At 53.1% G+C, this 125,102-nt stretch overlaps 1 protein-coding gene across 2 annotated transcripts; it reads right to left on the reverse strand.

The window, feature by feature from the left end:
* Positions 1 to 20,841: 20,841 nt before the first annotated feature.
* EPHB1 (EPH receptor B1) lies at positions 20,842 to 95,904 on the reverse strand. 2 transcript variants are annotated; one of them, XR_011338081.1, is made up of 17 exons: positions 95,647 to 95,904; positions 71,140 to 71,204; positions 67,744 to 68,425; positions 48,606 to 48,761; positions 44,812 to 45,147; positions 43,534 to 43,715; positions 42,177 to 42,339; positions 40,037 to 40,145; positions 39,615 to 39,679; positions 35,160 to 35,282; positions 33,876 to 34,123; positions 33,545 to 33,760; positions 31,383 to 31,532; positions 30,570 to 30,763; positions 29,910 to 30,065; positions 28,060 to 29,414; positions 20,842 to 21,155 (listed from the first exon to the last, which is right to left on the reverse strand). XR_011338081.1 is itself a non-coding variant. In XM_069864713.1 (16 exons), the coding sequence occupies exons 1-16, from the start codon at positions 95,702 to 95,704 to the stop codon at positions 29,306 to 29,308; spliced, it is 3,012 nt and encodes a 1,003-aa protein (XP_069720814.1). In that variant the 5' UTR covers positions 95,705 to 95,904; the 3' UTR covers positions 27,568 to 29,305. The 2 variants fall into 2 exon arrangements, 1 of the variants encoding a protein (XP_069720814.1); XM_069864713.1 differs by lacking the exon at positions 20,842 to 21,155 and having other exon boundaries at positions 27,568 to 29,414.
* Positions 95,905 to 125,102: the final 29,198 nt, after the last annotated feature.

Genomic DNA, 125,102 nt, shown 5'->3' on the forward strand with positions numbered 1-125,102 from the left:
CCAAAGCATTATGTGTAACAGCTGAGAAGCAACCTCGGCATTTCCAGTGTTTGCTAGGCTCGGAAGTTAATGCCTTTGTAATTAATGAACTGACAGAAAACGCTGCAATCTGCTGCCACAGGCTTTGCAAAAACAAACGACAGACTTTGCTCCTGTGCCTACCCTTCTGTTCAAGGGAATCCAGCTACAGTTCAGCCAGCATGGGAGGAGGCTGAGGGGAGGCTGGGACAGAGCACAAGCATCAAAATAATCCTTCACTTAAAAATAACCAGCACAGGGGTTACGGATAGAAAGAAGTCCAAAGGGCTGAAGAGGGCTGCTGCATGCTGTCAGGCACTTGTTGATGGAACACAAAAGGCACGGTGATGCTAGCAATCAAGCAAGAGACCCATTCCAGGAGCCTTCCCTCAAACGAAGAGCTGGAGTATATGGGCAAAACCCTGGCTCTGGGCTCTCAACCAGCTCACCATGGTCAGACCACACCTGGTCTGGGTGCTCCGCTGGGAAGTACAGTCCTTCGGAATGCAGGATTGTGCCCACCTGCTGTACTCCCCTCCATCCATCGTGGCTGAAAACATGCTTATCACCATGGTAACCAAATATCAACCTGAATCGCTCACTAAATCCAAGCAACCCACGCCCATACCTGGCTTTGCTGCTAGTGTTCCACCTGCCCTTGGGAGCACCCGAGATCTTTTTTTAGTCCTCATTTGAATAAAAGGTATGTTCTAATGAGAACCATGAAGATCCACCAACCAACCTGGCCAGGCCTGAGTCTTTGCCCATATTTCCTTCCTCTCCTTCCTATTTATTCTTCAAGAACATCGGTTCAATATTCCTTTGGGAGAGGGAAGGCAAAGAATGTCAGGGTTACACGCATCAGTCAACCCTTTCATACCCCAACAATCATTCTTACCCTGATGGGGACCTCTCCAGACCACAAAACTGATTTTTCTGAATATACAGCATCTGAGAACTACACTCACTACCCTCTGAAGACCCTTCCAAATCGTACTCTGTCCTCAACAGCAGCAGCAGTTGGCCCAGAACATGATATACCCCGAGAAAGTCATAACTTCCCCCCTCAGGACAGGAAAGCATTTTAAATCACAATTAGAAGAGCAGTGTCATCAGACACCAGAGCTGACACCACGTGTGATGTCACATGCATGAACCCGGGCATGGTGACAGCTGCTATGGGCCCAGATTGATTTTTAAATTATAGGCAATAAAGTCTGACATCATGATGACATCATGGAAAAAGAAATTTAATTCCCAGCTCAGAGGCTATCAGTTACTCTTTTAGTCCAAACCCTGTCATTATCCACACAAGCAATGAGCAGAATCAATCATTTCCACGGGTCTTTATGGCCACCATAAATTTTGAACCCTTATGCCTCAGCCACCTTCCCATACGAGCCCATCTGTTGGTTCCCACAACACTCCCTCAACGTGCCAGTGCTGCAGAACCCACAAGCATATTTCAGGCATAATCGCAGCAAGTAAAAGAAATTCATGGATGGTATGAGTTCACACACGTGTGGCTTTGGGGTGTTCAGATACCTGTTGACTTTGCGCATAATTTCCTTCCCTGACAAGCTGACACAGCCGGGTTCACCATAGAGTAGCCCTCTGACAACTGCATGACCTTTAAAAGTCATTTGAAAATGTCTTTTGACAAGCAGTCTAAGGCAGATGCTTCGAGAAGATTGCCCATTGCAGGACACCCATCTCAACCCCCACCAGGTCACGTAACCACATGAACACAGGGATGATCCAAGAGCTGGAGCACCTCCTGTACGAGGCCAGGCTGAGAGAATTGGGGTTGTTCAGCCTGGAGAAGAGAAGGCTGCAGGGAGACCTCAGAGCAGCTTCCAGTGCTGAAAGGGGCTCCAGGAAAGCTGGGGAGGGGCTCTGGATCAGGGAGGGCAGGGGTGGGACAAGGGGGAATGGTTTTGAGCTGAAAAGGGGGAGACTGAGATTAGGTCTTAGAGAGAAATATTTTGCTGTGAGGGTGGGGAGGCCCTGGCCCAGGTTGCCCAGAGCACCCACATCCAGCGGGAGGTGTCCCTGCCCATGGCAGGGGTGGAACTGGGTGGTCTTTGAGGTCCCCTCCAACCCAAAACATTCTGTGATTCTATGATTCCAATACAAGTTAATAAAACCTTATTTTCCCATATACAAAGCATGCAGCCCAGCACATAACATAGGAGGCAGAGGTGAACGTGCTCTGCCAGTGAAGTTGAAGCAGGGGGGATATTGTGGGATGTTTTTATGAGCAGATGATACTAATCTGGCTACTCTCACAAACATGATCTGGCTCATGTGGTCTTACAGACAGTTAGCTCTGTCTTCATAAGACCTCCAGCAGTGATAAGGGATGGGTTTTTCATAAGACTCTTGATATAGAAGCGGTGCCCCTTGTCTCTTTTTTCTTTTACTTTACCCATTCCTGTGAAAAACAAAGCAGTGACACAATCTAATAGATATCTGCTAGAGTATCAAGGTATATCAGAGACCTTTTGGCTGTATTTCCAGTCATAAGCTAGGAAACTTCTCAATCGCAATGAGCCGTCTCTTTCAATTTCCTGACCTCTGTAATATTAGATTAGGCCAAACAGCCTGATCCTTACCAGATACCTTGGAAACATAGAAAAATCCTCCTATTTGATTTCACCCAGTTGCCAGGGGCTGGAGCTCAAGTGTTGTGAGGAGCAGCTGAGGGACCTGGGGCTATTTATCATGGACAAGAGAAGGCTGAGGGGAGACCTCATAACTCTTTAGCTCCTGGAATGGAGGTTGTAGCAAGGTGAGTGTCGGTCTCTTCTCACAAGTAAAAAGAGATGGGATGAGAGGAAATGGCCTCAAGTTGTGCCAGGAGAGGTTTAGACTGGACATTAGGAAAGATTTCTTTACTGAAGGAGTGGTGAAGCCCTGGCAGAGGCTGCCAGGGTGGAGTCTCCATCCCTGGAGGTTTCAAAAAATGTGTGGCCATGGCATTTCAGGGCATGGTTTAGCAGGCACGGTGGGGTTGGGCTGACAGTTGGACTGGATGATCTTAGACGCCCTTTCGAGCCTTAGTGACTCTGTGATTCCAAGATACATTTCACCATATGCATTAAAATAACAGGATAGACTCATTTCCATCAACACAACTGCATTTGTCCTGGTTAGCACTTACAAATCCTGTGCAGAAAATTCATCACGTACAAAAGTGATTCCCGTACATTATCAATGTGATGGGGAAATGATTGCCAGCTGCTTGGGACCTTCTAGATATCCTTGACTCATTCTGAAAATCCCTGGCCAGGATGCTAAATGGTGGAGTTCAGTTGAGAGGCATCACATGTGATACCAAGTTTTGACACATTTTAGGCATTTGTTGATGTACAGGATAACCTTGTTGATGAATAATCCCTAAAAAAATAACACCACAGTGATAGCAAGCACAAAATTCAACTTCTAAGGGCAACCTCAGCAGCTGTATTGGCTGGAACACAACTCTGTGCAGAATTCACTTCATTTTTTGAGATATTTCGCATGATAGTCTTTACACAATCTCAATTCATTACTTCTGCAGAAAGATCAAGGATAACACTGGGGTTTGGAGATGAAAGAACTTTGCAAGTCACCTTTTCTTTTCTCATAGGCAAGGAATGACCCAAAGAACAAAGCAACCGCATTTAAGAAGGGCTGCTGGACAAGTCACTTCTGTGAGAGTTTAGGGGAGGCTGTTGATATTCAGGGAGGGCAAAGAGCTGCTAAAATTCCTCACGCAACAGCCCACTTCAATTCTCAGGTCTCGCAGTCACAAAAATTACTGTATCATTTCAGATCTGCACCTCTGATTACTTGTAGGCTTTCTGGAAGTGTGACTTCGCACTAATATCCAGCATAGAGGATGGTTTTTAAAAGCTAGCGAGTCTTTCTTAACCCCAATTCCACGGTCCTCATCAGTAACACGCAATTAACAGGTAATTCTAGGCAACTTCTGAGACAGCAGCCTGCATGCAACACCCGTCATGCTCAGCACGGCCGACACGCTGTGCAGCCACACATACGCCAACCAGGAGGTATAAAAACAGGCAAAGGATTGACGGTATTACCTAAAAGTTGCTGTATAAATGTAGCTTAGAGTTAAACATTTGGAGCTTATGCGACCGTGGTGCTAGCAATTACTGAATTTGTTACTGCTTCAACTATCATGACAGGCATCGAAATAAATCTCATTTATATGACACACAGCCAGCTAAAAACGCCTTTTTTTTAATATATTCTTCTAGGATGTCAATGTGCTACACATGGCTCCGTTTTGAGACCTCTCCAGACTGGAGATCAGGCAAGATATACAAGCCTTTCAGCCTGCCAAGTTTCATACTTGTTACTATTAAGCCTGAATTCTGAACCTTTTCTGTACAGTGCCTCCACGTATAAGATTAAGGGAGGCCTCTTGCCATTAAATGTTGGCTGGGTGCGTGCAACACACACCCTCTCGACTGCTGCCGCGACCTCTGGGAGCAGGGCGGTCAGCCCCCAGCCCACCACAGCAGCCAGGAGAGCAGAACACGTGCCGGGAGTGGGTAAGAGGAATTCGGTTTCCTTCTCTGGCTTACATCTCCCACCATCCTGCAGCGTTCCCTAAAGACTGAGTTCATCGCTGCTGTGCTCCAGGCACCGGGTTTGTGTTGGCCTCTGTAGCACAGGTGCAGGGTCTTTCTTTGGAAGCTGAACCAGAGCACAGATGTTTTCCCCTCTCTCTCCTTCTGTCTTTAAGCACCACAGACCAGCATCCCCACCCACCTACTGGTGCCCTGCACCCCATCCTCTTAGCCACAGCCACACCAAGCCAGAAGACAAGGTGGGCTGAGTCTCCTGGTTGTTTCAGCCCAGGGCTGCCAGCCCTGCCAGATGTGAGGTCTGAGCAAGGCATTACTGATGTCAAAACGCACCAGCATCCCCCTCGAGGGGTCCTGCCTCCCAGTTCAGGGTGGCTGCATTCCAGAAAGCCTTGGTCCTAAGGCAACAGCTTCACCGCATCACTCTTTACTTAAGTACTTAGGAAGGGGACATTAAGGCAGATGCTGTAACTGGGACTCATCACATCTACCCACTGAGCAGCAAAGAAAACCACCTGTTGTATTTCTCCATTTAAGTATCATGCTACCACAAATTACAGTTCAATCAGCCTCTCCCGGAATCCATCACCCATCTCCAGAACGTCATCCCAGCTACTGCGCTCTCCAGGCAAGCTGAGGCAGTAAATAGAGAACTCTGATTGGGGAAGGGGGAGAGATGCTCTTTCCTGATGTTAAAAATATCTGACGCTTCCAGGAAATAATGGTATAAATAGAAAATGAAACCATTCCTTCTCCAAAAATATTTCATAATTATATGTCATAAAAATAATTAGGTTATGGTGAATTAGTACAAATGTTTACAACGAAATTGCCATGCAAAACATTATGGGTAATAACATGCTAATTGCTGTAGAAGCAAAAGCTGATTATGTTTCGGCAATATTAAAAGTTGCCAACTCGGCGTTTCTATCCAGGCTTCAATATCTCTCGGCGGTATCCAGGGATGCAAGGAAAACCAGTGATGAGCAGAGGAGGTGGCAGGTAGGCAGCCCCACACCCCACTCTGCCAAGCGCTGCCCTCCTTGAGTGGCAATTCCTAGAAAGCTCATGCCAGATAACGCTGGTGCAGCACAAGCGGAGGACACCTGCATCGGCCCTCGTTCCCCAGGCACAACTTAGCAAACACAACATAACGGGAGCACCCGGCACAGGTTGCAGCATGGTCACCTCTCCATCTGCTGCGGGCAGATTAGCCAGGCTGGGGCTGCCCAAGCAGGTCGGAAGCAGCTGAGCTGGCTCCTGCAGAGCCGGCTCTGGTCCAGAACAGCGCAGCCATTCCTGCAGTTGTTAGCTTTGATCCGGTTCCATGCAGACACCATCTGAGCATCTGCTCTGCCCCACACAGGCAGCCAGCCTGTGGCCAGCACGGTGGCAGAGCCAGCTTCCTACGACCTCATAAGCTTGAGCAACGTCACACAGGGCCCACACATCACGCTGCAGGGTGGTGCTGGAGCTGAGCTGACGTGGCATGCTGGCCCTGAAGTCCCCACAGGGCTTGCGTCCAGATTACTCAGGCTCCACACCACTTTCTGCAGCACATCACACTGCACAGAGTACCTGCACCACAGCCTGACGCGTCCCTGCTGCCCCCATTGCTGCAGGTGCAGGGCATGTTCCTCTGGCTCCAACACCTCCTGCCCAGGAGGATCCAGATCTCTGCTGCAGCACGCGCAAAGGGCAGCCTTAGCCCCTGGCTGGTCCCAAGGCAACACACCTTCCTGCTTCTTCAGCCCACCAGGCATTGCCTTCAGACTCCCACTCCACCAAGCTCCTGCCCCACAGGTCTCCAAGAGGTCACCAAGTTGTGCGCTAGCAGGTTGCAACGTGGCTTGCAGTAACCTCAGCTGCTGCCTGAAGATGCATTTTTGCACAATGTAGATGTTCTCCTGAGAACTGAACTGCCTGGAGCCCACATCTCCGACCTGCTGCTCAGCTAACTCACGTGCCCGACACTTTTTGTCGTGGATGCCCTTGATCCACAGTGTCACAGAAGAATTGGGGTCTACATCTTTCATAGATCATCTCAGGTTGGAAACAACCTGTAAGGATCATTGAATCCCACTCCCTACTCCTCACAGGAGTGCCTAAAACTAAACCATATGACTAAGAGTGTCATCCAGATGTTCCCTGAGCTATGACTGACTTGCTGCTATGACCACTTTCTGGGGAGCCTGTTCCAGTGACCAACCACCCTCTTGGTAAAGAGCCTTTTCTTAATGTCCTGTCTCAACTTAATCCAATGCATCTTCATTCTGCTCCGTAAGGCATCACAATTTCTAGAGCTTGGGCAGAGGTCTTTCACATCTAAATAAAACCATCAGGTTCCTTATGGGCACATCTGCTTGTCACCAGATGTGGTGAACCTCTATCTCGAAGAGTGCTAGGTAAAGTTTGGACGTAGTAGTGGAAAGCATGAATTTAAAGTGTGTTGCTTCAAAGTTAGTAAATCCCTATGGGGTGCTCTCGTTCAGAATTGAAGTGACATTTATTGGGTTTACCAACTCATTTCCAAAGCAAATTACGATAAACCGGATTACATTTGAATAACGTCGTTCACACAGAAGTTTTACATAGTTTAACTAATCCTCTTTCAGAGCAAATTTGGCTTAAACCCTCCAAGTGCCCCGTATTCCAGTTTCTCACACAAGGGAGGTGCCAAGTTTTGTCTTTGAAGACTTCATAATCTTCCCCCCTTTTTAAGAAAGTTGGAAAGAAGGTGCTTTCCAAAAGACAAATTCCTGGGTCTCGGGGCACAGGGGTTATGAGCAGGAGCCGAGGAACCTGGGGCTGCTTAGCCTGGAGGAGGCTGAGGGGGAGACATTGTCACTCTCTACAACTACCTAAAAGGAGGTTGTGGTGAGGTGAGTGCTGGTCTTTTCTCCCAAGTAGGAAGGGATAGGATGAGAGGAAATGGCCTCAATTTATGCCAGGGGAGGTTTAGATTGGATAATAGGATAGATTTCTTTACTGAAGGAGTGGTGAAGCCCTGGCAGAGGCTTCCCAGGGCAGGGGGGGACTCTCCATCCCTCAGGGAGTTCAAGAAGCATGTAGAGATGGCACCTGGGGACATGGTTCAGCAGGCACGGTGGGACTGGGCTGACGATTGGACTGGATGAGCTCTGAGGGTTTTTCCAACCTTAACAATTCTACAATACCTCACAACCCTTTTCCCAGTGCTCAAAGCCGAGGCAATCCTCAGACCATTACAGGGGACCGATGCCCCTGGTGAATGGTCCAACTGCAGGCAAAGCCCGTCTCTCCCACGGGACCGTGAACCAGCCTGACACCTGCCCCAAACTCCACACAGCAGTGATGCCCCTCCTTATCCCAGGCTCCCAAGTTTGCAAATACCGAATGAAAGCAGCTGTGGAAATGAATTTTTCTTCTTTTCCCCCCAAACAAAGCATCATTTCAGACGTTAATTCCGACGCTGGCTAATGAGCGGCTTTGCCGTGAATAGACTCGGCAAGTGGTTCAAAGCCCAGCTTCTCCCTCCCGCTCTGCTTCAGGGTGTTAAAAGTGATGTTTGGCGGTGCTGGAGCTCTACCATCTGCTGTGTCCCGTTCATTATGCACCGAGTCACGCCGGGCAGCTCCCGGCAGAAAGCAAAGACGGAGGTAAACTAGTATTTGAAAACAAAGGAGGGCTCTCTCCATCCTAATTAGCGGCAGGTTGCAGAGTGCAGCGGCAGAAGGCGAAGGTCAGTTCCCACAAGGCTCTGCTCAGGATGCCAAAACACCCACTTAATTCAAGCAGCTCAGCGGGCAGAGTCAGACCAGAGCAATTACGCTCCCTGGATTTCCCTAAGGAAGGTTTTAACAATGCAACTCTTAGAAAAAAAGATGACTGCAGGAGCTCTTTATTCTACCACCTTGGAGCAGGAGGAAGCGCAGTCTACCCTGCTACTGACTCCGGGAATGGCTCTCTCTTTGTGCCTCGGCACTGGGAGGCAAGCTTGGAGGGTTTTTTTTCCTCTTAAGAAATGAATAAGAGCAAATTTTAACATTAAAAAAAAAAAAGCCAAACAAAAAAAACAAAGACCAAAAACCCACAAACAAGAAGACTCTTTGTAGTGGGTAGAACCAATTCCCTCCGAGCACTCCAGGTTTCCTTCCAGATGCTGCCAGTGAGAATTAACCTTTAAAGAAACCATCTAGGCACGAACTCTGGGAGCCTTCCTGGGAGACATAGCTCTTCTGCTGGGATACTCTGTGCCTGGCCCAGCCCAGGAATTCAGCTGTTGTGTTAAACAAGTGACTACAACCCAGCCACCCCACAGACAGCTCTTCCAAAAGGTCAAAGCATCATTTTCAGCCTGATATTTTCAGCTGATATTTCCTCCTTGCACACACCTGGGGTGATGCTCACCCACACCTGCCCTCCCAGCTGCACACTTTTCAGCTCCATGATGCAGCACCTCTCCCTTCAAAAGGGCCTACACTACACGGCCACTGACATTTTCTGCCAATAACAGGAGCATTTTCCAGGGGGGCTCCAGAGGAACCAAGAGGGATCTTCCTTCATCACTTCCAAAGGCTCCTGAAAGGGGAATTCATGATAATTTTCAGTGGGAAAGAAAAACAGACTTTTTTGATTTCTCCCCAATAACCAAGAGGTGCCAACACCATCTGGATCCCCCATTAAAAGCATCAGATACAAACATTCAGCCCCCTCCTCGCTGGTCCAGCTAACAGCAACTGGTCACCATCACATGCTATACAAGATCTACCCCAACCCCTTCTTGGATAGAATCACAGAATGTCCTGAACTGGAAGGGACCCACAAGGCTCATCAAGTCCAGCTCCTGTCCCTGCAGAGAACACTCCAACACTCACACTGTGAGGCTGAGGGCATTGGCCAATGCTCCTGGAATATTGTCAGGCTCGGTGCTATGGCTGCTTCCCTGGGAGCTGTTCCAGTGCTCCACGACCCCCTGAGCTAAGGACCCCTCCCCAACATACAACCCATTTTCCCCCCGGCACATCAGACAGCAGCTCTGCAGGAGGCAGCGTAGCCGTCCGTTTAGCACAGTTTTCTTTAAATCACTTGTAAAATACTTCTCCAAAGACAACCTGCAGCTCCTTCCCTCTGCCACACTCCATGCTGTTCAACAATCATCTCAGCTCCAAGGAGTCTAACAGACCCACTGCTTTCCAACCTGTGTCACAGCTGACTTGTGCTGCATAAACCACCCTCAGCGTGGTACCAGCAACCCCAACAACCCTCGCAAAATCCTTTAGAGATGCAGTTCCCCCTTATTTTCTCTCTCAGCTACATCAACAGTAACCAACACTCAGCACTGCCTTTACAAAAGTTCCAGCTGTTTATAAGCAGCCCATGAAACAGCCAACAGCACTTGATAAGGTTCCAGTGTTTGTGCATCGTTGTTTTGCCCCCTGTTTCCAACAAACGGAGCTGGTCACACGTTTGCCCTGGCACAGAGCTAGGGACATCAGACCAAGGGGCGCGTAGTGTGGGTCTCAACACGTACCACTCCTGTTTGGTCACAGGCTGAAAAACCTACATCTATGCTGGCACATCTCTTGGCATTAGATTGACTTTGCAGGTCTGGGTGGCTGGAGCTGAAGAGTGTTTTTCTTCTTGCTTAGGAGATGCTTGCCAGGTCCCTTCCGAGAGTGCTGAAAGGGTTTTTACATGAAGGTTCAGCCAGGCCTGCCACAAAACAAGAATGATTCTCTAGGATGTGTGGGTTGTGGGGTTTTTTTGCCATCAGGGAGGTAGAGCTCTCCATCAAGCTGGTAACCCAATAGTCTCAAGCTGTGCCAGGGGAGGCTTAGGTTGAACATTAGGAAAAATTCCTTTCCTGACATAGTGGTGAAGCCCTGGCAGAGGCTGCCCGGGGCAGCTGGGGGAGGCGTGGGTGGGTATCTCCATCCCTCGAGGGGTTCAAAAAATGTGTGGCTGTAGCACCTGGGGACATGGTTTAGCAGGCACAGTGGGACTGGGCTGACACTTGGATTGGATGAGCTGAGAGGTCTTTTCCAACCTTAATGATTCTGTGGTTCTGTGATAACCCATCGCGCCTCCCATCATCCACACTAAAATGCCAAAGCATCCCATTTGCTGTCTGGCTGCACTTTCAGTCACTCCTGGCCGATGCTCCGCTGATGGATCCCATTGAGATATCAGCCGATGCCTCTTTGTGCAGTGCATGTTTGCTCTGTAAACACTTACTAAGTGATAAAACCTACAAACACATGAAAGCAGGACAGGGCATCGGCACCACTGCCCTGCCACCCCAGCACACAGTACACATGCCTTGACCTCACAGGTCTCAAAGTGTCCAGGTTAGCTGTGGTCAAACAATCAACATTCAACAACCAAACCGCAGCAAGGGCTCCCACGTGCTTGGCTGTTGGCCTCGTCTCTGCATTAAATGTAAACTCCTAAAAGCAGAAATTACCTCACAACCAGCAATTCAACAGACGAAGTTGACTCTATCCAGCCGTCTTTCTCCTGACACTCAGAGTGAAGAGCTATTTACTTCTCCTCTCCTCCTCCACATCTCCAGAGCCTCTGTTCCAATGAAGTTCTAGCCTCTCCCTTTTTCTGTGCAGGGTGCTTCTTTGCCCATTTTTCCCCCCTCCAGTCCCACACATTGCTGGGAAATCACTCAAGAGGCAAGAAACTGCTCTGCTCACCAAACCTCCTCTAAGCATTTGACAAGACATCTGTGGAGCACACCAGCCAGTCCCAACACAACTCGAGGTGTTGTTAAAGTACACCTCTAGCACTTGCTTGAGGAGCAGCTGAGGATGGAGTAGTGCAGTACAGCTCCCCTTGCACACTACCAGACCCAGGGAGGGTCCCCAGCAAACATCCTTCAAAAGCAGGAGATGAGTGCCAGCAAGGAGAAACGAGTACTGGAGCATCCCTGCATGGCACGGCTGCAGCACCGAGCCACAGCTCCCGGGGATGCCTCCTGCACTTCTGCTCCACAGGCACTGGAAGCAAGCTAGGACCGCAACCTGCTCTCCCCATGAAAAATACTCTGCCTGCTGTCTCCAAACCCACAGGTGAGATGAGATCCCCATCTTCAGTGCTCTGCTGACCAGCACAACCCTGATGGAACCTCAGAAACGCCCCTTCCCCTCCTCCCACCTCCCCCTGCAGCAATTAAACTTCCACTGCCTTGGCTGGGCAAGATAAATGGTGTTTATTGGGATCACTTTCCTGCGTGCCAAACATAAAGAAAAACGCCAATCGATGCGGCTGCCTCACCTGATGGTTTTATTTCTCTTATGCCCCCAACCCTGGCTTTTAATTTCACTGTGCACCGAGCTCTCGGTGGGGCTTGCGCTGCGGTGATAAACCAACAGATCCCCATTAACCCACAGCCCGTGGGCAAGAGCAGGAATTCGCCTTTTCTCTCTCTTTCCCTTTTTCTTTTTTAAACTCTCTCTCTATCAATATTTGATGAGGGTAATTTCAAAGACTTGTTTAGTATGATCTCCACATAAGGAGTCCTTCAGAGTGTTTATCACGTTCGAGGTATAATTACATTCAAATCCTGAGACACAGTTGCCAGGGTTACAGCTGCTGGAGGTTCCTGCAGCTTTTGTGTGTCTGGAGGTTCTCACCGCCCCCCGCGCACACACGCACACCCCACGCTCTCTGCTCCTTTTCCTGCTGGGGTAGGAGAGGAGGAGGATGGGCAGGTTATGGACCAGCAGCAGCTGGGGCATCTCCCAGCCTGAAGAAGGAGTCAGCATCACCGCACAGGGCATGTGGAGTGTGGGATTTTGATGCTGCCCTGGGTCCTGTCCCTGCCCTCCCTGATCCAGAGTCCCTCCCCAGCTTTCCTGGAGACCCTTTCAGCACTGGAAGCTGCTCTTAGGTCTCCCCACAGCCTTCTCTTCTCCAGGCTGAACAACCCCAACTCTCTCAGCCAGCCCTCAGACCATCTCTGTGGCCTCCTCTGCACTCTTTCCAGCAGCTCCATGTCCTGCCGGAGCCCTGGGCTCACATTACGGGCCATGCAGGAGTGGGAAGGGGCTGCCAGCTTGAGCTGCCTCCTTCAGCTTAGCAGAAGTCCAGCTACAGAATGGTCACGAGCGTGAAGGCAGCTGCGGCCATCGGAGCAGCCCTGGCCCCACTCCTCTCTGACAGCATGGACCTGCTGAAATGCTCCCAAGACCCCACCATCCTGGAAGCTTTTCCTAAGCCAGAAAGAGAAATTAAAACTGAAGCATCTCCATGTCCCCTTCCTGCTGCACCAGCTGCTTGGAGACCCACAGGTCAACAGCAGCGCTGAGCAAGTCGTCAACAGCCATCACGAAAGGAGCAACCCAAGGAAAAGCCGTTCTCCCCTCCTGCCCCAGATCTTGTTTAACTCCTTCCATTGGCCCCAAGATGGGCAGGAACTCAGCTCATACCTTGTGTTCCCCAGACAGTGTCAGTAAATGCCATTTTAACCGTACAGCAAGGAACCGCAGTTGAATTGCCTTTGTTCTAGTTCCAATTTTAAATAATATGAACCTTCCCACAATAGGCAGTGTTATCGCTAATCCCCACAGCTGAGCCTAAAATAAGCTTACAAACCACGCGGCAGCCACAGTGGGAAGAACAATCATTCCAACAAAGGGCAGAGAGGGGGGAACAACCATGAGCTCCTTGGGTTATGTGGAGGGTGAACACAGTTGCTGTCGATTCACAAGAAATAAAAAAATAAAACTCTAAAAAAAAAAATAATAACAACTGCAGTGTGAAGGCCGGGTAAAATATTTACAAATATTTCAATAACAGCAGAAAGGTACCTGCTACGTCAATAGGTTGTAAAACAAATTCAGATGGAAGCTATTGTTTACCCTTAAATCAGCTCTAATGCACCAGCAAATGGGATTATCAGCATTCTGCGGGAGCGGCAGCATCAGCATTCGCTCCAGGTGTGCTCCGAAAAGGCTCTTTTGGCCACAGGTTTATTTGTAATTATTAAAATGCATCTTGTTCGCCTGCACTGAGCATGCAGCAAGTTCCAAATTTCCAGGCACCGGCATGTGGTATTTGCTTTAATTTATTATGTGTATTTTATGTATTATTTTACTGTGTCAATGCCACAGTGCAAATGAGAAACCCCATCTCAAGTGGAATCGAGCTTAGCATTTTATGTCACCCGTGCACTCAGAGCTGGTACATTCTTTGTTCCTGGGGGAAAGTTTTTACATCAAGGACAAGCAATCAGAAAACCAGCAGCTTATAGGGGTTATTCTCAGTGCCAGGTGTGGAAAGGGACCAGCACGGTACCTGGGTGTACCCCACGGGGGAAACAATGATATAGGAATGGGGCAGCCTCGTTTTCTCCCTAAGGGCACAAACCAGAGCCCTGCTGGGCCACCCTGAGCAGCGCATTATCCAAAATAACAGCAAATACAGAGAATTAATAGAAAAAAAACACCAAGAAGGGAGAGAAACCACAAGTCAGTTTGTGGTAAGAAATGGAACACAGCCCAATCTCACTTACCTGAGAAGAGGAAGAGCAAAACCACCCCAGAGACCCTGCAGCAAGAGCAGTTCAGCTGCAGGCTGGAGATCTTGAGGAGCTCGGCTGGGACACAGCTGAGGGGAGGCTCGGGCTGATGGTTAAAGGGACCAGCACAGGGAGACACCGCAGTCACGAGGACCATGAAAATCCACATCACTGGTCCCAAAGCAGAGGGCCAGGGGGTCTGATCCTAAGCGTTTTCCAGTATCAGGGAGAGAGGATGATGATGGGATGGGATGGGATGGGATGGGATGGGATGGGATGGGATGGGATGGGATGGGATGGGATGGGATGGGATGGGATGGGATGGGAGGAGGGCCCAGGGAGGTATGAAGAGCGCTGCTCTGGGGCTCGCCTCAAGACGCTGTGGTACAAGGGACACTGCTTATCAGAGGAAGGAACTGGGAACAAGATGACCACTGAGCATGTTTGAGCACTGAAATTACAAGCAGGGCTTGTAGGGGACAGGATCTGACATTTAATGCCTCTGTTTGTGAAGCGCTTGACATTCACGCTGACAGGAGCAGCGCAGACAGGCAGCGAGGCCTTCTGTCTGCCTGGGAAAGCATGTGCACGGCTAAAACAGCCTGGCTGCCCCTGCTCTCGAGCTGCACCCCGGGGAGGTACCAACGCAGGGAGCTGCGTGTCTCACGCGAGTTCGTGCAGCATCCCTGGGACAAACGGCCTGCAGCCTCCTGGAAAAGTCACCTCGTCCCCTTGTGCTGGAGCTTCGCTCCCAGAAAACTCCACCCGGGCAGCCTCTGCCAGGGCTTCACCACTCCTCCAGTAAAGAAATCTTTCCTAATATCCAATCTAAATGTAGCACGCTTCTGGGGTGCACAGCCCAAAAGAGCCAGGTTTTGATCTGATGTGGGGCTCAGAGGAGCCATTGTAAGAAAAATAAAGTTTGGGACTCATTGCTCTCTCAGAAAGCGGTGTGTGACAGCAGGCTGGATGGAAATAACTGCTTTTAAAAGGTGCCTCACCTGGCAGCAGCTCAGAAATTGGAGTGGCAGAGGGAGAAGGGAGCAATCAGTAGTTAATGCCTCGGGTAGGGGTCTCGTAAAGGCCTCAGGTCTGACAATGCCGGCACAAGGCCGAGCCCTGGCACTGGATTTAGTGTGGGACTCGGCCCGGAGCGGCCGCTGCCTCCGGCCCAGCCTGCCTGCACCCCAAGGGGTCCCGGGTCAAAAGACAAGATGAACCCGGTGAATAAACTGAACACGTAGTGGGAAGAAAGAAGATGGACAAAGGCCACGTACCAAGGAGCCGCAGCGTCACCAGCACACCCTCTCAGCCTCCCGGTCCATCCACTCCCAAGCTCTCCTACGGGATCTCCCCTCGCGGACACTGCCCTGTGAGCTGGCTCGTCCCTCCCCGTGTCCTTCCCCGGGTACAACTCTCGAGGCCGGGGTGGCCTCACGCGGTTGGTGCCAGCAGGCAGGTCCCGGGCGAGGCTGACAACTCGAGTCGCTGGCACCGCCGCTCGATCCGTGCTGCCGCCGCGGTGTCCGTGCCCGGCCCAGCCCCGAGAGAGGAACAGGGCCCGGGGTCCCTGGAGCGCAGCGCAGAGCCCTGCTCTCTGGCCCATCCATCCAGATGTGTCTTCTCTTAATTACAGCAAAACAACGCTCTCTCATCTCATTTTTTTATTGTTAGAAATGAACAGATTTAAAGCTTTTCCCCTCAAATTACGGTTCACCTGAGTAGATAATTAAAAGACTATAAAGGAGGTACATTTTTATGTGTAATTACGCCTACTTCTGCTGCCGTATCGGGGCTTCAAAAATATTTGCAAAACAACTCAAAACTTTTATTTTGTCAGTGCAATAATTGCTGCTTGTCACGGCCATCAGTGCGGGCGCCTCTGCTCCAGTGAGCGCAGCGTCTCGCAGGCGGCTTTGCTGAGAGAGGCAGGGTGGGCGCTGCGGCTACGGAGCATCGCGGGGAGCATCGCGGGAGCCGCTGGCAGAACAGCTGTGACGTGGAGACACCACATCCACGGGCTGGCCCCCAGCTCCCCCAGAGCCCAGGCTCCAGCAAGGAGAACAGTGTTTGTTTGTATTTTATGGGGGGCTGGAGGGAAGGATGCTCAGACTCTCCATTCATCTTGGCACTGGGCACACACCAGTCTGGATCTTCTCCACTTGCTGCTGGACGCTCCTGGTTTTGTTTGGCAGTACCAGGACCCAGCTGCCACCTCCCTGGCCAGGCTCATAGCCCAGGCACATGGGGAAGAGGGGAGGAAGGTGCCACTGGGAGGAAGGATGAGGAGGGACCACCAGCATCAGGGGCCAGCACCACGGTGCCTATCACCCACCCAGAGCCGGCTGAGCGATCGCTGCGCGGAGCACAAACACACCCAGCCCATGGCAAAACCACGCTCCTGGCCTCCCCGGGGGGCCTGCCTCGCTTTGAAGTCCCCAAACCCATGCTCAAACTCATGGTGTATGAAGAAGATAAAATACCCCATCTCCCTCATAAGGGCATCGGGAAATAAATTCATTAGTGTTTATAAAGAACTGAGCAACTCTGATTAGAGAGCCCTGGAAAAAGCCCATGAGGGAAATGAATAATTCGGCGTGCGGCGCTGCGCCGCGAAGGCACGCGGTAAATAATGCATGGGCTGCACATGGTGCCAGGAGATAAAAGGCTTGGGAGCAGCTCCAGCACTGTGTGCCGAGGGTGGCAGAGGTCCAGGGAGGGCAAAACATCCTCCTGGCTCGGGTAATGAATAACCACCTCCTAGCGCCGGGCCAGGAGCAGGGACATTTCAGGGTTTGGGGAGCCCAGGTTTGTGCTTTCCATGTTCCTTTGGTACCAGCTGGTGCTGCTGGGGAGTGGGCAGCAGCCTGTGCCAGGGAGGGTGCACCCGCACAACCAGCCCCTTGCTCAGCCCCCACCTTCTGCCCTGCTTCTGCAGAACCAGAAATAAGGGCTTGGCATGCTGCTCTTACAGGAGTTGGGCTGAAGTTGACCCCCTCCCCAAGTCCAGGGACGGTCCCCAAGGCTGTGGTGACAGCAGAGACAGTTTTCCACCCAGGTTAACATCGGCACCTTGGAGCAGAGAGCATCACCAGCCCTCTCTGGGCCAGATGGGTGTGAGAGGTGCTGCCAAAGGGCTGGTCCTGCGGGGAAGCATCCTGCATCACTGCTGGCTGGGCAGGGGAGCCCAGCTCAGAGCAGAGGAGAGGCTCAAAGCTGCCTTCTCTTCTGCTTGAATCAGAGGAGGTGCACCCTTTGCCCAGTTAGAGTATCTTACTGGGAGCTTCAGGCAAAATGCCCGGAGCCATCCCGTGCAGAGGAAAGGAGCTGCAAGTTGAAGCTCTTGTGATTGATTTGCTCATTCCTTGCTCGTCACACCCGGGGTGCCGGCACAGAGAATGCTGTGGGCAATCCCCTCACAGAGATGCACAGATGGCCTCATACCAGAGTCTGAGCAGAAGCAATTGCATCAAGGGGTTGCCCAACCAGCTCAGAAACCGGGTGGGGGTTTTGATTCCTGGCGGTGGGGATGGCTTTGGGGGTGGCCATGCAGGCTTAATCGAGGCAGTTACTGGAAACCAACTAAAAGCGATTAAGGGGAGTAAATCCTATCCTGTTCTGAGCACCTTGGGGTGCAGGGAGGATGCAAGCTGTGCATGCGTGCGGCTCTGCATGCACACACACGTATATGTGCATGTTGCTTAGGAGGAGGATGCGGTGTGACCTGATGAACAGAGACAAGCAGTTTGGCTGGGGATGGGAGGTGGCTTCCTTGACAGCATCCCCCAAAACCTCTCCCAAAGCACCCGGGGGAGATTTCAACACAAGAGCAGCCTCAGCCCGGCTCCATCTGAGCCCTTCAGGCTCAGCACGGGCTCTCCAGCGTGGCTGCAGCCCGCCCAGCTTGTCCTCCAGGAAAATCCTCCCACTTTTAATAGGCACTGAGGCACCTCCAATAATTCCAGCAGATGCTGCCATTTAATGCAGGTTGGCACATAACTTTATAATCGGCCCATATTGCTCCAATTACAATTTAGCCTATAGTCCTCTTGGGCTTGTATTTTATTTGTCTTTCATTGCCAAGCGTGGGAAGGAGGGGAGGTGGGATAGGACTGGGGGCTGTGCGCATCTCCGACCTCCCTCTCCTCAACTCCCACGCCTCTTTGTGCATCCAATACCTTCCCAAACCCCTTTTGCCTCAGGCCAGGGCTGTCCTCAGGCCAGAGCTGTGCCCCATGTCTTCTTTGCAGGCAGCATCTCACCCCTGGTCAAGCATCTACAACCAGACCCCACGGGTGAATTCCGCAGGGCAGCCCCCACTGCACCCCACGGAGCATCGTGCCAGGCTTGGAGCTGGCCTGGCAGCGCTCCTCCTCACCCCGTGTTGAGACCAGCCCCGGCTCAATCCTCTGCTTGCGGTCAGGCAAACCAGGAGTTACGCTACTGACAGAGACCGAGGCAGGCTGGCATCAAGCTGCTGTGCTGGAGCACCGGGCACATCGATACCTCCGGGAGCTTCTGCAGAGTCACTGGAGCCAACGTGCTGCATCCTTTTCCCCACCCTGAGTGCCACAACAGAAAGATTTTTCACTCCAGAGCAGGTCCCCGCTCTGGCTGTGAGCCACCCGCGTCTATAGGCAAAGCTCAGGAAAAATTTTGTGGATGCCGTGTAGTCTCAGTAAATACGCTCTCATTCCAGCTGGGATGTGGCAAAGCTGGGGAGTGGTGGCCCCATGGGAATGAAAGCCCACGGGGCAGAGCCTGACGCTGTAGATCCCATATGAGCGAGGGGAGGCTCCGCCAGGGCCTGGCGCGGGACTGGCAGCGGCACAGAGAGAGCAGCCCCAGCTCTGCCGAGCGGCTCTGGGCTCGGCGAGCCCCCGCGCTCTCGGCCACCCTTCTGAGCCCCATTAACCCATCAAACTGCCAGCAGCGCTCCGCCAGACCCCGCAAAAACGCTGTTCCCAGCCAAGCTGCTTTGGGAATGTTAAGCACTGGCTGTAAATGTCTTCTGATTATTTAACAGGGAAACCTCCAGGCTAGCTGCGTGAAGGATACACCCTCTCTGCACCCCAGGCCCCAGAGGATCCAAGAAACACGAACATTCCTTCAAAGCACACTGGTAGCCCGTTAAATCAAGTATCATCTACTCAGTTAAGGATGCTCAAACAACTTCAGCTCTGCCCTGTGTAAGCTACTGCCCATTGGCCTCTTGCACAAACAGGTGGCTGCATTTTATGGCTCTGGTTTCATTTCTCAGGATGGGCTTGGTAAGAAAAAACAACCCAAAACACTCAAAAAAACCCAGTTACTCTGGGCACACTGCTCTGCTCTGCACACAAAGTGTGAGACAAACCTCACTGAGCCCAGGACAGCTGAGTCCTGCCCGCAGGGACCTGGAGCCATCACCACGAGGATGTGAAGCCCGCTTGTTCAAAAGACCCTGTAGCAAAAAAATATCATCTGCTCTTAATGACCCCAGACATGTACTAAGAACTCATAAAGACCACAGAATCATTAAGGTTGGAAAAGACTTCTCAGCTCACTAAGTCCAACCGTCAGCCCAGCCCCACCATGCCTGCTAAACCATGTCCCCAAGTGCCACCTCTAGACATTCTTTGAACCCCTCTAGGGATGGAGACTGCACCCCTGCCCTGGGCAGCCTCTGCCAGGGCTTCACCACTCTGTCAGTAAGGAAATTTTTCCTGATGTCCAATCTAAATCCCCCTGGTGCAACCTGAGGACATCTCCTCTCATCCTATCCCTTGTTACTTGGGAGAAGAACCCAAAACCCACCTCACCACCACCTCCTTTCGGGAGCTGCAGTGATAAGTGATCTCTCAAGAGCAGCCGTGAGAAAGCCCCACATCAGCAATACCACTGAGACGAGAATTACAGAGCAGCAAGACCTCGGGATGTGCCAGTCCCACCTACAGCTGAGCTGGCAGACGCCTCCCTCCATGCAAGATCACCTCGAAACCACAGGGCAAGGGAAGCCGCTTACCCCCAACTCCAAACCTCTCCCTCAAAGCTCCTCTTTCCGAATCCAAAACACCTGGGGGGTGGTTGCATATTTCCATACCCACCCGTTTACAAAATTCTCCCCTTTTAGGCCACATTGGCAGCAGGAGGACGTTCGCTGCAGTCACTCCGTGCAGCAGGGTCAGCTCCCCAGGGAGCATCCCCTGGACGGACTGCATGGTCCAGGCTGGATGAAATGCCCAAGCACAGCCAATGCAGAAGGAAGAATCCACTCCCCTGCAGGCATTTAGAGCAATCCTTAAGGCAAGCAGGTTCAGGCAGAGCATCGGCTTTTGAATGGACAGGCTCCAGCAAGACTCGGGAAGCGAGGAGCCGACGTGCTCCCTGGTGCAGGCGGCACTTTCATCCCAGTCAGCACTTCCAGTGTGGCTTCCCGGAGCGATTGCACATCAGGGCTTTGAAACACACTTTGCAGGAAAAGTTGTGCCAAGAAAATTCCTTCTCCTGGCTTTCTTGAAGCAAGCAACCTCCGACCAGGACTGCTGAGAATCAAGTCACTTAATTTACAAACCAGAGAGCCAGATCTGATGGATATCAAAATTCGAGGTAAGTCAAGGAGCGATGGAGCACTGCTAGTTCCCTCAATGAATATTCATGGCAAATACTCACCCAGCTCTGAGCTGAAGAGAGACCTGCAGCCGAAAAGCTGCCCCTGGGAAGGGGAATGAGAGGGTGCAGGCTTATTTCATCATTTTTATTGAGTGCAATGTTCTCTTTAGTACAATATTCTCTGAAAGTTACTGTTACAAACGCCGACAATTTCAACACAATCAACAAATTGGGGAAGGGGAGGGGGGAAGAAAGGCAAAAAAAATTACAAGGGGTGAAATCTTTTACAGACATCTCACTGGTTATGTACAGGACTGGGGACGGCCGGCTGGCACGGGGCGCGCCGCAGCTCCCGAGTCGTCACCTCGGGGTGGCAGGGGGAGCGCTCTCAATCCCCTCCCTGGTGCTGCTGCCCGGCTGCAACACTGCACTTGACGCCCCTGCAAGGCAAGAGGGAGGGAAAGGAACAGAAGGTGAGAATAAGCAAGTCCTGTGCTCAGAGAAGCAGCACGTCGCCCAGAAAGCAGACTGCCCCTTCACAGCCGAGCCCCTCGCGACGCTGAGCCCCCCGCCCTGCAGCTGTTGGACTGCACCCTGCAAAACCAAAAGACATCACATAGCAGAGGCAGCCTCTCAAAAAAACTCCCATAAAAAGCAGCAATTAATTACTACGCTGTCAGAAAAGTGACAATTGCATTGAAAGATCTCCGTGTTTCCTTGGCAGGGGGGTAAAGGAATGGAAGATGCATTTCTTTGTGAAGCTGAGATGCTTTGGAGAGCAGAGGCTGAGACTGGATTTGGGGGGTGGGTGGGTTGCTGTGTTTCCCAGCAGTGAAGATGCTGGTTTTTCCCCCTCACACTGCAACATGAGCAGCCCCAGGTCTAAAGTGGGAGCAAACCACCACACACCAAGAAATGCCTCGTTCCCAAAGAACAAAACCCACTCATTTTCTCCACTGACAGTGGAAACAGGAGGTCTCCAAACCAAAGGAGCAGCCCCAGGAGAACCTCCTTCTCGCCCTGCAACCCACAAGTGCCAGGCAGCAGCAGAGTCCCATTATTTAGCCTCTTCAGAGAGGCAAAGATGCTTTTAATATACAATTGCACCTTGGAAACATAAAGGCACCACATTAAATAACAAAGCAATTGACCGCTGTGTCCCTTTGCTGAGCCACCGATAACCAAAGCTCGCTGGCGTAATTACCGCCGGGCGTCCCTGTGCCTCTCCGCACACACCGAGGCTTTCAAAAACCAGCTCCAGCTGTGGCTGACATTTCACTCCTATTGAAAACCATCGTTCTCCTGAATGAAAATCAGGTTTTTTTAGCAGAACCAGGGAGTAACAAAACTTTTGTTTAGTAATTTGATTCTATGTGGTGCTGTTGGGCCGATAGTTGGACCTGATCATCTTAGAGATCTTTTCCACAGTTCTAATTTAGAGTTTGGCAGGAAAATGAGCCTGTGAGAAAGGGTCCGAGAAACTGAGATTATCTTCAAAAATAAAAAGCTTTGCTAGGGGAAAAGACATCGCCATGCATTTCTTATGCATCGGGGTCCATTTTTGGTGCCACGCTTGGAGATTCGGTCTCACGGCTCCCATCAACGCCAATGAGAGCAGAACAGCAGGAAAAAGCGACAATGGGAGTAAAAATAATGTTTTACAAAAGGCAGCAGATGCAGCAGACAATGTTGAACAAGCTGCTGAGCCAGGTGGGTCCCCAGGGACCGGTGTAAATCGGGGTGGCTGCACCCAAGTCCGTGGGGAGCCAGTGGTTTGTACAGACTGCAGGTTCAGCCACATTAAAGCTGCAGTGGAGCAACGGCTCTGGCCCCGGGCGCTGCTCCCGGCTCTGCCACCACCTTCGCCCCACGGCCCTTCCCTGCCCCTTCAGCCACAGCTGCCCAACCCATCGGCAGCGACCCAGCTGAGGAAGCGTTTGGAGGTTTTTGGTGGCGGCTGCTGGCTGGGCTCTCAAAGGCAGCTGCATCCCTCCCCTTCCCCACAGAGTCACTGAACCATTAAAGTTGGAAAAGACCTCTAAGATCATCGAGTCCAACCCCATCGTGCCTGCCAAACCACGTCCCAAAGTGCCACGTCTACACAGCTATGGGTGATTTGAGCCGATCCCAAAGGATTGATCCCAAGGGGCAGGTCAAGAGCAGCTGCGGGAGAACAGGGAGGAGCAGGGCGGTTGAACATCCCCAGGTGGGCACCTGCTCGCCCACTGCACCTCCTCCCCACAGGGCTCCAGCGTGGAGCCCCTGTGAAGCAGCGTAGACGGCTCTCATCTCAGCCTGTAAGTGTCAGCATGACACACATGGCAATAAAAAGGCCACACCAGTGAGATGAGAAAGCATCGTGTAAGGGAAGGTGTCATCAGCATCGACGTGGCCGCAGGGGTGCTCACGGGAACAGGGCAGCCAACGCCCCGACTGGTCACCAGGCACACGGCACCACAAACCCAGCGGCTGCCCTCGCCAACCCCCGATGCGAGGGGAGTCACATGCGAGGGGCCTCCCAGTGCCCCATCCCCACCCAGTGCCCCGGGCACCAACCCCAGTCAGGAGATGGGAGCCCGAGTCCCAGACCGCAGGATGCGGACACCTCCCCAAGACACCCTGCTGGGGAGTGGGAAAAGAACTCAGCCAAAGTCACAGGGTAATAAAGAACTAAAAGTGACCACAGAATCACGGAATAGTTTGGGTTGGAAGGGACCTCAAAGCCCATCCAGTCCCACTCCCTGCCGTGGAGCATCAGGGGCTCCAAGCCCCATCCAACCTCGCCCTGGAACCCCTCCAGGGATGGGGCAGCCACCCCTGCTCTGGGCAACCTGGGCCAGGGTCTCCCCACATTTCTTCCCAAGATTTCATCTCAATCTCCCCTCTTTCAGCTCAAAACCATTCCCCTCATCCTATCCCTGCCCTCCCTGATCCAGAGCCCCTCCCCAACTTTCCTGGAGCCCCTTTCAGCACTGGAAGCTCCTCTAAGGTCTCCCCACAGCCTTCTCTTCTCCAGGCTGAACAACCCCGACACTCTCTCCTCATACGGGAGGTGCTGCAGCCCTTGCATCGCTGATGATCACTGGTGTGACTGACGTGTGCCTGTTTCACAGTCACCTCCCTGCATGAGCCCCCACGAGGCTCCAGCCCCCGTTTCCAACGCAAGCCTCACCTTGCTCCTTGGAGAACACTCAGCACGGTCTGCACCCCCTGCCATCCATCCCGCTTGGTGCTAATTATCATTGATAATCGTGCTGATGGCAACCGTAATTTTCCTGCCCTCTCTCCCCACCTTCGCACAAGGGTTCAGTTTCCTAACAAGGCCCCTGAGGATAACCACGGAGAGGGAGGCAGGGTCACCCGCACCGCGCTGTCAGCTCCTGGGCAACGCGCTGGGATGGGAGAGCAGAGAAGGGAAAGCCACCGCCCGGGCCGTGGATGGGGAAAGCTGCCAAGCCTACTTTACTTGGGGACACAGAGAAAAATTCACTCCAATTAATTTTTTTAGAGCATAGGCGTTAATCCCCCTACACTTATCTAGAATTAACGCAGCCTTAAGTAGATTTTTTGCCTAAGCTACTTCCACACTCACCCCAAACGGGCCCGTCTGTTTGGGAATGAGCAGAGTTCAGCTAATCCACTTCAGACACACACAGCCGGTTTGTTCAGATTAACGTCCTCCAGCGCTTCCCTCCAGAGATGAACCAGGAGTCCTCAACACCATCCTGCCTCTGCCACCGGCAGGGCCACCCCATCCACCGTCACCTCGCCCAGCAATGCAGCTGGTTTCTCCTCTCCTCACCGTCCCTTTGTTGGGGTCCACTAGGACCTGGTGATGTCCCTGCAGCAGCCTCCATGGCTCCTGAATGAGATGAGAAACCCTGGCCCCAAAGCACCTGCCTTTCCACCTGCAGTTTAACAGGACAGGTGACCTTGGAGCTATGCACACTTCTGAGAACTTGAAAATCCACCGCAGGGTCTGTAAATCCATTCCTTGTCTTAGAAATCCATTGATTCTTTTTTTTAAAAGTGAAATTCAATGCTTAAGAGTAACGATTTCCAAGTGAACATAGAGTGACTCAAATATATCGGCAGCTTTTATGGATCAAAGCAAAAGCTTTAATTCAGACCCTAACAAATGCAAATGTGTCTGTCTCCGTCACAGAACAACAGTGTTGGTGGTGAGTCAGTGCAGAATAACCTTCACAGGCGATGCCTGATGACTTCTAGGCCACGGGACAGCTGTGATGCCCCGCTGGCTCCCACGGGGATGTCCTTAGCCGCCACCTTTACTGATGGGACCTCTGCAACTAACCACCACAAAACAACCCTTCCCTCCCTCTGACCCAAACACCTCGGAGCAGCATCCTCCACGCCGGCTCATCAAGAAGATGCCATCACCCCACGGAGGAGCAGACAGCAGAAGAGGAGATTCCGCGGGGCTCAGGCTTGAGCATGGGGAGCTCCTGGAGCAGAGATGGAGGAGGAGCGAAGAGGGACAGGGGAACAACAGCCCTGTTGTCTCCTCAGGAAGGAGCATTGCAAACACCAAAGGCTGACAGGCTTAGAAAAAATGGTCTGAGCTTGTTCTTATTTAAAAACCGGCTGCCTGCTGTTTTCATCGCAAGCCCTGCTCTGACTCGCAGCAACATTTAAAATTAAATATACATAAGTGCTTTCAAAGAACTGTTAATTTGAAGGTCATTAAATGGCATAAAATACACTCCTTTTTTCTCCAGAAAGAAGGACATAATAATGCTATTAATACCCGCTCCTCTTCCACGTTCAAAAGCTCGCTCTTGCCCTGGATGTGCAAGGGGCTGAGCTTACCTTGGCTGGCAGCACGACATCTCATTTTAATTACTGCTATTGAGAAAGCGGCTGCCTCCTGCACCGCACTCGGCGCAGCCCAACGGGGACGAGGCTGTACAAAAGACGTGGCAAAGCCCGGGGAACGGTGCAGCTGGATTGCCAAGAGGGATTGTTTTGGGGGGATGAGGGGGCAACACCACAAGGCTGCACTGGAGGATGTTCGAAGCCAGTTGGCAAGACCTGCTCCAGACATGAATCCTGCCCATTGGTTCTCACACCAAGACCTTGCACCAAGCTTGGAGCAGGGTTTTTACAGCAAAAAGTCCCCTTTTTGATGTAATGCGACACGCAAAAAAACCAAAGCCAACCCAGATGCAAGAAACAACCCTTAAAAAGACACAGAAGGGCTGAGGTTTTGGAACTGTAGAAACGTAGCGAAGGAACTGAGAATTCCAAAACGTTTCCATGAAAGAATGGGATCAGGAGCAAGTGTGAGGTGGGCTCACTTGAGGGCAACCTGGGTGAGCAGCAGCATCCAGGCATCGCTGTTCAGTGCAGAACTGGGGTGGAGGAGGTGGACCCTCCTAGTCTGGAAGGCATCACCTCCAGGGACAACGCTGTCGGCAACCTCACGCAGCCCATGGAGCACCACGGCAGCCCTCGACTTGCAGAATGGCTCAATTTTCCTTGATTTCCAGCCATAAAGAAAAGCAGGTGAGCGCTGGTCCAAGTTAGCCATTGTCAGGGTGTTAGGAGGCAGGAAAGGCAATGAGCATCATCCACTCCTGGAAATCAAACCAAGGTGGTTCAGTCACAGGACTCGGCATCTCTGAAAGCATCCAAGGACCTGGACAGCCAGTTTATCCACACAGGGGTCCTCCAGTCTTTTGAGTTTGGATGGGCAGAACTCAATTCCAATATAAAGCCTCCAATATAAAGCAAAGGGCTGTGGTGCTGTCGCATCGTCCCTCCAGCCCAGCTGCCTCGCAGGTGCTTGTGTGGCGGGGCGAAGCACAGCAGGGGAGTCATAAAGGTGGAGTTTTGATATTTAGCCCGTGTTGCTGTCATTCATTTCTTTAAATGCCTTTAGCTTCCTTCTAATAAAAGAGAAATCATAAAAGAAACCCACAAAGGATCCTTCACCGGCAGCGAATATCAATGTGGCGAGGTGGTGTGTTAGCATGCACGGCGCCCGCTCCATCTGCATGTTGGATGCGCTTTGACAACATCCTGGAATACAGATTTGGGCCGCGAGTATCCCGAGAGGTATTAGTGATCATCTATCAGACAGGACGCGGAGCAGTCCCTGCTGTTGTAAACAAGGGGTGTTTTTCTCTGCCTCTTTCTCTGGGGGGAATTCAGTGATTTAAAACAAGCTAATTCCTGTGTCTTGTTAGCTCCTGTTCTTCGGCAGAGCCTCTTCCTTAGATGATTAAAGAAATTAAATCGGAGGCATAAGGAGCATCCCCATCAGCAGGACCCTTCATCTGCTGGTGGTGTCAGCTGCCAGCCTCCTGAGCCGAGCACTGGGCCCCCCAGTCAGAGAACATCCCGATGGCCTCAGCACGGGGGACAACGCTCACGCCAAAGACACACGGACAGAGGAAGGGTTTCCCACTTGGGTATGGTGGCAGCAAGAAAATCTGGAGAGGGTGGGGAGGCACTGGCACAAGTTGTGCAGGGAGGTGGTGGAGGCTCCATCCCTGGGAACATTCCAGGCCAGGTTGGATGGGGCTCTGAGCAACCTGACCCGGTTAAAGACATCCCTGCTCCTGCAAGGAGGTAGGACTCCACGACCTGTAATGCTCCCTTTCAACCCAACACATTCTATGATTCTATGATTCCCTGGTCTCCATGGCACGGATGAGCATGGGGTCACACCACAACACAGATGGACTCAGAACGAACCCACGGTGCAGGTGGGTGTGTGGCAACTCAATGGCGAGGACGGACAGGGGACAAACCCACAGCTCAGGCAGAAGTGAGGGATCCCCACGCCGCAGAGACACAAGGCATCTCCGTGGCACAGGAGGACACGGGGCATCCCCGTGGCAGAGATGGACGCATGAGGGGCACGGAGGGTTTCTTGTACATGTAGGAGCCACCGCAGCACCACGTCACGGCCGGGCCCGGCAGCCCTCGAGGCACGGCTGGGCCGCTCGCCCACGCCACCGCTCTCCCTGCCACATGGGCGCTGCTGGGTGCCAGCAACAGCGCGGTGACAGATTCTTATAGCTCGCACGCAACCCTCTAAGTAAAAGCCTTATTAAGAATTCATTCATTTTATAAACTCTCGGCGCGATCCACAGAGGGAAGTTAGAGTGCCCAGTTCCACAATATCTGTGTAAATACTGACACGCGTCTGGTAATTTTAACGAGATCGATTTGCAAAGGAGGCCAACAGTGCAACAGAAAAAGAATAAAAATCAAATTAAATACAAGGAAACAGTCACTGGGAGAGGCTTTGGAAGCCAGTAGGAAACTACAGAGAAGGACAGATGGACGAGAGGCACATGAGACAAACGGACCTACCTCTGAAGCCAGGAAACCTAAGTCCGTAATTCAATATCAAAATCCTTAGGTCCACAAGATGGGGAAAAAAAGTCCTCCATAGCCATCTTCTGCGCCTCGCCGGGGCTCGGGAGGCCTCCGCAGTCCATTCCCCAGAGCACCTCTCTCCTTCTCCAGCAGTTGTCAACCCAGGCAATACCGTGCGGCAGCTCCTCCACTCCCGTCCATCCCCGCCGGGCAGACCCCGCATCCTCCTCCCCGCCCGCGGGATGCTGAGCGCTTGCTTCGCCGCCGTGTGGTTCCCTGCGACCTCCCAGTCCCGGGGGCTTCGAGCACAAACCCCAGGCCCCTGCATGGGAGCCGGCCGGCTGCTGCTGTGGGGTAACAGGGATCTTCAGTGAGGGACAAGCAGTGAGTCCACGGTGAGTTGACAAGGTACAGACGCGCACGAGCGCACACACACACGGGAACACCTCCTTCCATTTCCAGGATGGATTATTATTATTTTTTTTTTAATCCTTTTTTTTTTCCTTTTTGCAAAAAAAATGCAAGCAAAAGAGAAAAAGAAAAAAAAAACCAAACCCAAGGTTTTCTATTGAAGGTACATCTCTTCTTCAATATGAAGACATTAACTGGATTGGGTCGGATCCCCCATGCAGTGGTCAGCGAAGTCCTTTGGTCATTGCCAGAGTGGCCCCCGGGCAGGACGGCAGGAGCTGCGGAGATGTCTGAGGACACTTCCACCCGGTCCGTGAGCAGAGAGGGGAGCGGGGAGGGCCGGGGCAGGGAGGGAGGGCGAAAGAAAAGAAGACAAGGAAGGCAGTTTCTCCAGACGGGACGCTCCACCTCATGCCTCTCCCTTCCCCAACAGCCCCTTTCTCCTTCTCAGTTTAGATCACTGCTCACCAGTGGGATTGGAGTCTGGTCTCTCAGGTTTGGGTTTGCTTCCCCAACACACATTGGTTTGTCTTCATTGTTTGTTGTCTTTGTCCTTTTTTGTTTTGTTTTTTTAAATATATGATTTGTACATATTTATATGTATTTATAGGCTGTTCCCCATGACATCGGTAAGTGTGCTTCTGTGGGTGAGGAACGGAAGTCACCAGTTAGAGAAGACTCCCAGGAACATCCTTCGTCTGCAGTCACAGTCCCAGGCAGCGGTGGCTCCTCTCCAAATGCTACCCCGCAGCGCCCTTCAGTTCCTCCCCACCCACCTCTGCCCCTCGCTGCGCGCCCTCCCCGGACCCTCCCCGTCGGACGGGGGACATCATGCCATCGAGGTCGGAGACTGACTCATCTGTACTCGCATGGACTGGACGCTGTTCAGGATCTTCTTCTGGTGCCCAGCCAAAGTCACCCCTATTCTCAGGAGGTCTCTGGAAGACAGACAGACAGACGGATGGAGGAATATCATAGAATGAATCATGGAGTGATTTGGGTTGCAAGGGAAGCCCATCCTGTTCCAACGCCCGGCCATGAGCCGGGCACCACCCACTGGACCAGGTCGATCCAACCTGGCCTTGAACACCTCCAGGGATGGGGCAGCCACCACTTCCCTGGCCAGCCCGGGCCACGGCCTCAAGGGGCACCTGAGGACTGGTGTATCTGTTTCGCCGTCTCTCAGCGAGGCGAGGGAGACAAGCTCAGCTGGTCCACGCCACTCAGCAGAAGAGCAGCCACAGAGTCCACAAGCATCACAGGGGTGAGGGGGGACCAAGAGCAGACAGAGAGCTGCAGGCTGGCCCCCGGATTGTGAACGCGGCCACCTCGACTCAGGGTGCTTCTGCCCACCCACTTCCCTCTGCAGACAGCTGGCACCAACCTGCCCACCTCCCGCAGCCCCAGCCCGTCCCGGGCAGCATCCAACTCACTCGGACGTCATCTGGGCAACGAGCTGCAGGGAGGTGAAGCCAGCGGTCAGGAAGCTGTCCCTGTACTGGCTCATCTTCACAGCGCTCAGCCAGTCATCTACTGAGGTAAAGGCAGTGAAGTCGGGGATGGAGCGGTCAAGGAGGGGCTGAGAAGGCCTGCAACAGGACACACCGCTGGTGACAAGCCCGGCCAGTGCCGTGGCACTGCGCTGCGCCAGCCTGGCTGGTGCACAACAGTGCCCCCAGTTCACCCCTCCGCGCCCTCCCTCCGGAACTGCCCTGCTCCCAGCACGTGCCTGAGACAAGGAAAGCCTCGAGGAAGGCCTGGCCTATGGGAACAGCCAAGCAGCGCTTTGCTGCCCTGCACGTTGTAATCCAGCTGCGGGAGCCGCAGGGGAGGAGGCGCTGGCAGAGCAGACAGCGCGCCTGTATGGTCACATGCCACAGTGAATCAATAGCGAAGAATTATTGCTGTTGCTCAACTGAAAACTGCATGTTCTTTGCCTGATTGTCAAGCAGAGCAAAGACAGAAACCCCATGTGCCTGGCAAACAACTCAGGAGTTCCTGTCCTTCCCCCCGGCAGCACGAGCTGCTCAGGAATCCTTTTGCCACAGTGTGGGACGTGGACATGGGAGCATCCTCTGTGCTGGGAGACTCACACAGCGGTGATGGTAGCCACAGTTTTGAGGCTCGCCGGGTTGCGGATCATTTTATCGAGGGTGTTGACGATCTCGGTGAAGCGCGGGCGGGTGTTGCGGTCCTTCTGCCAGCAGTCCAGCATCAGCTGGTGAAGGGCAGCGGGACAGTCCATGGGTGGCGGGAGCCGGTAGTCCTGCTCGATGGCGTTGATGACCTGCAGGGCGGCAGGGGAGGGAGCAGCGCGTGAGGACAAGGAGCTCAGAGGTCTCTGTTAGGGAAAAACACAGCCACGGCTGGGGCTGAGCCACCCCTGCTGCTCAGATCCCCGAGTGGAACTGCATGGGCGGGCAGAGGTGCTACAGGCAGCACTGCCATGCACCGCAAAGGCAGCTGCCAGCCCACTCGATCACCAGCAAAGGGAGCAGGAGGAGACACTCAGAGCCGGGGTTCTCGGAGGTTAATCTCTGCTCTGATGCTCCACACGCCACAGTTCCTCCCGGCAGAAAGCTGCCACTCATTATCTCGGCGGATCGCCTCGGAGTGCTGCAGTGCAACTAACACAGCTCTTTCCCCGCTTGTAAACCCTCTGAACATTTTCAAAGGCCCTGCAGCTTCCTGAAGTCCAATTACCAGCCCACTGGCTTTTCTTTCCAATTTCCTTCCTTGCATCCTCTCACTCACCGACCTGTTTCATCTCCAAAACCGAGCACTGCTTCAGTGAGGCTTCGGGAAGGAGCAGAGAGCCGTTCAGGCAGGGCTTTCTTCTGGGAACGAGACCCCTGCCTGCCCCCCAGAGCTGCGTGGATGCCCCCAGACCCATCCCCAGTGCTTACATCTTGGTTGGACATGTCCCAGTAGGGCCTCTCCCCGAACGACATCACCTCCCACATGACAATGCCGTAGCTCCAGACGTCGCTGGCCGAGGTGAACTTGCGGTAAGCAATAGCCTCCGGTGCTGTCCACCTCACAGGGATCTTCCCACCCTGCGGAAAGAGGGAGAGCAGCTGAGAAACAGCAGTCTTGGCAGTGGAGCCCAGACACCCCTGAGCCAGGGCCGGAGCCATCCTGCACATCTCCAGCCACTGGTCCCCAGGGACCCCACAGAGCATCTGCCACGTGGTACCCAATGGGACGAGGAGGCAAGAGCCGAAAACACCTCTATGAATCTATCTGGTACCTGCACAAAAGGGCTGAGCCAAGCGAGACAAAAGTGTCTATCCCACTCGGGAGCCACTCCTGCATGACACCTCCTCATTCCAGCTGCCCTGCAGGACCCAGCTCATCGCTGGCCTGTCCCCAGGACTCTGCTCGAGGAGACACCAGGTAACAAAGACTACACTAACGCTCAGATAAGGAGCCACAGGTATCCCCATCTCTCGGCCTTCAACAGAAACAAGGTCTAACCTAGAGCATCCTCTATGGCATCGTCTGAGCTCCCACAGCTGCTGGAAGGCCCTTCCAGACCCACCTTAGGAGTGGAAGGCAAGAACCAAAACACCTTTAAGTCCCAAGGAGGCCTGGAAAGCACTGAACGGGGAAGTGCCTCTAGCGGAGAGCCCCTCATTCTCCTAAAAGCTCAAGATCAGGCTCTGCTTCTCAAGCCACCCCATCGAGCCAGGGCAGGTCCCAGCTCCTGGCAGGACAGGGAGGGCTGGAGGCTGTGCCAAGGGGGCAGGGATGCTGCAGAGGGGCAGCATGCCCGAGAGGCAGCTTCCTGAACAAGCACCGCGGAACAACAGCAAAGAGAGCCAAGGGGTGGAGGAATCCGCAGACACGCACGGGTCTCATTCCAGGCAGAACTGCATCGTAAATCGTTCAGCACAATTGTCTTCTGTAGCCTCTTCCGACGAAGTATCAGCTGCTCCGAAAGGATGAATGGCAAAAAAAATTTGATTTGAATAACTACAAATGGAGAAATTAACTGCTAGGTTGTTTTTCCTGTCTTCTCCCCAGAGCTAAAAACCTGCTGTGGGAGGCAGAGTGATGCAATCACAAGCGCAGCATCACTTCCCAGCTGCCGGGGAGATCTATTATGACCCAAATTAAATAAAAACACAGATGAGATAATCTCTTTTATCTCTAAAGGTGGGGAAAAAGCTACTATGTGCCTCATCCCAGCGGCTACTGCTGGGGTCATTGAGCATAAAATAAATGATAAGCGTTTAAGGCATGCTGCGAGCAGGACGGGTGCGGGCAGGACCAGGGCAGCTCCAGGGAGCAGGGCAACGTCCTGTAGGCAGCGGAAGAAGAGTGAGGAGCTGCAGCCAGGCCAAAATGCTAAGTCAGCCTTCAAAGGCTCTATTCTAATTACTCGATCAGATGAGGTCAATGGGCTGCTCATCCCCTTCTCCTCTGTTCATCCGTAACACCCCTGTGGGATTGGAGAGCCCGTGGGCAGGAGGACGGCTGTGGTGGGGAGCTGGGGCATCCTCCAAGGCACGGGGAGCAAGGGCTGCCGTGACCTACAGAGCAGTGAATTAAGGGTAAGAGGGTGGCTGGGAAGCAGTGGACCTCCCGTTAGGCTTGTCTCTTTGATTAATGCCTGAAACAGGTTTCCAGCAGAGAAATGCAGACCAGATGTGGAGCTCTGGGTAAAGGGGAGTGAAAACACCGTTGTTGTGTCATCAGGAGACCCTGTGATCTCTCTGACTCTGCTTTCCAGTCTCTCCAGGAATTACTTTGTGAACCACAGAGGAGCAGGAAGAGGCTTATCTGGAAACTGCCAAGGGCAGAAAGGTGCCTGGGGAAGGAGGAAGGCAGGAAACTCATAAAAGGGAGGAAGGGAAAGGAGAGAAAAGAGGATGATGGGTGGGAACCACGGCCAGGGTCTGCAGGCCACAAGCCTACATGGTGGGAAACCTCCTGAGATGTTCCCACCCATGGTAGGAGCTCCGGGCATACATCCAGCACCGTGCTCCCAGGTCCAGCTGGCACTGGGTGCAAGGCAGGCACAGGGGATGCTGAGCAAGACCAAATCTTGCCGAGAGGTACGTACCAAGGAGCTGGTGTAGGTGGGGTCAGATGTATCATCCTGCAAGTAGCGTGAGAGGCCAAAGTCCGACACCTTGCACACCAGATTGCTGTTGACCAGGATGTTCCTCGCAGCCAGATCTCGGTGCACATAATTCATTTCTGCAAGGTACTTCATCCCAGCAGCAATTCCTCTGAGCATCCCCACCAGCTGGATCACCGTGAACTGCCCATCATTTTGCTGCGACAGGAAAGAACAGGCACCTGGGTGAACATGCAGACCCCACTGAGGGACCAGAGCCGCTCATCCCCAAGCTTGGGAGGACGCTGCACGTTCCTGGAGGACTTCAACCTACCCTCAGGAACGAGTCCAGGGCCCCGTTCTCCATGAACTCCGTGATGATCATGACCGGTCGGCTTTTGGTCACCACCCCTTCCAATCGAATGATGTTGGGGTGGTCGAACTGCCCCATGATGCTGGCCTCACTCAGGAAATCCCGGCGCTGCTTCTCAGAGTAGCCAGCTTTGAGCGTTTTGATGGCCACATAGATCTCCCGCTTACCAGGCAACTTCAGGCGTCCTTTATACACTTCACCAAACTCCCCTGCAAGTGAAAGAGCATCCTCTGCCACCTCCTCCTCCACATAAAACATTGCAAATGGTACCAATACCTCAAGCTGCTTGGTCTCCAATCCAACCAGCTGAGAAATGCCAGTGAGTTAACACTTCAGTGATGCTCTCCTCTATAAATCTACTCCCCTGCTCTCTTTAAAAGGGGCAATGTCTGCTGCTGTTTGGGCGTGCTACCTCCTCTGAGGTAACAGAGCTCAGTGCAGATAGAAGCAGATGCTGGAGCCGCTTTTGCAAACCCCACAAGAAGGATTTGCTGAGCAAGAGAATCAACATTTAAGGACTACCTCAAACACAAGGTGTTGGCATAGATAAGTTCAGTTGCTGTTTTGCACATGAATTATCTTGGAATGGAAAATAATTGGGCTGTTTTCATTGCTATCCTCTGATTTAAAATACAGAACAAGCATCCTCTCATTTTCAGCAGGAGAGCTTGTCCTTTGCCGAGGCAAACTTTGCCTGTGGAGGGATTACATTTAAGCCAGGTGTGCAGCCACTTTGCCTCGATGAGCAGCAAAGGGCAGCTGTCACTGAGCCTGATCCTGACTGAACGAGCTCATTGTTTCTTTGCAGCCTCCCCCCCAGGCTTCTCACTTTCTCTTCCAGAAGTACTAGAGTTATTTAAAAAACGCAATAAAAGCAGCACAGCTAACAAACAGACCCATGCATGCGTGTGTACATACACATGTGTATGGGAATATGGCACAGGCACAAGCGAGAGCTGACCTTCCCTGGGTATCTCATGGAAAAGGCAACTAGGGAATCCCAGGAGGCCTCATGGGCACCCAGCGAATACGTTCATGAAACCTTTCCCACCTCAGAGGAACTTTGAGAGCAGAAACCAAACTTGAGCCCACCCTAACTCATCACAAACCACGGAAAGCCTGATGTCTTGAGGCTTCCTTGAGGGTTCCTGGTGAAGGACCGTGTGTGCACTCCCAGAAAATTGCTCCAGGCAGGTGTGTGGCCACACAGGAGCAGCTGACGGTGGCAGGGACAGTGAAACCCACCTGCTCCAATGACCTCTTCAATTTTCACAAAGGACACATCGATCTCCTTAGCAAACTCTCGGACTGCCTCGTTGGGATCCTCGTAAGTGAAGGGGTCGATGTAGATCTTCATCCCTGGAGACCCTTATGATGGGAAATTTGGGAGCAATGGCAAAAGGGAGAGAAAAGCAAGACGAGTTGTGTCATAGCCAAAAACTGGAGTCCTCACAGTCTCCATATATCCATTAAGATAGATTCATGCACCACCCCCACAGACCCTTATCACAGAAGCAAGGAACCATAGAACAGTTTTGGGGTAGAAGGGACCTTAAAGCCCATCCAGTTCCACCCCCTGCCACGGGCAGAGCCTTGAACCCCTCCAGGGATGGAGCAGCCGCCACTGCTTCGCGCAGCCTGTGCCAGGGCCTCCCCATCCTCACAGCAAAACATTTCTCCATAAGATTTCAGCTTAATCTCCCCTTCCAGCTGAAAATCATTCCCTTCGTCCTATTCCTGCCCTCCCTGATCAAGAGCCCCTCCCCAGGTTTCCTGGAGCCCCTTTCAGCACTGGAAGCTACTCTAAGGTCTCCCCAGAGCCTTCTCCTTTCCAGGCTGAACAACCCCAACTCTCTCAGCCTGGCCTCGTACATGAGGTGAGGTCTCCAGGTGAGGTCTCATCAAAGCAGAGCAGAGGGGCAGGATCCCCTCCCTCCCTGCTGGTCCCACGGCTCTGGATGCAGCCCAGGACACGGTTGGTTTCTGGGCTGTGAGCACACGTTGCTGGCCCATGTTGAGCTGCTTCTCCCCCAGCACCCCAAGTTCTTCTCCTCAGGGCTGCTCTCAATCTATTAGCTGCCCAGCCTGGGTTTGTGCTTGGGATTGCCCCGACCCAGGTGCAGGACCTTGCGCTTGGCCTTGCGGAGCTTCATGAGATCATTGTCCTCTTTGTTCACCCATCCCATCAAACCCTCCATTTCATTCCGTCCTCTCCCTCTCTGCCCTCCGACTCCTCCATCATTATTCTTCCTCTTCCTCCCTCCAGCAATGGGGAGCAGTTCCAGATCTGAGCTACATTTCCCTGCCTTTACAGTGAGGGCTTTACAAGGCCATGTGCATTAGTAAAGAAATATTTATTTACCCAAAAAGGCCTCTGATAGTTTTGTGGCTACCGCTAACTTGACAGAGTGCAGCAATTATAATCAACAGCCTGCACGGAGCCATAAACCACAGCTCTGCCAGCCTCCACGAGTGTGCAGCCTCTCGCACAGGTGCAATCCGGGGCAGCAGGATCCGGCCACGCCACAGGGAGATGCAGCAAGTGGGCTATTGCCCTTTGTGAAGGGCAAAAATCCAAAACAGACCCTAATTCCATAAATGGGCTTTGCAGATGTTGTGCTCAGATGCCCTGGGGTTTGCAGAGCTGCTGGGAGGCACGGCTGCAGGGCACTGGCATAAAGGCACCCTGAATGGGCTGGGGCTCCCTGTGGGGGTTCAGCCTGCTGGGCCATTTCTTACCCAAAAAGGGGACCAAGGATGGCGTAGCAGCCCCTTAAGGTCACCTCTAGAGGAGACCGGGATGGACACAGCTGCCTGGTCCTCCTCCTCGAGGTACCTCACCCTTGTGGCCATCAGCAGTGTTTGACTATGCCATCAAGGATCTCACCAAGGGCTGTGATCCAATCACACTGGCGCTTCTCCAAGCCTTTCTAGAGCCAACGTGCAGGCCAACGCGTGGACCTCAGCATCACCTCCTTGTGGCTCCGCACCAGGGATCTAACACGGCTCCCAGCTGCTTTGCAAGTTTGCTGGCAAGCAATTCAGGAGGAGCTGTGAGAGCCTGGCAGCTCAGATGGTGCAGAACAGCCACCGAGGGAGAACTGCTCGCAGGGCCCCCGGGACTCAGGAGGGACCAGGCAGGAGCATCCTCGTCCCCAAAAGGGGCATTCAGGGCAAAAGCTCTGTGCCTCGGAGGCGGGTGGGGAAGGCTGCAATGAAGCCATCTGTGCATCTCCCACTTCATAAATCCCGTTACGGCTCTGTCTCATGCACTTTAACTGCACCATAAATTTTTTACAAGAGCGGCTGATGCTCCAGCCAGGATTACAAAGGGATTTACAGGATCGTAACCGGGACTGACTCACTGATCAAAATATGGAAGAAATAAAGGAGACGATAATGCCAAAGCGTCCTGCCCACCGCAATTACAGGTGAGTCTTCAAACGCCCTCTGAGTGCCCTGGGGTCTACCCGCAGGCTCAGGAAACCCCCACCCCCAGCTCCCTGCGTATCTCCTGCATTTCCCATTCCATACAAATTTGCGAGATCAGGGCACCTAAAATGATTACTCATCTCCGCAAAGCTCAGCCACAGCTCATCGTCACTGTGCTAGCAAAAGCTGGGCACACAGCACCAAAGGCTGAGCCTCATGCAAAGAGAGCTTTATGCTCTTAATATTGCCCTGATCCTCTCAGAAACTGGATTAGGCCACTCCTTACCCCAGACAATAGTGAATCATTTGTCATTCTTCAAAAGCTGAAACGCTCTGCACTGTGACCCTGACTCCAGCATTAGATTCCATCCAACACCCTTTTTCCTTGGGAATAAATATTGCCGGACAGAGAAAAACCCTTCCTTGCTGAAGCGCTGCCGCTTCAACGGGGCACTTTCCCCACCTCCCCTGTCTCAAAGCTCCTGGCAAAACAGCAGCAGAGACAAAGCACAAGAAATTACAACCTGAAAGACCCCATCTCACCCCAAAACTCGCCTGGGGAAGTCCTTGCAGTGATCCCCAGGCACTGCCAGGAGGGACAGTGGAGCTGCGTGGGGAGGCTGTAACGCCAGGAACCACGCGGTGATTTGTTCCAGTGGCTGCGCTTGTTCCTCCATTAGTCGCTCGCCACAAATTTCCCACCTGTTTTGCTCCAGCATCTGCGATAACCAAGCGCCTAGAGGCTCACTAACCTTGCAAGGGTTTTGCTGTGCGGGCGGGGGCCCTAACACCCTGGCTTTTGGGAAATGATCCTCACATCGCCCAGCTTTAAAAACTAAACCCCGACACCTGCTTCACTGCTTTCTTCCCTGGCTTGAACACCCTGGGGTTTGGGGTGCACGGGGTGACTTTGGGATACAGGAGGCGGGGGGGGGAATGCACATAGGGTGGGATGCACGTGAGCCAGGGACGCACACAGGGTGGGGAATTGTTCCCAAACAGGGGGGAAAATGGGGAAAATAAGTCCACCTGCAGCCCAACATGGGTTTAGCTATCAGGCATCAATTACATCTTCCCCTGCCACCCACGGTGCAGAAATGCAAAGAAACGGAGGAGGAAAAGCACAGGACCATTGTATTTGAGTGTCGCCTGGAGATGTTTGGAGAACAGTTTATCGTTTGCTGGGGGGGTTTATGGGCCCTCACAGCCTTGCCATCACGCTGCAAGGTTTTGTATGAAGTTGAGGAGGTCAAAGGACACGTAGGGTGCTGGTGCCAGCTTGGCTTCACTCTCCTGGCTGCCTCCAAACCTCTTCCTTCCTTCCAAGCCCTCCTGTTTCCCCTGCCATGCTGATCATTCCACCTCCATCCCTCTCCTTCTGGCCTATCCTGCTCCCATCCTCCACTCATCCCTTGTTCACCACCATCCCTTTTCCGCAGGCAGGTGCCCAGGACCCAGGGGCAGTTTCTTCCTGCACAGCAGCAAAATGCACCAGGGAGGCATCTCCAGGAGAGCGTAAATGGGATTTACATCCCTAGGGTTGGGGCACGAAGCCTGCAGGCACTGGGTAGCAACTTCTCACCCACTGAAGCTGATGGTTTGATGCTTTATTATCATTTGCAGTGATCACAATGGTCCACTGACTGCTTTGCCAGGAGCTGCACAGTTCCACCAACTCCAAAGGTGTCTTCAGAAAAAGCCCTTCAAGCTCAGGCTCTCCTGGTTGTTTGCCAAGGGCATCGGCTGCCCAAAGCCAGTTAAGCTTCCCCAACCACTGGCCACACATCCTTCCCAGAGCAGGGTGCAGGGCAAGCATCAGGAGAACGGCAACGCTGGTCACCAGCCCCTCCTCAATGACTACGCTCCCAAAATTCAGAGTCTCTTGAGCGGTAAATGCAGCCCAGCACCGATCCTGGCCCAGGCAAAGCCTGTTGCAGATCAGGAGCTCATCCCCCTTCTTCATGCTGCCTCTCTCCTTCCCTTCATCTCTTGGGAGTCTTCACTGCATCCTCTCCCCATGCCCTTTCCCACTACACCCTCCCGTACACCCAGACCCACCCCCTTCCCCCAAGTCCCCCCTGTTCCTCTTCCCACCCACCCTGCTGCACCAGGTCCCCCCGCAGACACCTTGACACAGAGCTGAGGGCAGCTTTGCCTCTCTCCCTCTGCCCCTGGGAGTTTTCACGCCCGCACCACGTGCATCTAAAGATGGAGAAGAGGGGCATGTGCCAGTGTGGGAGCATGGCCCCTGCATGCTGCCCCGCTCACCTCGCCCAGTGCTGTAGTGCTGTAGTTTATCGCTGTACACGGCCTCCTTGCTGTACGCGCGCTTCCTGGGAGGAGAGAAAGCAGCCAGGCTTGAGGAACCAGTGGCTGGTGATGACACCAGACCACTCCCCTGCCAGCAACACCTTGAGAGCGGTTGCACCTCCACGCTCTCTCCAGGTGCCAGGATCCCCTCGCCCACCCCTCCGATCCTAAATCTCTCCCAGCTACATCTCACCACCTCCACCTTCCTGGACCCATGGAATGGTTTTGGTCAGAAAGGACTTTAAAGCCCATCCAGTTCCACCTCCTACCATGGGCAGAACACCTCCCACTGGATCAGGGGCTCAAAGTCCCACCCAGCCTGGCCTTGAACCCCTCCAGAGATGGGGCAGCCACCCCTGCTCTGGGCAAACAGTTCCCACCTGCTGCAGACGATGGAAATGGCCACCAGTGAGACAATGAAGACCACCCCGGCCGCTGCAGACCCCGCGATCAAAGGCAGCTGCTCTCTCAGCTCCGACTTGTAGTCATCTGCAAGACAAGAGGGATGGGGTGAATTCTCCCTTGGTCAGTCACGGAGTGAGAGCAGCCTCCTAAGAAAAGGTCCTGTAATGCCCCCTCTGATTCCATGGGCGCTGGTGTGATGGGACAGGGGATCCAGGCAGGAGCGTTTGTTGAGGAATCGGCACTGTGTTGCACAGGGAAGGATTGTCACACTGGGCTTACGCAGACTTTGGGTTAAAAATATGGAAGAAAAGGTCCTTGGAATGAAGTCAAACCAAAGTGCGTGGGCCCAGTTACCCGAAGAGATGCGGTTCACAAGGCGGCTTTGTCTGTGTCTCTGGGATTTCTCTTCCATCAATAAATTTAAACTTGTTGGTTGTTTCAACCAAATTTAACACAAAGTCTCACAGACAAAATGTTCCTACACATTCCAGGAAAGGAGGAAAAGACCCACAAAAAACCGGCTGGGGAGGCTGCACCACCAGTTCACCCGTTTAGACATCAGAGAGTCCACCACACATCAGTCAGCCTTGAGAGAGAAGCCCAGGAGAAGCCGAGTGCCCTCACTGCAGGCCGGCTTGTGGGCTTTTACATCGGGACAGAAGACAAGAGCCAACTCCTTTCGCAGAGCAACCACAGCACCCCCTACACTGAGCACCCCTCAACCCACACCGTGTCCCCTCGGCCACCCACCGCATCCTCCAGCAGCAGGCTGGGGTGAACGCTGGGGTGGCACAGGGACATGCCTGGAGGAATCCCAAGAAAGCCACTTGCCACCTCCATGTGCTCCCCCTCCTCCTGCCCTGCGTCGTTAGCAGTGTGGGAACCCACAGCCGTGGGGTGGGTGGTGCCTGACAGAGCCCACACTCCTCCTGAAACACGTCCCTCTCAAACCATCCCCAGCAAGGGCTGCCGGGCTGTACTAGTGGCTACCAGCAAGGGTTAAAATAAAATTCACTCCGAAAGAAAGCATTTAGCACACTTTTATCTGTGCTTTCCTACTCCGTGGTTAATTACAGGCAACTGGATTTATCTCTCACAGGCCGCTTCAGTTCTGAGAAATTCTCATCTAACAATCAATTATTATTTAATAATTTACACTATCCATTCTTATTAAATTTCAATTAATTGCTTATTTGAGGCAGGAATTTTCTTCTCGCTTCTCTAATCCTGAATATTTGAGGCACTGGTGGGGTTTATTACCGTCTCCTTCCCTTCCATCATCCTGCATGCCTTTCCTCTTCCTGTCCCAGCTGACACTCGACACAAGTGCAAATAAGCAAGACAGCCAGAGGAGCTGAGATCCACGGGGATCACCCAAGTGGAGCAGGAATGGTGCCAGCAAAGGCAAGGAAGGGTCTTCTTGCAGGGACTTCAGCTCCCCGAGTATCTGGAGGCATAGGAAGACCACGAAGGGAGCCTTGTGGCATTCACTGACTTCTAGATTTGTCCCAAAGCTGGGATTAATGAAGAACCCTCCCAAGGGTTGTTAGCCTCTAAAGCGATCCATGTTTGTGGGTGCGAGGAAGGGCTGGGGCCAGAAGAACAACAGCACGACTGTGGTGGGGGCCAGAAGAAGCTGTGAAGGTCATGAGCTGGCCCTTTCCCTCCGACACACCACCTCAGAATGGAGAATCAATGTTTAGGGATGGCTCCGACCCTTCCAGCTTTGCCCGAGTGGCTCAGAGCACCCCAGGAGAGCAGCTCTAGGCAGCACCTCAGGAATCCTTCCTCCAGGGGTCTGCGAGCCCCACTGCTCCCCATGCTGCTCTGCTGGACTCAGCTGGTGGCAGGGGTCTCTGCCACCGTGGACAACGGCAGGAAAAACAAAACCACAGTGAAACAGCAGGGGAGAAAACAGAGCTAAGAGATTTAGAGCAGATTACTCCTCCAGCTGGCGATTAATAAGACATTGCTGTAAATCACCTGGCTTTCGCCACGCTGCCCGCTGGGAGCGAGGTTTGCAGAGACAAGTTTGTTTAACCCAATTAAAACCCAAAGCTGTCGCTGGAAAGTCAACCACTCTCTGGCCGCCCTGTCCCCCCATCCTGGACTCACCATCCGTCAGCGTCTGGAAGCACATCTTCCCGCTGTACTTGCCGTAGCCGGCCACGGTGCGGGCTCGCACCTGCACCACGTAGACCATGCCGGGCCGCAGCCCCTCGATCCTGGCCGTGTTGGTCTGGCTGCGGGCCATGGAGGAGTTGTACTCGTTGTGATCCTGCAGGCACAGCCACGACAGACGGTCAGCCACGACGGCAACAGCAGAGGGGATGGTGCGCCCTGCAGCCCGCCCGTCCCTGCTGATGGCAGGGATGAGGGCTGTCTGCAGGGGGATAAAGCGGTGGCCCTGCTTCTGCTCCAAGAGAACAAGTGCCGGAGCCTGGGCAAGGTGGCTCAGAACCTTCCGGTTGTCCTCAATCCCTGACATGGAAGATCCTGCAGAAATAGGACCCACAAGCTCTTCCTGGCCTCAGGGGAGCTGGGGAGGTCCCTGCAGCACATGCGTTCCCAGCGGCCCCTGGTCCCACCACAGCGATTGAGCAGCTGGTGGGAACAAGAGGAGCATCCAGAGCTAAAACGCTCATGAGCAGCAAATTCCTCCTCTTCAAAGCACTGATGTCTCTGCACGTTTCAGAAACCTCATGCAGTTATGGACAGACCACAACACACCCTCCGAGAGCTGCTCAAGCAGGTTCAAGGGCAACTCAACTCTGCTGGGAGCCCCAACCCCGACAGCCCCTGGTCTGCTGGCACGGGTCCTCGCACTAAACCTTGGTGAAAACCTCATGCATCTCAAAGCTCATTTTTCACAGTGTTCCCCAGCGAGTTGCTGTAAAGGAACCACGGGTGAGACCATCTAATTATTCACATTCAGAGGAATTCATTAAAGCTGGCAAGATGCAGGAAGGATGGAACAGCTTGGCCTCGGCACGGTTCACAGCAAGGGTCACGAGTGTGTTCCCTGCGGGGACAGACGGCTGCCAGTGAAAGGACCTGGCAGGAGGCAGTGACCCGGCACAGGGACAACCTGGATAACCTTTGCTGGTCCTCACTGCCCCCCTCCTCTCCTCCTGACGCTGCCCCACAATCTGGGTCCCCACTCACTCTAGCATACACCAGAGTCGAGGCTGCAACGGGCACTGATGTTCAGGAGAAAACACTGCCACGGCAAAGGAATTAATACTTGCAGTCATAACATCACTCCCACTCTCTGTATCCAGCACAGGCAACCAGGCACCCATCCCACAGCCTGTCCCACTGCCCGGACCCCTCCCCACAAAGAGCCTGACTCAAAGCCCATCAACATTCCCCCTCTCCCAGCAAGCTCAGGACCTGAGCAGCCTCCAGACAGCACCCTACAAAGCTCCACATGCCCCCACCCTGAGTCACAAGGCTTCCAACCCCAGCTTACCGCTGCCGACCTGGAGCCCACGGTGCTGCCGACGTCAGGTGTGCAGATGCGGCTCACCTTCTCGTAGTAGCGGATCTCATAATCCAGGATGATGCCGTTGGGCTGCTCGGGCTGAGGCCAGGAGAGCGTGATGCTCCTCATCGTGGCGCTCACCTGGTGCATGATGGGGACAGTGGAAGGTGCTGCCAAGGAAGTGCAGAGGGAGGGAAAATTAATGGAGAGGGGTAGGCCAGACGGCTCCAGGGAGGGGGAAAATCCCCTGGGCGCACAGAGCATCCCCAATCTCCCATGCCTGTGGCTGTTCTCCCAGTGGGACACGCTCCCACATCAGCAGTGGGAAAAGCAGCATCTCTGTAGCTTAGGTGGAACCAAGGCAGCGAGCTCGCAAGGGAATTCCAGTATTTAAACCAACTACTCCTTTTAATTAGGTGCTTAGAAATCCTCAGTGTTCCTCCTCCCTGGGATTGCTCATTCCAAGCATGTCTCCCACGTCGGGGGGCAAAGACAGCAAAGCTCTCCGCAGGCTTGATGATGGTTTCCAGCTCTGCTCACTGTCTTTTGCTGTAACAGCATCTCTCAGGAAGCCAGCACCCAGCACCGCAGGAGCCTGAGCCACAGCTCTGACCTCACGTGCTGTCAGAAATAGGATGTAGGAGCAAAAACCTGTCCACCCTGAGGACAACGATTGGAAATCAGGGCAGAGACACCCCAGCCCTGCAAGGGGACACAAGTGCAGCCTGGGCACCCACGCTGTCAGCATCCTAATTTGGCCCAGAGCTGCTGTTCAGCTCCCGACTCCTGAATGGGAAGAGGGAGGGAAAGGGCAAGGGGAGCCTGGAACAGGGGACAGGAGGAAAATGATGGGAGAGAGATGTGGCAGAGGAGAGGAACCTGAACTCAGTCCTGGGATGCCACTCCCCCCGTGCATCCAAGTTGTATAAGTCTCATCTCCCTGCTCCCACCTGGAAAAAGGGGGAAATGGAGACGCCGTTTCATCCCCAAGCAACCTAAGGGAGGATAAAAAGCAGATACGAGTCCTCTGCCCCTCCCATCCCACAACCCAGTGCTCGCTTTGCCGAGGCCACAGGCACCCCTCCACCTCCCCATACCTGTCCCTCCTTTTCCCTGGCTTTTCTGCCCACTTGCTGCCTTCCCGGCTGCTGCCCAGCACTGGGTGCAGATTAACCTCAGCCCAGGAGCTTTTCCCTTTGGACTCAGAGCTTGCAGCTCATAGTGTGTGGCTTAAAGCCCCCAGCATCGCGCCATACCAGGACTCACCAGCTTGGTTGGTGGTGATGTTGACGGAGACGTGCTGTGGTGGGAAGGGGCTCTTGTTGGAAACCCCATTGACAGCCTGGATCTCAAAGGTGTAGGGCGTGTGCGCCCACAGGTTGCTGATGAAGACCCGGGTCTCTGTCAGACCCAGCTGCCGGGGGACAAAGTCCACGTTGTCGTCGCAGCGGGAGCAGGCGCGCCGGTCCGAGCGGCACTTCTTGCAGACTATGTTGTAGGTGACATCATCCCGCCCCCCCGTCTCTCGCGGCGGGTGCCACTCCAGGATGATGGATGTCTCGTTGACGATGGAGATGACGTTGCGGGGGCCGGATGGGACGCCTGCGGAAAAGGAGAGGGCTTGATATAGATTCTAGCTAAAACACTATGCTCAGCCCTACCATGGCACAAGGGCTCTAGAACGGAGAAGGACACCCCAGGGCTCTGTCTGCTGGTCTGCCCATCACCTCCTGCCTCAGGAGGGATTTGATCTCCGTGGCTTTGCTTGATTCAGTGTTAGGCTCTCCCCATCAGCAACGCTGACCACCCACACCGCTGGCCACAGAGAGGGAGCTCATGGTTGGGGATGAGGCCTCCCATGCCATAAGCCCACTTAGTCTCCAAAAAACCCCCCATGCAGAGCACACATGGATCCACCTGCCAAGACGGACCCATTTTAATGATTGGGAGATGCCGAGATAGCTCCACTGCTCACGTGGAGAAGCACCTGACTTTTTCCCAGCAAGAGGAACGCCACTTAGCCAGCACTGCGGAGGAGCAGCAGGCAAAAAGAGAGTCAAAAATGGAAAGTGGTTATTAACAGTTCGATATCGTAAGTTGGGAGCCCGGGTATTTAACGGCGTGGAGGAGCACTGGCACTGCTCGCTGGTTTGTGAGCAGCTTGGATGCTGGATGAGAAATCAAAATTGCATTGATCAAATCCACCAGGAGCCATCGTAAATGCTTTGGAGGACGCGAACTGAATGCAGCCCCGATTGCAAGTGCTGCCCGAACAGTGCCAGATTCCACAGGGAGCGATTCAGGAGGAATCCAGGCCAAAGAGCATCATCGAAGGACAACCATGGGCCTGGCCAGGGCTGGGGAAGGATTCTGGGGTTAGCTGGGACGGCTCTGCAGCCAAACCCACAACATCCAGCTGCTGGGCTGCATTAAATAAGGAGAGCGATCAATCACTCGAGTCGGCGGGGCTCGGTGCTGCACTTCCAGGGAAGAGAAAGGACTTTGCCACGACGGGAAAGGGCAATAAAAGTGACAGAGGATTTGACCCGTGAGGAGAGGTTAAGAGAGCAGAGCAGGATCCACCTTGGGGAAAAGCCCCCCTGGGGAGCCCTGCTCGTGTGTGCGCCGGGGAGCGACACCAGTGGCTGCAGATAACTGGACGGGGCTGGGCAGAGGCGGCTCCGTCAGCACAAGGATGATGTGGGATGGAGAGGGGAGCAGCGTGGAGGAGCTGCAGCAGCCCCTGCTCTGCCCCCTGCCCAGCTCCCAGCACTCGCTGCCCTCTCCCTTGCTCCCTTCCTCACCCCCAGGGAGCACCTCAGGAGCCTCGCTAAGCCGTTGCCGTGGATACCACAGATGAAAGCCTAAAAAAACGACAGCCTTTCAAAACCTAAAATTTGAAATATAATCATATCGTTCCCTTTAATTCTCTTCCCCTTCAGCAGAATAAGCACGTGTCTCAGAGAGCAGCCGCCAGGGCTGCGGGTCCCTTCCAACTCAGGACAGTCTATGACTCTATGATCATTTCCATGGAAGAACCGGACCAGGGGATTCACACATGCTGGGGAGAAGGATCAATAAATAGTGAGTAATCCCCAAAAGCTTCAACCTGTCTCAGGAACCTTAATCCGATCCCTTTCTTTGTACCTTAAGCAGATTATATCAAGCTAAGAAAAAAGGAGAAAAACTATCTTTCTTCCCTGGCCCAAAAAACTGCCTCCCCAAATGCCAGCCCATTCCTCCCCTGCCAAGGGCACGGGGCAGGAATCGTGCCCAAAGGCGCTCGGGAAGGGCTCTGCTCCAGGGCAGCACCCACAGCTCCACACCCTTATTTTCTCCTCTGACACAGAGGAACTTTGCTGGTGAACAGCTGGCACCTCGGATGACAGCACTGTGAAATTAAGCATCGACGAGGAGAAATAAAGATCAGCAAATGGATTTTTTTACACTGTATTCCTATAGTGCAGCGATCCTGTAAATCAGCCACGCAATGAGACATAATAAAGATCTATAGATTTATCTGCCATTCTGCTCCCTGCCAACTGCCTCTGCTCTGGCAGCTCGAGTGATCCAGCAGAACATACAAATCCGTGCCTCATTTCTGACCATTCCAGGCCCTCCTCAGCACCAAGGGTCCAGAGCATCCTTGTGCTAAAGCTGACGGGTTGATTCAGGGGCCTAGAATGTATTCTGGGGGGCGAGCTGAGGCTGAGACCCATGTTCCCAGTGGGCTGGGAGAAGCACAGGAGAGCTTTCTTCTCTCCTGTGCTCTTTTCTAAGCAAAAGACAGGCTTGAGGCCACTGCTGCCACCGCAGGTCGCTAAGGCAGACAGCCGAGCATCACACACCACACCGCAGTCAATACCAAGGCTTAATGCACCCGCTCTGCCTATAAAAAAAGACTCCATCTGCAAGACTATGAACAAGACAGCGACAGCGGATAACTTTAAATTCTAATTTATCCTGGGGACTCTCCCTGCCATCATCACCACCACCAGTGCAAAGCATAAATTCTAGCAGCTGACGGTGAGGGGGGTGGCTGGTCGATGCCATCACTCATTGTTTAGAATCACAGAATCACTGAGGTTGGAAAAGACCTCTAAGCTCATCCCGTCCAACTGTCAGCCCATCCCCGCTGTGCCTGCTAAACCATGGCCCAAAAGGCGATGGCCACACACTTTTTGAACCTCTCAAGAAATGGAGACTCCACCACTGCCCTGGGCAGCCTCTGGCAGGGCTTCACCTCTTTCAGGGAAGAAATTGTTCCTGATATCCAACCTAAACCTCCCGTGGCAAACCTTGAGGCGATTTCCTCTCATCCTATCATTTCTTACTTGGAGCAGAGCCCAGCACCCACCTCACCACATCCTTTCCTGGAGCTGCAGAGAGAGATGAGGTCTCCCCTCAGCCTCCTCTTCTCCAGACTAAACAGCCCCAGGGCCTGCAGCTGCTCCCAAAACCCCTGGGCTCCAGCTCCTTCCCCAGCTCCATTCCCTTCTCTGGACGTGCTCCAGCCCCTCAATGTCCTTCTTGGAATGAGGGGCCCAAAACTGAACCCAGGATTCGAGGTGCAGCCTCCCCAGTGCCAAGTGCGGGAGGCGATCCCTTCCCTGCTCCTGCTGGCCACACTGTGGCTGATCCAAGGCAAGATGCCATCAGCCTCCTTGGCCACCTGGGCCACTGCTGGCTGTTTGGAGTGTGTCACAGTGGTGTCCCAGGAAAGCAGAGCACAGGGTGATGAGACATCACCTGCTTACGCCGGTGTGGTGGTGAAGGGAGCGTTTCCACGGCACATGGAGGATGCGCTGTGCCATGCGGAGAGGGATGGGCATTCGATACAGGCACCCCAGCCCTCTGCAACATTAAGCCCTTGCTGCGGGTTGATCTCAGGTGGCTGCCAGGCCCCCACCCTGCCACCCTCTCGCTCTTCTCCTCCACAGGATGCGGGGAGAAAAGAAGATGAAAAAGCTCATGGGTTGAGACTTTATCCCTGCCGCTTCCCCAGCAGCATAGGAGTGAGACCCTGCAGCACCCCCGCCAACCCCAACACCGTTACTCACTGGTGCAGGCAGCTGCTGGCAGGTCGAAATCTGCGCGGTAGTAGCCGTTGCGGCACGTGCAGACTGGCGAGGCCTCAGCAGTGGAGCGGCTGTTGGAGGGGCACGGCATGCAGACACCTGTGCCCTGGCTGGCCTTGAACGTCCCCACTGGGCAGGCTGAGAGAGAAAAGAGAGCAAAGAGGTTACCTTGGAGATGAGCCCAACAGCCACCTCCCCACAACCTCCTTTCAGGAGCTACAGACAGCGATGAGGTCTCCCCTCAGTCTTCTCCAGGCTAAACAGCCCCAGTCCCTCAGCTGCTCCCAGAACCGAGAACCAGAGAAAAGGGTGCTGAACAATTCCAGGGCAGATTGAAAGCAAGTCCTGTCTTTGGAACTGGGCAGAAAGAAGATAAGGATGGAATGGAAGGAAGGGAAGGGAGAAAGAGAGTTGACACAGGAACGCTTCAGACCTGAATCAGATCTCAACAGGGCAGCACCTTCCTGTGAAGCCAGAACAGCCAAAATTTTCTGCACTGGCCATGAATTATTTCTGGACCCACTAGAAAAACACGGCAATCACACAGGAATGATAGAGCAACACCAGGCAGAGGAAGGGAGCTTCATTCCCCACCACCCCTCCCCAGCAGGACCCACGGGGACAGAGACACACAGGGGCATCACAGTGCTCCCCTTCTGCTGATTTGAAACGTCCCTTTCCACCACCCCATGGCACGGCCTGGGTCTCACATCTCTTTTTCCATGCAAAATTTGAACATTTCATGAAGTTGATGCACTGACCACGACAGTGTCTCCACGGGTCCATCCCATTAACTCCCACAGCCCGGGGCCAGGGTTAATAACCTTCCTGGCCTTCAGCCTTCAAGTTCATTCAAGCAGGAAACAGCAACTAATTCATAATGAGAACACGCTCCCGTTATCGTTACAGCAAGACTTTAATTAGTGATGGGGGCAGGTTTCATTAGCCAAGTGTGTCGCTGCTCTGCAGCTAGCGGGTGAAGATGACAAGGATGGGGTTCCTTGTTCCTGCCCCACCCCACCAGTCATCTCCAACAGCTGATGAACGGATCCTCATCCATCCTTGAGGTCTACCAAGATCCTTGGCTGACCCCTATGAAACCAAAGGCTGCAGAAGGGAACACCTCCCTTATGGCACATGGACCGGAGGCACCAGACCTCCAACCTGGTCCACCAAGCAGCCAGAGGGAGACAGGTCATGGCCTCACACACGCGATGGTCCCACCTCTGTTTGGTTCCCAGCTCCGTCCCTGTGATGCTGTCACCTCTAAGGAATGGCTCTGCAAAGAAACACCCTAAGTGTCTCATAAACACAGAGATGATTGAGATAATGGAAAGTGCCTCTTAGCCCCTGTCTGCTGCATCAGGATATGAGGCATCTCCTAGCAGCCATGGAAAGGAAATTAATAGAAGCAAGCAGGAGTAACCACTTTGATGCAATTTCCTTGGGAGATAGTGGACCACCTAATCTTTATTGGAGCCCTTTAACCTGTCATTCAAAACTCATGAAGGCCTCTTGCTCACACAGCCTTTCCAGATATTAAAAGATGATAAAAAAGGATAAATCAAAACAATATTTTACAATTTTATTATGCAGGGGATTTTTCCCCTGCCTGAGGCACACAACCAGCTACGACAAACCATCGCTTTCCAACGGCATCAACAGCCAAGTGGGGACGCAGCATCCCAGGGGGGACCAGCCACATCTCATACTGCCCTTCCTCCTTCCCATGGCGGGAGGACCGCGGTGCCCTCTGCATCTGACCATGGCCAACCCCCCTGAGGCCTTTTATGGAAGCACTTAGGGCCAAGACCCCCCATCTCATGTAGACAGTTGGACACCACAGGTCATCATGCACTGCAGGATACCATGTGGGCATATGAGAGCTTGAGGGGGAACTCCAGGATGCCAAAGCACAAAGTAGCTGGATGCAGACCCTTCCCTGAGCCACGCTCACCGCCCTGTGCCCTATAACACCGCCACCAAGCACAGAGTTACACCAGACATGCAAGGCAGGAGACACAACCACATGTGGACACCAAGACTTAGAGGTAGATCACCATTTCTTCCCTTCTCCCTTCCCTCCAGCACCTCCCCAGGACATCCCAGCAGCACCGTGCCCCTGCCGGCAAGTGTTAGCATCCATGAGATACGGGATGGGTGATTTGTGGGCTCTGCACCTGGAGAACGTGTTCAGAAACACACCTGAAACGTTTTGGGCTCTTTGGAGGAGCAAGAAGGAGAGTGGCACCAGGGAACAGCCAGCTGGGATTTGATGGAAGGGCATGGGAGAGGGAGGGAGGAGGAAGAGAGAGATGCAGCGCTACAAACACACCTCAGTTTTAAGCATGGCGGGTCGGCTGAAGGGGTTTGTTAATTTTTAATTGCAATTAATACGCAATGCTTTGTCAATACACCTGAACAAAGCACACCCTGCAACCCAGTGTCCTCAAGTTTCTATTATCGCTGTGCTTATCTGTAAATTCCTATAATCTGCTGGCATGTAGCTCTTAATTGTTATTATTACCAATTAGCTTTTCTCTCCTGTAATTACACTGTGCCTGCCTAACGTCTCCCGCAGCTTCAGGAGACGATGATGCTTTCTCCTTCCTCCCAAAGCTGCCGTGGGCTGCAGTCCTCACCACTCTCGCTGCTGCCCACACCTCCACTCTTTTTGGGGGAGCTGAACTGTGAACCTCACACCAAAGACAGAGCCAAATGCCCCCGAGCTCCTGCAATGCTGTGGTGGGATTTATAGAGACTCACACATCATGGAATCCACAATCCTTCAGATGGCAAACACGCAGCCTGGTGCCTCAGACGAGCACAAGAGGAGGCCCTGCCTAGCTTTCATAGACTCATAGAATGGTTTGGGTTGGAAAATATCTTTAAGATCATCAAGTCCAACCATCGATCCCTCTCCGCCAGGTCTGTCACCAGACCATTTCCCCAAGTAGGACGTCTACTTGGCTTGTACCCTCCAGGGATGGCAGCTCAACCAGTGCCCGGGGCAGCCACTTTCAATGCTTGACAACCCTTTCAGTAAAGAAATTCCTCCTAATACCCAACCTAAAAACCCCAGCACATCCTGAGGCCCTTTCCCCTGTCCTGTCACTGGCTACCAGGGAGAAGAGCCCAGCACCCACCTCACTACAACCTCCTTTCCAGGAGCTGCAGAGAGCGACGAGGTCTCCCCTCAGCCTCCTCTTCTCCAGACTGAACAGCCCGAGGTCGCTCAGCCGCTCCTCACAAGGCTTGTGCTCTAAACCCTTCCACAGCTTTGTTGCCCTTCTCTGGACACACTCCAGCATCTCGATGTCCTTCTTGTAGTGAGGGGCCCAAAACCGAACGCTCTGAACCTTTCCTCCACAAAGAGGCTCCTCTGCAGGTGCCCAGGCTGCGGTACAGTCTGCATCTCTTCAGCCTGGAGAAGAATTAATTGATTGTTGATTATGTGGGCTGGATAAGATTAATGATGTGCTTAACTATCCATTTCCTTGCTTTTGAGCACTAGTGTGTGTTTGCAAATGATGAGGCACAAAAGCTGGCCGTGCCGCTCAGCACCATCAGCACCTGCCGGGGCGCACGTGCCCCGCTCTGTGGCCCAAAGCCGTCAGCAGCTCCATCATCCTGCCCGAACACCGGGAACGCTGAGCATCCCAGGCAGCGAGGGCCAGGGCTTGCCAGCACGACCCCTGCCCGGGGCTGACGCAAGCTCGAATGCAAGGTTCTAGTGGTGAGACCTCATCACTGGAGGCTGAGGGGGAACAGAATCATAAAATAGAATCATAGATGGGTTTGGGTGGAAGGGACCTCAAAGCCCATCCAGTCCCACCCCTGCCATGGGCAGGGACACCTCCCACTGGATCAGGGGCTCCAAGCCCCATCCAACCTGGCCTGGAACCCCTCCAGGGATGGGGCAGCCACCCCTGCTCTGGGCAACCTGGGCCAGGGCCTCCCCACCCTCACAGAAAAACATTTCTCCCTAAGATCTCATCTCAATCCCCCCTCTTTCAGCTCAAAACCGTTCTCCCTCGTCCTGTCCCTGCACTCCCTTATCAAAAGCCCCTCCCCAGCTTTCCTGGAGCCCCTTTCAGCACGGGAAACTGCTCTAAGGTCTCCCCGGAACCTTCTTGTCTCCAGGCTGTACACCCCAACTCTCTCAGCCTGTCCTCATACAAGAGGTGCTCCAGCCCTCGGATCATCTCCGTGGCCTCCCCTGGACTCACAAGTCTCTCCTGCCTGAAGGGTGATGCCAGGGGTGGCAGCCAATTTGCAGCGCCCCACAGAGCCAGATGACGCTGGCGCTCTCCCAGCCAGAGCAGCCCCTCTTACACCACCAAAGGGCTGGGGGGGATACGGCCACATCTCACCCAGCAAACACCACTGACCCACCACCACTGCCCCTCCTCGCTCTGCAGCTGGAACGGGGTGGGATGAATTACTGAAGCAGCAGCGGCACAGAGCATCACTGCGAGGCTTTTTGGTGCTGAGAACCTCACATATCTCACTCCCTTATTTTGTGGGTGCCCGGGGGTCCTAGAAAAAGCCCGAGCTAAGCGAGATATCTCTGCGCAGCCACTCCTGCTCCTGCCCAGGGCAAGCACCATCAACAGAGCAGACGCTCAGCGGAAGGGGTGCAGGCGTGGGGGTGCCCAAGCATTTTGTTCTTCCCACTAAACCCTTTCGGTTAGCACCTGGCACTTGCACTTTTTAATTACTCTCTCAGGGAAGCTTTAGTCAAAAAAACAACAAAGAAGAAACAAAGGAAGAAAGGGAATCTCTCCTCTGTATTCACTCATTCTAAGGCTCTTTACTTATCAGGTTTTAAAACAGGAGCTTCTGCAAATAATTACAGGCTTCAGCTCACAGCTCCCCACCTTCCCCACCGACCTCCACCAGCACTCATCACAGCTCCTTTCATGCTGTCTCATCATTCCCATACCCTCAATGTCCCCATCAGGGCAGAGCCAACACCATTTGCCAGATTTTCCCTAATTCATGAGTTTTGGGGTTTTCTGTTTGGGTCCAGCGCCTTTGTGGGGCAAACTCAGCATCTTGAAGCACATCCACGCACATGCACGTGGTGACACCAGCACAGCAGGTGAGGAAAAACTGGGTTAGAAGTAATGGTGCTGCACAAGTCAATACCCTCAAGCAAGCCAGAGGTGCGGAGAGGACTATGATGTGCAAAGGCACTGGAAAAGCCTGAATAATCCAGCCTTGCTCCAAAAAGATGTGTGGCTGGTGCCTACCAGCCCCCATAGGAGACAGCCAGCACAGAAGGAGCCCTGTTGGGTTTGAGGACACCACGGGCCATGAACAAAGGAGGAACCTCAGCAGATTGCACCCAACATCCTGCCGGGAAAGGATTCAAAGCCATTTCCCCGCTTTTGGCAAATGACAATTATTCCCTTAAAAAAAGAAATGGCTCCTAAAACTGACACTTTCTGCATGAGGCTCACGATTTCGGATGAAACCTAAAAGAAGAGAACTGGTGCTTGCGACATACCCCTTGTACATTTTGCAGACTCCTTGGACACAAAACAGATCTTAAAGCACATAAAAAAAAAAACCCCACCAAAATAGTCCCTCAATTTTTCAGCCTTCCAATGGAAATTTTCGGATTAGCCACAGTTTGGGGTATTTTAGCGGTGAGGCAGATCTCCACCCAGTCCTGCTGCCCCTACGCGCAGCCTGCACGCCGGCTAGGAAGCCCTCCCAGATGCTTTCAGCTGAAAGACACTATCTAGGCAAATAAACGCCCACACAAAGTCGTGTGCTATAGAAAAACGATATTTAGTGGCTGATGTGATTACAGGGGCAGATGCTCCGGCAGCTGCCGGCTCCGCTCCTGCTCCCCTTCCCCGGCAGGCAGAGCCAGGGACCAGTGGCAGCGGGTGCCCCCGGACACACACCCCGGGCTGACAGGCTGTAGCACAACCCATGCTTTTGGGTTTCGATCCCTCTGATGTGATGATGACACCAAGGACGCAGGCTGCAGTTTGGGGGAAAAACCAGCAGAATCAGGCAAGCCGTCACCCGTAGGCTGCTGATCCCTGTCAGGGCCACCATCTCCCCATCTTCAAAGGGCGGCGAGGGTGCTGCCTTCCCACCCCGCTTTCATCTCCCTCGTTATCCTCTCAGCAAACATCCAAGCAGGGAGCGGGCGCCTGTTGCCGGAGCTTTAATTGCATCCCTACTCGCTGCTCTCCCGTCATCCCTCCCTCCCCTCCTGCAACTGTGTTGGGAAGGAGGCAGGGAGCTTGTTTTGTGGGGGCGTTTCCACCCTTTTCTACTTTGTAATGATCCGAGTCCCTTTTATATCAAGCCAAGGGCCTCTCCTGAGCACCTCAGCCCTGGCAAGGCCACAGCGAGTTCAGCAGGCGATGCTGGGGGCCACGCTGCCCTCCGTGAGGCATCTGCAAATTAATCCCGAGAGGTCTGTGTGCGCAGAGCAACGCCAGAGGAGGGATGCGGGGTACCCATCGCACACACCCTGCCTTGCAGACTGTGCCGAGAAGGCAGGTGGGGAGCAGACCCAGACCTGAAATACCTCACAGCCACCAAATCTCCTTTGTTGCATCCAGTCCTCCAGCAGGTGAGGAGCACGACCCAGAGCAGGAAAGGCATCCCCTGCCCCAAAGCATCATCGGACGGACAGACAGACGGATGCTTGCTCCTCTGGACAGGAATCTCAGCAGAAGCCCCTGAGCAACGCCAGAAAATACAGGTAGCCTGGGGATGGTATGCCCTGACAAAGCCCTGTCCAGTGAGAGACAAAACCTCATCTTGGTGCAATCCTCACCAGTTTTGCAGCCAAATGCAGGAATTTTCACAGTTTTGGATCACCTGGAGCTACTTCTGCCCTGGAGTTGGGTGCTCATCCAACCTAATTACACCCAGCGCCCACCTAGCTGAGCTGCGTTCCTGTATTTCAGTGCTGTACAGGCAGAAAGTCATGAGATAAACATGAGCTTCCCAGCATCTGGGTCCGCATCCCGCGGGCGACGAGCTGCATCCCTCGCCAGCGCACCAAGGACAGAGGCCCCGGCTCCTCTTGATGCAGACGGTTAATTAACACAGCCCTTCACCTCTGGAGGAATGGGTTTAGATCCGCCTTGGGACACATGCAAATTAAAGTCAGCAGCTTCTCAGTCCAGCCTGCCATGGTTTATTCATGGAGGAAAAGTAAAATTCAATGTGGTTTTCCCTTCTCAGGTCTTTTTTTTTTTTTTTTTTTTTTGCTGCTCTTCTTCTCATTGATGTAAAATGAATTGAAGTAGGAAGGTGCAGGGCAGGATTTTCAAGGTGCGTGTAGGTCAGGCAGCCACATGAGGCCAATTAGAGGCAATGGGGTGTGGGTGCATCCGCATTTGCCTCTCCCAGAATCCCATTCCTCATCAGCCAAGGATCTTCTCCCCTGCAGTAAGTCGAGACCAAGCCACCTGTGCGTGGCCGCAAGCAAAACACCACCAACGCTCACCCAACAGAAGCGTTCTCCTCCAGGAAAGCAGATTTGGGAAAATTAAGGATCTCTGGGTGCAGAAGAGCTTTGACACCAACGGTTATCATGGCCCCAAATACTGAGCTTTAGTGTGGAGCAGGGCACAGACGCAGCCGGTTCGGGCTCCCATGTGCCCTGCCGCTCGCTGCCAGCAGCTCTCTTCTTCCCAACAGGTCCACACTTGCACATTTAATGCTGACTCTGGGCTTGACTTTCTCTGTTTTTCATGGTTGGGGGGATTTTGAAGGGCTAAAGGCAAAATCTGTCCCAGATCCATTTGTTGGATGAGAAAGGGGAGAGCACACACGCCCTGGGCAGACGGCGCCACGGGGCTGCCAGCTCGCCGAAGAGCAGGGAAACTCACTTCGCTCTCCAAAACACATGACAAGGGCGGGGAATCCAACGCTTCTCAAGGTCACTTTTGCAAATCACTTCTCCGGCTTGGGTTTTGCTCCACTTTTGCAGTTTCCATGGGCTGAGGCAGCCTGATCTCACACCGTGGCTCCCCTGCTGCCGGCAGCTTCCCTGCCTTGCCATAAACCAGCCATCAAAATAATGATCACAGAATCACTAGGTTGGAAAAGACCCACAGAATCATCGAATCCAACCATTCCTATCAATCACTAAACCATGCCACTCAGCACCTCATTCACCAGTCTTTTAAACACCTCTAGGGATTGTGACTCAACCCCCTCCCTGGGCAGCCTCTGCCAGGGCCCAATAACCTTTTCTGTGAAAATTCTTTTTCTGATGTCCAGGATGATGCCCAACCTTCTGCTGAAATCCAGGGTGAAACACAGCCGGTGGGCACGTGGCACAGCTCATGGACACCTCTCACTGCATTTCCATTTCTCTTCAGTATTTCAGCTCTTCCCACTGGGAATTAAAAGCACCTCTATGGAGAAGAGGAGGGAGGCACTGCAGATCGGTACCCAGCACTGCAACATCACCACCACCAAACCTCCTGATGAGTCTGGCGCAAATGCCTGGGGAGATCAAGACTCAAGCCAGGACTCATGTCCCAAAACCACAAGCCCCTATAGACGCTCTACTCCTACCACAGGCACCAGGCTTCATACAAAAGTCATGAAGCGAGACTATTTCCTCTGTGAACGGCAGCAGTGTGGGACTCCAGGTGTCGATGGACACAGACTGGAACTCTTATGGAAGAGCCGATACTTTTGTGTATCACTTAACCCAGCACACGGCGTTCACCCCTCAACGCTGCGTGAGCTATCGAGCCAACTAATGAGCAGGAAAGCCAGCTGCCACAGGAACTATGCTCAATCTTGGAGAGCAGCTCTCGCCCAAAGCAGAGGTGCTGGCACGCGCAGTAGTTCGAAGCCCCCTTAAAATGACGTATCTTTGCTTCACAATTGGCAGAGCCCCCCACCCCGAGGATTTCAGGAACCACCGATGTCACTGCATAACTGCCTGGGCTCCCCAAAGCACAAACCTCTCCTGGTTGGGACGCAAACATCTCCCATTCCTAATAGGAACTAATTAAGCACCTTTTCCTCCTTTGCCAGCTCACACCACACAGTATCCCCTCCATCTAGAGAGCATCAAGTGCTTATTAATTACATTTGAAGTGGTTCCTCATTAATGCTGATGCCACAAAAGGATGAGTCACGCCAGGATGGGGCTAAGGGAGAGCTTCAGCCACTGGGCTGTGCTTGTGCTACCAGCACGAGGATGCCGGCATGAGCAGGGACATGCGGACACGTGGCACAGCTTCCTTGCGTCCATGCCACAGCACCGAGGAACATCATGCCTTGGGTTGCACTGGGGTGTGGTGGGATGGCCAATCATACAATCACAGAATGGGTTGGGTTTGAAGGGACCTAAAGCCCATCCGGTTCCACCCCCCTGCAGGGACACCTCCCACGGGATCAGGGGCTCCAAGCCCCATCCAACCTGGCCTTGAACCCCTCCAGGGATGGGGCAGCCACCCCTGTTCTGGGCAACCTGGGCCAGGGCCTCCCCACCCTCACAGAAAACATTTCTGCCTAAGATCTAACCCACCCATCCCACCAGAGATGAGCCTTAGTGGCCACAGTCGGGCTGACCACTTACAGACCATGCCTAGGAATTGATTCAGCATGGAAGGATGGATCTGACATGAGAGGATGGATTTAGCAACGGGAAGACAGAGTCAGCAAGGGGAAGATGGATTCAGCAAGGGGAGGACGTCCTGACCGAGGTGCAACGGCTCTCCCACATCCCTCATCCACCCCAAGAGCCCTATGCATGGAATTAATTAGAAAAGTAATTAAGACAGCTCCCCAATGAATATTCATGGAGGAACAAGCCATAATTACTATTCCTTGGAAAAAAACGACTTCTTACCCCGATGAGGAGAGGGAGAGAAGAGGAATAGGAGAGGGAGAGAAGAGGAATAGGAGAGGGAGAGAAGAGGAATAGGAGAGGGAGAGAAGAGGAATGGGAGAGGGGAACCACAGCACGGACCAGGGGACCAGCTGCACCGGCTGCTCCTGCCTTCACGTCTACCTGCCCGTGCACAGCCCCAGCAAACTGCCTCCATCAGCTCAGGCAGGCCTGAGCAACATGCTCCCTTCCCACTCCTGGGGGAGGCATTTTCAGCAGCATTTCCCACAGTCAGGAGCAATTTCCTATTATTTCTGTAAACGAGCATCATTTATGCATATTTTGAGCCATTTCCCTCTCTTCGGCAACACCTCCTCTCCTACCCTCAGCAGCTGAACAGCAGCCGCTGCCATCACCTTGCCCTGCTCACACCAGCCACTCTTATCAGCCCTAATCTCCTGCAGCCAGAAAACACCTGAAGAGCAATTCCTGCAGGTTTTACCTATCTCCCTTCCTCTCATTTATTTTTCCCTGTCCACACTCTCTCACTCTCTGCTCTTTTCTTAACACTTTCCCTGCCCAAACTGCTCACTTCAGGCACCTTTTCCTAGGAAGCTGCTGGCTGTCCCCACCTCGCTGCCCGACTCCACAACCCCTCCGACACAGCAGCTGCTCCCTGGGTGAGGTTCCCCTTGGAGACCCAGCTAAGGGAACATCAGCTCCCTCTTCATCTAAGTTTGCACGTCTTAATTTGAGGCACCTACAACTGAAAATTTAGTCTGGTTTGACGCTCCATGGATCATTTCTCGGCCGTGTGTCTGCTGCTCTGGCTGAAGACGGATGGATTTTCCCATGGCTCCTCAGCGCTCCTCCAAGCCCTGCTTAAGTGCGCAAGCGATGCTTTGATTTAATCACCACACTCCTGCTCTCAACGCATCCTCTGAGACACAAGACACCAGGCGTGACAAATGACCACTCTTAACACACTCGGAGCTAACACCCACGGCACCGCTCCATTTGTCACCGTCCGGATACAGAACAACCCCAGCAGCAGAACCAGGGCTTTGGAGAGGGTAGAAAATGAAAACCTCGGTAATCCAGGCTGACTGGCTTTATTATTCCTCACCCTGGTGGGCTCCATCCCCCTCTGCACACACTCGCAGCGCCCCAGGCCCTGGGTGGCAAGTCCAGCCCGCGCCAAGCTCCTCTGATGGCCAAGTGAAAGCAGCATGAGATGCAGGAGAGCAACTTGTTCCACTTGGTCCATGGCTCTTTCATGGCATGTATTGACACGATGGGTCTTTACTCATGAAACATCACCAGCAAAGGCCTGTTTCCCAGAGCAGAGGCGGCAGGAGACCTACAAAGCCCAAGTGCAACCTCAGGGCACGGCTCCCAGAAGATGCCCTCACAAGGAGAGTGCGGATGAGTTATGTCATGGCTCGGGGGTGAGGAGAAAAGTCTGTTTTGTTATATTGTATATTACTCTCCTGCTGGGCGAGATGCTGGTGCCCAGAGGTCTCACCATGGGCTGGACGGTGCAGCACAGCCCCAAGCAAGGGCAAGATTCCCATCGTTTCAGCCAGCACCGCCAAACAGCACCAGCTGGAGCTGTTCCCAAAAGAGCTCTCTCATGACTTTTAAAAACAAAACAAAATAAAAAGGAAAAAGTTCTAGAAAGGCTTTAAAACCCCCAGGGCTGAGTCACTGGGTTTGCCAGGTGCTGGCCATTTGCAAACAAGGGTGGGAACAATACGAGAGCCGGACACGGGCCGGATCCTGCGCTTCCTCAGGGCTCTCCCATTGTCCAGGAGAACAATCCCAACTCCGCCAGAGAGCAAAGGGCCTTGGCCAGGAGGGCAGTGGGGCGAGAGCCGAGTCCGCTGTGCCGGGGTGAGCGGGTGAGGCTGGGAAAGCCGAGGGGGTTTTGCAGCCCCACTGCTGCGGGGATGCTGGCGGACCCATGGCCATCACAGCCCCACCAGCGCACCCAGAGCCTCCCACCCCAACATCCCCACAAAGATGAGCCTCCCCAAGCACTTCAGTGACCGCAGAAAGTTTCCTAGGCCATTAACAAGCCAAGGGTGTGGAAGCAGATTTACGCCCCCATTTCTAAACAGGGTCAGGAAAAGAACCTTGGGCAGGGGAGAATATCAGTGGGGGATTTGTCTTCCTCTTTTAAAACTGGAATCAATAAAATACTCAAAAGTTCCCATCATGGGGGCTAGAATTACACAAAAAGCCCACGGTACAATTTGAAGAGGAAAAAAATATGATATGCAAAAAACAAAGCCCTCCATGAGAGCTCAGGTGCCTGCGCCCTCCAAGGCCACATCCAGCCCCCGGTCAGCCCTTCCCCAGCGCCCTGTCCAGGTTCCTCCTCCTTCATTTCCCCCATGGAGGACTCTGGATCGCAAGGGTGACCCAGATCCCACGCAGGATTTGGGTCCCCGAGACACCCTGCCAGCAGCAGCCAGGACAGATGGTTCTTCCCCGTCCCCGCACCCGGGGAAAGCAAGGGGCTGAATCCACCAGAGGAACGTTTGGGCTAATAATGTCTAATTAAGAGTTCCATTACAACCCATCACACATCAGAAAAAAAAAATCTAACAAGGTTTTCCTGGGTATTTTCCTTGCAAAATTATTACTGAGGTTAATGGATGCCTTCATTAAGGCATAATTTAAGAAAAATGACACTTTTTTCTTTATCTTTCTCAGTTTTTTAGAGGAACAGTGATTCAAACATCTCCTCCGCAGCACGGCCCTGGGAAAACTGGGCTGCCTGTTCCACCCAGTGGTGGAAGCAGGAGAAAGCAAAGCCCCTCAACAAAGGGGAGCATCCTCCACCCCTGCATCCCCCAGCATCCCTGCCTGGATTCGGGAAGAGCAGGGACAGCTGCCGCTTCCCAGTGCAGCCCAGCAGGGAGAACGGCTTGGGCTGACGCAGGATGCAAGAGAGGGTAGGAAACTTGATATTGAGCAAAAAAAGAGGAAAAGGCTCATTGGAAGCAGTAGGAGGCTTGTGGCTCAGCTAAACTTGGAACAAAACACCCCCCATGATGTCTCCGCTGCTGTTAGGTGTGGAAAGCGCTCCGGCTGCAAAGATGCTCTCACTTTGGTCTAAAACCAGTTTTTCTGATGGCCAGAGTCTCCCCAAGCCCAAGGGTGGAAGGTGGCCGGCTGCATGGATGCTCTCACTTTGGTCTAGAAGCAGGGTTTTTGACAGTCACTGTCTGCCAGGCGCTGAAGTGCTAGGGAGCAGAGGTGGAGCGGTGCATGGGGAGGAGACCCACACGCTGCCCAGCCAACTCGCTGCAGGATGCTGAACAGAAGGAGCACTCAAAACCCTATGACCAAACCCGCAGAGAAACATTTTCCCTGCAGAGCCACCTAAAACACCGTGAGCTGCAGCCGCAGAGACTCCCTTGCACCCAAGCTGCCTGGCAGGCATCCCACCAGCACATCAACTGCATGTCCTCAGGTGCAGGTCGAGAGGGAAAGGGCTGCTAACAAACTCTTAGACCTCACCCTGTGCTCTGGAAAGAGCCCAAGGAAGCACAGATGGGTTTTAAGCTCAACTATTTAAGACCATACGCAGGAGTGGTCCATGGGTGTTGATGTACCTGCACCTCTCGGGGATGCTGCCAGCCCTGCTGGCACCCTGCCCCAGGACTGGGACAGGTGCCATTCCACCCCAGGGGACACCGGGCACCCCTCTGCCAGCCCCCTCGCCACCAGCCGCTGCAACACCCACAGCCACAAAACCAGAGGTGGGGAGAGGGAAGCTCTTCCCAGCAAGGTGGGATGCCTCAGCCCGGTGAAACCAAACCCAAGGGCAGGCAGAAGGAGAGACGTGCAGGGAAAGCACTTTCTTTTCACCTCCTTGTCTTGTTTTAGAGGAGAAAGTGTTCAAAAAGGGACCACTCACAGGTTGGGCAAGCTTGAATAAGATGCTGGAGAGGAAGTTGTAAGGAGGCAAGAGGCAGTGGGGTTGGCACAGAGGACGGAACAGATGCTTCCCAGCCACGGGAAAGTATATGGACCGGCAGCGTGTGAAAATATAGAAAAATAAAACCACCCTACAAAGCCAAAAAGGGCTTTTCTGCAGCCCCTGGTGTGCTCAGCCTAACCCAGGCATCGGGAGGCTGCCACAAGGCTGCAGCGCCCTGGGACAGGTGCACCCCAAGTGCTGGGGAGCAGGGCCCCACGTCCCCACGCCACCACAAGGCAGCCCACAGCCTCCTGTGCCGCCGTTCACCCATGGGTCAAACCCAGCATCACCTTCATCACCCAAGAACATCTCTCCTGGGTGCCCCAACACAGCTCAGGGCACTGAGCTGGACGGCAGCACGGGGTAAAGGCAGGCAAAGGCACAGCCAGGGAGACCAAACCGACCCCACGCTCAGCACAAGCACCAACTTGATTGGAAAAACCTGCCGTTTCCCTTATTTTGCTAGCAAATTATTCCGTTGCTAATTACAAAATGTTCATAATTATTATAAAACCAACAACAACAAAAAAATCACTTTACAAATCCTATGCTCTGCTGTTGTTCCCAGCCTTCTGCGATGGATAAACAGAGGAAATCGATAACCAGCACCAGGGCTGCTCAGAGGGAGGGGAGGATACCAGGGGACGGGCGTGAGGACACTCACTCCTTGACATTCAACCAGTGGGACGTGTTCTCCTCGTGCCCCTTCCCCAAACCCAGCCCTCCACGCAGGAGGCAGAAGGGAAGCAAGAGCACAGAAAGGAGACAAAGAAACCAAAGGGAAGAAGGAGGCCAAACCAAACCCCAGCGCAGCTTTGGCAGAGGCTCAGCACAGCTCGGCTCTGAGGATCTGGATGGGGACGGGGTAGGGAACAGCTGCCCAGTGCCAGGCTGGGGTTCTGGGAAGCAAGGATGCCTAAGGAATCCTCTGCCTCGCAGGCATCGCAGCCCAGAGTTGTTCTTGTTTTGGGAGGGGGTGTATTTCATTTTGCCACTCCTGCCAGCCCTGGTTTCCAGCTGCTGCGAGCAAGCAGGCTGGTTCATCACTCCAAGCCTGGAGGCTCCCGGCCACAATCCGACAGGGATTTGCCAGCAGGTGAAAATCGAAAGCGAGACAAGGCTGGGAAGCAGCAAGCCTGTGCTTTCACCCCTTTCTCCTTGCATTTACAAACACAAAGTAAAAATTCAGCACAAAGCTGATTTAGATCCAACCTTTTTTGTTTGCCAGCTTCTCCGTACAACTGAGTCACCCCCAGGTACGGGGTAGGTGAGGCAGAGACAGAGTGATTCCAGCACACAAAACTACAGCCCCCCATCCTCAGAGTCAATCCCTCAGAAGGATAAAAGCTGTGAGACAAAGACCTGCCATCCTTCTAGTGAGGGGTCGCTGTGCAATCATTAGGTTTCAGAGTTAAACACCAGCAGAGAAAGGGTTTAATAATCTTCCTCAAGGAGAACAAGCAAAATCCACCCAGCACGCTCATCCAAGGTCTCAAATGATTTCCCCAGCCTCCCAGCAATCCCCGCTCCCACTTCTTCTCCCACCTCCTCCCCAGCACAAAGATGAGCTGCACCTTGACCACGCGAGGAAGCCATAAAGCAAGGCTGAGGGACAGGGCAGAGCAAGACGGATGGATTTAATAACAACCCGGAGTGTGGGCTATCACACCAGATGAATTATTCATTTTGGATTCGATAACAGCCTTCATTTGGCACTGACCCGCAGCCCTCACAGGCACGAGGTGCCAAAGAGGATGGGCAGGCACCGTGGGGCGGGCCGCGCAGCTCCGCTCCAGCCAGGTCTGATGGGCCAAACCCACACCAGCTCGGGATGGAAACAAGCAACAGGGCAGATTGATAAAGAAAATCACCCTCCCTTCACCTCCACCTCATGCCGTGGCAGTAACAAACCCCCGTCGCTCTGACTCTAAAGCATGACAGTAATCTCTCTGGGACTCGCAATATCCCCGCTGAAGACGGCGCTCTGCCTGTGCCTCTCGCGAGCAGCTAAGTGCCGATAAAAGCTGGCATTAATGAATCCCTCAGCGCCCCGAGCTCTGCTGTCAGCACGAAGCCGCGGCGGCCTACGAGCCCCACGATAGGCACAGCCTCTGTCCCTGGGGTGGGGGGGATGACAGAGCGCTGGGGCGAGCTAAACAATTCAGCCCTATTTTTTTCCTGCCACTGAGGAATTAAAGCCCATTTTCTCAGCCTTAAAATACCAGGGGATTTTTTTTCTCCTCGGTGACAATTCCCTCAGGCTTGTTAAGTGGCTCAGCTCAGGCTGACGAAGGCTTTGAGCAGATGTCAGGAGCAAGGGAGCCAGGGCACAATCCCAGCAGCATCCCTGCAAGGGGAACCAGGAAAACGTGACCCCTTCAGTAGAAAACAGGGGAGCTGGGAGAGGCTCTTGATCAGGGAGTGCAAGGATATGATGAGGGGAACGATTTTCAGCTGAAAGAGGGGAGATTGAGATGAGATCTTAGGGAGAAATGTTTTCCTGCAAGGGTGGGGAGGCCCTGGCCCAGGTTGCCCAGAGCAGGGGTGGCTGCCCCATCCCTGGAGGGGTTCAAGGCCAGGTTGGATGGGGCTTGGAGCAGCCTGGTATGGTGGGAAGTGTCCCTGCCCATGGCAGGGGTGGGACTGGATGGGCTTTGAAGTCATTTCCAACCTAAACCATTTTGTGATTCTATGAATCTAAAACCAACATATTATTGCTAAATTTTGTGATTCTATGAATCTAAAACCAACATATTATTGCTAAATCTTGTGATGTGCCACCCCTTGTCTGCTGACGTTTGGGAAAGGCAGCAGTGGACTTCCAAGGTCTCCAAGGTCCATGGCGCTACAAGGAAGACCTTGACAGTCAAAGGATGCACAGGAGCCACCAAGAAGTCAAATTTTTACTCAAACAGAGCCAATTTTCCAGCAGTCCTAATGTAAGCCCTGGCTCAGGCTTTTAGGATTGATTTAGTGGACTTCCAGGAGGGATCAGCAGGCTTATTGGTTTTGGGTTCCTTGCCGGTGTTGACACAGTGTTGACATGTGACATGGGTCCCATGCACAGTCCCAGCCTCCTGTCCATCCTCCTGATGTGAGAACTAGGAAACGCTCCCACAGGACTGGGAGAGGGGAGTTATCAGAGCTCTGCTCCAGCAACAGCATCGCATCAGCACCCAACAGCACGCACGGGATCATTAAAAAAGAATGGTCCCACCACCACACACACGCTTGGTGCCACCCAACCATCTGCTTGTTCTGCACCCATAGCACTCTTTGGCACCTCTCAGGTTCCCCAGTCGATCCATAAAGAACGTTTACACTCCCAGGATCCTGAATTGTGCCCCCAGGGAGCCCAAACGCAAAGTGTGCTCCCCTCACAAGGCAGAGCACTCGCAGGAGCTCTGCAGAGCCCACACTCGGGCAACATCAGGGGTGTGTCCTTTGGCACCAGCGCTGCCAAGGAGCGCGAGCACAGCTGGAGACAGATGCTGCAGCACCAAAACCTCAGTAAATTCCCAATGCACAGGGGTCTGCTCAGTGTATCTTTGACAGCACGGACACACCATGACCGTTCTGGGCTTTGCACAAAAAAAGGAAACAAAAAAGCCATGGAGGTGGGTCTAATGCCCACCCTGAGCAGGTCTGCTCCCACAGCTCTCGTGTCCTGCTGTCCTGCATCCTCTGCCCTGCCCCAAACTACACACGCTGGGTAGGTGTAACCCACTCCTGCCAGGAGGGTAGAAGCATTGAAGACCCCAGTCTCCTCCACACTTCCAGCCAGCAGTGAATTGAAAGGTCAACACCACCCAAACCTACAGCAGTTCTACATTATCGCTGTTTTTCTACATTTCTGGCAAAACGACATTATTTCTGAATTACAGTTTTTAGCTAAAATTAGTATTTATTTTTCCATGATGAGAAAATGTCAATTTGCCATGAAACCATGTGCGCTTTCTGTTTGTTTATTCAATAGCAGAGAAATGTCTCGCCAGAAACACTCCAGCTCGCACAGAGCCCTCCCTCTGATGGAGCATTTCAGCTCCTCACAGTAACAGACCATCTCCTAGTGGGGAAAAAAGCCACATTCAGGGTCAACAACGAAGCTCAAAGGAATCTACCACCAATGCCACTCAATGCTGCTTCCTCACAAGGTGAGGAGGAGTAGCAGACACTGAGCTCTTCTCTCTGGTGACCAGTGACAGGACCCAAGAAATGGCAGGAGATTGTGCCAGGGGAGGGTTAGGTTGGAGACAAGGAGAAGGTTCTTCACACAGAGGGTGGTGGAGCATTGGAACAGCTCCCAGGGAAGCTCCAGAGTTGCAGGGAGAGAATAAACACTGTGGTGGCCACTCCAAGGAGCATCACAGTCAAGCGTGATGCTACACACGCTGCCACCTGCACCAAAAGTGATCAAAGTCCAACCTCTTCTCTTTACCACCTTCCCCAAAACCAGCCCCGAAGCACTTTGACCCCTGCCTTTGACCTTCTCCTCCTTCCCAGCACCTTCCTGACTTGATGGTGCTCATTTTCTAGAGCTCTTTGGAAAGCGCCAATGAAACAGGGTTAGCTGCTCATGCAAAAAGCCCTCTCCTCTTTCCTCCTTTCAGGCCGTGTACAAAAACAACACCTTCATTTGAGAAATGAGAAGAAAAGGGCAGAGAGTAAAGCTAATAGAGAAAAAAATAACCCTCCAGTGGTACTTGGGAAATATTCATCAGAACGGCGAGAGAAGACGAGAAGCGGTGAGCGTGATTTCCATATTTCTAAACCTGTGCCGCGGAGGATCCAGCAGGCAGCAGCTCACCGACAGCGCGGCCGGGGGAACCCAAATAACCAGCAGAAAAATACCAATTAATGCCGGGAATCAGAGCAGCTTCGCTGCAGTCAGGCCTGACAGCGGCTGCCCAGCTCCCACAGCCCTGCTACGGAAATAACGAGGCAGATGAAAGCGGCTCAGCTGGTGAGCGCTGGCCTGCATGGCTCTTTGAAGGCAGCAGATCACAGAGGTGGCTTCAAGCGGGCTCACGGCGGCAGCTGCACTGGCATCTGCATCCTCACCACGCTGCTCGCCAAGCCTGGCCACTGATGAGAGCACACCAAGAAGCCACAGGTTGACCACAGCCCCCAAAGCTCTGCCTGGTCCCTGAAGCAAAACTGCTCCAGGGCGGTTGAATAGCGTAGAGCTGATTTCACAACAGACACTGCCCAGAACAGCTTGTGTGGGGAGAAACATTTCATTAAGCAAAGCCGAAGAACAATAAAAGTGCTTTGCTTCTCAGAGCCAACCTTACCTTTGCAGGCCACATTGTTCTCCGGCTCATAACCAGCCTTGCACGTACAGCGGCCGATAGGGACCATCCACTCCCCATCCCCGTTGCAGTACAGTTTGATGGGCACATCCACCTCCTCGGCATTGGGGATGCAGGTGCCACGGGCAGTCACTAGAGAGGTGCTCTCCGCTCCCGTCATCGTCTCTGGGAAGATTGCGAAGTTCTGCACCACGCTGGGGCACTTCTTGAAGAAGACCCTGACGGACAGCAGAGACATACAGGCCCCGTAGTCCTGGAAAGCCAAGTAAAAGCCATTGCGGGTCAGAGGCCCGAAACTTCTCACTTCTGTGTTCACCTTCATCAACCTGCCACCGAAGTCCACCTGGGAGAAGCTCTCGTCAGCAGCAATGGTGTCCACTTTGAGGTAGGGTGCCTCTGTCCAGAAGGCGGACTTCTTGGTGGCAATAACAGAGTCTGTCTCGTAGTAGTAGAGGTTGAAGGTCTCCTTGCAGGAGCCAGGGACGTTGGGGAGGCTGCTGCAGTCCCGCACAGTGAAGCGCATCTCGGTGTAGATGCGGTGAGCTCCACGTCGATTGATGAACGTGGTAAGGAGCCAGTTGTTCTGGTTGGGCTCGAAGACATTGCACACCTGGTACGTACGGATGGTGTTGAGGTTTTCGTCGTAGCCACTGACTTCTTCCCACTAGAGAAAGGAGAAAGGGAGAAAGGATGAGAGGGAGGCAGAGGGACCAGCGGTGATCTGTGAGCCACGGCCACTCACCCTGCATAGGGCAGGGCTCAAGGAGAATTCCCAAAGCCCCAAAGGGGAGTAGGAACATAGCTGCAGACACACGATGTGATGCACATGCAGAAACACCACCTTGGACAGAACCCTCTTGCCCCTGCACGCCCCTCCCCATCACTCCCAGCTGATGGTAGAACACCTTTTCCACACAGGCAAGCACCTCAGCTGCCCTGAGAAGACGTAAAAGCAGGAAGAAAGATGGTCCAGGCACCTGGAGGCCAGAGGGAAAGCAGCACACAAGGCTACGGCTTCATTAGAGCCCAAGCCAGCACGTGGGCTGGAGAGCAAGTCTGACCTCTGGCTCTCAGCACAATGGGATCATTTCCTCCGGCAAAGAAAACCAACTAAATAAAACATTACGGCTGCGGGGAGAGAGAATATAGATTTGCAATTCGATTTATAGAAGGGCATTAATATAATCCAGGCTACAATTTCAATTACGGGACAGCGGCAAACTGTGAATGGTCTATGATGGCATTAGAGCCCTACAGACAGATTTACAGCCTCATAATCCATTCATTTTAACTAATCCATGTTTACAGTCTCCTCGTAACAGCGTTATTCATATGGCAATCTTTAAGCAGCACTCTGAATATCATGCATAATTTGCAGGAGTGATGCTATAGCAGCGCTCACGCGTGTCTGTGCTTACACAGGGAGAAGACAGCAGACGGGTGATGCCAGTCTGCCCTCCACACTGAATCTTCCTGAAGATCTGATGCACCACAACCAGCCTTGCAGCCATATAGATTTTGGTCTCTTCCATTTTCCATCAAACCACCACATTCCTCACCTGCTCCCCAAGCTTCCCCCTAGTAAAACTACAGCCCCGATGCAAAAAAAAGCAGGGTTTTATGTTGTTTTCAAAGCAGGGTCCTCTACACACTGCCAACAAGCACAGCAGAACACAGCTCCCAGGTCCACCTGCTTGGCTCTGCTAGGCTTCAGTAAAGCTCACAGCTCAAGGCTGCGGGTTGTTGTAAAGTAATGTTTACCAAACCAGCAATAAAACCTCATGCACCCTACCAAGCACTCTCTCTTCTCAAGCCATGCTGCGATAGTGCTTCAAAAACCCATCTCGACCCTGGGTAAGGAGAGGATTCAATGCTCTTTCATCTCCAGACCCTTTTTCATTCAAGAAAGCCACAAGGTCCTCCCCAGCTGAGGAACTGGTATTGTTTTCCATTCCCACACAGGCTTCGCATTACAGTCCTGCCATCCAAAGCCATCTCTCCCAGCACTCTCTTGCTGGTGTAATCCTCCTCTCCACTCTGCCTGCAGGCTCTGCACCCTGGCTGCGGGCACAGGAGGGGACCTGGCTCCTTATCCTGTTACTCCTGGTGCCCATCAGGGAGCCACTCTTTCACCAGCTCCTTCCACCGAGCATCCCCTGTGCCTTGCTGCTTTCTTTTGGATGTGCTGCAAACAGATCTCAACACTCAGAGCCAAAACCTGCCAGTGGATCCTGCCGCACCTCAGGCACCCAGCACACAGGGCTGCCCACAGCTGGGAATTACATGAAACACCAATGGAAAACCCTCAGGAGGACTTGGGGCTGGATCCTGGCATTTCCTCACAGGAAAACATTTCTTCCTAAGATCTCATCTCAATCTCCCCTCTTTTAACTCAAAACCATTCCCCTCATGCTGTCCCTGCCCTCCCTGATCCAGAGCCCCTCCCCAGATTTCACGGAGCCCCTTTCAGCACCAGAAGATGCTCTAAGGTCTCCCCAGAGCCTTCTCTTCTCCAGGCTGAACAACCCCAGCTCTCTCTGCCTGGCCTCATACAGCAGATGCTCCATTCCTCGGATCACCCCCGTGGCCTCCTCTGCACTCACTCCAACAGCTCCATCTCAACTGATCATGCCCGCTGCAAGTGCGGTTCAGCTTGGGGACAGTGTTCAGCCTCATGGCTCCTGAAGACCTAGCCAAGGCAGTCACACCCTAACACAGACGCAGGTTGGTGTCCTCTCCCCTTTGGTGCCATGTCCCGGAGGCCCCAGCGCTGGAGCCTGCTGCTGTACCCATCCCTGCCCGACCGCCTGCAGGTCCCACCGTGATGCCCATCAATCAACTCGCATGCCCCCTCACCACTCCTCACTCCCCCCAGCTCCGTCTCCCACTTTCTCTGCCAGGGGAATGTGAGTCAGGTTATTCTATGCTTCTATTCCTCAAAGGCTCATGTTAGATAAAAAAGATGTTTTAAGTGCCTCAGGGTGTTTTGTTCCTCATTACTTCATAAAAGTGACATTAATAGCCAGGGAAGAGCAGTGCCGAGTGCAATTACGGATGATGTTCCAGGTATGAAAACTGTTTTGAGCCTGTTAATGTTTCCTAATTACAAGCCTTTTGGCACAGGGCGAGGGAAGGTGCGAGCAGGGGGGAAGGAGAGCAGTGGTAGGGCTGGGCCCTTCACCTGGTTGAAGAGAGCACAGGGATGGAGAAAAGCTCCGTCTCCACCAAGACCTTGGGACTGGCTCAGAGAAGGGATGCTCAGCCCTGGTCCGGCCACACAGCTCGGAACAGTGATGCCCTGGCCGACGAGGTCCCACTGTGACTTCCCCAGCTCCCCACCAGCATGAACCCTACGAAATCGCATAAGAATCACCTTACCCCTGAAGGAGGGTTGGCAGTCCAGCCCAGCTCGGCCGTCGCCGTCCTTGTGTCCATCAAAGTTTCTGAGGAAACACAAGAGAAGGAAGTTTTCAGTACAGTCACGAGCTCAGAGCCACAGGAAAACACTCAGTTGCTTTCCCAGAGAGTGCATCTGACCCTGGGAGCTGCTTAAAAACAAAGCAGCCAGTGCCTCAACCCATCTAACGAACTGAGGGCAGCTTCACCCCAGAGCAAATGGTGCAGGACAAGGCTCTTTGCCAAGAGCCACAGCCCAAACCCAGCCCACGCTGCCACCTCTCCCCCTCCCAAGCCCAGAAACGGAGAATAGCATCACCAACTAAAAGAAACTAAGAAGGTTGCTGCATTTTTGGAGTCATTACACGCATGTACAAACCCCTGTCTGAACCAGAGCAGCGAGGTTGCATCAGCCCCTGGAAGCAGCAAGGGACTGGAGGAAGGTCCCCCAACACGGGCATTGCTCACGCTCTTGTCCAGCCACCCCCAACCCACTCGCTCGCAGTTCTCCTTCGCGCCGCAGCACTGGATGTCCCGCTACATCAGCCCGCCGCCCCGAGCCATCGCTGCACACAGCTAGTATTTGTTAGAGTGCTTCTAAATACACAAATGAAAATCCCACTGTTGAGAGGTTTTCCTCGGCTGGGGGCCTCTCGACGGAGGCTTCAGTGCAAAATCTGTAAAAGCTGTAACGCAGCTGACATTTCCCTACTTTTATTCTTCAAAGAATAAACCAAAACACAACAAGAATAGCGAGAGCAACAACGTACAGAAACAGATGGGGAAAACCCGCCAGGTTGTATTTATTTGTTTGCAGCAAGCAGACATGCAGATTAATTTTAATTCCTGCATCTCGACCAAACAGGAGGAGGAGGAGTAGCGGCCCCACCAGCAGCTGGCAGAGCGGAGCATCCTCTCCCTCCCTGGGCCCAGGTACTCACGGCTGCTCCACAGTGCCAGGAAAACGGGTGCAACCAGGGAAAGAAAGGTAAGGAAACAAAACCAGCCCAGGACTATGAACTGCCGCTTTTAATCTCTCTGTGCCTGCTCCAGAAACAAGATTCCTATTAATCTTCCCAGCCCTCCCTTTGTGGCTGCCCCGGGATGGGACGCCAGAGGAGCGTGACCAGGAACTCCCTGCCCTGCTGCGAGCGATAAACATTTCCTGCTTCCAAAATCCAGAACTCTGGCTCCCAGAGGTGAGCAGGGCCACAGAGGGAGGGAGAGCAAGGCAACATCTGCAGAAATGGGAGTCAAAAGGTGCTTTGGAGCTTGCTGGGCTTCTGCATCCCTGCAGGGTCCCGGGATGCTGCTGTGACAATGCTGGGGGTGCTCCAAAGCCCGCTGCACCAGTGCTTCGCTTGGTACTTTGCACAGTGCCAGCCCGTTCTGCTTGCAGGGCCCTCACAGGGGAGATGGTTTGCAGTCCATGCAAGGAAGGGAAAGCGTGATGGTCTTCACGCTATCGCAGAATGTCACTGCCCGCAGCTTCAGGCCCTTTCTGCTTGCCTGAAGCCAGCACGAAATGATGCACCCCATTTCATTCCATCCCAGCTGCCACTTTGCCCTGGACACTGCCGGGGGCTCATGCTCCGGGCCTTCAAGTTCCTCCTACCACCACCACAAAGCCTCCCCTTCCCTCAGAAACAGCCCCATGCCTCATTAAGTGATCATTAATGCTGGCTGTGGTCATTAATCCTCTCTGCAATCATTAATCATCCCTATAGCCCTTCAAAAAAGCAGGTAGATGAGCCCATGCATAACTCGATAGGAAGGTGGAAGCAAAATCAGCCACGCAAACTTCTCCCAGTGTCCCCTTCCAGTGGGGCTACAAAAGGAGGGATGCTCCGAGAGCCCCCCAAATCCTTGGTGTTCCTCCCTGCAGCCTGCGAGGCCTCCTCATGCCACACAGAGGAAACCGAGGCAGTGGGTGACCCGGGGAGCGTGGCCAGGCTGGGACCCAGACCTGGCTCGCTCACCCTCTGCACTAAAGAGGGGCCCGCTCGGTGACAGGAAAGGCACCACTTGCAGGGGTTTATTCAGAACGGATTTTCATTCCATCATCTCCCTTCCTGTTCCACGCAATCAGAGCTTCCTTCCCCAGTGTTTTTCTCCAGAGGGGCGATGACAGAGGAATGTACTTTTGATAAAGCACGACCATGGCGCAGGATGGGAGCACGCAAGGATGAGATCTGCTTTGAGATGGCATCCACCAGGATCCCTCCTGGTAGCTCTTTCCGAAAACCCTCACCCTTCCTCCATTCTGTCCAAAGGCCCCATGTTTTGGAAAGAAAGCAGGAATGCACAGCGACACATGCCTCCCAGAGAGAAGATTTCAAAATAACTAAATAAATAGAGAAATAAATTAATAAATTGAAAAGAACCACAGAGAAGCTTCTACGTCAGTGGTTTTCTGAGTCACAGAATCGTAGAATGGTTTGGGTTGGAAATTACTTCAAAGCCCATCCAGTCCCACCCCTGCCACGGGCAGGGACACCTCCCACTGGATCAGGGGCTCCAAGCCCCATCCAGCCTGGCCTTGAACCCCTCCAGGGATGGGGCAGCCACCCCTGCTCTGGGCAACCTGGGTCAGGGCCTCCCTGCCCTCACAGCAAAACATTTCTCCCTAAGATCTCATTTCAATTTCCCCTCTTGCAGCTGAAATCCGTTATTCCTTGTCCCATCACCCGTGTCCCATCCACCTGCAGCATCCAGTGCCCGCACCCCCCGTGCCACTCGCTGGGCCCAGTGTCCAGCGGGCAAGACGCTGCCCTCTCCTTGCTCAAGGTACTGCTCCTCCAACACCTCCTTCCATGCCTGACCACCTGCTTGCGGTCACGACGGACGCCTGCAGGATGCTCTGCCTGGGAACGAGATCAACATACTTGCTTGGAGGAGTCTTTGGGACCTGAGCCTCCATCGAATGCAGCTGACCAGGCTGTAATGGCCAAAGCCCTCGTTAGGGAGAAGATGAGCTCTGCTACGGTGAGCTGAGCTCTCTTAGAGTGAAGAATCTTCAGCTGTATACAGTAGATTTTCTTTAATGGACACATTACTTTAAACTAAGCCTTCACCATCTGTTCCAGTCCCTAATTATCAATACAAAAACAAACGTCTACTCACAATTACACTCGTAACGAATAAAGATGCCAGCAATTAGAATGCACCAGCATCCTCGCTGCAGAGCAGTGCATCCATCTGTGATGGCACTCGCACAATCCAGGCCATTCCAGGATCCCTGCATCCTCCTGGGCCAAAGGGTGTGAGATGCAGCCAGAGCAGACGCCTGCAGGGGAATCAGCTGCATCTCGGGGCAGGGAGGGGTGGGCTGCCACCATCCAGGGACCAGGGGAAAATAAACTATTGGGGCGAGAGTGACCAGAGCAACGTAGGGTCCACCACAGGGGCCTTCATTTTACACCAGGTGATGCTGTCATGCCAACCACCCCTCCCAAAAGGATTTAAGCATACTCCAGAAAAATATTTCTATTACACAAAACAGTGGAACCGATTTCCTGAAATAGTATTTCCTCCTTAGTCTCGGGGAGACCTTAGAGCAGCTTCCAGTGCTGAAAGGAGCTCTGGGAAAGTTGGGGAGGGGCTCTGGATCAAGGAGTTCAGGGACAGGACACGGGGAATGGCTTTCAGCTGAAAAGAGGGGAGATTGAGATGAGATCTTAGCAAGAAATGTTCTGCTGTGAGGGTGGGGAGGCCCTGGCCCAGGTTGCCCAGAGCAGTGGTGGCTGCCCCATCCCTGGAAGGGGTCAAGGACAGGCTGGATGGGGCTTGGAGCCCCTGATCCAGTGGGAGGTGTCCCTGCCCATGGCAGGAGGTGGGACTGGATGATCTTTAAGATCCCTTCTAACCCAAACCATTCTATGTTGCTACGAAATCCCCAGCCTGAAATCCTTATTTCAGATGTTCCCAGCATGGAGGGCTGATCATGCCATGAGGAGGTGTTACCTCTCCCTGGCAGGATCAGGGTCTGGTTACAGGCAGAGAGAGACGAAGGGAAGTTGGCCATCCCAACTTGATTGCATTTTGACATTATCATTGGAACGAAAGAGATAAGATAACAAATTTTCTGCTCAAGAGGCCACAAAGAAACTTCTACAAGTGCTGCACTCCTCAACAGATGCTTCACGGATACGATCCCTCTCCTAAGGCAAGAAGCAGCAGCTCTCACTCCTGCAAGAAGATAACAGTGGGAAGCAGCCTAAGGCACTCAAAAGCAAATGCTTGGGCATATGTGAGGAGACACAGGCACGTCTAAGATGACCAAGAATAAAAAGATAGAAATTAAGCAAAATCAGGAAAGAGGAGGCTTGATAACAACAGATGGGTAGAGGGAGATTTGGAAAGGATGCCAGCTGCTGGAAACAAGCCCCCCGAGATGCGTGGGGAGTGGAGAGGTGCACAGCGATAGCTGAGCCTTTGGAGGGAGAGGGGAGATGCGAGGGCAGCCGTCAAGTGTGAGGCAGGGCGTGTGTGGCCATGCTGGGCCCAGCTCCAGGGTTGGGAGGGGCAGAGGATGCTCCACAGGTGGGATCTTCGGAGACTCATCCCAGTGCACCCTTGCAGAGCAAGCACCGATGGGGTCTGCACATTCCCCGGGCAGTCCCAGCCCCATAGCGTGACTTTCTGAAGGGGAACAACAGCCGGACTTTGTTCCATAAGCAAAGCACTGTATTTTCTCCTCAATTTCATGTGAATAAAGGCCAAAAGCTTTTTTTCCTACCCCTTTCTTCTCTCCCAAGAGCTTCAGCAAAATCAGCCCAAGGCAAGCGCACAGCTTGGGAAGCTTCTGTCCAAGTTTGGTGACATTACCAGCGACAGGGAACAATAGAGAAACAGAGCCAAGACGCTTTATTACAAAGACTAGTGCTCAGTAACATTAACTGCTCTGATGCCGCGAGCTCTGCCTTCCCGCAGCTGTCACGACTCCAAGCTGAGCCCAGATTGCATCGTGGCTTCCATCACCACTACCTTTGCGCTCGTGGTTTGCACCAAGCCTCTCAATGCCAACGGACAGAAAGTCCCAAGGGGGAATTGTCTGAATTTAATTCTCGCTGTTCCCTGTAGATGAAGGGGTTCAAGCACACACCCGGAGGTTGCCCAAGTCATTCCAGCTTGTTCCCCAGGCTTCTGACCCCAGTGTCCCATGGATGAAGTCTAGGTTTGCCTCTGCAAGGTTTCAATATCCCCTGCACTTTGGAATCAGCTGGGAACAAGCAGGACCACCAGACCCAGGCAGCTCTGCCTCCGTGACCGAGGCGGCGAGCGGCCGGGTGCACATCCCACGCAAAAAGTCTCTTCTGCAGGACTCCCCGCGTCACTCCCACTCCTAATTGGGAGGGAACGCCGCTGCTCACCCCTCGTGCTGTGAAGGGCTGGCAGCCGCACGGCGTGAGCACCGTGACACCTCCCAGGCGGTTTAATTACGGCGCTGGAGAGGCGGGCAGGGTAAGAGCAGGATCAGCCTCTCCCCTTTGATAAGTGCTGCTCTTCTTCACAGTTTCCTGAGAGCATCGGCTTCCCAAAGAGCTGCTTACAGTATCTGTACACATCCAATCAAAAATATTACAGCAACAACTAATTATGTCCCATCATTCCCATGGCTCTCTGCCTTTAATGGTGCATTTTGCTGCTACAGAATGACAGCAAAACCGCACTGGAAGTGCATAACAAGCTCTCCCCATCAATCTCCCACAGGTTCGTTATGAAGGATTACCCACCAAATAACAATCCCATGGAGAAGGGAGAGGATGCACTAAACAAAACAAGGCAACATGAAGCATTCTCCGCCTGTATTTTAAAGGCAACCGCCGATGCTTTGGGGTCTGCAAGAACCTCTCGGGGGAGAGGAGCAGCTGTGCCTGCTCTGCAAAGACATCTCGGCCGTGACACCACCAGCCACAACCATCAGCCATCAGGAAGAGATCTGTGGTGGCCAAAAACCCCTTTGCTTTTGGTCGGAAAGGGAAAGAATTTATATATATCAGCCAGGACATGCCTGCTGTGTCAATTTGTGACGGGATGCATTAAGCTGCAGCCACACAGCAGAGCCCTGGACCTCCTCTGGGATCTCCCGTCAATGGCATGGATTTCAGCGCGCGATGAAGATGCATCGCAGCAGGGCAGGTGATAACTTAATGAAGCTCAGATTTGGGGGTGTTTGCTCAGCAACTATATAACAACTTTATCAATAAAGCGCTGCCTGCTGTGACGGCGGGATGAAACGCTCTAATTACCAGCAGCAAATGCTCTCCATATCAGGATAGAGTAAATTGAAACACGCTGGTTGATGTTCCTAAAGCACCCATAAAATACCTGCCTAAATTTTTGCAAGCGCCTGTGCACACACACACGGAAGGCACATCAGGCAAGAGGAAAGCACAGAAAAAAGCTCCTCCACCAAGCCCCACACCTGAAAAAGTTCAGGAGGCAACGCAAAGCATGGGCTACAAGGACCAAGTCCCATTTAGCCACAGTGACCCCTCCCTGCAGACCACGCAGAGGAGACCCAGAGTCAGCATCACCCCTTGGTTTTCACGCTCAACCCAGCGTGGCTACGCGGTGTCAGACGAGCTCAGCCAAAGCCATACAACCCATTTATCATAATCCTATCTAGGAGAGCTACAGTAAATCAAAGAGACAAGCTGCCTGCAAATAAATTACAGGGGGGGAGCACAAGGGGGAGAGGAATAGAGAGGAAAAGGGAGAACTGCAGAGGGGGAGATAAGAGAGAGGGAAGGAAACAACAGAGAATTACCAAAGAAAGCACGCGTCACGGGGGAAAAACACAAAGAGGACCAAATCAAATACAGAGATAAGAGAAGATAGGGCTTTCAATACCTTTTGTTTTCCAAATCATAAACCTATTTTAACAAATTTGGGAACAAGTTTTAATCCACCGAGCTCAAAACAGACATAAGAGGCAACGGGAAAACCTCAGGACAGCACATTACTGATAACCCAATATTTTCCAAATACAAGGAGCACATCTGCTTCTGTAATGACAAGGTCAGTCACCGATTTCACGCTCCCCATAACTAAACACAGGCCACAGGTGTACAAGAGACCTTAGAGCAGCTTCCAGCACTGAAATGGGCTTCAGGAAAGCTGCGGAGGGGATTTCAGGGAGTGTGCGGACAGGACGAAGGGGAACGCTTTTCAGCTGAAAGATGGGAGATTGAGATGAGATCTTAGGAAGAAATGTTTTGCTGTGAGGGTGGGGAGGCCCTGGAGCAGGTTGCCCAGAGCAGAGGTGGCTGCCCCATCCCTGAAGGGGTTCAAGGCCAGGTTGGATGGGGTTTTTAAGCAACCAGATCCAGTTGGAAGTGTCCCTGTCCATGGCAGGCAATGGAACTGGACAACCTTCATGGTCCCTTCCAACCCAAACTGTTCTATGATTCTACGAAAATCTACATGTAATGCACAGATCATTGTCCATGCAGAACTATTTACAGATGGGCACAGATGTGTTCAGCAACTCAAAGTCTAGCAGCACTAAGGGCTGAGAGAGGACTTTAATGAATGCTCTCGCCCTTCTAGACAGACACAGCCATCCCAAGAGCCCAGCTCTTTCACCACACTGTTCCCAGAGGAGCGATCCAGGGCTGTAAGATGACAAGACTATTTTTCAGGAGAACATTTTCCAGAACAATGTCACTATGCATTTAAATCGTCATCTTTGCTTTCTCGAGGCTGGGTTGCCAGCAAATATCACCGAACACCACAGCCTGCCCTGAAAATCACCATATGTCATGCTTGGCAGATCCGTCCTCCAGATGATATGGAACAGGAGGTCAGCCACCCAGAGATGGGCAGGGGCTTTCCCAAAACTCTACCTTCTGAAAAGCTTGCAAGGCTGCCCAGGAGAAGTAGCACCCTCCAACTTGAGATTCAGCCAAGTGGTGTGAGATTTGACTTGAATGAGGGACTGCTTAGATTAGAGGACTATCATCTGCTCTTCGCCATCCATTGCCATCACCTCCCAGGAGAACACGCAAAAGCAGATGAAGGCTGAAGGTGAGGAGCCTCAGAATACTCCATCCTTTGTCATGCAGTTGGGTGGCTTCAGCACAAGCCGGGGACAGCAGTCGCACCCACTGGACTCCTTGGGTGGAGACCAGTTGGCTTGGAAAACCATCTCACCAGCCAAGGGAACGAGGAGGATCCAGTGCCCCAATCCATCCTCCCATGTCACAGCAGGAGCACAGCACCTTAAGGTACGGCAGGGGTATCGATAACTTCTCGCTACCTTTCTGTAGCTCACATCTTGGTCAACAGCCACGTACCAGTGCTGGCTGCACAGTGTGTGCTCCAGCCACGCTGGCTGGAAGCAACTGAGCTCACACAAGAACAGGACATTCTGCCAGGAGGTCTTCTCTTGGGAAGATCTCACCACGCTGTGAGAAAGAAAGGAAAATTGCAGGGGGGATGGGAGGCAGGGAGGATAGGAGCAGGGTTTGAGATTTCCCACACAATGGCCACTGAAGTCTAATGACTTCAGTGTCTAATGAAGTCATTGTGTCTAATGACTTCAGTGGAACTGGGATTCCCTCAGATATTACACCCTCTAAATGCAGAATTAGTTGACTGAGAAGGGGGTTGGAGCCCCTGATCCAGCGGGAGGTGTCCCTGTCCATGGCAGGGGCTGGAACTGGATGGGCTTTGGAGACCCTTCTGACCCAAACCATTCCATGATTCTACAAATACAAGTGGTAGGATAAATTAAAAGGACATACAGTCTTCACACCTGGATGCAGAGGACATTTGCCTGTGGTTCTGCAGTGGGGTCTCTCCCGCAGCGTGCTCATGCTTGTCTCAGAGCTGCACCACACTTGGCTATCAAGCCAACTGCCAGGGCCACCAGTGCAGAGACAGCACTTGAGCAGGGGCAATGAGCTTTGAACCAACACACCAGACCTGCGCCCGCCTTTCCCCGTGGCTCTCCTTCCCCGCTGGATTTATTTTGCTGTATTCCAGGACTGCACCGCCTATGAGAAAAGCTCTACAAATCAAAACATTTACCCTGCATTTCCCTACACGGCATCACTTCTTTAGAGATTCAGGATGAGTCACCGCCTTGGACTATGTTCTACAGGAAAGCTTCGATCTCGCTACAAAAACACACATCTCATAGAGCCCTAAATCTCAAACACCAGCCGTTCTGTCAAAGAGCCCTCACCACGCAAGAGGCACCTGGCATCGTCCAGCTCCTGTTTACTATATCTGATTTTAAAATGTCAAAGGGATTCTGCAGGAGCTATGAACATGACAGACTGCTCAGGCAGTGAGCAAGCATCGCTGGAGGGCTCGGGATTAGCGAATGGCATCCCTTTGCCCATGCACACCGCCTCCCAGCACAGCAAAGTGCTTGGTGAACCCTCCAGACATCAGAATTTGAGGAAAAAGCCTCCCTTTTCATGCCAACAACCCTCTGCAGCTGCTGACAGCCAACACCAGATTGCTCGGTCAAGCCAGAAACCGAATCCCTCCACCAGATTAGAGACTTGCAAAGAAAAACCCTGCTCAAGCAGTACTGAGCACAGAGCGAGCTGGCCAGCACGGACCCACAGCAGAACAACCACTGTCAGGCTGATCCTATATCTCTCAGTGCTGCATCTGACATCTAATTAAGCCTTCAGGGAGGCTGCCCAACTCTTTTCACGTGTGAAAAAGAAAAGAATGGCATTGCTGGTCTGAGGATGCATCCCAAAGAGCCCCTGCTTGAGCACTGGGGTGTGTGGGGAGAAGGCAGGGGAGCAAGAGCGGAAGCACACAGGGATGCTCTGGCTGCCACTGGAGACAAGGAGCTTAGCCACGGCCATCGAGCAGAGCCATTGAGGGGAGGAGGTGGAAATATTGAACCTCAAATGGGAGAAGCTGTAAAAGTTCGTCAGCAAACGGCTCCCTGCACCGCCTCCCCAACGGCGCCGGCCGCTGTGCCGAGCATCGTCGCTGCAGTTTTTGCACCATATGGAATCAGCTTGTGAGTGCAAACGAGGCAAAGAGAAGCACAGGGAAAAAAAAAATCTGTGCCAGCACGGGGGTGCCGGCAGCTTGGGAAGCCTCTGTCAGGATGGGGGAGGCTCTGCCCACATCCCCTGTGGATGCCGTGGCAGCTCTCCTCGCCGTAAGGCTGTGCACGCAGGAACAGGGGACAGGGGATGCGGCAGAGCCAACGGGGCCCTCAAAGGGCACAGCACTCCATGAGCAGCTTCCACTGGCCCCACAGCCAAACATCACTTCCCAAACTGCTCTGCAAACCCATCCCTTGTCTCTCCCAGCTTTGCCCGGGACTTATCTTTTCTTTCTTTTCTTTCTCTACTTTCAGGGATCTGCACTCTAGGACAAGAGAAGGAAATCAAACGCTGCTTGAAGTTGACCTTAAATTGCCAAGTGTTGCTCAGGACCATGCTGACGCCAAGCTTTTCCTGCAAGCTGCAGCGGGCAGTTGAGCTGCTGAGTGGCCACCACTCCCACCAGCCCTGGGAGGCAAGGAAGAGGCGGAGGACGAGGAGAATGCTGGCAGGAGATGCCGTTTGGCAGCCGGCCTGCCCAGCACAGTCCTGCCTCCAGCCCTGGTGCCTGCGCGGGTGCAAGCTGGGAAAAGGCTCTAGCATGAGGACAACCATCTGTGCACCGGGAGCCGCGCCAAGGCAGGTTTGGGGGATTATTCCTCCCCCCCCATCAGGACAGTCTCCTTCCCAAGTGCATGGGTAGAACTGACTGAACATGCAGGTGCTGCCTCACCAAAAACCCTCAGCATGGAGAGGCAGGGAGGTAAGCGCAGAGAAACCCACCAGAGCCATCTTCAGCAGCTGGCTAGGCCCCCAGGAGACGTCTACGCTCTGCCATGGGCAAAGGATGGTCCCAGCATGACCAGCAGGGCTCCATTTCATGCGACGCCAGCTCTGCTCATTCTTAAAGCGGTGCCAGTCGATGATAAAGTTCCCCCTAGGCTCATCTCCATACCCACCTCTTCTCCTGATGACGCCGACCTATCCTCCCTGATTGTGGTTCCCCGACTGAAATAAATCACTTTAAGTGCACGTTGTGCTCTGGGTCTCATTACTGTTCATCATCATCTGCACAACGGAGCTGTCACATCTGCACAAACTCTGTCACCAGGGCGACACAGGAACAATTTGGGAGGGCAGGCAGGTGGGGAGAAAGCACCCCCAGCTTGACAGGGTCCTGGGAGCTCCCCAGCCCCTCTCTTCCACAGCTTTCAGATAACGGGCTCACACCTTCTGCCCCACACTCCCCTCCTGGCACAAAAGCATGGGAGAATAAAACCAAGCAGGTAGAACACACATGCAAGATGGGATCGTTGGATGCAAGCACCCAGAAGACAGCACGAACAATGGCAGATGCACTCTGATGGCCAAGAGGGGTTTTCCTTCAGAAAGAACATCCCTGCAGGGAAGCCTCCTCCAGAAGGGGTGGCAGAAACTCACTCGCCTCCGTGAATTTAAAGCAAAAATACCTAAGGGAGGGAAGGAGGAAGTACCAGGCATGGGGTCAGCAAGACGGTCACCAAACCTTCTCCAGCCACACATCCTAGGCTCCTCAGTGCAGAGGGGCACTTACAACTCCACAAGGCTACTCCAGATTAATCCAGAACAGAAGATTGCAGTTGCGCTACAAACAGTAAATTAAAAGCTCTGTGCCAAAACCCCATGAGGACCCTTCAGGCGACAATGACACAAAGGCACTGTGTGCCTGTCACGTCCTTTCGAAAGCCAAACACTCAGAAAGCGAGAAAGGGAGCAATTATGGCATCCACTAATCTTGTAATGTCCACAAAGACTTGTAAAGTCCAGAAAGACAGGGTGAGGAGGGAATGCAAGTGCCACTACCTTCCAGATGGCCAGCAGCCCCATGAGGGGCTGGACCTGCCTTCAACAGCCAACCCATCCAGCAAGGAAGGAACTGCTCACCCATCACCACGTGGCTGATGCCTGCATCCCTGCGCATCAGCACGGCTCCCTAGGAAAAGGAGCTCCTTCCCAACGCAGTATCTGGGAGGGTGCAAAGGCATGGGCTTCCCATCAAGGACACCCTTGAGCATGGCCAAGGAAAAGATATGCTGCTCACATGCCTTCCATAAGGTCAACACTTGCGATGGGATGGGTGAGATAGAGACACGAGCACAACTTCACAGGAAAACATCTCTCTGTGTCCCAGAGACCATGGCAGGAGGAGGAGACCCCAAAGAGATGCAAGAGGAGAAGGGGGAGGAGGAGGCCCCAGGAGATGCACATGTAGCAGGACAACCATCACTGTTGGTAAAGTCACCCCAGGCGGTCCCACAGGCTTTGTCCAGCCCTCCCAGCATCCCACCCCTTCTGAAAACCCAGCCAGCTCTGCTGCAGCCCAGTGCAGGACCCCACACACCCCCGCGTTGCCCAGGGCACTTGCACACGTGTTCGCACACGCCGGCACGGAGCAGGGGGGAGGCTGCGCTGCAGAAATAACACAGGCACACAAACAAAGGAGCACAAGCCATTAATCTGGGTGAACTGGAGGAAATGAAATCATTATGTCTGCAGCTACAACATCCCAAAGAACAAATTTCCTGCCTGGATAATAAATGGATTCTTTTGTTTCACGTTGGCCCCAACCACGTGACTGTCTTGGCCTATTCCTCATCCAAAACATCTTGCTGTATAAATACCCAGACGGGCTCGAATTTCAGCTGCTAAAAATATGTTTTAATTATAATAATATATAATAATAATAACAACCAAAAAAATTCCAGATCTGCAGGCTCCCTTTGCCTCCCGAACAACCTGTGAAGGATTTCCAGCATGCAGAAGAACAAACAATAAGTCCAAAAGTTGTCAACTACAGCTGAGCAGCACAAATGCAATCATTGAAAGCAAGACCAAGGCATCTGAGCAGCAGCACTGGGTCAATGCTCACAATAAATGATACAATCATGGAATGGTTTGGGTTGGAAGGAACCTCAAAGCCCATCCAATCTGGCCTTGAACAGCCCCAGGGATGGGGCAGCCACCACTGCTCTGGGCAACCTGTTCCCTGCAAAAGAGAAACAGTGGGTGCATGAGAATTTTATGCAGAGATGCCAAAAAAGATATCTCTCAGCAGCAGGATGGGGACCAAAGCCAGGCAGGCACATTGACGACTGCTCCTGACCTCCAAACTTTGAGGCTGTGCAGGTTTTCTTCTGAGCCAGATTTTCTTCTGGTGACTTTAAAGGGGCTCCAGGAAAGCTGGGAAGGGACTCCTGATCAGGGAGCGTAGGGACAGAACGATGTGGAATGGGTTTAGTCTGGAAGAAGGGAGATTGTGATGAGATCTCAGAAAGAAACGTGAGGCCCCGGCCGAGGTTGCCCAGCACTGAACAAAGTCACCTTGAAAAGGCCAACATTTTTCACAGAATTTGTTTCACTCCAAAAATACTATCAGAAAATACTACAGGGGAATAACAAAAGCAACTCCATCACCCAGAGCCAAAACTGCTCCTCTTCAACATCAAACACAAGAAGAAAACACCCGGCTTGGAGCACCACGTAAGCAGCTCATCTCCCCTTGTGGGTCATCTTTAATTTCAATTATACTTTGAATGCTGGGGAAAGCATCCAAGCAGAGTTTCTGCCTCGTTTCAATGCCTCCTCGTTCCTGTTGCTTCAAGGAAGGGGAAAAAAAAGAGTCCCTGGAAACTAAATATTTACAGACCACGAACGCTAATCCCAGCAAATCAAGGGTGGGAAGCCTATTTAAAAAAACACCCTTAATTACTTTCCCATTTTAAAGGGAATAATCCAGCAACGAGCTGGGACGCCTTGCTTAAGTAATTACTTCTTTCTCAAAGAGGAATAATCTGTCAGTGCGGGCACAGACAGGACAGGGGCCGGACAAGCCATTTTTATCTGCTTTCCTGACAGCCAGGCACACGGAGGGCAGGCAGGCAGTCATTAAATGCCACCCTCGGAAGCCACCTACGGGATGACATCCACCACAGGGGGGACAGCGAAGGCAGCTTTGGCGCAAGGGATTGCACCTTCTGGCTGCAAAAATGGGAACAGAGCCCTGGACACCTCAGATGTCCATCAGTCGCCTCACAACGATGTCTGGGCAGCACCCACACCCCACCCAGCCGTGTCCCTGCTCGTGGCACACAGAGGGTCATCAGTGCAACACGCTGAGCTGTGGGGAGCATCGGTCAGTCCCTTTTTGCTGACGTATGAACAAAACTTAGAATCACGGACTGTGTTGGGCTGGAAGGCACCATGAAGGTTGCCCAGTTCCACCCCTGCCATGGACAGGGACACCTCCCACTGGTTCAGGTTGTTCCAAGCTCCATCCAGCCTGGCCTTGAACCCCTCCAGGGATGGGGCAGCCACCCCTGCTCTGGGCAGCCTGGGCCAGGACCTCCTTATTGGAAAACATTTCTTCCTGATATCTGGTCCAAATCTCTCCTCTTTTAGTTTAAAACCATCACCCCTTGTCCTGTTGCTACAGACCGGCTAAAAAGTTTGTCCCCATCTTTCTCATCCACCCCCTTTAAGTAAAGAAAGGCTGCAACAAGGTCTCCTCAGAGCCTGGTCTTCTTCAGCCCAAAGTAGTCCATCTCTCAGCCTCTCTTCTCACTATGTTATCAGACAGTAAGGTGGTTTCAGCTGGAAATAATAATCCCAACCAGGGAACCTTCTCAAGGATTTCCAAGGTCTCCGCCCAGCAAAGCAAAAAGGAGCTATTTGCTAATTAGCAACAGCCGCTGAGCTGCTCAAGGGCTGAAGTCTGTGGGATAGGTGAGAGTTTGATTATAAGACTCGCCCGGCAGATCATTTAGAAAGATAAAACGGCGCCCGCTCTGCCGCAGCCAGCTATTAAAAGTGGGGAATGTTATTTCAGGTAATAAAGAGCAAGACCTGAGGACCAGCCTGGGAATTCAAATTTACAACTTGTATCAAATTCATACGCTGTAAAACTTCACCTAGTTTATAAGTTTCTTGCCAACTTCATAAAACATGTTTTATTATTATTGTTTTCTGACTCTCCTGCCTTAATAAAATTCCTCTCCCAGCCTGTGTGGGTGTTGCATTATAAACATTTGCACTTTGATTCATTCAGGACTGAAGAAAGCTTTCAAGGTAACCTATTAGGAATACTTTAAATGTTTCAAAGACATCCCAGCTTCCCCCGAACGTTGCAATGCTTTAAAGAAATAAATAAAAACGTGGCTTGCCATGAGCCACCTCCAAAAATCTGCTGGACTGGGAACTCAAGAGATGGCGTTTGGGAGCGACTGAGTCGCGCGTGAGCCCAACGGGTGAGAAATCTCCGGGGCTACGGGGCAGAGGGTACGGGAGGCACCCTCCTGTCGCTCCCCGAGCCCCTGCCACAGCGAGCACAGGGAAGCCACCCCATTTCTCACACAGTAAGGACTGGACGATGCGAAAGCAGGAGTTGTCCCAGCCCCATCAGCCCCGACGAGCACAGCCCAGCCCCAGCACACAAAGACCGAGTCGGAGGTTGCTCTAAGCAGCATCTTTCTCAAAGCAGCCCGTTTTCTGCATCCTCGGCCAAAGCCCATTGAAGTTAATGAGCATCTTTTTATAGCCTTCGGCAGGCTTTTGAGCCAGCCTCACGGCGCAGCAGCCTCCCCGTGTGCGCGGTGGTGCCAGCCGTTTCAGCAATAACCCACGCACAGCACAAGGAGGGATAATTAAAGCCAATTTTTAGAACGATACCGAATACACTGGCTCACAACCACACAGCTCCCGCCAGCCCGCATCCACCTCCTTCTCCGCAAGGTCAGCTTCAGTATGCCTGGACCTGGGGGGCATCCGCAGCCAACGGACAGAGCTCAGAGGGGCCCTACGCAAGCTGGGACCAAAGGAAAAGGAATTCTTTTAGTTCATAGAATCATGGAACGGTTTCGGTTGGAAGAGACCTCAAAGCCCATCCAGTCCCATCCCTGCCATGGGCAGGGACACCTCCCACTGGATCAGGGGCTCCAAGCCCCATCCAACCTGGCCTTGAACCCCTCCAGGGATGGGGCAGCCACCCCTGCTCTGGGCAACCTGGGCCAGGGCCTCCCCACCCTCACAGGAAAGCATTTCTCCCTAAGATCTCATCTCAATCTCCCCTCTTTCAGCTCAAAACCGTTCCCCTCATCCTCTCCCTGCACTCCCTGATCCAGAGCTCCTCCTCAGCTTTCCTGGAGCCCCTTTCAGCACCAGAAGATGCTCTAAGGTCTCCCTGCAGCCTTCTCTTCTCCAGGCTGAACAAACCCTCTCAGCCTGTCCTTGTACAGGAGGTGCTCCAGCCCTCAGATCATCTTTGTGGCCCTGAGGAGTTTCTCCAGTTCATCGAGTAAATTTCCCTGCAGTGATGCACGTGGCTCCAGGAGCTGCACATTACTCTCCAGGAAATGCTGCACAGAGTTGATCCATCTAAACTTTATTACATCAGAAATTACCACTTTACAGCTTCCTATCTGGTCCCACTGACACCGTTATGTGACCTCACGATGCTTCTGCCAAGAGTCTGACAAGCTCAAATGACTTAGTCCCCCACCAGCAATTTCATCTCAAGGGGAAGAGCATTCACAGGAAAGTCCACGTGTTGGGCTTGTTCAGCCTGGAGAAGAAAAGGCTCCCCAGGAGACCCTGAGGTGTTCCAGGCCAGGTTGGATGGGGCTTTGAACACCCTGATACAGTGGAAGGTGTCCCTGCCTATGGCAGGAGGGTGGAATTGGATGAGCTTTGAGGTCCCTTCCAACCAAAACCATTCTGTGACTCAGGAAACCCCTGAAGTGGAAGTTTTTCTGTGGGGATCACCCACACGCATGAAGCTTCTAAACAGCTTCAGCCCAACCCCACAGGCTGGGGATCAGCTCTGTGCGCCTGGGGCTCACTTGAAGCCAGGTTGTGTACAGAGTTTCCAGCAGCTGATGAAGGATGCAGAGACCCAACATCACTGCTTTAAAAATAACTACGGCAGAAGCACGGATGGAACCAGCTACGTGGGGATGGCTTCACTGTGCTGCTACGCACCACAGCAAACAGCATCTGTGGAGCAACTTCACCAGCACTGCAGGCACCATACACGAGTCAAAGGCCCTGAACCACTCAGAGGAGACACTGTGGGAAGCACTACTGGTAATACAGCTGGGATTTTGAAAAGCCAAGTTTTGTTCTTTTTAAACACATTTGTTTCAAATGTAAAGCCGAGCTGATACCTCGCAGAGCATCCTGAGAGCATCTTGCTCCCGCTCTGTCCCTGCATGTCCATCTCCTCTCCTGAGCATTTGGAAATAAGAAGCTTCAGGTGAAAATAAAATTAAACCTCCCAGCCATCTTACCAAGGCCATTTCTTCAATCCAGCTCCTTCTCCAGGCCAGCCCAGCCTGTCCTCAGGACACTGGGCTGCCCTCCCAGCTCTGCTGACCAGAGGAGCCGGAGCAGACCCCCGCGACCAGCCCCGTTCCTTCCTGCCTCCAGAGGATGGCATTTCCTTTCCAACTTTTCTACTGGGTTCCCGAATTTCCCAGGGAAGATGTAATTCACACCCCTTTGCCTCTTCCGCGGTGATTTAATGTCTTTTGAGCAAAAAGCAATTATCCTCGTATCAACAGGACCCTAGCGAGGATGATAATGAGTCGGCTCCGACCCCGCGGCTACGGAAGCAGCTGAAGTGAGCGGAGGCCTCCAGTAATCAAAGGCCTGGCCCCAGCCTCTGATTGCAAAAAAAGAAATAAAAATCGTCCATAAAACTTCAATCACTGCCGTGCTCGGCTCCATCCCCGCCCCCGCGCTGCAGGAAGGGACCCACGCCAGCTCCGGATCCTTCCCGCTTGGCCTCCCAGGTGCCTTCTGGGTGCGAGCACGTCTCCAGCCAGGAGCAGGCACAAACACCACAGACTGGTTACCTCAGATTTTGGAGCCCAAAAAGAAGCACCCACCTGCCTGGAGTCCCACTCGGAAGGTGATACAAAGGTGACCTCAAAGCCCATCCAGTGCCACCCCTGCCATGGGCAGGGACACCTCCCACTGGATCAGGGGCTCCAAGCCCCATCCAACCTGGCCTTGAACCCCTCCAGGGATGGGGCAGCCACCCTTGCTCTGGGCAACCTGGGCCAGGGCCTCCCCACCCTCACAGCAAAACATTTCTCCCCACATCTCATCTCCATCTCCCCTCTTGCAGCTCAAAACCCCTTGTCCTGTCCCTGCCCTCCCTGATCCAGAGCCCCTCCCCAGCTTTCCTGGAGCCCCTTTCAGCACTGGAAGCTGCTCTAAGGTCTCCCCACAGCCTTCTCTCCTCCAGGCTGAACAACCCCAACTCTCCCAGCCTCTCAGCCTAACACTGTGAAAAAAACTCTAAGCTAAACTTAATATTGATGGTTTTTCCTCCCCGCATCTGCAAAGACCTTGAAAAGATCCATTTGCTTATCAAGAGGAGCAACTTAAAGAGGAAAAAAAGCAAATTAATGCTCATCAGCTAAAACCACTCCTAGCCCTCTCTGCTTTCATGCGACCGCTCTTCATCACGTTCCACCAGCCCTGAAAGTCGACAGCACAGACGTGCCGACCACAGGGATGCTCCAGGGTTCCTCTCCGTCCCCTGGGAACATCCTACCCAAACCTGGGAGAGCATCCCACCCACCAGGTTTAGGTTGGAAGGAGGGAGGCTGAAGGAAGGCAGTCTTCCTCAGCCAGGGCTTGGCAGAGCCTCCTCCCCTCTGAACCTCTGCCTCTGTGATTTTTCACTGCAGGGCTCCCAGCAGGAACTTATTAAACCCAGACCAAAGCGTGCACGCTGTAACAGTAATTGGGTCACCCTGGGTTGTGGGCTTAGGAGGCAAAACTATAATTATTTAGAAACATCAAGTATAAATGCCAAAGAGTCTTAATGGAGCTAAGCTAATTAACCAATTTCAACCGAATGACGGATTAGCTTAAAAAATAAGAGAAAAAGAAAAATCAATGATCATAGACAACACTTTCTTCTAACAGGTTGCTTTCTTGTAGCAACTCTCAATCGCACAAAAGGAGGCTGACAACTCCCGCTAACCAAATATTATTGTAATTAAATATTCAACAGAAAGCCTCTTCAATTATTCAGCAGACTGATAACACTTGTTTATAATTGGGGTGGTGAGAGACGTTTCCAGAAGCAGGGATTCTGCACATCGTTGGGCTGATTGAGGATGCAACCCCACGTAGGTGGACGGGTCCACACGGTGCCACCTCCAGCACGGCTCCAGCCACCAGCCTCGAAGAATCATTGGGGCTGGAACAGACTCCTCAGCTCATCCAGTCCAACCATCAGCCCAACCCCACCGTGCCTGCTAAACCATGTCCTAAATCACCACGGCCACACAGCTTTTGAACCCCTCCAGGGATGGAGGCACCACCCCTGGCCTGGGCAGCCTCTGACAGGGCTTCACCACGCCATCAGAAAAGAATTTTTTTTCTTATCCCTCCTGCAGAAGCCAAACTTGTAAGACAGATGCTTTCCAGCCCAGATGTGAGAAGATGGACCATATGGCCCACACATTTTCTGGATTTTGTTTTTAGACCAAAAATTTTGGGGACTAATGGCCAGTTTCCAGGTTTCACACTATTTTCCGATAGTAGCGTTATTCCCCTGGTAGAGAATCAGGAGGAAAAGCAGATCCCAGTGTATTGGTATAATTCATTAAGAGGTATTGCTATAGGAAATTACAAATTAGCTGCTCAGTGAAGGACAGGGGATATTTAGATTAGCTATCGAGAAACTAGAGAACCTTCCTGCCCATTTATCAACGCTCTTGTAGCTCCAACTTCCAGGGAAATGAAACAATAATAAATATCGAGCAGGGAAAGTTAATCTCCACTGAGTACACTTTAATAATTCAGAAGTTATGAGAAATAAATAAAGTACAAACTCTTTCACTCCTACAAACACAAGTCCTGTTTTTTTCTCGCCATTCCTCATGAGGTCACTTGGTGGAAAATGGATAAAAACACCCCAAAAAATCAGCTGTGGCTGGGAGCAACCGCATTTACAGCGCAGGAGGGAGGTCACTCGCATGTGCCACTTATCTGGAAAGCCATGGGGCTGATTGGGGCAAGAGTTTGCTGCCTTTCCCTGCTACTGAGCAGTGTCTGCACCAGCTCCATGCCCGCTCCCTCCCCTGCAGGCTCCCAAGCCACTCAATTTTGGGAAAACTGTATTGTTAGCCTCTAAAAGCTAGACTGTGCAACAACCAGCTCAGTGTCCCAGGTTCCTCTGAGGCCCCGGGGCCATCCCAACGCTGCTCGGATATTGCTCTATCCCTTTCTGCACGTTTCTGCTCCCTCGCCAACCTCTGCCGAAGAAGGGAAGCTGGGAGGGATGCTGGAGGCTCAGCTGGTTGGAAGCATCCTGCACTCACAATGCATCTGAACGTCTTCTGGATTCAGGTTCATTTGCCATCCCCACCCCGTGGCACCACTTTGCAAGGTGCTCTCAGGCAGCAGGGGACCCGAGCTCCCACCACGTGGGTTACCTGCACCACTTCCATTGCATCAGCTCCAGCAAGAAACGTGCACTCCGGCTTCCTAACGCTCCGGCCGAGGCTCTGCCATTCCAAACTGCTACCCAGCAAATATCCAACCTTAATATTTGCCTTGCGCAAGTATTCAAGTATTGCGCTTGATAGCTCGAATGTTTGCAGAAGGAGAACAGGGTCAAGTTGAAATGTGCTTTCAAATTCTAATAAATATTTGGGGAAAACATTTCCTCCCCCAAGCCTTTACTCAGCCTCGCGGTGCTGTTAAGCAGCGGCTTGTGCCACTGGTGTCTGTCTAGAGGGAACGGAGCAACCTTCTGGCAACACCGCAGCAGTCTCAGGCTCCGGCATGAAGCCATTTCCATGCCAGGGGATGACGAGCTCATACCCACGGCTGGGAGAGGTGAAAAAAGCATCCTCAGGCTGGCTGGACCCAGACAGAGCGGCGCAGCACACACCAGAGGCATCACAAGAGCAGCGCTCTGTGAGCCTCAGCCTTGCTCCGAGCATCTCTTCTATCAGCCTCATCCCGCAGTGCTCCCTCTGCACCAGCAACCTGTGTCTTCAAGACTTTGCTGACCTGATTAGCATCGAGTTACCCGTTGCCCAAGGTACTATTTTCCCCTTTACAACAAATCTCAGCATTTCTTTAGCTTGCAGAATCCATCTCTGCTAGAAACATCTATTATTCAGCACTGTGGCCTGGATCCGGAGCCAGACGAACACATTCAAGGCTACTTCATCACCAAACATCGATATTTCCTCCTGATTTCTAAGGCCAGCAGAAGGTTTTTACTTTGCCCTGTTGTGGCGCACCAGGGATGGGTGAAAGGCCACCTTGGAAAATCCCCCTGCAGCTCATGCCACAGCAGGCAGGGCCACCAAACACGTGGGAGCACAGGGCGCATCCCAATTCCCATGCAGAGATGGTGAGCAGAAAAAAACAAATATATCACAGGCCCCACCTTCTCCACACTTGCCTTTCACAGAGCTCCTTTGGGCCCTTATTTGCATTAACTGTTCCAAGAGCATCTTCAGCATCAAATAAATACCAATAATGACAGCCCAACAGGCAGGCTTTCCCTATTCGGCGCTGCTTTTCCAACCTCTCCATCATTGCCGACGCTCGTTTTCATCTCTCATCGGCTTCCAGAGCCAAGCCGCCAGAGCACTGCAAGTTATTCAACTTTCCACTGTGCTACATTCAGGGAAAGCGAAATTCAGAGCTTTAATGACGGCAAAAAAAATAAATCAAGACCTTCACCTTAAGGAAGGAGAATAACACGAAATTCAGATGCAGGTGAAGCTGCAAGATGGGTTTGAGTTGGATCACCACTGATTCGGGGACAGCCACACCACAGCCACCTCCATCAGGACTTGAGCCACATCTGCGCAGCCCCAAAATGCCAGGACAAAAATGCCCTTTTCCAGGTTCTCCAGCATTTGCCAAACCACGCAGCGTGGGCCACAGAGGCCACCTGCAGCTTTGGGGACCTTTAGGGACGATGCCTTTCCTTCACCTCCATCCCCAAGCCCTGAGCACGAGGGAAACGGGAAGGGAGGAGGAAGACTGAGGCAAAGCACGGTGAGTCAGTGATACCAGCGAGTAGCCAAGGAAAAAAAAGCAACAGAGGCATCTGCAGTCTCAGGCCCCTTTCCCATGACTTGACAGAACGCTTTCCCTTCAAGGATGACAAGGTCTCGGCTCGCTCACCATGCCAGGAATAAGTTTTTTTCCCCTTAGGGCTTTTTTTTCCCCAGATAGTTTGTGCAGAGAAAGTAAAACCAAAGGGATGTCTGGATACCAGCGCTTGCAGACTCCCGTGCAGGATACCAGCACATGCAAATTCCCTCTTGAGAGACTGATTTCCAGCTTCTCCTTCAAATCTGCTCTGCTCCGGGTGAAGCTGCGGGGCCAAAGGTGGAAGCCCACGCGGTGATGGTGATGATGGGAACGGCAGCGCGGCGGCCGCCAGCTCGGCACAGGCACTGCTCCGGTGCCTGGTGGAAGCGGAGGAAGCCCGAAGGATGCCTGCAACAGATGTGAGCATCCCGAGCCAAAACGGGAGGAGAGAGGGTGCCCGGGGCAGGTGGCACGCAAGGAGCAGGAGCCAGGGGTGTTGCTCTCAAACCCCCATTCCCAGTCCTCTCCCGGGCTGCGTTTCTGAAGGCCAAGTGAGCAGATGAGCATGGGAAGAAAAGCTAAGCTGACCTGCCAGCCCCAAGCAGGGTTTTCCACCTCCCTCCCCGAGCTTTGCTTATCATGATGCTGCAAGCAGCAATACGGGGGTCGGAGAGAAGAACCTGGTTGTTAAAAGAGCAGGCGTGCGGCAGGGAGATGATGGATAGGTAAGCAGATTAAATAGCTTACATGGAGGAGCTGCACCAAAATGGGCATCAGCCCCATCTGACCTACTGACACCCCAAACTCCAACAGCGCCGCAGTTAACACGCAGAACGCCAGCCCATTACCACCTTCTCTATATGCTAAACGCAATTTATATTTAGTTCAGCTGACAGGAGAGCGAGCACGCGAGCGGCTCCTGAGTGACTGCAGGGTGTGGGAGAGACAGAGTATTTGTTCCCATCATGTTCTCACGTCCCTCTTTACAAGCCACAGAAAAACAAACCTGACTATAAGCACCCAGCTGCCCAGCAGCAAACAGCCAGCTAAACCGCAGGATTGGGAAAGAAACAAGCAGCCGTAAGAAAACTCGGATACACGACTTCACTGTCACCAGGTTCACCCACCGCAGGCAGTGAGGTAGCCAGGTTCTCGAGAAAATAAGGAGGGATGTGTGCGAGCAGCCCCAGCCCCGACTCGGGCTGCATCCTCCTCCTCCCCACACCCCGGTCCAGACCCGCGGGCATCTCCCTCCCTCGGGGGCCGATCGGGAGGCAGGAGTCGCTCCTCTCGGCGGCTCCCGCAGCCAGGGGGCTGCCGGCCAAACCAGCGCCGCGGCCGCCACAGGGGAACGCCGGACCCCACGGCACGGCCAGGGGGCGAAAGGCTGCAGCTTGGTTAGAGAAACACACGTTCTATTCGAGCAAATTCAGCCCCTGCACCAGGAGGATCCATAAGGTTTTAATAAGGTGCGTAAACCAGCATTTTCTGTACGTGACCACACCAGGCGACCGCTGCCTCCACTCCAAGCCAGATTCCATTGCGCTGCCTCAGAAATTCCCCATCCAAACCTCCCTTAAACCCGCGGTCTCTCCCCGGACGCTCCCCAGGGGCTCGGTCCCGCCGGGGTGCTCAGCGCCGGCTCCCGGGGCGCTCGGGGACCCGGCACCCCCTGCCCCCCGGCGGGGACCGACCCGGCGGCTCCGCCCGCCCCGGGCAGCCGGCACGGCGCCCTCCAGACAGAGAGAAAGCGGCTGTTTGCGCCCTGCAAGGCACCAGCCTTCCCCACCGAGGTGCTTCTGCAGGGATGAAACGGGGGAAGAAGCCCGAGGAAGGAGAAAAGCGAGCGCCTGGGACAGCCGGGAGCCGCGCGAGCGAGGGCAGCGCAGCCGCCCGGCCCCGCTCCGCCCGCGGGCACCGGCCGAGCCCCGGGGGCACCGAGCGCCCTGAGCCCGCAGCCCCCTCGTACGGCGAAAAAAAAAAGAAAAAAAGGAAAAGACATCTCTATACCTGTATAAGCGGCAGGTCCGAGAGCCGCGCTGCCCGCAGAGCCGCCGCGGACCCAGCGGAGCGGCCGCCGGGCGGGGTCCCCGCGGAGGGCACCGTCCCGGGCCCGGAGCACGAACCCAGCGACGCCTCCCGGGGCCGGAGCCCCCGCCCGCGGCACCGGCCGCTCCTCCCCGCGCTCCCCGGGCCCCGCGGGTTCAGCGGCGCCGCTGCCGAGCTCCGCTCCCTCCCGCGGCCGCGCCCGGAGCCCCGCGGACCCCGGGAGCCGCTTCCCCGGCGGCAGAGGCGGCGGCGGCGGCGCCCCCGGGCCCCCCGGCTCCGCGTCCCGGTCGCGTCTCACCTTCCACGGCGGCCGCGGCGGCGGCCAGGCAGAGCAGCACCACCAGATCCGCAGCCATCGCCTCCCCGGGCCCCGCAGGCGTCAGCCGCTACCGGCGGGCGGCCGTGAGCGGGCATGGGGGGTGCGTCCGCGGGCCGGGCCGGGCCGGGGCAGGGCGGGCCGGGCCGGGCCGGCACCACGGGACGGGACCGCGCCGCCCCGCTCACATCGCCCCCCGCGAGTGCGGCGCGCGGCCACGCCGCCCCGGCCCCGCCGCCCCCGGCCCCGCCCCGCGGCCCCGGCCCCGCCCCCCGCGCCGCCCGCCCAATCGGCGGCCCCGCCGCGCCGCCGGCCCCGCCCCGCCCGGCCAATCCGCGCCGCCTCCCGCCCGCGGCCCCGCCCCCCGCGGCCGCCCCGCCCCGCCAGGCCCCGCCCCCGCCCGGCCCGCCGGCCCCGCCCCCGCGCGCCGTGCGAAGGCGCAGGGCGCCCCCTGGCGGGAGCGGAGCCGCCGTCACCCTCGAGGCCGGGCAGCGCGGGGCCCGCAGCCCGGTGGGAGGTGTCCCTGCCCCCGGCACGGGGCGGGCTGCGAGGGCCCTTTCAGCCCAAACCGCTCTAGGAGCCTATGACTGATCTCCTGGGAATCGCTCTGCCAGCACCCCCATCACCAACAGCCCAAGGCGCCTGCCCCGAGGCCACCCCCACCCCGGGCAGCATCCCGGTGCCCAGCGGCCTCGGGCAGCTGGGGGCGGCCCCGCACAGCGATTGGTACCCGCAGCGGCTGCGAGGAGCCCTCCAGGAGGACGCTTACCCGATCCCCTCCACCCTCAGACTCCCTGCCTGCTCCGGTTTCGCCTTCCTCACCCTCAGACTCCTCCACCAGCTCCGGCTGCCCTCAGGAGCTCAGCGCCCCCTTAGCTCTCCTCCTCAGCCAGGCAGTCGCCGACCCCCCTCCGCCCGCCCCCACCCCCTCGCCGGGCTCAGGTGCCCGCGGGGAGCACTGCGAGGAGCTGCCCGGGACACCGGTGGCGCCTCCAGCCCTGGGGGGGTCACAAACCACACGTCCTGGCACGACCTGGCAAACCACACGTCCTGGCAAGGCCTCACACGTCCCGTCGTGCCAGGACGTGTGGTTTGTGAGGTGAGGCCTGCACGACAGGCACGGCGAGGCCGGGCTGACGGCTGGACAGGAGGAGAGGCCTCTCCCAACCCTAACGACCCCACGATTTGATAAAAGCGAAGGCAGCGAGGGCTCATTCCAGTCACGGTCACCTGCTGCAGCCAGGGCCCCGCAGTGCGACCCGCGACCCCGCACAAGCCGCAGGGGCTGGGAAAGCCTCAGCTTTTCAGTGAAAGAGAGAGCAAAAAAATACGCAGCGGTGCCACAGGAACAAGAGTTTTCTTTCGAGGTCGTGCAGAATGTATTTCAAGCAGCTCCTATTCAGCTGAGCAAATAACAGAAAAAATTGCCAAGAACATTCTGGCTAAGTTTTAAGGAAATTTGCTTTCATCTTGACAACCCTTCTTCATTTCCTTCCCATGAATATCTCAGCAATCCAGTTTACTTACTCAGAGGATCACAGAAAGAAAACTGTGAAGTAAATGTCAGTATTATTTGCATCTTTATCCAGTCTGCCACAAAAGCAACACCATGTTATTTATCTGATCTAGCGCAACTTGGTAACAGCTCCAGTATAGAATATTCATGATGTGCAAAGCAAAAAAAAAATGTTAATCGTTTGAAAATACAAGAGGCGAAGAGCTGAGCCTGTGAGTTATCCAGACAACTGCCTCGCTTGGTTGGGTTTTTTTCCCCAAATAATTGCTCTCAACTGAAAAAACCTGTATTCAGTAACTAACATTTGACCAAAAAAAGCCTGACAATTTTTTTATGGGGAAAAAATAATACATCAATATACTTGTGATTTCTTTTCAGCTGGCCAAGAGTTGGCTGCGCTGGGTAGAAGCCAGCTGTGTTTGTTCAAAAAGCTTTCTATTCCGTCAGCCTTGCCCCGAGCCTGAACACCAGCGCTTTGCTTCTCCTGGAGGGAGAGGAGCTCTTCGCCATCCCGAAGGCAGTGCAGGAAGGCAGCAGCATCACGCCACAGGGACACTTTCTTGCTCACCTGATGGGATTGTGGCCAGCAGCTGCCTCGGAGCAGTCAGAGCCTGTGCCCACCAGAGCACCCTCAGAGGACACACCAAAGACATTAAAGCCAGCTGTGGTTTTGGCTCATTTTGCTCCATTTCCCTCTCTCAGCCAGTCACGTGTGGGAGGCTCCTCGTACCGTGCCCCATCCATCACCTGGTCCCCACCCCAGCGAGGTCCCATCTCGCTTGCTTCTCCCCATGACCCAGAGCTGCCACATTCCCCGGCAGAGCAGAAGGCCCTGAGCCCCTGGCAGCGGCAGCAGCACAGCGCGACTCTCGGCCAGCACCCTGCAGAGGGCAAAACCACCTCTCCAAGCCATGAGTAACCTCCAAGTCTGCGCACCGGACATGGGGCAAAGACCTGAGAGCACAAGCAGCCTCTGGGAAGGCTCTGGGCAGCCCCATATCTGGTGAGCACGGCCGGTCCCTTTGCTCCCAGGACATGCAGCCGGCGGCGCATGGAGATGGAGGCAGTCATCTCCCAGAATTAGCTCCGTCTTAATTAACAGCTTTGCCTTTGTTCTCTGATGATGCTTCAGGCAATGCCAAACCCTTTCTGGAGGATGAAGATCTGGGATCCCAGAAAAAGGAAACATCAAGATTTATCATACGCCATGGCACAGATGATCTCCTCAAAAAACTCCCTTGAAACCACTTTGGGGACGCAAGATGTCACAGTCTGTGACTGTCCCCATCCTCCCCCCCTCCACCAGCTGTGAAGGGACCAGCCAAAGCATGAAGATGAATCCCAACCAGGCATACCTGTAACTACAGTGGCGGGTACCACACTGCAATGGGGGCTCTGGAAGGGTCACCCCAAATCCTTTAAGCTCGATCTCTTGGAGCCTGACACCTCCTGAGAAATGAGGTGCATCACCACCAGAGGGTGACCAAGGCTCCTGTCCTGTACCAGAGCTACTACCCAGCTCAAACCAGGATGCTTGCTGGGAAGGTGCCCTTGGTGGCAGGAGGTGCCCAGCAAGCCACTCACTAACGTAGGAGCAACTCGGAGCAACTTAAAGGTCAAACAAACCTTTCCCAGAGGAGCTGGCAGAGTACACAGAAGCCTCCCCTAGCCAGAATAAGCACAGGTGCTAAAGCAGCCATGATGTTCCTGGTTTGTTTTCTAAGCCGAGACCAGGAAGATCTCCGCACAGCGCAGAAGCTGTCCTCAGCAGTGCTCTCGCATCCCTAATCCTGCCATGGCAGCACAGGCTGCTCCCAGCAGCTCGTCTGTGCGTTCACTGCAGAGGAAGAGCAGGCACCTACAGCATCTTCCCAGAAGTCAAAGCCTGAGTAGCTGACAAATCCTCTCCCTGATAAGAAAAGCAGATTCCTTCAGTTTTCCAGCATCTCACACTTGCTTAGCGTGCGGCACCACACAAGCTGGGCGAGACAGGTAAGCACGGGCAATGCCAGTGAGCAAACATCCAGCCCCTGCAGCACCGCTGGTGCAGTCAAAGCTCCTCCCGTGAACCCAAATAAATGTAATATGATGTAATAACATTAATTAGCACCAGTAAGCACAGTGCGTATTCAGGGCACAGCTCCATCACTTGGCACAGCACAGCCCAAACCGCTTGCGTAGTCCCAAGAGAAATAACCCCAAGGAGACTTCTGCACTGAAAATTCCATAGGGAAACTAAAGGGAGGGAGGGAAGTTATTCTTCTCTTCAGGCGCTCACAGCAAATTCAGGTTTCTTATCAGAACAGAAGCAGAGGCTGTGGGAAGGACGGTTCCTTTGTCATGTGAACAATTTGAGGACTAAATTGAAGCGAGACATGAAGAAGAAGTAGGTGAGATGAAGGTTAATTTGGCAACCGGAGTGAGAAGAGAGGGAGCCAGGGTATGGAAGAGTCTATTAAATCCTTGGGAAAGAGAGAGAGAGTCAGAGCCGGGACTCAGAGTAACTCCCCACACAGCAGCAAAAGATAAATTGCACGTTCTTCTTGTGGAATATTCTGTTTATTAAGTACAGAAATAAGAGACTGTCAAGAGCCAAGTGCCTCGAGCCTCTCAGCACCTGAGAACATATTAATCCCTACACATGATTGAACAAAAGATGAGAATGCTATTAAGACAGGCTCTGGTGTGACACCAGGCATCATCAAACGCAATGGACCTGCAGCTTTCTCCACTCCACACTGCCACCAGCTCCGGAGGCAGGGAAGGCATCTGCTCTCTAGCGATGGACAGCAGGACACTTTTCTCTGCAGGACAAGGTAAAAAAAATAAACAGAGAGTTCTCTTACAAGTAAAAACACCCATCACTTTGGTTTCATAGGTGCTGCAAGTCCTGCTTCCCAGATTTTTCCTTTAATTGGGATTTTCAGGATGGTTGCCAGTCTCAGTGGACACAACGACTGCAGGACAAAGCCAGTACAGAGCAGACACACCACTTGCTCTGTATCTCTCCTTTTTTTTGCAGTCTTCCCAGGTGGAAGGATCTTTGTTTCCTTTGAAGGCAGAGCATTAACAAAGGCAAATGCAAAAGAGAAACACAAAATGTCCTTTGTCTGAGGATGGATGATTTCTTTTTATCTGTTTCTAATCTGGCTTCAACATTCATTTCTTTAGGAGAAAAAAAAAATCTGAAGATTACGTTTTATGCCAAGACAAGTGCTAAGAAGTGACAGAAACTCTGGCTTGGGGTCTCCGCTGGCTCTGTGAAGTCAGAGTATTCACAGTGAAGAAAGCAAAGCGTAGACAGACAAAACACTTTGAATAGAGATTGAAAATAAAAAGTTTTCTCATGTTCCAAATGCAAAAGCTACAGAAAAATACGTCTCTCCTCCAAGGAAATTTCATTATCTCAAAGCAAAACGCAATTTATCTTTGGAAGGTTTAAAAAAAGTGAGGAGGGGAACCTGCCACAGGAGTTTCATTTTATCACAGTATTTGGCTTGTAGTGGTCTGAGCTGTGGTTCCCATCTCTTGTTTGCTTCCAGAAGCAGAAGGTTTTAAGGTGCAAGTTTATCTAAAGCAGCAGGGGGGGGGGAGAACAGTCCAGCCCCCTCCATATCTGCTGCTTCAGGGTCCCATTCAGGCCATTTTTCTACCGAAACCACCCACAAGGGAGCAAAAACTGGCAGTGGTGCCTGGTTTGTATCTGCTTCCCATCTCCTGCACAGGAAATTTCCCATTTTTCCTACTACATCATGATGAATTTCCAGTTGTCACCTTGATCAATGGTCCCATGAACACCATCATAAGGGTAATATGAATTTTTTTCCCTTTTCCTATCACTCACAGGGTAATTACACGGGTGATTGCACTCAAGGGCAAGAGCACGTGTCCTGTACCCTTGCACAGAGCACAACACGAGCAAGCGCGGGACCTGGTACTGCTGGCTTCACCAGGGCAAAGCAACACAAGTTTTGCCCTGCGTAAAGGGAAGAAAACCAGGAACATTCAAACCTTCCAACTCACGTGCTAGACACGCAAGCGAGCAAATGCCTCCGCAGGCACTATCATCTGCCAGCTGTATTTGTCATCGCTCTAGCAGAGGGGTGGTGTGAAGGGCAGAAGTTCCTGCTGCACCCCTAACCCAACTGCACGGGCACTGAACTTCACCTGGGTTTTTTTTTTCCTTGATCATTTGACTGCTCACAAGAGAAACCTGCATCTCAGCCAAGTCTCGGCAAAGCCACCCTTTGTACAGCCCAGATGCATGTCCGAACTGCCCCAGCAGCGCCCTTGGGACCCTCTGAACAGCGATGACGGGCAGCACAGGGTCAGCTGGCAACTGCCCTTCCCAGAGACCCTCCTGGGGGACCATCTGCCAAGACATGAGATGCCACCTCCTGGCTCCTGCTGCGCACAGCCTGCTGCTCAGGCACCCAGGGTCTACACGGTCATAGCCCTGCTAGTGACCTGCACAACCCCAGCTCCGCTTTGTGCCACCAGTGAGGAGGGCAGGAAAATCATCTCCTTACTTTGACAGGCAGGAATAGAATCATAGAATCATTAAGGCTGGAAAATATCTCTAAGATCATCAAGTCCAGCCATCAGCTCAGCACCATCGTGCCTACTGAAAAGGACATTTCTCTTCAAGGGATGCAACGACTGCACAGTTCTCAGCTCCCATCCCTCCACACCCCAGCCCACCGTGCTCAGGCGCTTCACACAGCCACATCCAAGTGCAATTCTGAAGGCAAGTAGCTGGAAGAGGCACAAAGCAGTCTGTCAGGCATGACTGACAAGAGACATCAAGAACCCTGCAAGAGGGTATTGGATGCAGTTTTGCATTTCAAACAAGGCAGGCAGAGGTTTACCCAGAGTGAAGGAGGGAAGCAGCAAGGCTGCCGTTTCATCAGTTAACATCTGGCAGCTGCGGAGCTCAGAGATAATTCTGCCTCCATCCTCCAGGGAGCTGGGATCTGGGAGGGATGCCAGAGACACGGCAACCAGGAGGGGATGAAATTCCTTCACAGAATCCAAAACAGCCAGTCAAACATCACAATATTCTTCCTCCCTTTAAATAATGGACTCTTCAATACTGACTGAGCCCATAGAAGTTGGGGTTTTTTTTTTTATCTAAGTGGAAGAGAGGGGAGAGCAGAGAGGGAGATACAGGTGAGGGATGGGGAAACACACACAACAGCTTCTGTGACCAAAATCACAGCTGTCTGATGAAAACTTCTAAAGATTTCTGATCAAAATCTGCAAAGAAATCTTTTGACTGTTACCTATATTCCTATTAAAAAAAAAAAAAGCCAACAAGGAAACCAAGTTGTTTCCATTTAGAAAAGCTACGGTTTGGTAACAGAAAACAAACAGAAAAGTTTGGGTTTCGATATAACGAAAGAGCTAAGCCTGCTCCGATTCTTCAGCCAAAACCTGAAGCTTTTGTCAGGGATAATTCTGAAAATTAACAAGCACATGGTGCGACAGCTTGTGCGAGAACAGCACCTGGGAGCAGACCATTTCTTTGTGGACAAAGGGATCATCTTCCCCCGAGTAGCATCCTATGCTCCCTGCCTCTGCCAGCTTCGCACTCAAGAGGACCATGGCCCAGGCTTCCTCTCCCCAGTTATTCACTAACAAGCAGCAGGGTGAGGCTGAGCCCAGGTCCCCCCTTTGGCTGCTGCACCCAGGGCTGGGGGACAGCACCCCAAGTCTTCTCTGGCCATGCAGGCGACCAAGGTTTTCTCCCACCAACCTCTGGAGGTCAGCAACCAGCAGCACTGCGGCTCTGCGATAGCATCTGCCTTGGAAAATGAAAAGAGACCCAGGAAAGCAGTGCAGAGCAAGGAAGGATCCCGTAGTCTGCGCACAAGATGCTCGCTCCATAACACAGGTGACCCCAAATATCTGCAGGGGTCAGGAACCCCTCACCCCGCTCCTTCCATCCCTGCAGGCACACAGGACAGCAGAACCTTCATCATTTATAGGAAAGAATTCATTTCAAAGCCAGCTTTGCCCATTAATAAGCTGCAGCCCACATGCCAATTTGTCCACAAGGCAGGGCTGTTTCTGGGAAGGGGATGAATCTGCATTTCACTTTGCCAGCCTCCAATTTAATCTTCTTGTTTCATATCTGAAGGACATTACAGTAAACCCTTTACAGCTAAATCATTACCCAGTTTAAGGAGGTTAGGACTAGCTGGTAATGTTAAAAAAAAAAAAAAAAGCACTGAAAATACACCCTCTTGATAAATTTATTACCTGGAACCTGACACAGTCCTGCATAAATCTCAGTGTTCCTGGTAAATGCAAAGATCTCCAGTAAATAAAGGCACCAACAAGAGCGCAGGCAAGCGAACTGGAGGGTTCCCCAGTATGGGGGAGAAACAGGGCAGAGACCTCATAGAGACCCACCAGAAACCCCCAGCAAAACCCACTGTGCAGACCAGGAAAGAGAAACGTCTCCCTCCCCTGCTCCAGGAAGGTAAAATACTGAAAAAGGAGGAACATGAGAGAAAGGGATTAGTTCTGCCAGAACAAGACTGACACCTACTCTTCGGGACATGATTCTCTGGCAGAATCAGGAAAGCCACTGACCAGCATCTCTCAGACCCACAGCTCTGCTGCACGCCAGAAGCTTCACAGCGACCAAAAGATGGGGCTGAGCAGGGCATGTGGGCTCCTGGCTGGACTACAACCTGCTCCCTGCTAGCTGGAAACAAGCTTTCCTGCCTGCTGGGGAAGAGTTTTCACTGCTGGTTTTCATCCAGCTCTCTAGGAAGGTTAAAATCTTACTTTGGGGTGAGGATCATTAATCTCATTATTTTTAGCTGACATTTCTAGGTGTGTTCTCAAAGCTCTGGGCTCACAGCAGAAACACAAACAAAAGGACGGGTCCATCATGCACCGATGAGAGATCGCTCCCAGAAATGAGTGGAAGAGGACAAAAGGTACCAACTCTGGGACTGGGGAGATCACAGAGGAGACACGAAGGACATCTGGCAGAGGACAGCCAGCTGCTCCCTCCTTTCCCCCACTAAGAGGGGGGCTATGACACCCCAAATGCTCACTGACAGTCGGCATAGGCCACGGGACTCTGGGTCCAACACACCATTGACACGCGGGTTCTTCCTTGCAAGCAAGCAGCTACACTCACCTTCCGCATCTGAATGGTCCCACACCGCAGCCTCCAGGACAGCTCTGTCCCAGCCCCAGGGTCGCAAGACACGGATGCCCCTGCCCGCGCCACCTAACATGGTGCCCAGGGGTGACAGCAGCCACGATGACTCCATTATTGGAAGGGATGTGATCAGAGCCTTTAAGGCAAAGGCTCCTGCTGCTCTCTCCGGGCATTCTCCATGCAGTGAAAGCCCCATGTTGCACAACAGCACATTACCAGCCACCCAGGTTTCCCAAACCAAGGGCAGCTTCCTCACTCACCCACTGTACGTGCTCCACTCCTACATGTGGTCCCCATCACCTCTCTAAAGCTGCTCCCAACACCAAGCACCACCACAGCCAGGCAGAAACTGCCTGCAGAGCACCTGGGGCCTTATTTTTCCCATGACCACATCTCAGCTGTGACTCATTTCTTCCTAACAGGGCTCCTCTGCAGAGCCCAGCTGGTCTGCAGCCCACAGGCAGTGGGCAAAACCTCTTAGCATCAACCCACCTTCAGCTTTTCCTCACCAGGTGCAGCTCTGAGAGACTGTGGAGGAGCTCCTTGGCTGCCCAAGCAGAGGAAGATGCCTCAAAAGCAGTAGGTAGGTAATAGGGCTGTGTTGATAGGTCATGATGTGTTTCCAACCCAAAGTGCTCCACACTGTGAACATGGCCCAGCAGCCACAGGGCTGCCACCAGCACCTTTCCTGGTCCATCAGCATCTCCTTAAGACCCAGCAACTTGCACTCACTCACCGTAGTGCTCCCACTTTCTCTCCAGGAGCTTCAAGCACCTCCCAGCAACATTGCGCTACACCCCCTTCCTGTCCGTGCCCTTTCATTTCTCTCATCAAAGTCTCTTTTCAACTCCTGCCTCCTTGCTCCGGGGGGTTATTGTTCCCATCTCGGCAGCCCGCAGTGTCATCGTGCCGCTGAGCTGGGAAGTGCTTTGTGCCCAGCACGGAGGTGGGAGCAGGGCACAGGATCCTGGGGAGCGAATGCCAGCGCTGGAGCACCTCAAAGCCCTCCTGAGCCTCATGAGCTCCCCACAAAACCATTTCTGTGGGCTGAGGTGTGTGTCTGTGCCTGTCAGCCAGGCACGTACACAGAAAAAATAAGACGCAGCACAGGCTCAAAACGCAGTGTTTGATTTGTAGGAGTCTGTGTGTGCACGAACGTGCTCAGGCCATGCCAGTGAAGAGCAGCGATCCTAAAGGCTAAAGGGAGAGACAGGACAATCGCACCCCTGCAGGAGGAAGCTTCGCCGGGCTGGACGGGCACACTGGGCGGCACAAAGGTCGCCTCAAGACTGCAGGTGCGATGTCCCCACCATCAGCCTGGGGAGACCCTACAACACGAGAGCAAGACTGGGGAGAAAACAGCTTGAGGGAAGTGACCCTTTTCAGCCTCTTTGGCAACAGCAGAGTCATCCCCTCTTTTCAGATTAGCTCCTTGTTGTGCCTGGTTGGGGTTTTCCAAAGGTCAGAACGTCTGTGTGCTTTGTATATTTGAGAAAACACTGACCCCTACTAAGTTTCGTTCATTCCCTCCATCTCCCTTAAAGTCACTCACACTTCAACCCAAACTGTTCACTGAAACTTCTTGGGGGTGGTAATTGTTTCATTGTTCCTTGTGCCCAAGACACCCAGACTAATGCCAGCGTTTCTCAGCCCTCGGTGCCGACCCTCGCCTTCCCAAGGAGAGCCAAGGCTTTCAGCGAGCGGGGGGTTTGCTGCAGGGTCAAAGGATGCTGACCCAAAGCCACCAGCCAAGCCCGGCTGCGCCGTCCCACAGACAACCTGCAGCTGGGAAAAAGAGGAGTGCAAGACAGTGCCCAGGGAGGCAGTGGGGGCCCCATCCCTGCAAACATTCAAGGTCACAGGGATGGGGCTCCGAGCAACCTGATCTGGCTAAAGATGTCCCCGCTCCTGCAGGGGCTTGGACTGGGTGACCTGTAAAGGTCCCTTCCAACCCAAAGCGATCTACAGTTCTATGATTCTATGTGCTCGCTTGGAAGCACAAGAGGGGAGATGCTATGCAGAGACATTGCTCTTTTCAGCTAGAATTAAGCACTCCCTGTGCTCAGCTTGCAGTGTGCCTGTTTGCAGAGCGTGCCCAAGCCCCATCGGTGGTGTAAAACACACTTTGCTCCATTTTTACTGCTCTAGCCCGGAGCAGCCGGAGGTTGCAGCACGCGGGCCAGACTAGGATGAAACTATACATTTTTCCCCGTTTGTGCTGAATGCTGACATTTTGCCAGGATCCAGGCCCCCACAGTTGGCTGTAAATCGTCCATTAATCAATATTTAAATAGAAAAACCCTTTTCTGCCCTTTTCCACCAGCGAGCCAGGCTGATGCTTATCAGAGCATGGGGATGGGTGCAGTGCTGCAGCCGTGGATCCAGGCAGAGCCTTGGTGCCAGCCCTGAATGCACCTACAATTTTACAAACTTCATAAGTGCCTGTATACAATAATCTACTTATTCCTTCTTTTTATAAAACCATCAATAAGCTGAGAGCCACAGTACAACAGACAACCTTAGCTGTGAGCTGCTGATTTTTATATCATATATTACATCCAAATACGCCGATGCAGCAAGTGGAACATACCAATTTGGGTAATTGGTTGAGGGCCTGAGAACATGGATGAACTGCTGATCTGGTTGCCTTAAAATGTATGTGTATTTACAGCGCCAGCTTGTTTGCATTTCTGATGATCTGAAATGCTGAGAAGGTAATCAGATCCTCCAGTGCACGCAATCAGCTCGGCAGCGTTCTCCGCTCTGTTGTGGGTGAAGCCACCAAGACAGTAATTCCAAAGCTGACAAACGCCATTAACCTGTTACAGGGGGCAGGAGGAGCTGCTGCCGCGACCAGGCGCTCCTTCAGCCCAGACACCGGGTGCCGCGGGGAGACGGAGGCGCTGATCAGCGATGCCACGAGCAGGGGCTGCCCCGCGGTCACAACGGGGCGTGCTGACACTGGGACGCTGGTTTCAATTTAAACCTGTGCACTGGCTCAACTCTTCTCACTGGGTGTTAACATTCCCATTCCCGCACCTAAAATCCACTTGAGTAATCAACTGCAAAGCTAATGACTCGGGTCCAAAATCAGCAAAGTACTTGAGCACATGCTGAAGTCCCATTGAAAGAAATTAGACCTGAGCAGACGCTTTGCTCCAAGGGGAAGGAGTTTTACATAAAAAGTAGCAAGAAGTCGGTTCAAAACAGGGGCAATATTCAATGGAAGCAAACCACACCTGCTCAAGTGGCCTCCAAGCACCCTGCTCAGCCTTCTCAGGGACCCATCTGAAGCACAACAAATGGAAAGAGACCTGGCTTCATTTTGCTGGCAGACAAACCTGAACAGAGACAGTCCTGGCACTCCCAGGCTGCTCCCAGGTCCTGCTCGCCCCGCATCCATGCAGCAAGGGCACCTGTTGGGCTGCCCTGAGCTGGCAGCTGGCGCGGAGACGCCGGACACAGCATACACAGTCACCCCAGGCAGGACCAGCAGCACCAGGATCTCTGCATGGAGCCCCACACGAGCACCGGGATCCCCACCGAGCTGCAAACGGGCTCTGACCCTCGCTGCTCCCCGCAAGAAGATGCACCACACCGAGCAACAGGCAAGACTACAGCCCGGGGACCCTCAAACGAGCCCCCGCAGCACTCCTTTGGCTTTTCTAAGGATGAGTGCCTGGTCAGGACTGAGTCTGCACATTCCCCCAGCCGTACTGCAGACCCCGATGATCCCCCCGCGCCGGCTCGCCAGAAACCCAGCGTCTTGGCCCCCTCAGCCGCCTCCTGGTCACACTCCGGAGTGACGGGAAGAGCAAAGATCAAGTTTCCCTGTGCACCAGAGAACAGGAATAGCGTCTGCTCCTGCCAAGGACAACACCTCGCTCTGGCAGGTTGCACAGGTAACCACTTAGCACAGTTGAAATCAAGCTATAACTTCCCTTAAATATGGAATTTTACAGCCTCACATGGCATTAATGCATATATATCAATACACATAGATACCAATAATCAGCCTGATCGAAGGGGATGGTTTTCCTAGAAGTCTTCCAGAATTTGGACGGTGAATTACTTAGGTCAAAACCCTGACTGGTGTAAACTGTCACGGCTCTGCTGAAATTAATTCCCCTCAGGTGGCCCAGGAGGTCTGTGTGGCTTTACTGTCTTCTGCCATCACCAGCCTAATTGCTGTTCAGGGCCCCTCACTGAAGTTTGTAAAGAAATTCAACCAGGAGGCACATATTCAGGCTACAACAAAGTGTAAATAGGGCTCAGATAAGAGAAAAGAGAGCAGATGTGCCGGAGCAGGCAGTTCTTTGCTGGAGCCCCTTGGCGCAGAGCCCCATGCTCAGCCCTCACCCTCCACCGAGTGAAACCTGGAGCATCTCCCTCCCAAAGAGGCGACCAGCCCAGCACCGAGCACAAGGCCAACCTGAGACGTGGTGGACCAAGAGGCCTTCATGCTCTCCCACAGGCACGCAGGGTCAAAAGATACCTGCAAAGTCATAACAGACATAATTTACAGAGGCAACTGCCTACAGAGTAAAAGAGAAGGCCACGCTCAGCCTCTGCAATGGGACTGAACCAGTTCACATGCTAATCCCAGTGTGAGCAACCAGAGCCAGTTGTCTGACTTCAGCATCTGGCAGGGAGAGATGGATAAATAAATACGTGTAGTGCAGGCACTGGCTGCCTGAAGCCATGAGTTGTTCGCTGTCAGCCCACGGAGCCAGGCAGAACAATGAAAACAGAGAACATCTTGAATTTGGAGACCAATTCCTGTGCCACTGCAGGGCTCAGCAATATCCTCTGCCCTGGCTTTGCAGCGCCTGCAGCAGGTTTTATGGTGCGGCCAAGGGCAGGGAGAAAGCTCCTGTCCCCTCCAGCTCACAGGCCTCCCTGAAATACCTCCAAGCTCAGGGATATTTCAACATTTGCTGCTTATGGGGAAAAAAAATTCCACAATCCTGAGGCCAGAGCAGAGGAGGAACAAGAGCAAAGAAGGGATTTTGTCCAGAGAGAGCTGCAGAACAATGCTGCGAAGGGGTTATATGCCAGGGGATGGTAGCCTGATGCTCCCATGGGATGGCCAGTCTCATCCTTTCTGACAGCCCAGGATCCACACGTCTGTCCCCAACGATGCTTTTGGAAGTGCCACCTGGACAAGTGCAACATCACGGCACCATGAGATGCCGTGACAGGGCTGGCAGCATCGAGGGCGTCAGGGTGGCACCGGGAGGGAGGGCCGCGAGGCAGCGTGCACGGCTAAATAAGGCCACAGAGGTGGGGGCAGGATCCCTTTACACAGCTTCATTTTAATGGATAGCACAAGGGGAAAAACACCCCTGATGGGCAAAACATGAGTTGTTTTTTTCAGGACAGCAGGGTTTGCAGCCAGCTTCCCTGAGAAAATGAAGCGCGTCCGCTTCCACACTCCCTCCCTACCCAATTTTAGAGCCTGTTGGTTGATTTTAGCCAGGTGGGAGGGGAGGGAGGGGAGATGTCTCAGGGACTTTTGTTCCTACATGTTCTAGGAAGTGGAGACAGCCAGGTCATGGACAACCCCACTGAAGAACCCCGAGCCCCAAAGGGGAGATGCTGGGGGAGGTTTGCTACCCCAGGACCAAAAGGTCACTCATGCCATCTGGCTGCATTTCTCATGATCAAGGGAAAACCAAGTAGAACTGGCTAAACACTACTCCTGCTTCCCTTCCCAGTGATGCACCCAGCAAAGCCTGTCCCGCTTTCCTCCCCAGGGAGAGCTGGCGGGGTCACCGAGCTCAGGCACCGCGCTCTCGCAGCTGCAGCCCCCAGCGAGGCAGAATCAATAACTGAACATGGACCAGGTGGGGAGCAGGGGGGCTCGGAGGCAGCTGTAATATTTCCCTTTTAACAGCCCAGCAGGGCAGGAGCAGGAAGCTAAGTGGCGATTGATCTCGCTTCTGCAGGGCAGCATTTCAAAGTAAATTATTAGGGATGAGCTGTTCATTGCCATTTACTTTTCCCATGGTTGATGGCAGGCTCCTACCCCCCCAGAAACAGGGGAAACAGCACAGCCCACCTAGCACAGCACTGAGAGCACAAACCATCCACCAGCAGATATCTGTGAGTGGAAGAGACCCTTCCCAGACAGCCGGATGGAGCCACTGCCCCGTCACGGTACCCCTAGGCATCCCTCAGCAAAGAGCAGCTCTGTTTGCTCCAGCCGAAGTCAGGTAGCCCTGAGGCTGGATACTGGCATACGCTGTAACACGTCTGCGAGCGCCAGGCTGGCCTCAGATGCCCTCCAAGCCACAGAACCCCACCAACAGTAATGAGCCTGGTGGCTAAGCCCATCACCCTGGCATCAGACATCGTCCTGGGGTGAGGGCAGAACTGCTGTTGCCAAAGCTGATGAATCCCTGGGCTTTTTCTCCCGTGTACACGCTGCTCCTACCTCTCTGTATCTGGACACCGAGTGAAAACTCAGCTAGAAATCACCATGTTTTTAAATCTGATGGATCAGAACCCAAGTGTTGTTCTTCAAGCTTTTAACAGCTCGGCACCTCTCTGGGTGTCTGTGCACAAAGACAGGCAATGTCATCTTCCCACAGCTCTCTTAACTGCTTATCGATCCCAAAGAGCCTCCGAATGGATTTCTCTGGCTAGCTATCATCCTCCATAGCCTGGGAGATCCCCTCTCTATAATAAAGTAGGCATCTCAGTTATAGCTTTATTTACTGCGAATGAGCAACTAAGCCATCCCAGTTCGATTTATGGCCAGCACCGACAACTTCTCTTAACACCAGCCAAGGCCAGTTTAACTTTCGGATGCTTCCCTTTTGTTTAGTGCAAAAAAACCAGCTTTATTTGTGCATTTTTTATGTTTCTATCCCAAATTCAAACCTCATCAGTGATCAGCTGGGAAATCATTCCCCAGCTGTGTGCTGAACAGACTCTCACTGCAGTCATGAAGTCAGAGGTCAACTCATCCAATCTTCATTTTCTGAAAGCCACGTTGTGAAGCTGGTATTCACAATCTCGGTGCATTCAGTGCCCAAAGGGAGGGTGGAAGGTGTCCCTTTCCGTGGCAGAGGGGGGAACTTGATGGGCTTTAAGGTCCCTCCAACTCAAACCGTTCTATGATTCTACAAATAAATAAAAATATCAACAACCATAGCCTGGCTATTTTTGAGCCAATCCTTGCAAACAGAGGTGGGCCGCACTCCGCGTGCCAGCCCTGCTGAAGTGGTGTTGCCTCTCATCTCTGTTGCCTGATTGAGCGAGATTAATTTGCTTCTTAATCCTATCAGAGTTCCTGGAGCAGCAGTGCTGGGGTGTTTGCGTGGAGCGCCGTGGTGACAACCCGAGGGTGCTTTAAAGGCAGCCACCGCCTGCATCAGCAAACATCTCCTCCCTCACAATTGCAGGTGCCACCACCCAACAAACCTGCTTTCCCTTTTGCTTTCCATGCCTGTGCCCTCCCTAGCTGGGAAGGAGCAGGGAACTTGTCCCAGCCTGTTCCTCCGATGCCTCTGTGCTCCATGGCACCTGCACGCGTCACTGTTACTCAGAGCACTCACACTTGTGCTTTCACACCCATAACACATCTCAAGTCTGTGCGTTTGTACCCCCCGGCCCGGCAGTGTCCGTCTCCACCGTGAGCTCCCGCAAATGGCACTGCCACTGTGACCCCAGCTCGCGGGTACAAAGATCAGCCCTGGCAGGAGTACACAATTCATCTCATTTCCTCCTTTTCGACATAACTCATCCTATTTATTCTAAGGAAAGCGAAGCTGCGGCCTGTTTCACAGAGTCCCAGAAGCCCAGAGGTCTTGTTCGCATACTCACCTGCATGGGAAACGTCAGAAGCTTCTGCATCGCCTGGGCAAGGAGGTAACAACCACCCCGGTGGGTTCCTCCCGCGAGGACCCATTCTGGCAGCCACTGGGTTTCAGAAACTCTTGTAGGACACAGTGTCCTGGGAGCAGCTTCGGCTCCCGGAGAGGGGAGGTGGCAGCATGGGAATGGGAGGTGAGCTGGTGTAGACTGGGAGCACTGGGACAGCCACTGCGATGGCCGAGTGGTCCAGCAGGCTTAGGGCTTACTTGGTGGTTTGTTCTCAGACATAATGAAAACAGGAAGGGAAAGAAACAAAGACCTCTGCCCCTTATATTTTTTCCCCTTCTAGCACTTCTGATGATGTCTGAATGTTAATTTAGCAACCTCCAGGCAGGACAGTAGCCTTCTTTTATTGCACAATGACAAATTAATTTAGGGGGGAAAAAAAGCATTCAGCGTCTGAAATACAGTATTATTTCCTCCAGCATTAATTGGTGGCATCAGTACTCTGTAATTTGTTACTGGTGGCATATTTCTGTACGACTTCATTTCCTTAAAAGCATGGGAATTAATTAGGTGTTTGTGGTGGTAAGGGACTGGCAGGCACCGCACATAATGTGGGCAATCACGAGAGAGGCTTCCCAGCTGCATTAAAGGTTAGCGGCCCCCTGGAGTAAATCGCATCGCTCCCCCAGCTCCTGGGGCTCATTTACGCCGAGGCAGATGGGAGCGGTTACGCCAGCAGAGCGCCTGCCCCCCTGAGCTGGAGCACAGAACAAAAACTCACCTCATCTCAGTAATAAGGGGTAACACGTAATCACTGGTATTTGTTCCTGACGCCCTGAGTATTGAGGATGATGCCTTTTCCCACCTAACCAATATCCCTGGTAATTTCTGCTGAAATGGAAGTCGATCAGGCAGCAGCCAGCCCTGATGTCACTGGACCCGGGATGTCACTGGCCCCATGAATCACAGCCCTTCTGCTGACACCATAATTGTATTTTGCTTCCCTTACTTTTATTTGCTGAGTAACTCCGGGTGGGAAAACACCCATCCATCATCAGAGCAGTCAGCCCCAGCAAAGAAATGCCGAGAGGAGAATTTGTGCCCCCAGTGCTGGGTCAGCTTTAAGGTCCCTTCCAACCAAATCAATTCTGTGATTCCATCGTTCTGTGATTCTATAAGAAAACCTTCCCAGGTTTTACCATGGTTCAGAATTTATTCTAAAATGATATATTTTACACATATTCATTACCTATTGCTATGAACTTGACCTCTTAAGAGTTGCCCCGTACGATTGTTCAGCATTACATGAAAACCAAATATGAAATATTTCAACCAACAGCTTTAAGATGGCATGTGGGTAAAATTCAGTGCTGGGGAAGGCAGAGAAAAGGCAGGCTCAGAAAATCAAGAACTAAAGTGAAACATGCCTTTAACTCCAGCTCTGTGCCAGGTTTACAAGATGCTTCAGCCCCAGACCTCGGTCCTCACTCTCCGAGACGCAGGCAGGAACTAAGGTGACCTCTGTGAGGCAGCTGAGATCCCAAAGGACAAAACCTAGAGCTGAAATGCTGCCAAAATCCTAAAAAACTAAACATTTTTGGGGCTGGACAGCAAATAGCAGAAATGTTCCAGGAATTCCGATTTCTAATGGGATTCATAGAAAAGAGCTTTCCTACAGGGAACATGAGAACGCTGTCATCAAAGCTCTGTTAAAGCAGATCAGAAACAACTTGAGTCTTCGAGTCACAGCTGAAAACCAGTGGCAGTGTTTCCCAGCATAGGGCTGGTGGTATTAACATTTAAATAATCACGAGACCCTCAAATACCACGACGCTGTCTCATGACCTTTAAGTCCACTAGATTCAGGTTTCTTTGACTCTCGCTCTGCTTTTGGGATGGAAATAAGAGACCTTGTTAGGTTTAGGGAACACTGCAAGGAGTCACCACCACCCCTCTCTTCCCACGTTTACATTTCTGGTCCCCTAAATTCAGTTATCAGAAGCGCTGATTTATTTTTAAATAGTTCTTTTCCATGCTGACGCATTTCCATAATCTTTGTTTTCAAGCCAATTTGTGAAAGATTTTAAGGTTCGGTTGCAATTAATCTCCTTCTAAAGCTCAGTCAGACCAGAACCAACACTAAGTGCATGCTGAAGATTTCATATCACCAAGAAAATCTCTTCCCACCAAGCCAGAAATGACTTAAGCCTCTCCCAGGTTAAAAGGGAAGGAAAGGGCTAAGATTCAAAGACAGAACATGAGAAAATTCCCTAGCACCGATGTCCCAAAGCACAGCCCGGCACTGCACCACATCCCTGGGTGCACAATAAACCCACAGTCCTCATCCCATCCTTTCACCATGTTTCTGCCTTAGATAACACGTTCTCCCGAAAAGTCAAACCCGAGTTCAGGGGAAGCCTTGCCTCAGCCTGCATTAATTCTGTTGGCTGAAATCAAAATGTAGAGTCAGGTGTTTGACGGCTGGTGTGTAGCGCTGAGCAAAAGCCTTTCCTGTCTTTCTTCTATTTTGCCAAGGTGTGCTTTGAGATAAAAGCCTCATTTCTGACCAGGGCACTCACTGCAGTTCCCATCAGCGAGAGGACAGGGTCTGTTCCTGCTCTCCCCCATCTTTCTCTCCATCACAACACACCTGGTGGCTCCTGGCCCTCGGCTCTACCAGCTGCCGTGAGCAGCAACCTCTCCCCTCCCTGTTGTCCCAAGTCACCCTGCAGGCAGGGACCCCAAAGCAACCCAGCTCAGGATTTCAAACAGGGACAGAAAACTATCATAGAACCACAGAATCACTGAGGTTGAAAAGGACCTCTGAGCTCATCCAGTCCAACCATCAGCCCAACCCCACCGTGACTGCTAAACCATTTCCCCAAGTGCCACCTCTACACGCTTTTTGAACCCTTCCAGGGATGGAGACTCCACCCCAGCCCTGGGCAGCCTCTGCCACAGCTTTGCCCCTCTTTCAGCAAAGCATTTTTTCCCAGTACCCAATCTAAACCTCCCTTGGTGCAACTTGAGGCCGTTTCCTCTCGTCCTATTCCTTGTCACTCGGGAGAAGAGACCAGTCCTCCCCTCACCACAATCTCCTTTGCGGGAGCTGCAGGGAGTGACGAGGTCTCCCTTCAGCCTCCTGCAGGCTAAACAGCTCCCAGAACCCCTGGGCTCCAGACTCTTCCCCAGCTCCATTCCCTTCTCTGGACGTGCTTTCTGCCTCGCTGACCGCTGCCCTGCAAACCTGGGCTGCTCCACATGGCACCAAGGCTGGATGGAACCAAAGGCCCAGGGACACTGGAAGCCAGCTCAGCAGGCGCTGGCACAGCTTAGCAATGCCCAACCATCTCCACCAGCACTCTCTATTTGTATGTGCAGATAAATATACACAAGGCAGAGCTGAAAAGACAGAGTCAGCTCCTCTCTGAAGTCCTTCAGCTCCTGTTACCACCAGATCCCCAGTGCTCTGCGGCACGCACACTCTTTATAGCAGCCGTCAGCCTGGCACGGCGTGGAGCAGATGGTCATAACGACTTGGCCCAGGGCCGCTGTCAGCCCCCAGCTCCTTGCCTCACATGATGTTCACCGTGCCACCTGGGCCTCCTGTGCGCCTGCAGGGCCTGGACAGGGCACCCTGCGGCTGGGGGCGAAGCCAGAGCAGTTGCTGGCATGGCAGGGGTTAACACTGCACGGTCCCAGAAATCACCAGCTTACAGTGCCAGCATCTCCACCTGCCACGAACCCGTTCTGCTCCTGCTCCTGCTCGAGGGTGAGCAGGGGGCTCAGGGCAGCTGTGGGCAGCAGGGAGAGACGTCCCGAGTGACACCGAAGGGCAGAGGGACCGCAGGACCTCAGGTAAATCCACTGAAATCCTATTGTCACCCAGGAATCACCTGCTCGTGCTGGTGGCTGCTGGTGCAGCTTTGTCCTGCTGCTGTGGCTGCCCAGAGGTCCCAGGAGCACCCGCTGCCTCTGTCTGCCCCGAAGGCGAGGGCACAAGGGCAGAAAACAGCCGAGGGAGGCAGGTGGCCAAGGGCTGCAGAAGGCAGCAGGGGCAGAACGCACAAGCTGTGCCCAACCAGCCTCCAGCGAAGCGGTAAGGAACCAGCGGGGACCTGGGCACGGCCACAACCGTCATCCCATGGGGCTGGGAAGCCAGGTCTGGCAGCCCGGATGCAGGGAGCCTTAGGCAGGAGAGAAGCCTTGTGCAGAGATTTGCTCTGTGCATCACTCCAGTATTTCCCCCACAAATCGAAGGGTTTGCACCATCGCCAGTAAATTGGGGGATTTGCTGAGACCAACAGCCACTCTGGGCAATTGCACAAGGGCCCCCACGGCACTGGCACAGCAGGGGCTCTGCAACACATTGGTTAAGGATTTATTGCAGCATTAATGCAGCCACGAGCACGTGAGAGCCTGAGCAGCTCTCCTCCAAGTGCTGCTTCGAGGAGCCCCGCTCAGCTCAGCGAGTGGCCGGGCTGTGCACGTCCATAAAGAGAGGCACCAGCACTCCAGCTTCCTGGCACTCGGGGAACCTTCCTGGATCACGTTACATTCATGTGTCCTTGGCACATCTCCGTACAGTTGAAAAGCACTGTAAGGAGAGCCAGTTAATTGAGACAGCTGGCCTCATGAAGCAAAACCCAGGGAAAGAGTTCCTGCCTGTTGTGCTTGGTTGGAGACCTGTTGTTTTAACCAAACCAGACTGTCTACACAGGCCGGCTTTCTGGAGACGATCTCCAGTTTGCATTATCCTGCCCGCCAAAGCTGTGCATCGTTCCCAGGCTGGTCTGCAATGTGCCAAGCAGCCACTTCCCCACCAGTTCAGCCCATCAAACTACAAGGGCCTGGAGTGACAGGATGAAGAGGAATGGCTTTAAATTGGAAGGGAAAAGATTTAGATTGGACATTAGGAAGAAATTCTTCACGATGAGGGTGGGGAGGCCCTGGCCCAGGTTGCCCAGAGCAGGGGTGGCTGCCCCATCCCTGGAGGGGTTCAAGGCCAGGCTGGATGGGGCTTGGAGCCCCTGATCCAGTGGGAGGTGTTCCCACCCATGGTAGGGGTGGGACTGGATGGGCTTTGAGGTTCCTTCCAAGCCAAACTATTCCATGATTCTATGAATTAAGCAGAATCAAGGATCCTCTCTCCAAGCTGACATGGAAGCAGGGGGATGAGGACGGTGGGGAGGTGGTGTTATGGCAATGACAGTATTTACTGCACCGGGTGATGCACGTCACGACCTGTGCTGTGTTGGTCTACAACATGGAAGGCTCCTGTCGATGTGGGGATGTTCCTAGGCACTGCCACGACACAAATAAATAACGATAATAACACTCAGAGGGGAGCTGTCATCTGACCCAACGCTGACGGAAAGAGCAAAGAGCTGGCTGCCCATGTTCGCCGCCAGTGACTTGAATCCACTGACATTTGGTAGGGAAAGGCTGGCAGTTGTTCCACAGGGGAGCGGCCGCGGGCAGCTTGACAGCGACCCTGCGGTGATGGGATGAGCTGCCACTGCAAACCAGCGGTGTGCTGGTACCCGCCGCCGTGTAGCTCCACTGCAAACCATTCATGAGCTCCAAACACCAATTGCACCGTGAACAGTCCTCACGTGCAACAGCCAGAAGCCCTTATCATAGAGTCACAGAGCAGTTTGGGTTGGAAGGGACCTTAAAGATCATTCAGTTCCAATCATTAAGGTTGGAATCATTAAGATTGGAAAAGACTCCAAGATCACCAAGTCCAACCAACACACCAGCCCCACCGTGCCCACCAAACCTTGTCCCCAGAGTGCCACATCTACATGGGTTTTGATCATCTCCAGGGATAGAGACTCCACCACTGCCCTGGCAGCTTCTGCCAGGGCTTCACCACTCCATCAGTAAATACATTTTTTTCTAATATCCAACCTAAACCTTCCCTGGCACAACTTGAGGCCATTTCTTCTCATCCTAAATCCTTATCTTACCTTTTCATTGGCTGCTTATTTAAGTAATACATCTAGAGTGATGAAGATGCTCTGTCTCTTCAGTGAAGTGTTTTCCCTCATTGAACTGGGAGCAATCATCATCTCCCTTGGCTCTGCAGGAGTGGTCACAGGGGCTGGGCCTTCCTTTGCTTGAATAACCCTAAAGCAGACAGGGACTCAAATTAGGAGAGCAAGATGCAGATGCGCCCTCAGTGCAAAGGCTGCGGCTCCTAGCACAGCCCCGAGCCACGGGGCAGGGAGTCGGCAGAAGATGCTGCCACGTGCGTATCACCAGCAGCCCTCCCTCCAGACAAACTGGGTGACAGGCAAAAACAGTTTTGACAGGGGACAACTCACTTCCAGGCGGGCAGCTCAGTCACTCAAGAGCGCTGAATTGACGGTCTTGTCCCTTGCAGGCTCTGCCGGAGCTGTGGATGTGAAGATGAAGGCAAAGCCGACGACCTTGGTAAGTCACTGGCGAGGGCAGCACCACAGCAGATTAGGTGGCACTGAAATTTAGAACTGCAACCTGAAGCACAGGGAAGGCTTGGTTTATGGAGGATGCTGCCTTATCTCTCCTGCTTTTCCACTTTCTGAGGGTCTTGGGAGAAATAAAATAACTTTCACTGCTCTTACAAACAGGAGGGATGAACTCCAGAGAAGTTGTGTCAGGGAGAGATGGAAGCAATACAGAAACTGCCAGTTCCCTGCTTCCCTGATTTCCTGGGAACAAATAGCACGAATGAGTGAAAAAGGTGTTTGATTTGGAAGCAATGTTGTGGTCTGCACAGCTTTTCCACCTGCGTTCCAATACAGCATTGTAGCTCATTTCTGAACTTGCTCTTTCACCTCTCTAGAAGTGAGCCGATAATTTATGCAACACAGGAAAATATTCCAGGGGGGGAAGATTGATCTCGCTTGCAATGAAGCAACTGATGCTCCTTCCCACAGAGCATGGCTTCACTGAGCCTAGGAACTTCTACTCCTGCCTTTGATCGCGAGAAGTGTGCTTTGCTGGGTTAACAGGGAAGGGAGGGTGGTTGGCAGTCATCATCACATCTTCACAAGAACGAAACAACAGGCTTTGCCGAGCACAGGGCCTGCTTCAGCGCCTCAGCAAACCCGGGACCTCTCTGGGCAGCCTGAAGGAGCTGGTGCGAGAGCGAAGGCAAAGCAGAGCATCAGTCCTGGGTAACAGTCCGTGCACACTCTTTCTGCCCCGAAGCGCAGGCTTAGCAGGAGCCATCACATTTCCAACAGGAAAGCCAAGCAAGCAGCACTGTCCTTGCGACTGCCTCAATGACAAGAGTAACGTGCCGCAGACCTGGGGGGACAAATGGAGAATCTCCAGCTAAGAGCAGTGATAATGAAAGTACAGAAGTGAAAATTCATTACTTGAGGCTGCATGGGAGCGATCCCGAGGGATCCTCTTAGGCTTTCTGGGTTGCTTTAACCCTCTGGGTCTGGCTCCAACACTCAGGCCAATGTGCTGTGCCACTGACTGTGCTTGCCTCCCCACTCCTTTATCAAAATAACTTTTTCCTCCAAAGCACCACACGTCTCACCAGACCTGCAGCACCGCGCCACTCGGCACTCAGCTTCCTCAACCCGCACAAGCAGACAGAAAAGGATAATGTGATTATTTTGGCCAGCTGCTCAAGGAAAGAGTCTAATGACATTTTCTCTTATTTCCAACAGCTCATGTGGAGGTGGGAGCAGCAGCTGAACAAAACGGACAGCCCAGCTCCACAGGTGAGCTCATTCCCTCCCAAGTGGAGAAGCCATTCTTGACTACTTTTTGGTCTCCTGGAGCAGAGGGGATCTATTTCAGCACTGCTGCTGATGTTTAGGATGCCCCAGCATTCGCCAGGTCTCTGAAAAGTTAGAGATGCCCATCAGGCATCTCCATGACAACCCTGGGATGCAGTGTCCATGTTGGAGCAGCAGGCTGTCAGGTCCATCTTCTACCATCTTTTGGAAGGGCAATGGGACTCGAGAGGGTGTCTGGTTCTTCTCAATGCATCACCAGGCTGCCGGGGGAGCAGAACGCCAGCGCACCAGGGCGCTCTGCCACGGGGAACCAGCCAACCAGCTTCTCCAAGCTGGTAGCAAAATACCTGGCAAAGCACAAAGGTCTGGCTGGTACTAAATGATTTGGTGTTCTGGACTTCTCCCACGGGCAGGGCGAACGGCCCACACTTGGCAGTGGTTGCACGGTCCAACAAACAGCCCACATCCAGAGCAGCAGGGGCAGCAGACACCGCTACAGGCTGTGGTGCTGGCATTTTGTGTGGGAATAGCAGGAACGCAGTCAGCCTGGGAGAAGGTGTGGCCCTCAAGGAAGGCAGGAGAAGCAGTAAAGGTAAATGCTATCAGTACCAGCTTGATAGAGCAAACCCATGCATTTGCCTCCTGGCTCACGAATAGCATCGCTGCCCCCCAGAGCAACACAAGGCAGGCACAGCTCCAGGCAGCACTTACTTTCTGGTCCTTGGGTAAAGAAAAAGTGAGTTTACATGTGGAAGAAACAGCCCTACCTCACTATGGGCACATTCTTCCTGCCAGCCAGCTTCAGGTGGTGTGAGGGACACAGCCGATCTCCTTCACATCCCGGGAACATGCAGAGTCAGCAGCACCCCTGGTTCAAGGACCCTTATGTAGCAAAACCAGGCCTTGAATAAAGTTTATCCATCTCCTATTGGCACTGTCACACCCCATGACATCCCGACAAGCACCAGATTCTTCATTTGAGAGCACCTGAAATCACGCTTTGGCAGACGCAGCTCAGAGAGGCACCCACTGAAACACCAGAGTTGATGTCCCACTAACAGCAAATACACAGAGACCACCTCAAAGACAAAAAGTCTGAAGAGCTTCCTCAATAGCTTCGCTAAGTCGCCGGCGTACTTGCTTCTGTTGCCACCATTGTGTCATCAGCTCATCTAAGTGCTATGGGGTCCATGGCCACCACCCAGCTCCTTCCACAGCGTCCAGGTACCTAGGCTTAAGAAGAAACAATTCCAGTGAGAACTGTCTCATGACCTTGCCTCCAAATGACCACTTAGGTCCTTTAGGTCCAGGTAAGCCTATCCAGAAAGCATGCTGCTACAACCTAAATAAAAGGAAAATCAGGGGTCATAACACACCCACTTGCAGACAAGATTCCCAAGGAGCAACCACCCCACTCTCAAGGTGTCTCAGGAAGGAAGGTTTGGAGGTTTAGCTCCCCTACAGGGTCATTAGCACTCCAGAAGGGTTGATTACGACCATGTCTGTTTTCCCTCAAACACCACTATTCATACTGAGCTGCATGTATTTTTTTCCAAACTTGCTTTCCATTTATGTTCATCATTGTATTAGAAAATCCCAGGTTGACTGGGCAGAGGAGATAACTCATTGTCCACTGAGTCACCAATGAGAAGGGCTTTGCTCATCACTGCAGCAGAGAGAAGCTGATAAAATGCAAAAGACGATGCTCAGTCTCACAAAGTACCTTCTGCATCTCCCAGGGAGTGACATGCTGCTTATTTAATTAGAAGGGGCAAGGATCCCTCCTGAATAAACCAGAAATAGCCTTCCAGGGAGAAAATAAACCTGCCTGGGTATTCTGGAGGACTCTCAGAAAGAACAGCTACACAACCTCTACCAGGCTTGCACGGCGCAAGAGCTGGCATTTCAGAGAGAATGTGGAGAAGCCAGTCTGCTCAGGGGGCAGAGACCCCCTCGCATTTAGTGCTGGTGTAAGGAGGGACAGGATGCTCTCCATCCACTCCCCTCGTTTCTTCACCAATGTCTCTTAAAGCATTGGTAAGCATGGCGCTCATCTCAGATGCACTTTGCATCGTCCATCACCTGAGCTCATCTGAGGGCAGTTTTATGGTAAGTGGCTGAAAATAAAGCATGTCGCCCAAGGGTGCCTAATGCATAATTCAGGTTACTGGGACACCTCAACAAACGATCCCAGAACCTTCCCCAGGTACCCAGAAACAGCCTCTCCCTGGGAACGCTGAACAAGCCATTGTGAGTCCTCGTCTGGCAGCGGCTGGGAGAGGGCAAAACCTCTTCCAGGGACCAGCGGCAGCCAAGAAAGCTCACTGGCCTCCCAGCCAGGTCAAGAGGAGGGGGTCTGTCACACTCGCCCCGATTGCCTTCAAAGGATGAGTTATTTGGAGATTGTAAAAGGATTAATGCCTTAATGGGGGCATGCAGCCTGGCCAGAACCGCTCTCCTCATCTATAAAGGCCAGCAACAAAATGTAAGCCAAGTAGCATGTTGAAGGTCAACAGATCCATGCTCTGACAGACAAGACAGCATAGGGTTCCTGCCCTGGCAACCTCCAGTGGCAAATGTCCTGCCAACAGTCCCGTCCCTCCCTCCCTCGAGCAGCCCTGCGCACTGCGAGCAGAGGCAGCCCTGCCTTCGGCTGCTGGCGTCCAGGCAGAGCAGCATCCAGCTGCCACCACGCGAGGGGAGGAGGAGCAGAGCCCTGCCAAAGCCACACAGAGTGTCCAAGGACACGCGGCCACTCCTGCAGGTCTCTGCCACCAGGAATCATAGAATCACAGAATCATAGAATAGTTTGGGTTGGAAGAGACCTCAAAGCCCATCCAGTCCCACTCCCTGCCACTGGCCCAGGCTGCTCCAAGCCCCATCCAACCTGGCCTTGAAGCCCTCCAGGGATGGGGCAGCCACCACTGCTCCGGGCAACCTGGGCCAGGGCCTCCCCACCCTCAGCAAAACATTTCCTAAGATTTCATCTCAATCCCCCCTCTTTCTACTGACAACTGTTCCCCTCATCCTGCTCCTGCACCCCTGATCAGGAGCCCCTCCCCAGTTTCAATCCCCAGGCCGTGGCTCCGCTCCTCACCCAGCTCCACACTCATCGTGCAGCTGCTCCCAGCACCCCTGTGCTGGCAGTCAGGGCAGGGGTCTCCACACACTTCCCGGTGGAACAAGTGCTGTGCCATATCACCAGCCAGAAGCCAACCAGGCCTGGCTTTTACGGGCCAGCAACCCCATCCAAGATGTATCATCTCCAGCTCTCCTGCCTGGGCACAGCTATTTCCCAGGGCAGGTAGACTCTAGCACCAGAGCATCATCCCCGCTGTGTCTCTTCCTGGGTGTCGTGGCATTCAATTCACATCTGCACCAACCCTCATTGTCTCCCTGCAATCTAATTCCATCCTGACCTCTCCTCGCAGGACTGTCCCAGCCATCTCTTTGCTCCCCGTCAGGGTGGATACCAGGAAACTGAATACACGGGTTTACAGTTCAGTGGAAAGTTCTGCTGCCGTCTTAAATCAGAAAGCACAGCTGCTGACACAGCAGAAGCTGCAAAACGAACAGAGCATCTGAGCAAGCTGTGGGCTGGAAGCTGCGGGGAGGAGAACAAGTGCAGTGTCTCACAGCTCTGTTGGAGGGAGGAAGAAAGGACAGGCAGGCCAAAAGAGTAGATTAAAACTCATCAGAGTGCAATTGTGATGCGTCGTACAATGTGAGTACGTCCTGGTGCTCCCAAGTTAACCCGCAATTGAGAGAGAGAACAGCAGCTGAGATTCAATGGCTACAAATGCAAAGTAAGGCCTGGGAAAAAAAAACATGCCAAATATATACAGGCACGCACACAATAATGGGCTCTAAATGAGCAATTCTGAGTCAGGAGAGAGATCTTGGGAGTCTTTGCAGACAGTTCTGCGACAATCCAGAGAACAAGACAGAAGCCACTGATGTGCCTCACGCGGAACAGCACAGCCAGCCTGGTCCCCCACCACAAAACCGGTACAGGAGAGCCTACCCGGGCACGGAGGAGGGGGAGCAGCAGTAGGAACAACTCCTGCACAAAGGCTCTGTGGCTTGGAGGTGACTGATGCCAACTTCTTCACGGACAGCACATGCAGGGCAAACCAGGATATCATTTGTCGTAATGCCAGAACCAGCAAGCACCAAACAAGAGGCAAGGAGTATTAGCCAGTTACCAAAGGGGTCGTCAAGGCCATGTTAGTTACAAACTAATTTAAAGGGGCTGGGATTCATCTCTAGATGACATTGGCATTGTCTCCACTGGAGTTCCATGCCCAGGCTTCCTCTCCAGACAGCGGAGAAGACACCATACCACCGAGCTGTAAGTGATCTCCCATCTCATCATGTCAGGAGAACGTGTCCCATGTCTCCACACCAAGGAGAAGGGCAGCCCTGGCACTTTCTCCGGGTGCAGTCATCCACAACACTCTTGGAAGAGCATTTGAGCACCCTCAACCACGGCCTTAGCAGGACTGAGGTCTCCAGCAGCACCCTCCAGCACAGCAGAGTCAGCATGTTCCCACCACGCCAGCCTTTACAGACCATAGCGAAGGCAAAACACCTGCAGAAGAGTTAAAAAAATGCCTTCTTGGGGAACGCAGCCTACAATTTTCCTTTCTGCCCAATGGGATTCAAATAACCTAGTTCTTGCTCTACATTCGTACGAGCTCCCTCTCCCCCGGATCACTCCTGGAGAAATGACAGCCATGTGGTAAATACGTGTAATCATTCCACTCTGATAGCTTCTCTTGTTCTCTGGCCATTAATTCATCTCCCTGGGACTGAGGTGAACATTTTAAATCCTGCAGCAAATTCAAAGAGCTGCCTTTATTTTAAAATCAACATGGCAATAAAAGGCTTTATCCTTTCCCTCCTCAAAATGCAATTTTTTTTCTAGCTTCAAAAATACCCTGGCACACGGACAGATGTTGCTAGTTGCGACCTTATCTGTGGCCAATGACAGGTTTCCTACGCATGAGAAACCACATGGCTTTAAGAAACCCTCTCAAACAAGCTGGGCTTGCTGCTGCAGAGGGAGGTGACAGCACCCACCTCCAGCAAAGCTTTTGCCTTTGTGCTCATGGCACCATCATAAAATCCCCATCAGAAACGTCCCTTCCTCCTCAAGGTATCCTTTCATTTG

The sequence above is a fragment of the Phaenicophaeus curvirostris genome, chromosome 10 (assembly GCF_032191515.1).
Source record: "Phaenicophaeus curvirostris isolate KB17595 chromosome 10, BPBGC_Pcur_1.0, whole genome shotgun sequence".
NCBI classification, from domain to species: domain Eukaryota; kingdom Metazoa; phylum Chordata; class Aves; order Cuculiformes; family Cuculidae; genus Phaenicophaeus; species Phaenicophaeus curvirostris.

Bases quoted from the DNA above. Each gene is read 5' to 3' on its own strand.
- EPHB1 (XM_069864713.1), bottom strand. From the start codon at position 95,704: ATGGCTGCGGATCTGGTGGTGCTGCTCTGCCTGGCCGCCGCCGCGGCC. The intron at 42,340-43,533 runs GTAAGCTGGGGT...CTGTGCCTGCAG, and splicing joins TGGGCTCCAGGTCGGCAGCG to GATCACAACGAGTACAACTC. The intron at 35,283-39,614 runs GTGAGCGGGGCA...TCCCATCATAAG, and splicing joins GCACTACAGCACTGGGCGAG to GGTCTCCAGGGATGAAGATC.